The 144,179-nt window shown below is 45.1% G+C and overlaps 1 protein-coding gene across 2 annotated transcripts; it reads left to right on the top strand.

The window, feature by feature from the left end:
- The first annotated feature begins 37,662 nt into the window (after positions 1 to 37,662).
- On the top strand, positions 37,663 to 141,004 carry KCNMB2 (potassium calcium-activated channel subfamily M regulatory beta subunit 2). Of its 2 annotated transcripts, none has more exons than XM_037407500.1 (5): positions 37,663 to 38,201; positions 123,136 to 123,246; positions 129,748 to 129,918; positions 132,365 to 132,560; positions 138,930 to 139,942. In XM_037407500.1, the coding sequence occupies exons 2-5, from the start codon at positions 123,191 to 123,193 to the stop codon at positions 139,212 to 139,214; spliced, it is 708 nt and encodes a 235-aa protein (XP_037263397.1). In that variant the 5' UTR covers positions 37,663 to 38,201; positions 123,136 to 123,190; the 3' UTR covers positions 139,215 to 139,942. The 2 variants fall into 2 exon arrangements, with proteins under 2 accessions (XP_037263397.1, XP_037263396.1); XM_037407499.1 differs by lacking the exon at positions 37,663 to 38,201 and adding an exon at positions 89,997 to 90,444 and having other exon boundaries at positions 138,930 to 141,004.
- Positions 141,005 to 144,179: the final 3,175 nt, after the last annotated feature.

Genomic DNA, 144,179 nt, shown 5'->3' with positions numbered 1-144,179 from the left:
GAGCACTGTGAGTAGCCCAGCACTGACACTCCCTCCTTCTCCCTCTGCATCTATTTATTTAAGTTGCTGCTGGCAAAGAAAAGGAAAGTGGCTGTGTCCACAGTGACATTAGCAGAACTGTCAACTTAATCAATGCTGATCCTTTCCCAGGCTGCTTCTCTGCTGCTCCTTTTTGAGGCAGCAGAAGAATGCTATGAATTCACCACTGTGCTCAGCCGTCCAGAAATACCGCTCATTTTCCAGAAAGCCTTTGGTATCCTTACTGCCTCCAGCTCCACATGCTACGTCCCCCTAGGCCACCCAGGGTCCCCCAAGCAGAGCCATTGCCAGGGCTGCCAGAGCTCGTCCCCTGATCAGCAGGAGCATCTCTGGCAGCAGGCAGGCAGAGCAAGGAACACTTCTGCTCTCTGCAGATTAATCGTCACAAGGGAAATAGGATTACAACAGCACTAAAGGCAGAGCAGGTCACCAGAAAGGATGAGTGCTTTGAGAGATACCTTTCTGCAATCAAAGAAACTTGTTGAAAGATTTTCCAGAACCTTGGAAGCTGGGATGTTTGTAAATAGTCCCTAATCGCTTCTGTTCCAACAAAGCATGCTTTTTCAGTTTGGAAAGGAGCAGGCAAACCTCCACTAACAACACAGCTCTATTCCGCTCACTTATCACCACGAGGGCCATTGCTGAGCGACGGTGCAGTCTGCAGAGGGCAACTGCAGGCGATACTTTCTAATGTGAACTGTGGAGGATTCACCATGAGGTGATCCTCCTGGACTCCACGTGCCCCATTAAGTCAGGCAGAACTGACAGGCAGACACATGCGAGTACAGAGTAGGAGTTGCCACTGCTGCCTTTCATTGCCCTCAGGAGTTCAGTAGACCAGGGAATAAAATTAACCTCTCCACATCATCCAGACCCTCACCACCTTGCCTCAGCAGCATACCCTTGCCTTTTGGTAACATAGTCATAAGCAATTACTTACAGAAGCAGCTTTTTTGGTATTTTTGTTTGTGTAGGTTTTAACTTTTCTTTTTAAAGGCAGTTTTCAGAAATGGGGATTTTTTTTTCCCTCTTCAGTTTACCAGGCTGACACACTAATTCACAATGTGCCTTCTTTGATACAGTACATTAGTCAGCTGGAACTAAATTTCAAATAACATAGCATCATTCAGGTAAGTGGAGAGGGAGCATCATAACAAAGATAGATGTTTTTGGAAAACCAGTATTCAAAAAATTTTCAGTATCAATAATCCTCCCTTTCCACCTTGTGTCTTGCAAGTTTGGCATGTGGGTGTTTGTACACCTTCGTCTCTCTCACCGTGTCTCTACCACTTGTCAACTCATTGCAGTTCTCAGCCTACCGTCAAGATCACTCTCTCCTGTTGACATCTGACATTCCCTAGAGTTGTCTAGAAGGGGAAGTCTTGAGTGCAGTTGATCTACCCCAGTATCATTTGGCCACAAGCCCTGAAGAGGCAGTGCAGCCACTTGCTTTGCCTTCTGGTCTCACCTCTGTCCAGCACAACTCAACCACAGCCAAGGTACAGCATGTGCCAGGGACAGGAGTGCTCACACTCTGGGGGTCAGCACACTCAAACTTCCTGCAATTTGTCCCATCACAACATAGGCATGATATGTTCGTTGTACTGATAATAGTAGTGTTGTTACCTATAAGCTTTCTCTCTTCCACTGTGTGTCCATGTGCTTCTCTGACACTATCTTCCTTGAAAAATAGTCAAGGAAAACTTAAGCACCACGTTGCACACAGGTTTCCCCAAGACTTTGAAGGTCAGAGAAAGAAAGATTTGTTTCTTTCCTCCCACAACAAAATAAACCCCTCCAAGCAACACTACAGTACTAACAGGTTACTGCATTTCAGGAGGAGTAATTCCACCTGGTCGATATTCCCACCAGTGTGGCTGCAGGGACCTGGTTGTTTAGCATGTCTAGATCACACAGTGATATGAACCTAATCAACTCTCTGTCTCAATTTTCAAATCTCATTGAAAAGCCTATCTTGTCTCCCTTGTCATTACTGCTTAATTTTCCTCTTCCACTAAGCTATTCTTTAATTCACTGGCAGTAGCTAGCACTGACAGGCAACACAGTGTGTAGGACTGACCTGGAGCCACAGTCCAGAGCTGTAGGACTCAGATCCTAACATCCCACAAGCTTGGACAAAGCACTGTATCCCAGTTTCCCCATCTCTAGCGTAAGAATAATGTTTCTGCTGCCAAGGGAGGCTGGAATTATTATACTCTAGAAACATTTAACGCTAAACACTTCTACCAGTCTGTTTATCACATTCATAGAGTAATGGCTTGCAGGATAAGAGACTAGAGAATAGCCCTGTAGTATAAGTTTGGGCTGGTAAGGAGATCTGATGGCTGTTCCTGGCTCTTACACAGGTAACAGGAGGGATCTAGGCAAGGTTTGGGCTTCAAACCTCCACCCTTAGAATGGTAAATACAACCTTTCCCTCTCATGAGGCTAAATCATTCTTATCTGTGAGTTTTCAACTATACCAGATACTTTCATTTTTTAAGTGAATTGCTGCACGTACAGTTCTAGCATGGATGCAGTTTATAAATAAAGGACAAGAAGGAATAACTGCAGTTAGGAGGGGTTTTGTAACACTTAGCCAATGTCTGTTTTCTTGTATTTAATGAAATCTTGTACACCAGAATTAATGCAATGAGGGAAATGGCTCTGACAATCAATGCTGACTTCACTGACTTCAATAGTCATTCATAACACTGAACAAGACAGCTACTACTTGTGCCCCTTTCACTGAAAATAGAGCATCAGACCTACAAGTAATACCTACTAAAGATATGAAACAAGATTACCTACAGTCTGGAAAAGAAAATGATGTTTTTGTGGATTTTTCTGTTAGCGTAGTTTCCAGACAAGCATCTGTACCACATTTCAAAGAGTTTAAGTAGTGCCATACCTGATCTCCCACAGAAGCTTTGAAGGAGAATGCAGAAGTCCAACAGGTATAATTAATGTCAAGTGGTGTGTACAAGCAGAGTCCATCCTGCTGCCTCCTGTTGCCCTGCCTACCCGCTGCCCACCAGGGGCTTCTCCATGGCTGCCCTGACATTCCTGTGAAACTCCACTCCAAATGCTCTGCTTCGCTTCGGTCGACGTTTCCTGAAGAAACACTCAAACAGCTCATCATCTCTTTAAGCAATTAACTGACTCCATGAAGCATCTGGTGAGTGGAGCTCCATAGGGCTCCTACTTTGCAGCAGCTCACACCCCGTGGCACATGTACACTTCTGGCCTTATGGTCAGTAGCTGATCAACTGGTGCAAATCAAAATCTGTAGAGTTGCACTGACACACACCAGCTGGCTAGTTGCCCTTATCAGTTTTCATAGGTCTTGATCTCATATACACTTATATTGATTTACTAACATCAGTAAAGTTACTTCCAGGCCTGGACTCTGTAGGCTAGTGCCTAGGCCTGCACGGGACGTGGGGTTTTTTGCAATTATGTAACTTACTCTGCTGTGAATATCTTCCTGCAGCCCTCTTCATCCTCTCTCTAGACCAATATTTTAGACTTGGATGACAGAAGGAGGTTTTTTTTCCAATAGGTTAAGAATAGCTGCAGTAGCAAAGATGCTTACTTGAAGTGCCAGCTAGGTTCTGGCACCGCAGGCATGGTGTTAAGGAAAACTTTGGTTAATTCTGAATGGGCTTTGGGGGAGATAATTGGACAAGATGGGATTAAGCCACCTCTCTTCTCCCGGAACAACAGTCATAGAACTCAGGGGTTTTTAGGCAGTGGAGCTAATCAGAGAGCAGGAGTTACAGCCTCATTCTGCCGATTTTATTGTTTTGGAAGTTGGGAACAGAGATAAATCCTTCCCTGCAATTTGCTGCTCTCAAAAGCAAGAAAGAGGGCTCCCAATGGTGCCACTCAGGTAAGAGAGCAAGCAACAGCCTCAGGCCTACCTGCACATTCCTATCCTTTCCAAAGCATTCCACCTGTACAGTCTTATTCACGAGTATTAACGATAAATTTGTTTGCTAACATGCTTTAATTGCTGTGCTAGTCCTGCTACCCTGCTTGGCTCCACATGCCACTTCCTGCTGGAATATCAGGTTTAGATTAAGGAAGCAGGAGCTTGTAGGTCTGCTCTCATCACATGAGAGTGAGATGAACTGCACCATCTCCTTCAGCAAACGCACCTCAGCGCTGTGACCCCACCACATCCAGCCTGCCGTAGGGCCCTCTGCGGCCAAAAGTCCTTTGGGGAGGCAGCAAGAAGCTGCCAAAAGTACCCAGGGAGATTGAGCAATGATTCAGTAATGGCTGCAGGAGCAAGAAAAGTTCCCTGCTTGTTTGGGGTTAGTGACCAGCACATTATGATCCAGAAAGTGAAAATACAATCACCATTATGAGCACTGACATCTACAGGCACTACCTTTCAGCTTGCCAGGCACAGGGATAGCTGTGATGAATTAGTTTGCTAGCTTGATGGTGGCAGGGCATGGTGAAAATACCAAGTTTCCACAACACCTGTGTTGCATAAAAGCTTTTGTACAACCATGACCACAGCTGGTGTGGCTTGAAGGTAATGGGAGATTAAGGAAAGAAAAACAGGGTGAAAGAAAGCAACTGGTTGTAAGAATGCATAAAAAGCAAGGTGTCTCTGTCAAGGCAGCAGTGAGTGACTTGTCTCACTTGTGAAAATTACTTCCATTCTCCTTTCTCTCTGGTTATGTCTCTATTGCCATTTAGCCCGTTTTATTCCAGGGCTGTCTTCTAATACATACTTACACATTTGTCAAAGGTCCTGTGCAAAGGGAACACGACAATAAGCTGCACCTCCTAGACACCAGTGTAGCAGCATTAATGATGCTTGCTGCCAGCCACAGGGAGAAACCTTGGGTGAAAAGGAAAGCCAGTAGGATGCAGCAGAGAACTGAGACCCTGTCTTAAGGGACGTTTTTGTCCTTAGTGTTGTTCTGTCTATGCTAGGATTAGGCCTAGTTTAAAATAAGATCAATAGAAAGGGCTGAAAAAGCATGCATGCACACTAAAAAGTAGTCTGCTCTAAAATCTATCACTTTATGGATACACTGCCCACCTGTCTGAAGCAGAGCCCTTCCAACAGCTCAGCTTTCACCATAGCCCTCACTGCAGGAGCCATGCAACTGAGGAATGGCTGAGAGGATGAACCCACCATTGGCCTGAGCAGTGACAGGCAGAGGCAAGGTGAGGTCTCCATGTACTCATCAGCTTTCCCAGTGAATGGAACAAGTTTCTCATTTCCCCCCGCAGAGAAGTAGCTCAACTCTATTTGGAGAGCAGGTGGCATACAGCCATCTCATCCCCTTGTTCAGATGTTTGATACCTCTTTCCCTTCTCCTACATCTTAAACCTCAGACATGTGCCCCAACCCGCTGTGAAGGGTTGGGCTGACCTCAGATCTCTTTATCCTCCTCTAATTCCACCCTTTGCTCAGAGCTTCCCCTCCTAAACCCAGAGTGAAAATGAACGTCTCTCCAAGGCAGACACCAAAGGCAGTCTAAGCTTCACAGCTATATTAATAAGGAAATTATGACTAATTGGAGGAAGTGCTGTTACCTCCATATACAGCATTACACTAATTGCTGTACTATTTCTGTCATCCATATTTTGTCATGAATGCTTAAATACCAACACTAGTTCAGATCCATAGCGATGGCAAAAGGCTGTGGAGGACGAGTTTGTTTCTTAGCTTTTATGACTGCTAAAGTCAGAGAGGTAAGTGACTTGATTTGAACACAAAAGTAGTTTCACAAAAGGAAAATATCAGGCATAAAGAACAGTTTCATCTTTGAGATAAAGGTGTCTGGAAAACACCTGAAAGAAGCAGCCAGCTGAGCTGCAGCAAGCAGTGAGCAGAGCTTTTTCTAATGACTAACCACGTCAGTGTGGATGGCAGATTCTCCCTCCCTTGGCCAAGTTAGGATGGGATAACATGCCCAGCTCCCACAGAAGTTTTAACTGTGCTGTATCAAGATCTCTAGACACACGTGAAAAAGCATTACTCAGAAAAAACCCTACCCTACAGCGAAAGGCGTTGTTCAGTGGTAAGGCGGTGATCTCTTCCATGCAGAGACCCCTTCCATGGGGCAGAGCTGTTCACGGATCTTTTCTAGGGTAACTTGCCCCTGAAGATCCTGGGCTGTCTTGGAACCGTGGCAGAGGCACGAGGGAGAACAGAGCAGGCAGAGGAGCTGGGGCTGCAGCGGACACCCTGGGCAAGGAAAGGGGTAGGGCAGGCTGGGGGTGCAGGTGTTGCCAACAGGGAGCCTCGGTATAGCAAGATAAGGAGGCTTGTTTCTAAGTACAAACTGGCTGACCTTTCCCCTTCCCTGCCTGCTGGGAAGGTGAGTGAGCAGAAGGATCCCCCCCCTCCCCAAAATCAACTCTGGAAGGTGTGTTTGGTCTCGGAGCTGGTGGGTCTGAATGTGGAAGGGAGGAACTGTCCTGAGATGTGGAAGGTTGAGTCCGTTCTGCTTTCATCCCCAAATTCTCTGTGACAGTAGGAAAATGGCACTTGCTCCCTGAGCCCCAGAGTTTTGTGAGTGCTCCTGGGGACCCCCACAGCAGCTGTCTCCAGCCCCCCCCGTGCCCCTGCTGCAGGCTTCTAGGGGCAGGGGCTGGCCCCGGCAGCTCCCCGCTGTGCTGCCAGCTCCGGCCCGGGGCCTCTAGGTGCTGCTGTACTCCCAGCAATGGATTTCCCGGCAGGAGGAAAGGGAAAGGGGCTGTCGGTAACTTCCTCATGTCGCAGGAGGAAACTGCTGCAGTTCTGGCTCATCAGAAAGTGCTTTTTTTTGAAGCATCTTGTTCATTCTTGTGTAAAGCAGCGTGCAGGGCAAAGCTATCAGCCCGTATTTCCTGCGGGGGTTGCAGCAGAGGGAATAAGCCTGAGCAGTAAGTTCTGCATCAGGTTCGGACTCAGCGACAGAGGCAGGTTAGCTTTTCACACAAAGAAAAAAGAAGAGTTTAAACTCGGCTAATGGCATTGCCATGATAGGAGTTAACCCTGTTAGGTGAAGAACACATGGGATTGGTCACAGAGAACAGTAATGTACATGGGGCTGGTGCTTGAAGGTGAGGCTTAAGGCTTCAGGCATTAACAAATTAACTTTTTGTCTAATTAGATATTGATCACTTTCACAAAGCCTGTCATGACCACCATAAGCTTACCACAATGTGCTAACCAGTGATGGAGAATAAGAACATGTGCCAGAAAGCATTAGTTGCTTCTTCTGTAGGAATTTTACTCAGACATTTAGCAAATCTGTGAGTCCCACCCTATTCTTTCCTAAATGAGTGACAAATATTCCCTTGTCTCCCAAAGGCAACCTCACAGTTTTCCTTTTCACTACTATACTATGATTTTAACTTTGCATTAAGGTAAAGTGTTGCTCCTCCTTTCCCACTGCCTCAAGCAATGCAAATGTAAGGTGTCCATTACCCAGCTGATCCCGTGCCAGCTGGGACAACCAAGGAAGGTAATTCTGCCTCACTACTAGTAGAGAGATGCTGTATTAACAGTGTCTTATTGTGTGTATCCCATGCTGTGCAGGATATAACATGAATTCTTTGTGTCCAGGTGAAGCCTTAACACCATCCCACAAATATGCTGCAAGCACTGAAACAGCAAATAACAGACCTGCCTGCCCTTGGGCAACAAGAACTAGCAGAGTTCACATTGCATCCCTGATAGCACACACATACTTATATAAGGGGTTGGTTACTATACATACCGCAGAGAGAAAGAAGTAAAAAGATGTATATCTCATAAGTTTACCCTAGTTCAGCTGGTTCAGGGGGCCTCTCTGCAAGTGCCCACAGCAGACTGCATTTTCTTTGAAATATTAATCCCAGCTTAGTGAAGAGATGGTGCACAATCAGGCACAAACGTTAGAGAATGGCTCTTTAATGTTTCCATCTGGGAACCCTCCTCCCAACAAATGCATTTTTAATGCCTATATGTAATCTCTGGTGGCTGTTGCATGCTGATGTGTGAGGATTATGTGATGCTGCTTATAGAATGAGAAAGTCTCAGACATGCAGTGAGAATTAGCTGGGTGACAGAGAGCAATGGTAGGGTGCAGTGATGGGAGCAGCTGGAAGGTGCTCTTGTGCAGCTTAGTCTGACACAGGTGATCCTAGGAGATACAGGAGGCATATACCTCAGGGAAGGAAAAACCTTGTTAACCTTGGTACATTTAATTGTCACCACTTTATTCTCTAGAAAATAGTCCCTGACAAGAACCACACAGACACTTCTCAGCTGCAACAGTGTCCAGGCAATCCAGCAGGAATATCAAACTGTGGATAGGAGGTCCTGGGTGGGTACAGATGACAGCACTGCAGGGTGACAAACCTACAAAGGAATGGGTCCTACCCACCTGTCTGCAACGTCAAACCATGTCCCAAATGAGAAAAGTGCTTGAGAAATAGCAGGAAGCAGAGGTACTTCACAGCCTGCACCAGAGCCTATGCCACCTACCCAACAAACCTGTAGACGGATTCCCTGCACCTGCTGGAGAACTGAGATCCCGTGCTTCTCATTTCACTCTAACATGTGTGTTCACATTTGCTCCATGTCACTCATGCAGTTGTGATGAAAGGTGAACACTGAGACCCGGTACCTGTGTTCACTCTCCATGCAGCCTGTGGTCCATGCTTGGACACTGGGAACTGGTTCTTTGCTGAACACAGCGGCTGACTGTTCCCACTACTGGCACGCTACTGCCATGGCCGACTGAGCCTTCAATTCTGAACAGTTCCCACACAAAAGCGTATTTTGCAGCACTTTCCCTCCAGCCTGTTTCAGAGCCATGCTGTTAACCTGCCTTTGCCAGCCCCCTTGGTTCCTCTGCCGTTTGCCTATGGCAAACTTCCCATTTGTGCGAATATATGGCCTCCAGGCAAAACTGTCAGCGAAGTGCAGCTTCCCAACAGCTAAGCAGGGAAAGGCATCTGGGGAATCCAGTCCTGATGCCAGAGGTCTTAATGCCTGCAGAGACATAAGCCCCCTGCAATATCCTGCTGTCCCTAGATGGGCATTGCTGCAGTGACTGCCCCAGCTGCCATCACTGCCCAGACACAAGGCAGGTCCTGATGAATAGATCGTCAGGCTTTCAAAGGATTGTGTGATGTGGAATCAATTTTGACTTGTTACCTGCTAGCCAAATCCTCACACTTCCCCCTGCATGCACATGCATGCACCACGGCTTCCTTGCACTGGGAATTGGAATGTTATTTCTAATTTTTATGATATTTGTTGATATAGCTGCAGACATTTGGGTTCTGAGCAAAGAGGACAGAAGGCAGTTTGTGCTTTTCAATACTGGAGTGTGCATCTGTCTGCATGTTCTGCATCTAAGGCAGTGTCACTGATATCTGGTATTTTTTTGCTGGAAAAGAATGAGTACCAAATCCTGTCTTCTTCAGCACTACAGGCATTATCTCTCACCCTGTCTTGCAGTACCGCCTGTAATTAGGTTTTATGTTAGAGCTCAGAGTCCATTTTCTGTGCCAGACAATGCCTCAGCAAATTTTGGCTAAAGATTGAGGATTGGTAACTGTGGGAATCGAGCCAGAATTTATAGCAGAAACACAGATTTTGTTTTTCACTGAATTATATCTTAACAAATATCAGCAGGTGTGATAATTACTTGCTGGATGAAACATACTTTTAAAACCATATAATTTGTTCCAAAACACCGTTTCTGGTATTTTCTCCATGGGTTGATCTATTAATGACACCTTACAAGCCGAGAAACTAGGGCTCTTCCCTTCCAGCCTTTAACATGGATGAAGTGTTACGTTTGGGATTAATAACCCAGACTTACTGTTTATCTGCTTTTACGGCAGCAGATGCTCTTGCAAGACCTCCTGTAACTCTATGTTACTTGTGGCCAAAGATTGCCACAAGCTACATCATGTGTCAGAGGTAAGGGCTGTCGAGCAAGCCAAAGCTCTCTTCCTCCAAGTGCCAGTGGCATCCGCCACCTTACACTGATGGCTGAGAACTGACATCACGAGGGTCCAGCAAAGCAGGACCTGCTTGCAGCTTCACTGTAGCCAGAAACACTTCCAGTTAGAAGAGTCACTGCTAAAAATGGATTCAGGTCAGCCCTTTCAATGCTTTCTCTCAGGCAGGATATTCAGCGAGTTTTCCTAGGCTCCGAGTGCAATTTCTCTGCTTAGTGTGACAGGCCATTTCCTTAATCAAGAGTCCCCTCATGTCAGACGTGTCACAGCTGTCTTTCTGGCCCCTTTCCTTTCTGCATTCTCATCTCAGCTTTAATTTCTATTTAGTTGATCCTTAAAAACCTTCTCAACATAAACATCTAACAGTTGCCACCATGACAGGGTGACGTCTATGTTCATCTTAGTCAGAGGCAGCTGCATCCTGCTTTGCTTTTCTTCCCCCTCCTCCCCCCCCTCTTTCTCTCCTCCTTTCCCCTCTCTACAGCTGACTACGAAGCCTCACACAACATACAGGTTCAGTTCAGGAGAACCAGGGCAAGAAGATCAAATACACTTCAGTCATTATTGTTGTAGGTAGGACATGTATTAATAAGACAAACGCCTCACTTTCTGAGAACAGAGATTATATTTAGCACTGAGAGGAACCTTCACTGTGGACATGCAGGAGACTGAAGTATCCACTACAGACATTTTAGGCTCTCAGAGGCTGTTCAGGATCCAGTATTAAATGTACTGGTTAGCCCAGTCTATGAACACACCAGCCTAAAACAGACACTGTGCCACCTCCAAGTCACAGACAGATTTTATCAAATATCTCAGAATCAAACATACATAATATAGGGGCTGATTATGCTTCAGCCTTATTTCTGAGAAATAAAGCACTAAACAAATGAGAATTACAATGAAATGAGACAACAGTGATAATACTATTGTAAGTATCTGGAGTAACAATGGGGCTACATCAGAAAATGAAGGTGTGAAATGGATAAACGTCTAGTACCCATGATCTAGGGCATTGAAAAAACTGCATGATACCAACAAAAAGCAGTTCATAACACTAATGACAACAGCCTCATAGAAAAAAAAAATATTTAGAGTGCTAGTCATTGAAGGAAAGCATCCTGAAATGCTGAAACCACCACAGGACTGCATAAAATGGATGTGTCCAACGTGCAAAATAATCAGAGCAATTCTCCCGCTTGTCCTCAGCTTCTTGACTTACACTGTATTGCACAAAGCACCTTTTGCTCTTTTGGTTTCATCCTCACTTGCAAACAGAGGTGACTGCTGCTGAGGGTAAGAGCGACTTTAATTCCCATGTCTTTAACATTAGCAAATCCTGTGCAGATTCCTCTACCTGACAGGCAAGAAACTTTGTTGTAACAGAACATTTTATGCTGTTTAAAAGTCACCACGGTTATAATGGGGCGGGGAGGAAAAAGAGACCCTGTGCCAGTCACAGGAACACAGGAATCGATCTGAAGCGCTATGGGGAGGGCATTGCGGCTGGCTTGCCTGGGGTCACTTTGCCCTCTCTCAGCCAACATGTGTGTCCTGTGATGGAAGCAGCAGAGGTGAGAGCAGGCAGCAAGTTAGATGACTGCGGTGATAAGGCAGAAAACCGCAGCGTGGGCTCTTCAGGGTGGCAGCCTTGCAGGGCAGGGCTCTGGGTAGCTGCACCCACCTCTGCTGCTGTGCTGCCCAGATCATGCTTCCAGTCCACTGGTTTCAAAGAGAGGAAAGCATAGATATATCTTTCTCAACCAACTGAATCTCACTTCAGAGTTCACTATTAGGCCAAAATTAAAACCAACAAATCTGCTGAGGTCCAACAGCCCCAGATTTAGCAATATATTGTGATAAGCCATAACAGCTCTGCAGAGTCCCTCTGGATGTCACTGGGGATAAAGAGCAAAGGAGTGAAACCAGATATCTGTCAGCATTAGCAGACTAATAACAATGTCTTACAGAAGGTAAGGCTGTGACTTATCCTTCTCCTTCAGAGTTTGCTCATCATTTTGCAGCTAGGGAACCAAGGCATAGTAACAGTGTTTATAAAAGAGATTTCTTTACCCATAAGATCATCCTCCAGTAACAGCTGCCCCTGTAAGAGGCACTTGTACTGCAGCCCAGCTTAATGCCATGAAACCAGACCCAGCCACAGAGATGTTTCATCAGCCCTCCTCCTCCAAGACCAGTCAAAATACACTCTGCTGTCACATTGAGCTTAGCTTTGCAGCAGATGTAGTGTGTTTGCAAGTGATAGCCATTCCTGTCATATATTGAAATTAATTTCTCAGACAAAAATCTGCCTTATTGGTAATGAAAATGAGCAGCAGACACATCAACACAAGCACAAGTGTGTGGCCAGAAGGACAGCAACAACATTTGTGATAAAACAGCTTTTCCCACTGTTCCCTTCCCCCCCATAAGATAATTCAGTTATAGTGCCATTTTTCCAAGACAACTAAGTGCACATATTTTTCTCTTTCCAGTTGACTGCTGCAGAGTGACTATGCTTGAGAAAATTAGTTTTTATCATTTTAATCATCTAATCTTCATAAACCTTTTAACGCAAAAACAAAAACTACTTAATGCACAGCAAGATAATTAATATTGAAAATAGACTCTGCAGGGGAACTGTAGTACCTGCTGCCTTGCATTAGACTTCCAGAGTAATGAATTAGCTAGGAGCTTTAAGTAATTTTGTAAGAACAATATAAACAGTACCAACACAGACACCACTGCCATTTGCTTTAGATAAATCACATCAAGAGGCTACTTAATACGTTGATAGCCTAGCATTAATAACTTCACCAGTATCCCTGCTGAAATCTTAGCAACTCTTAAAAAAAAAAAAATCTTTCCTTTTTCAAAAACGTTGCTTTAGAGTTGACAGCAAAAAATGTAATGGTTTACCTGGCCTGGAAGAGAATTTGCCTTTTCCCCTTACACCACCAAGCCACACCTGAGTGAGGGAAGGATGTGCAGCTGGAACTTGTTAGGAGCAACCTTGGAATGGGTGATACTCGCTTAGCAATGATGCTTTCCACCTCCAGGACAAAAGCTTTTCAGCTGGACCAAGGGCTCACTATGAGCCTTTCTCTTGCCCTAAGGGACAATGAAGCTAGATACTCCCTTTCCCAGCAAACAACAAATCTCTCATCTTTTTTTTTTAAAAATAAAATAAAATAAAATAAAATGGAGAGAGATAGCAACTAATCCATTCTTAAACACATCTACCCCTAAGCAACATCACGTAACTCATTAATACTGAGAACTAGGCATGGCCAGCAGAGTGAAAAGACCCTTAAATGCCAAAAATAATGTGTGCACTTACAGAGCAGTTAACATCTTCAAAGTACTATGCCAATATTAACTAATTATTTAAGGAACTAGTTACTGACAAAAAGATGTTTATTGTCTGTTCTAAGCACATGCACTGAATGTAACCAAGGATCTTTTGAAAGACCCTGTTGAACTTGCTGAGGCTGCTGCTTGCTTGGTGGGTTGAGGGATGGTGTTCTGAGGTGGAAGCCCACCTTTATCTTGCATGGCTCATGGGAGGATGCTCAGCTTAGAAAGAGCCAGTGACAGTGGTCCTGTCCTGACCCAGACTCTGCACCTGTAATTCACAAGGGGCTATTTCCAGATTTGACCCCTCCAGTCCCTATGGCAGTCAGGTATGCACAAATCTTCATGACTAATAAGTGTACATTAAAAGTTTGTTATCTTCTACAATTACAGTCACTTCACAAGGTACTGCTCAAAGATGTGAGGTTAAAAAACCTCTACAGAAATAGGAAACAGTGGGAAGGAAATCAAACAAGAATACAGATTCATTTAAAGCTCAGCAGGGAATGGATAAGGATAACAAAAAAGTAGAAATAAATAAAAAAATCAGAGTGAATTAATGTTATCAAAGGATTTAAAGGGACTATGAAAGACACTTATACAAGTATCTGGCAAAGATAAGCAAAAATCCTAGAGAAAAAGTATGTCTGTTAATTAGTAAACTAGGGTGGGTATGAAAGTAGTGATGACTCCAATCTATCTTTAATGAAGCATAAAAGAAATGTGAACAATTCAGAAATTAGGAAAAGTCAATAAAGTATCTTTTCCTAGTAACATGTGAGAAAATATTTGAGGGAAATATGTAAATCAGCTGATACAGTTGAGTCTGGTTTATTGGGGGAAGTTGTGAAAACATCACACTGCAAGTGATTATTTCTCCTAATTGGTGACCAGCAGACTAAGAACTGACTAAAGAAAAGTGTATACAGACACTTAAAAGGAGAAATAAATGATCACAAAACATTGTTTTCTGAAAAGCTACCTTTTACCATTTCTAAAATAAAGAAATCGGCATTCCTTTGGAATGTGGTGAGGGTGAGGAATACAAAGGCAAGTAGCGCTACCTAGCCCATCAAAAGGTCCCTGCAATGGTCCCTGGGTGGCTGCAGTGGCCACTGCTACCCAGCAGCTTCTCGCTAAATCTGTGATGAGACTCCTGGCAGGAGGTCTCCGTCGTGGCCAGGCACCATGCCACCAACGGGGAGAGCCCTGGGAGTGACGCCTAGCAGGGAACAGGATGCTTTGCAGATGGTGCTGAGCAAGATGTGCCAGTGCACGGCTTTCTGAGGCATTTTAGGTGGCCTTGCCACAACACAAGGGCAGTCTCTGTCAGCAAGTGGAGGCACCACAACCCCTGGCCGCAACCTTCCACGGAAATTGTGCCCCAGGTTGTTGTGTGGGATCCCAACTACTTTTGGACAGAAATCACAGTCCTGTCTGGCCTTGCATTGGTACAATAAAGAAAGAACTGCCAATTAGCTGAACCCACAGTGCAGGATTAACATAACAGTGCCCTCCAAACACCCATTTTTAGAGGTGCTGGTACACCCAGCTACCTTGGAGTCAGTTCTGATCATGGGTGTTCAGCGTGCCTGAGAGCTGGCCCAGCAGCACGAAGCCTCAGGCAGCATCAGCCTAGCAAGAATAAATCTCACCAGACAAACTTGATTGCTTTTTTGATAGAAACAACAAATTGAAGTATGAAGGGAATGCTGGAGCTGTAATATATTTGCATCTGAGTAGTGCATTTGATACTGTGCCTCATGAAATCTTTCTAGAAAAATTAATTTAAATCAGCTTGGAGATGAGCACTGTTGTCTTGATTGAAAACAAGCTGGAAGGCTATAAAGAGAGGTTAACAGTGAGTGGCAAAGCACGGAGTTGAAAATGAGGAGACCATAGAAGAGCCACAAAGCTTACTCTTAAGTAAATTTTCTTTAACATCCTCACTGTTCATCTAGGAATGGAAGAGGAAGCAACATTTTAATGAGATACGCAGAGGAGGTGAAATTAGGAGGAACTAAAATCCTCCACTAAAGATGCAAATGGTTCCAGAGAGAAAAACAGCTGGATCAGGATGCCATAACATGAATTCGTGGTTAGTTATAGAACTGGAGAATTTGACCAGCTTTCCTGTTCACTGGAACAAACCAGATAAATCAGATTTCATTGGTAGGAAGAAAGGAGTTTTGGTTCATAATTTTGCATGTCCGCTTCTGCAGATGTGAATCTTCCTAGCCTGAAAACAGGAAAATCCACTTCTACCCCAGTATCCTTCCCAAATGGCAGGTTTTGAATTACACATCCAAATGTGCAGTTTGGGTATTTTCTAAATTACTGACATAAGGCAGGGGTTTGACTTCCATATGGGTGATGGTGCTTAGAGTTCAGACTGCAGTCTTCGGGACAGTTACGCACACCCAAAACTACTGGCTAAAAAAAAATTCAAATTTAGCATTTTAGAATCTGCCTGTTAAATATCTGAAACAGAACAGTAGGTGAAATTCCATCTTCTCTCTCAAAACTTGTGGGTACAAGTTAGACCCAAGTTACAAATGAGATACAGCAGCAAAAGGGCTGTGCAGTTTGGGGCAGCACAGGTTCAGACCACTTTTGTGCTGCTCTGTGTCTTTCTGTACCTGGAATGCTGTGTTCAGTTTGGGGAAACTCATTAGCAAAGAGATATTGAAAAATTGTAGTGAGTTCAGAGAAAAGCAACAAAAATTATCAAGGGGATGGAGACATTCATTTATAAAGAATGATTAAAGGAGCTAAATCAGTACTGGAAGAACTGCATTTGTAATATACTGACGCTCAGAGAAAAATGGCTACAGAGACACATCACAACCTAGAGCTGACAGGTATGAACACCAAAGACAGGGAAGAATCAAGTAGCATGGTAAGGTGTAAAAGAAAATATGAAGAGTTGGGAGCGCAAAAGAGGAACATAGATGAAACATCCAGAAAAAATTCCTGGCAAGGGAAACTTCATAGGTTGCAACACTTGAAGTTAAAGTGAAAAAAAAACCCACAACAAAAAACAGAAGATGCACAATGGGGGATGCTCGCCCAGTCCCCCCAGAGAGCCAGAAGATCACCATGCTTCTTACTGTTTTCTGTAGGAACGGCACAGATCCCTGGCTGGAGCATTAGGTGACAGCAATGAACACAGGAATATGTATGAGACTATTGTTTACTGTGAGCTGTGGTGACAGTATCATTTCCTTCATATAATTTCAAATTTCCTTTAGTGAACATTTGTTCACAATGAAGAATCTTGAATCTGGTCTCTGGACATTTTTTTCCTTCTTGATTATCTGAGAGTTTTTATCCTTGGTGGTCCTGTGGGACCAGATGCACACAGAGGTTTCTGCCTCCATGTAAAATTTCCAGCTTAATCTCTCACAGTCACTTGTTATCACTCTACAGAAGTGCACCTTTATGTTCTTAAGTGTAGCTGCCCTGTGCCAACAGCAGCAAGCTCAGGGCAGATACCCTTAATGCCTTGTCTAAACCAATACAAGTTATTCTTCAGGATCTCAGCCTCCTAAGGATTGTGTAGCTAATGCAACACAGCATCTTGGTTTTTTCGTTTATTTTGGTTTACTTCATATGCTATATTGCTTTCACCTCTCAAATATTGATTAAATCAAGTCAAAGCCTTGTACTAATCATTGTAGCACAGTTTGCATTGTTATACACATATACCCATTATAACTGGTTTTTGTAAAGTAATTTGTGAGCTATCTGTTTCCAGAGTTAGACAAGGTCTGCATGTTTTATCTGAGATCAACCCTTATGTGTTCAGTATCACCTAGTAATTTTCTGTGCATTAGAAAATGTGGTTTGGTTCTCCCCCACTCCTAGTGATGGTTAATTAAAGCAATTCATGTGAAGTAAATCAACTTCTGTGAGTGATTAAATAAAGGCAAAGATCAGATAGGTGCTTAACGTCTACCTTGGATATAAGCCTACGCTATCGTGGAAAAAAGTGGAAATAAATTAAATGAAGCATCTTTGGGAGAACTGTTTGCCCCCACCCAAAAAGTAGCAGGCTGGGAGAAGCTAGGCACTCTTGTGGCTCGGAGAGCTAAATTCTTCTGTCACTTGCACCATGCAAAACTCCTAAAATGAGCAAAGCTTGTAGAGAGCTTATCTGGAGAGGGAGTGCAGACCTACTCGCTGAACAGTGGCAACCAGTGGGGCGAATTCTGCCTACCTAGTTCTGGCACCTGTCAAGTGTGAATTTCTAATCTTTGCATGAAGCCAGAGATATAGTCAAATGACTTTGTATTACTGTCATTTGTATTCTGCCTCCAGATACTTTTATTCCTCTTGCTTTGAGTAATATTTTTTCAACCTTGTCTTCTCATTAAAATTTCCTCTTCATTATAGCACATTTCAATATAATTTCCTCCTGAACCAAGCTCGGGGTACAGCCCAACTAATAAGAATTGCATGATCTGAATTATTATGCACACATAACCCATTATAATTGAATCTTATTCCACTTTAATTGCACATGTTTACAAACACTGTGTTCACTGCAACAGATTATGTATTTTAGTTGATTGTGCCATTAATGATTGAAAAGTCAGTGCCATTTTGTGTTAAACCCACTTTTGGCTTGCATAACAAGTGACGTAACATAAAGCTCTTCTGGAGAGTCACAAGATACATTTCTAACTTTCTCTTGTTTATTTTTAAGTGTTGAGAAGAGTTCTCCCAAAACTGAAACCACCCATCTGTAGAAACTCAACGCTCCGTATCATTCAGACCATCTTCAGCCTTCCAGAGTGTGGCAGGATTTTAGTCAAATACTCGGTTGAATTTGGAGGCCGAATTTATTTTAGCAACAGACACCTTGTTGTTCTCGGTAATTTACAACACCCACCAACACCCAGGCAAGCCCAGCGCTTCTGCATTTTCAGAGGAAAGCTTTGCACCCAGAGCTCCCCCTTTTGTGAGTGTGCTTAGATGCCCCCATGGGTTGCTTGGCAGTTTCGTTTCTGGGCAACGTGATAAGGTCAGCAGATGCGAAATTATTCAGGAAATGGACCTCCTGAGACTTCAGATACTGAAGAGAATTGGAAAATTTGGCAGCACACTGAGCTGTTTTGGTGCAAGGTCAGTTAGATAAGGTCAGTCAGGATGTTAAATCTAGCCACTGCCTAGTTTGTCATGAGGTTTTATAACAGGAACAAGGGAGCCTGATAGACCAGAGTCTCCAGTAGAAAAAATATTAAAACCAAGCCAATATTTTCACCAAGATTTATAGAAAATGCACTTCTTTTTATGTGCCTTTTCTCAGATACATTTACACTGTGTAGCATTAACAGAGATAGATCTGCTATATCTGGGCTCTGTTCAGCTTTTTCTTCACATAGGTTTATCCTGCTGCTCTTTAAACATCTATGCAGGACATAGTCTCACCCCAAAAGCTGTCCTTCAGACATGAGTAACGCCTCGCTGAAGATGCTGACAGGGCCACCAATTGCCAGCATCTTGCAGAGTCCTCAAAATGAGCAACGCTTTTTGCCACTGCTGCATCACAAATCCAGCGGCTTTTCCTTGAGCCTCCCCTGTTACAGAAAGTCAGTAACTGGGAGCTGACTTCGTGGCCCCAAACATGCATATTGGCTTGCTGATTTTAATCACAATTGAGTAAAAGACTATTACGCTAGTGAAGGAGAAAGAAAGGGTTTGTCCTAAGTGGAAAAGAGATTTTGGCAGGAATCAAAATGCAGGTGATGTGTTCAGCACCTTCAGGATGCAATTGTTTATGTCTTCGACAATAAATAATACATAGGAGGCACTGACAAATGGAGCTTCACAAAAGCCTTGTGAAGTAAATCAGCAGCTGTTATCCAGGACAGAGAGGGAGATGGGGCATAAAAAGGTTAAGCAACTTGACCAAAATGATACAGCAAGCCTGTGGCAAACTGCAGCTCCTGTGATGCCCAGCAATATGCCGGTAACTGCAGCCCTTTCCCTCCCAGTTTTCTTTCAGCTGTTACCAACTGCAAAGGAATGGCCACTGATAATGCATTTGGATACTAAGTTGTCAAGAGGATGTGAAGCCAGGAGGCAAATTAATGATTTTTATGCTCTGTGATGGATTTACGGAGAATCTCAGAGGCTTTAATTTGGACAGTCTAGGTTCTGCTATGCCTTTTTGGTTTCATCTATTAGATTTTTGGTAACTATAAAGCTGTTCAGTAGGACTGGGGATTTTAAGTGTTTTGGGGTGGAATTAAGCAACGTAGTGTGATTCTGTGTTTATAACGGGAAGGCTTTTGTGTTGTGCTTATAGGAATTTGGGCAGGAACCGCGCTTTTGTTATTAATTGTTGTGCATTATGACTCATAGTAAATTTACTGCATTGTCTAAACGATTTTCTAGGCATCAGGAAATGTTTGGAGGTTTCATATATCTTGAAGTGTGAGATTTTGTCCACCTCTACAGTCATGTAAGTAGGGATGGCTGTAAGATTATATATCAGGAGGTAGACTGATAATGCAAAGGTGATCTTGCAGGCATTCATGTTTACTATGATTTATGGCAGTTTGCTGTGATCTGAAAACACTTTGGGCTGAATCAGGTTAATTCACATAGTCTGGATTCAGGATCTCAATGCTCTAACTGCTTTGCCTTGTCTTCCTTCCTTCCTTGCACGATATCCTGCCTGCATAGCTGGTCATGTCCAATCTGCAGCCCTACAGCTGGCCTGGTACAAGCAGGCCATAGGTGTAGCAGGCGGTCCTGTTGAGGCTTGCACTCAAGTCAAGAATTTTTTTGCTTCTAGGGTAGAGGATGCCAGCGTGCCCCTCTTTTGCAGTTATTCCAAACCTGTAGTCAGGACCTAGTACTGATCAAATGCTTTGCTATACTCTGATGAGAAGCATGGCAGAAGTGAAAAGATTACCATTATTGCTGTCCTTTGAAACACAGTCCCTAGGGGAGCTGGCATTTGAAGGATTCACTGCATGTGGTGAGCTCTGCTGTCAGCCTGGGAAGCCAGGATTCATGAACAGTGGCTCACAGAGACTTTTGCCGTGCGTTAAGGAGGTAAAGCTTTTGTCTGTGGAGAACAGCTCTGCAGAGCTCTGGAAGGAGCAGTTCCTGTAGCTACAGAAGAGTTGATACAAGGTCAGAGTATTCAGAAAGGGCAAAGAGAAAACCGTGCATGCATGCGCCTGTGTGTATTTGCACGTATGTGCATATGCAAGTAGGTTTGTGGATATAGTTAACTCCTAGGTTCCTGGATGCATTTGGAGAACAAAGTATAAAGTTGCAGAAAACATTCTCACCTTTGTGTGAACGCAACTGCGTTAACCTTAAAAGAGGAAATAGTAGGAATTAAAAGCACTGCAATAAGGCTGTATTGAGGATAAATCCCTTGCAAAATGCTTGTGTTAAATCACACTCATTTTAGTTAAATAAGCTCATAAAGTCCTCCATCACACAAACTATTATTTTTATACTCTCAGTACTGAAAAATGGCCAAACATATTATCGTTGTTTTTAACCTGGCAAAGATATTTGCTCCTGGCCTGAGATGCTGTCTGCCAAGCTTCAGGACTGAAGCAGATTTTTATGCTTGAAGCTTTGTACACACAAGCCTCTGGGAAAAAAAAATAAAAGAAAGAAAGGTTTATCACTGACAAGTTGGCACAATCTTAACTAGTGCTGAGCAGCTGGAGAATCTGGAAAGCATATCAGACTTGGAGTCAGTGGGGAAAAGAGGAAATTCTGCAGTTACCAGAATCTTGCCATAAAAGGAACAAATTAAAGGGAGAGGTGAGCAGGCAGGGCACTTCAAAGATGGTACAGTTTGCAGATAGCAAAGCATGTTGATAAGACCATTAGAAACCAGCTAGCAACGTGATTAATGAAGTAGAATTGCCTTTTGGTTCTTGGGACCGGCAGTCAAGTCCGTCCCAACAGGATCACCAGAGACTGGAGTGCAGAAGTCAAGCCCTCACTGAAAATCTGTACTCACAGCCAGTGCCTTCTCACCGCCCTCCCAAACACCTCTCCTTCCAGCAAACACTGATAAGCTGAACTTCCCAGCCAGGCTGCTTTACTGGGATTTTAATGGGGAAGGTGGGTGGAGGAGAAACAAGGAGGAGAAGTGGGGGAATAGGATCAGTGACATGCAGAGCTTAAAGAAGATGCCTAGGAGTACACCGAGTGGGAACCTGGATGTGAGGACAGCTCAGCTCCCAGCGCCAGGAATTCCCTGCAGTCCTGGGAATGCCCGGAATGCAAACCCCATGGCCAGGGTGGGAGGTCATCTCTCAGCACAAATGTTTCCTGTCCCTGTATACAGGGTGCTCCTAATTGTGGACTGGGCTTGGTGCTTTAAGCTAATGCTCAGGAGCAAATGGAGGGGCTTTCAAGCACCAGAAAAACCCAATGATTAACTCAACAGTGGCTAAAGTAAAAGAAGCATCATGCATGGAAGAATATTTGGCATATTTCCAGGTCTTAGCAAATACAAAACCCCATCAGTCTAAAGAAGCATTAGGAGTTTATGATGTGGAAATAACTGGCTGGTGTGTGACGCATTTCCAGCTTATGGTGAGCCATCTATTAGAAGAAAATGTTTTAGACATTCTGGGGCTGGACTCCACCTCACTGCTGCAGGCCAAATGCCATGAATGTGAGGCGAGTGTTTCAGAAACAGAATAGACTACCATGTGCAAAGAGGGAAGAGATCAGGAAACATTAGGCGTAATTACTTCTCAGCTATTTAGTACTCAGATGTATTGATGGGGAAAAGTCTTCGGTAATAGCTGAGTTCGGGCAGCTTATGTCTGCTATAGTGTCAACTTTGTCGGCTTCCTCTCATTCTAAGGCATCTACCGGATAGACGGAAATCTTTTACAATTTGACCATTTGACTTGAAGCAAGCTTTCAGAGTGAAAGGGAACCTGCCAAAACGGCAAAAGTGAGTGAACTGTTTTCATCTATTTTAGCAACAACAAAAAAGGCGTCTCAGGCATGTCCAGCAATTGAGGTCAACATGACCTTGGGTTTGAGTAGCAGCACCCTATCCACTCCCATGGAGTCAGGGATATCGGAGTGCTCCATGGACACTGCCTGGTTTTACAAACACCTTCAGCAGCAATAGAAAAAAATATTTGCTTTATGAATGAGCAAACTGAAACACAATGAAATAAAGTCTTGCCCAAGAAGTCAACACTTTCAGCCACCACAGAGACTGTGACTGCCAGTCCCTCTTTTTAGCAGGATTCTCCTTGGGAGTAAGTTGGGGAAAAGTATCAGTGTCCACATTCACACACACTGCTCAGTGACAAAAGATGTCAATGCCTTCATCACCAGAGTAATTCAAAATGATATTCACAAGATACATAATCATTTCCTTAATGAGCAATTTTTGAAGAGTTTTTTCTTTCCCTAGAGAACTGCCAAACTTCCAAAACATTGGAAGAGAATCTTGGGTAGTTTCAGAAGGGCAAGTCCCTTCCTTCCGTAGCCCTGGGGGTGCAGGAGCTGCCCCAAGGCGTCTGCACTCAGCATGGTGATAGCAGACCCAGCAGTGCACCTCTGACTCCAAGAGCTGCTGACATTCGTACAGAAAGTACAAGAAAATGAGAGCCAAAACTCAGTCAAACTGAAAAATGGGCTTGTGTCTTTTTTTTCCTTTCTTCTAAATACTCATTTTCTGTCCCTTGGGTCTTTTTAATTCTTCTGTCTGCTACTTTTTTCAAGACAAGATCTGTGCTCTTTATTTGGCACAGTCTTTTCAATTCCTCTGAAAAAAAAGATAAGCTGTAGACACACCAGTCCCAGTTACAAAGGACTACAGTGAAGATCTCTGCTGGAAAATCTCTGGTAGGTGTCACACAGCACCAAAAGGAAGGGAGGTTGGGTCTGACCTCTTTACCTCTGGGAAACTGTCTCCTCTGCGATGATTACAGATCTAGGCTTATTTTCCTATCTTTAACCCTGTGACACTAAGAAGCTTCCCAAAAGCAAATGTTCATTCTTCTTTCCTGAAGTATCAGGTATCTCAAATGCATATAGGATCTGGACGCTCACACACTTGTATTTTCATTTCAGACAGTACCACCTGGATACAGTGCGGTACACTTTTCAAGGCCTGAACTTTTTAAAAGAAAATGTACAGACACTTGCGGAAACAGAGAGTCCCCTTTGCCTCCTGACTCAATTAGGATAGTAACTTTATGGACTTTGCAAGTATCTTCATGCCCAAAAGGCAGGGTCAGTTGCAGGAGTCGTTGAGGAGATGCTTGCTCAGATATGAACAATTCCTTTACTGACATCCTTGCTGCTTCAGTGACTCCTAAGAAAATGTGTCAAGAGGTGCTTTCATGGGTAACATGACGTCTCAGCCATGCTACGCTGTTCCTCAGCTAGTCTTTTCTTAAATGAGCTAAGGAGACATCTACTTCATGCCAGTGGAAGGAGAACATTCCACAGTCCTCAGTAAGAATCGTATCGTTCTTCTCTATTCCCACTACCTGCTGAGCAGCATCACTGTGGCACACAGCTACGACATTTTCCAGCAGGAATGAGCAAGCTCGGTCAAAGTGTCGAGCCAACCTCCAGACATGCAGTGCATCAGCACAGCTCCAACCTACCACTCGCATCCCTGCATCTTGGCCGTGCAATTAAACTGGGCTAACCACAGCCATGCAGGTTTTGGGTACACTGGGGTTAGAATGAGCTACTAACTCTCTGCAGACTGCGACTGCAAATCCTGAGGGTGCTGGCCTGTGAGCAACACTGCAGCGGAGCGGCAGCCCTGTCTGCAGCAGCACACACGCTTCGCTTGTGGATGCCACAGCCCTCTGGAGAGACCCTGCCTGCTTCAGCGCTGCCCCTCAAACGAAGGTGGCAGAAGTGACAGCATCTGAAGGTCACTTAGCAAGAGAGACTGAGGAAGGGAAAAGGGGAAAAGAACTACTGATGCTAAGCTGATGCCTGGCTGCCCCTTCTGCTGCTGTTTCCTTGGAGCTGAGGATCAGACCAGTTCTGCTTTCAGGATTTAGATAAAAGTTTCAGTCACAGGTCATGAATCTTTCAGTTGCAAGAAAGCCTGACTTTTTTTCTGTGGGGCAGGAACAAGAAAACAGCCACTTTGCTGTGCCTGCCAAGCTCAGTGTTGCCTGGCTGGAGCACCCAGCTTGGAGCAAGTGGATTCTTTCATCCAGAGGCCATAAAGATGCTGACACCCATGAACATGCACAACAGGGATATTCATGCATGCACTCACAGAGCTGGCCTTCTGTAGATAATTTCTGTGCTCCTGACTGGTGCAAAGTCTCTTCAAGCCCTCTTCAGCTACTGTCTTGCAGGGAGTAGGAATTCATAGAATCACTGCAAAACTGAAGATCGCCTGGCAGGAGCAGAGAAACAGAGGGCTGGGAGGGTGTTCTGCATCACTGAGCCCAATCCTCTGCAATCATAGGCCACCATTTCATAAGATCCCTTTCACCCAGCAGTGAAGCTGTGCCTTAAAACTAGCCTGTTTTTACCTCTACCTTTTTGTCAAGAGGACTAATTTAGTGCCTCATCCTTCTGATGGCTGGAAACCTCAGAATTTCCAGCCTAAGTTTATCCATGACCCATTTATACCTATTTGTTCTTCTGCCAATGCTGTTCTTGAGTTGAAATAGTTCTTCTCACTCTCCAGTGTTAATCCTCCTCCCCCCTGCATTTATAGACAGCAATCACATCTCAAAGCCACATAAAGGCTGCATTTGCTGCATTTCTCTGCAGCTGTTCCTATTTTAACAGACCTTTTATGAGCTTGTGTGCCAGGAGTGACAACCTAGTGCTCCAAATAGGATCTCATCGGGGCCTGGATCAGTGACGTTCACACTGGATGTCTGATACATCCACAGGTTCAAAAATACCTTCTCCAGGGTTCCTCAGGGCACCTCAGAACAGCTAACTTCACTTACTTCTCCTCTATCCTTTCTAAAAGATAAGCCTCATTTCACAGAAATACTGCATGGCATGGCTCTCCCAGTGCCCAGCTTTCTCCTTTGTATGATTACATCCCTTTTCATGCTTCCATCTCTCCAGCTACAGCCTTCAAGACTATCCCATTTTTTTAAATAGTTTTCTGGACCTCCACTATTATGCCGATCCACCCCAATTTCATCTCTGCCACAAATGTTAAAGCATCTTCTTTTGTGACAGGAACATTAGAATTATAGATGCAATCAACCTCCCCACCAACCCTAAAGGGATTTCAGGGGCAGCCACTGCACCCCAAACTTCCCCAAATACATTATATTCTCTCTCTGTATCTCCAGGCACTCCCTGTACAATTCCACTAATCCCTGTTTTCTCCCCTTTGACTAATCTTTTCACTATGTCAAGTACCTTGTAGAAGTCCAGTGAGATTAGATCTATTGCACTGCTTTTGTCAAGGAAATCAATTATCTTATCAAATAAAATCATCAAATTCATCTGACACAATATACCTTTGGTAAAGCTGTATTGCATTCTTTCCTTCTAAAAGAAGTCCCTTTCCTTCATAAAGCTCCGTATAACACTGAGGTCAGACAAATCAGCCTTTAGTCACATCAATCATATTTCTCTCTTAAAACATGCTAAGCAAGTACCATACAAAGGGGTGACAAGAGCAGTGCCCCATCTGGAGACAGATTCCCTACATACCGGCTCCAGCAAAACCCCAGCAGAATAGCACCTAACCTCTATTACCTGCTTTCCTACTTCTTTTGTGGTTAGAATGTTTTTTTTACATTCTTTACTTGAAAAGTGGTTTGAAACAGGCTTTTATAGCATCAAAGCACAGAATCAGGGGTTTAGGAATCAAACATACCAAGTTCTAGAATAATAACGTAAGACCTGTATTTCCGCGTGTCCAGTGGAAACAATGTTATATCTTTTCCCGTGGCAATTAGGGAATAAGTTCCCTAAAACAGGCCAAAGAATTGCATAGTGCATAGAAGCAGGTGATGAGAAATTAAAATAAAATTGAGACTACTACATGTAGTAGCCTACATTTTGCTTGGGTGTGATCCAAAGGCCTCTGGATGGTGCAACTAACAGGCTCTTAAATGTTCACAGCCTCCTGGCTGGGGATCTATATCTTAAGCATCTCTATATCCTTTGGTGACTCATGGAAAAGGACCTGGATGTAGGGACCTGATAGGCCCCTGTGTACTAAATTTATGTTAGTGAGTTATCCGTACTAACATCTTTTCTCTCCCTTGTTGTCCCTCCTCCCTTCATCCTACCCACCAAGGAATCCCTTTCTCCTGGCTCAGCCAGGGCAGCTTTTTGACTTTTCCCGCTCTAACCTTCTGTGCCGCTCGTTATTTTGGTGATGTTACTACCCCTTAGGATGCCCAGATGTGATTGTATCCTGCCAGATAATAAGCAGCACCAGCTTTGCACAGATCTAGTCTGTGGGTAAGCCCTAAAGAGATCATTAGCTCATGAGAGGTGCAGTTTATGTGAGGGAGGAAGATGGGGGCAGACGAGGGTAGAAAGCCATGAGCTGGAGAGGTTCCAGTCCCAGAAATGCTGTGCCTTGTGCAGGTCACATCACATCTTTATGCTTCATTTTTGCTTCTCATGGTTGACTGGCTGTTGCAATGATACACTCTTCAGCCTGCTCCTCTACTACGCCTTTGCTCAGCACAGCCCTTGGCCAGGGCTTTGCATCTCGTCCTCCCTTCCCAGTTACAGTAACCACGCTGAAATGTAGGAGCACTAAGGTTGTTTTAATAGCTACTGAGACAGACCTCCAAGCCATACTGTTCAGGACTGCAATATACCATTTTACTAACTGTTTATACTACATATAAACAATAAAGTTGATGAGTTAATGAAAAATTAAGAAAAATGAGGGTATTTCACTCGAGCTATTTATTCTAGGACCATCTCAAACAACCCCGCATGGACAATTAATCTCCTACTCCTATTATAAAAAGCAAAACAAAAGGTAAGTCAGAAAAGAAAGTAATGAAATTGAAACACAATTATTATCAAAGACAAACTCTAATAGGATACCAGGGTCCAGCTGAAAGTTCAAACAAATTTGAACTTAGTGGCAAAAAAAAACCCAAAACCCACTTAATTTTCTGTTTCACAAAACAGTTTTATGAACTTAGTAAGGAAATTTTAGCAGATTTGATTATGCAGGGGAAAAAGCTCTTGTCATAATTAATCCAATTCAGAAATCAGATGCCAGCAAAGGGGGAAATTTCTTTCTTATTTATATTCCTGTCAACCCACTGAAATCAGAATGGCTTCAGGAAAGTTAAAGACTTCCTTATATTGCTTGACAGTAACTGGGCTCATACTTACGTTTAGGTGGTTCTCCCATCATACTCAAACATTATTAAGTGTTACGATGAAACAGACAAAAGATCTCTGGAGCAAATCCCACTTCAGGATTTAAGGTTTTTTTTAAGAGTAAAATGCATTTGTACATCTAGAGCCAGGAATTATAGCAGACAGTAGTAATTATATGGTAGAGAATATACCTCCTATGTGTCATACCAAATACATAAATGCAGAATCTTGATCCTTTATTTCATTAAAAGTGGCTATATTAAAAATTAACAGCATGAAATTTCTTCACAGTACCTCAAATAATTCAAGGAATGTTCTAGCAGCTAAATTATTGAGAGGCTACTGAAATAAAACACATGAATAACTGGACAGACAGTGTCTTTTTGTTCACTGGTAGTACAGCTCTTGACACAATGGAGTGGTCCCTGAAAGGGAACCCTGAAAGCACTGACCTGTCCAAAATAATTAATACACACGATTGATTTCTTTGCGAAAGGTAGAAAAGAAAAAGCAGATCTTCAGATTTTGGACTCAGACCTGTATTCCTCATGGTGGTGCATGGGAGAGATACCACTTGCTACCAGTCTAGTAATACTGGGTTCCTAGCTGGCTTCAGATCAATGATCCTTCATGTTATTCCACAAGGCCAAATTCTGCCCGTCACCACTCTATTAACTGCTGCGGAGTTGCTCTGTATTTATGCCGGTGGAGCTGAGAGCTGAATTGGGTCTCCATGTCTTTACCCCTTTGAAAGGTATAATTTGGATCTCCTCTCTCTTGAAAGCCTGATGCTGCAGTATCTCATTACTGACCTCATACATGAACGCAGCCCCTGCCCCTGGCTTCCCCCTGAGATTTCTGATAGAGAAAAGAGGGGCGGCAGGGGCGATGCCAGCACCGGCACTACTGGTTGCCCATGCCTGGGTCGGCACGCACCCGTGCCGCTGCCCCGCGAGGGCCCGATCCTGCCTCCCACTGACAGGCGAGTGACCCTTTATTGGAACTGCTATTCACACAGATATTTTAAACACTGCAGGCTGCATGCAAGGCAGACACTCATCACTGACACAGGGTGTCAAGGCTCTCACACCCCACAGTTTGAGGGAGGCTTTGGTGCGTTCTTCACTGGGATAGGCTGTGCCAGGCTCAGGCAGGGAGCCCGGGAATGCAAAGCCTCATCACAGGGTGTTTCACACTCCCGGACCATCCCTTCCCGACCTGTCCGTACCAGCCAGCAATTCAACCTGATCACAGCAGAGGTTTTGCATTGCACCAAGAGCAACAGAGATATTTTGCTTGTTTGAGGGACTTGCCCCTGTTAGCGTTGGTGAGACACCTGAGGGCCTGTTGTTCTATTGCAGTGATTTACCTCCTCTCTGCAGGCAGGACAGTGTGTCTGGAGAACCAGGCAGGTGCTCCAAGAAGCCACCTTTCCTTTGTGGAGGGATTCCAGTAGAGCTTGCTGCTGGAGGCTGAGCGTGGCTTAAGCCTGCCAGTGATCAATGAGCCAAGTGAGTGCACCAGCAAGGGGCCAGGGGAGCCAGTGGGTGGCAGGGGCACGAAGGGAGAGAACTGCTTTAGTCCTCTGTGCAAAAATAACAGCAAGTTGGGGTGGGGGGTAAATAGACATGATGCTGTGGGAGATAAATGAGACCCTAGGGGGGCATATTTGTTCCTGCACTACAGATCTGTCCTGCTTCCCCCAAAGGGTATTGCATTTCTAGGGACTGGGGTTTTTTTACAAGTTTACTGCGCCAAGGGGTATTTGAAATATGAGGATGAAAACTAAGTAAAGAAAATACATTCTTCTTGCAGTGGCTGTGGGCAGGAGGAGACTGGATTAGAGGAGTGAGCCAAGGGTTAGAGATGCTGTGTGTGTGTGTGAGAGGCATATCAGGGTGCTTTTCTCTTTAAGCACAGGCAGCTGAGGCCAAAACGCGTCCCCAGAGCCTGATCTTGCAACATCCAGCTGGTCACATTGGAGCTGGAGCATTAGTTGCAGAAGTAAAGACTTTCTGGGACTGTTTATTCAGGTTTTAATCACTCACCATTAAAACATAGCTGATTTCAGTGGTCTAAAGCTCCAGCTGGGACCCCCTGCAATAGGAGCACAGGATTTGTGTACTGTTGGACAAATCCTTGCACAGTGCTTTTTGCTAAGGATATGGCCCCTCATCCTGGGTGGGATGAACTCACAGATTGCCGTGCATCTTCTGTGTCTCTCTTAGAGTCAAGGTTATTTCTGAGCATCCCAAAATAGAGCAAGTACAGACAAAAAATTTAGATTATCTACTTAAAACTTCTCTGAGCAGAGAAAAGGTCAGGTTACAGGTGTATTTATGGATAAGCTGATCCTTTTTATTTCTCCTGGTTTTAGAATTACCAAAAGTGGAGAAATAATGAATCATTACCACAATAGGCATAATAATGAGTGTAAAATAACATTAAACAGATGTAAACAAATAGCATTAAGTAATAGAAAATAGAGGTAACTGGCTGTGCTAAACTCCTGTGGAGTCCTTTCCACTTCAAGCCTTTGATAATACATTAATATTTTTGCATATGCAGACTTGAAAAATGGAAAAAAGAGATTTATTTTATCAATGAAAAAAATGTGTGTTTATGCCAAAGGAGTATCCCTGTGGCCTGTGTTAAAGGCAAAGCTTTTTCCTCTTGGAAAGCATTTGCTTGGTTTCCAAATACCACTTTTTCCCTCCAAGTTATTTATCCATAAGCACATCCTGTGTCCTCAGCTGCTGTGTTGATGGGGAAGAGGCTTTGCACAGGGACTGTAAGTTTTTCACAGGGAGGAAATGACTTTGTATGAAACCTATATATCTTTGGAGATGTATGTTTAAGACCAAATGTTGCCGTCAATGGTATAAATCCCAAACAACTCCACTTCAATAAATACAGTCAAATCCCTCTGGTCACTCCAGATTTACACAGGAAAACTGAGCAAACATTTTGAGCCTTGGTGAATTTTTGATACTGACAACCATAAATCCTGTGCCGGTAGCTTTGGTGGTAGCCACACACTCTGCAGTGGCATACCCCAGGGTGGGTTAAGGCCCCCTGAACACCTACTACAGACTACAGGTCAATAAAATCTATAAGCAGCATCTTGTGAGAGGTTTCTCCTGTACCTGCCAGCACATGGTTTCTCCAAACAGGGTGGGCTTCAAACTCAGCCCAGGCAATATCCCTTCTGTTCCCTGGCTGCTGCAAAGCTGCCACCAAAAATCCTTCTTCACCCTCCAAGCAGGGATGCACCACCCACAGCATTCCACAGAAGCATCCATGGTGATCACAGACACAAGAACCAGGGGACATCAAGACACAGCCTGGGGAAAATGGAAGAAAAATTCTTTCCTGCCACCCCATTCCCAAGCCTGGCACAACCCCAAACCATCCCAGAGGGTACAAAGCCCCAGGTTCCATGCACAGTCCCGCAAAGGCACAGTGTGTCCTGGCGTTAGCATGGGGGCAATGGCTGCCTCCACAGCCGGAGAGGAGGTACAGGCCCCGCACGGCTGAGCGTGTTGTCCTGCCCTTCCCGCACCGGCGCGCCGCTGCACGGCTCCGCAGCTCAAAGGCAGATGCCAATCCTCGTGCCAGAGCAAGTGTCACGGGATGTGTTGTTTGTCCTCTCAGAAAACTGAGAGGCTTATGGAGCCAGTAGAGTTGGACAGCTAGGCCGAGACCTTGATGGTCCTGACATCTTGGGCACATTGTTCTGGGTGCCTTTTAGTCCAAAGAAAAATAAAACGGCTGCGAGACGGCTGTGAGGACACTGCAAGGGAAGTCGTGCCTTCAAGAGCAGACATACGTGAGCAGCAACATACAGTGTAAAGCACACTGCACGATACGGATGCTACTTGGGCAGTTTTAGGCCCTTGCTATTCTGAATTTAAAGTTTAATAAGAGCAAGACAGCAACAATATCAGCTTAACAAGACTGAATTCCAGTTGTCATCTTTCAGTTCACAAGCAAAGCTCACAAAGCCCTTTGTAAAAGCAGAGGATTATTCTTAGCTTACAAATGGGGAAACTGAGGCACGGTGCTACAAAAATTGCCTCTCCACAGTACAGATCCTGACTCCCAGGCTATTTACATGTCTGCTCCTGTTGTTGCCTCATTGAAAACTCCCCTCACCAGGGCACGGCAAAGTCCCCTTCACTCCTCCTTCGCATGCTCTCTCCACAGCTTGATCTTTCACACTTGGAGTGCAGGGCTTAGCGTACAGCACCAAATCATCAAAGAAACCCAAACAGGCATTTCACTGATGTAAAAGACCTTTTACAAAGAGAGAGAACAGAAATAGAAGCATGAGCTTCATCAGAGAAGCGACTATTCCACCAAAGCAAAGCAGCAGCTGAGTAAAGTATAAAAGAAAGAACAGATTAAAGGAGGTACTTCAATCTTGAAGAAAGGAGGGCTCTGCATAGCAAATGATTTGCAGGGGGTTGAAAAAAGGCAAGGAGAGAATTATCTAGCAATATCTTGCTAAAGTTGCTGGAGAAGTAATATTAACATAGGAATAGGCAAGTGTGGATAGAAAAAGCCATTGAGAGATGGTGGAGAATAAAATCAGAGAGCATCTAAGTGGCCAATTTGGTTTTTCAGCGAAAGGAGAACAGCACAATGCATTATCTGTCACAAAGCAAGGAAATCACAGCAGTGTTGATTGGAGCAGTGCTTCAGGAAACTATTCAACAAGCAAGAAACAACCTCTGACCACGGCATTCCAGGAGAGGAGTAAATTTGAAGAATTGCACACAGAGCTTAGACCAACATGGGCTGCAAATGTTTGAACAGTAATCCATTGCTTAACAAATGGGAAAGCAGCAGGCAGCAATTGCTGCTCAGCAGAACTGTTCAGAGCAGGAAACCATCTCTGCCCAATAGTTGCACACAAAATCAGGCTTTCAAAGCACTGGTACTGAGACCCACACGGAGAAGAGTAAAATCACTGAAGCATGAAATCCTGTTGGAATTACTCAACACTCACACTGGAGACTAGCCGCAGCAGCTGGGTGTGCATCCTCAGATACATATTTTACTAGCCTTTAAGCAGTAAACATTCAATGGGCCCAGCAAGCAGCATTGTGTAAGCAGCCTGTTTTGTTGGATTCTGTTTTGTTGCTGTTCAAACTTACAGTCTTCAGTGATTTACTGAAGAGGATGGGCATAGCAGAAATCATTTAATTTCATCATCACTAGCAAAAGAATACAATAGTTCACACTACCCATTACTGTGAAAGATGCTCTTTGAGTCTGGATTTCCCCTCTAGGTAATCATAAAAGGATGCCTGACCTCTATCTGAGCAGAAAGCATACTGAAGTCAGTGGAGTGGCCTGTTTGCACTAGCAGAAGCAGTCTGAAGAGGAAGAATGGTTTATTCTGACATCTTTGCTGATAACTGTCTTAGGTATGTCCCATCTCTGCTGCTCCGCAATACCACTGAGGACTAGATGCTGTTGCAGTACATGGAAGCTTTGATGTTTCTGAAAATTAGCTCTGCTTTATGATATGTTTGCTCTAGGTAACATCCCAACTGGTGAGTATTAATTAACTGGCACATCTAGAAGTGCAGGGAAACAGTAAGCTCTTGAAGATGGAAAAGAAAGTGAAGGAAGGGTTAACCAGTCTTTTTTTTTGCCAGCAAGTATACATACTCTGTTTGCCATCCGCCCCCATGAAGTATGAGATGTAGCAGATGTTTTGAGAACAGCTAGCCTGATCTATCAGTCTCTATATAAATGAAGGTTGAGTTAGTGAAGAAGGCGGCAGAATAATGTTTACAAGAGAAGAGCAAGAAGATTTCCGACACCTGGGCAACTTAATGATGGCAGATGGCAAAAGCTGAAGGCAAAGAGAAGAGCAATGCACACCAGCAGCTGTTGAGCAAATGGGGAGTAGAAAGGCCTCTGCTGAAACTGCGCAGGAAGAATTTAATACCAGCAGTTCTATAAGAATGACAGTGTGAGTATGCAAAGAGAAGCCTGTGTTTTAACTCCTCAGACAGCTATCGTCAAAAGTACCCAATGGATTGTCAACCAAGGAGATTTTCACAGCAAGAAGCCATATATTTGCATCAAATACTGTCAGCCCGCAAAGCAGCAACTTCTGGGTCATTTAACAACACTCCACATGTAGTTATTTTCTCCTAGCCAAGTGGCTCAAAAAGAGATGTGCAAGAAAAAGACAGAGTTGGCGTATGAAGAGGGACAATCAAGCAGCATGTGGAAGTGATTACCTAGTCGGTATAATATAACTCAGTTAAATGAACAGATTTCCAGGACACTTGGGTGTCCTATGATTCTCAGCACGAGAGAGACTGCGAGACTACAGCCAAACACAGGGTTGCATTTCACCATCAGTAAACAAGTGATTTCTGACTTTATGCTAAACACGGTCTATGACTGCGTTTACGACCAGTCGCCCAGGACAGCCTGGCTGAGTGCTTTCCTGTGGCGGCATGTCAGCTATTGCACTCCAAAGTTGTAGAAGACACAGGTGCTGGCTTTTCACCACAGGAAAGAAGGGACACCAGCCAGAGCTGTAAACGTAGGGTCTGACATCAATATAGGGACTAGCTTTCTTGACAATTCTTTCATTTAAATGGCAGAGGTGGGATTGGTGCATGTAGCCAAGATAACTGCAAGGAACTTATCTTCCCCTACCCTGGACTCACCCTTTTTAGGGAATAGTTGCCCTCTGCAAAACGCCTTTCTGAGTACAGGCTCCACAGAGCCCAAGAGTATCTAGATGTGTATGACAGAATTTGGCCTCTTCTGATGTGTATGACAGAATTTGGCCTCTTCTGAAGGATGCTTCTTCTTGTTAAGACTAATTTTCATTTTACACTGTAATTATACACACTCAATACAACCCGTCACCTGCCGTGCACATCAATTCTGTAGCTCTGCCAGGCTAATGCCACACTGACTGTACTTCCCTGTCCCATTAGGAATGTGTATTTGTAACAGATAGTTACACTTTCTAGTTACGTATCTATCAAATTCTTGTTATAATTAGGATGACTCATAATGAAATTATGCATTAGTTGCTCCATTCATTATATTGTTTGAGTTACAGTCGGTATGCAAACTACAAATCTCCCGAGTTCTTCCTGTCCTTCATCCTCCTTGGCCATTTCCTAAGCAAATACTGGTCAGAAACAGACAGAGGCGTTTTAAATTGTTGTAACTCCTTCGCAGGCCATGGGTTTTCTCAAAGTGGGTTTGCTGCTGCAGAGCTGAGCGGCAATCTCAGCTCCTGCAGAAGTCAATAGGATCTTACTGATAGAGGGCAAAGTAAAAACACACGTGAGCCCTCTGCTTCCCAGGGCAATCCTACTTTGCACATTCATACAGTCCTGGAAGACAGAAAATTGCCATACCCAATCAGATCAGTGTGCCATCACTCTCTGTATCTTCTTTCCAGCAAGGAGCAGATCTGTGTGTCAGAAAAATGCAACAGCAGCAGAGCCCTGCTAAGGATAGGGAGTACACACGAGTCCCATCACTGATGGCAGCTGCTGTTGCTGCTCAGTGATTAGAAAAAGCCTGAGGAAAGGGGAAGCATCACAGAATATCTCCCTAAGACTGAACCATTTTGAACTAATCAGCCCCTAGAAGATCTTTCTGATCATTCCCTGTTATCCTACACCTTACACCTTGAACAGTTTGTCCCCCTTTCAATTACCACTCAAAGGAAGTACATCTTGTCTGTTGGGTTACACAGCTCTCACAGATACTTATCACCTGTTGACCACCAAGACTGAGTGACTTTAAAGTACTGCAAAGGATCGAAGCCTTTGGGATCACCGTGGCAGGGAGGTCCACCGCTAGTTTGTTTACTGCATAAGGGAGGGGGGAGCTGGCATAGTCACCCACTTTTATGAGCCACCTTATACTCAGTGTACATAACTGGGGAGGTGTGGACACAGGTGGCAATGATCTCCTGTTTTAACCTGTCATTGGACACTGTTGTGTCCAGGTCAGTATTGAAATCTTTCAAAAGTTCATCAACAAAGTCAGCACCCCTAGACCTGTGTATCTCCAGTAGGAATCTGTCTAATGTTTCTTGAACTGCTGTGTCATCCCACTTACAAATCAATTGCATGGTGAGCCCTTTAGTAAGAGAGAAGTATATCATCCAGGACAAGAACTTTTTTTTTTTTTTTCACTTTTTTTTTTTTTTGTTTGTTCTGCCTTAAGGCGAATGTCATGCTTGTGAAAGGTGCTAGATAGGTGGCAGTGAAAAAATTCTTTAAATTATTCATAAAGAAGGTATTGTTCTGGCAGCTGTGCTAGCAGTCAGCATGTAATTGTCCACCCTGAGATTCATGCCTACAAAATTCAAAGCCCCCTTTGCTCCCACCTATTTTGGGAGAGCTTAAGGTGCTAATAATCCCCCACTGTAAACTGAGGAACGCAACTGGAGCCCTGAGACTTCCCCTTCAACACACCGACCATGTAACGTGCATGGGGTGAAAAGGGGGAGGCTGTCTGAGCATGACAACAAGTACAGGCATGGGGAAGCACAGCATGTAAAGACAGCCCCATTAGGAGCAGTGTTGTTTTAGGGGGGAAACGTCATGCTTGTGGTAGCCCCAGATGTCCCTATTAATATCTTTGGCTTGCTTGCACCAGCAACAATCTTGCTTTCACTCAGTAGTTTCCATGAAGACCAACACAGATGGAGAAGACCTGTAGCCCATGCTGAGCGCACACACTGACATGCTGTTTGGTAAAAGCCCTTGGCAACGCGGGCATCTGGTGTGTTGGTGGCAGCAAGTGATGTGGAAAAGAGAGGTTTAAGTTGGCCGCTTTCCCCCTAGGAACAAGGCAGAATTTACCAGCTGGTTGAGCACAGACTGGCAGCCTCTCCTGCAAGGGCAACTTTCAACTAGCCCGTTAATAGCCACCAGCGCAAAGGACCAACACCGACCGATCCAAACCAGAGCTTCTCAAAGGAGAAAGCTCAGCCTTAACCAGCCCTTGGTACCCTCAGGTCCCAATCATTTACAAACCTAATGCATATTTGCCATTAGTGCTCTTTTAACCCCTTCACTGCCATGGTGTGAGGCAACCACAGCTGGGTTTTCACCATGATCTGCTTTCCTCCTTAAACTCTCTAAACGCCGCTCATTTCCAAGACATCTCCATGCTTGGTACTTTCATTTCAAGTCAAGGGTTGCGAACTGGGTGGTACCAAAAAATCAGGCAGGTGCTGAACAAGCAGCAAAAGTGCTAACTCCCCCACTTGTTTCCCCCCAGCCTGCCTTGGCACCAGGTTCCCTCTCCAGTCCTTCAGCCCGTGTGTGTGCCTTTGCTGCTGGTGGGGACGCATCTGTGCCGGTGGCTTTTACTTTCGTCCACTAGGGACCACACTGTGATCAGCAACACTGAGCTGACAGCATCGTTAACAAGCTTTGATCCTGCTTGACCTGGGCTTGTTATTAACTAACAACCAAGAAGAAAAAGGCTCCAAGATTTCAGCAGAGCACTAATATCTCTGACCCGGGATCTGGAGTTGTGCAGGGTTTTACTGAAAACAGCAGTCGGCAATAGCATCCTCTCACCACCCCTCCTCCCCACATCGCAGGCACTGTGAATGCTGTGCATCACTTGCGTTTCTTTGGCTCATCATTATCCCAGGTGCTGTTAACTTGCAAATTTAGATTGCAAACCCCTGCTATCTGCAAACTGCATTTTGCCTTTTGGGAAGTGTAGCGTACATCTGTGACTCTGTATATACAAACCACTGTACAGTCCATCCATCCCCGTCATTTGCTCTGCACCACATCTGCCTTCTAGAGTTTTATGAACTTTCAGCTTCCAATCGCTACTTCCACTACTCCTGCGACAGCCTCAGCTTGCGGTGGGGGCAGATGCTGTCGCGTTGATCTTGCTGTTTGCATCAGTCGTGAGAGCTACGGCACCTTCCATTCCCATTCCGGGAGTGATTTTCTCCTTAGTTTCAAAACAATGTGTGAAACCCTGCTCTGCAGAAACAGTAGCCTCAGTAAGTTTAAGGGTGACTGAAGCTATTTCCTCTCCCGGGGAGGTTTAAAGGCTGTGGAGGGATGAATGGGGTTAGACCTATCGCTGCATTCCTAGCAGCCATCCTATTACAGCACTGAATAAAAGCAGGAATGGCACGTCTAGCCTAGGTTAATAAACCCTATCGTGTGCATGCTTTAAAAGCACTACGAAACAGCCTTAAGTCAGCTTGAGAGAACTAATTTCAAGCATGGCTGTCTAGTGTGCCTGTCATTCCTATTGTCCTTCTAAACTATTTCAGACATTTTGAGCAGGGAGTACTAAGCTATGAGTTAGCAGGGGTTGTGACATTAATGGTCCAAAAAGGTTTAAGCACCGGGAGGGAACGATGACAGCGCTTAACAACTGGTGGCAGTTTGGAGGATTCTGCTGGATCTCTGTTTATTAATAATTAGGCTTCGCCTCGGAGGAAGATGTGACAACTATCAGAGGTAGGATTTGCATGGGAAACAAAGGGAGCTGTTGCTGTTCGGTGCCCGTTGTTTGTGCTTTGCTCCCCGGCTTTCTGCGCGCAGCCCGGTGCAGTCGGCGAGGCGGCAGTGGGGAGGGGGTGCCAGGACGTGGGGGGAGAGCCAAGGGTGGAAATACTGCCCATAGTCCTGCGTTTTATGGCAGAAATGCCTCGAGGAGAAACCGGCTCAAATCTCACTGCCTGCTGAGTGTGCATTCCACGTTGCTCTTCCCACAGAGTAAAATACATAGAGGTCATGCAGAAAAGACTTTACTCCTTTCCTACTGAGCCAGCTGGGCTGTTGGTGAGATGGGAGAGGGGTAGCTGCCCTAAAATAAAAGGAGAAGAGGAAAGCTATGGAGCCTGTAAGATATGGGAGATACGCTATTAACGTGTAAATGTGTCTGGAGTGCCACCGATGTAATTTGAAAAGGGGAAAAAGGAGCCAGGGAGGGGGGCGGGAGGGATTTTCCAGGTGAGGAACTCCTTAGGTTATAACCTATTGCAAAAAAACAGGCATGATGTGTCCATCCATTTTGCATAATCAAAGCTTCCTCTGCACTGTTGGCATTGTTTTGCTGGATGAGAATTGTAGTATCAGACAGAAATAGGTACGATTTCCCCCTGTGCCACAGCCAACCCCCTCCACCAACCCTCCCTCCCTCCGAGAAACAACATTGTGGGAAAGGATGTAAACGATGTTTAGTTGGATGCTGAAAGGGCTGGGAGCAAGGGCTGAGAGGGAAATGAATGCTTAGTAGTACAACAGGAAAGCTTCCCCTTGAAAAAGCTTTCTTCCCAGCCAGAAGTCCAAGAAGAGATATGCAAAGTTAGAAGCCACATGTACTTTTTTTATGATGTGCCTGTTTAGCATTACTAGACAAGAAAATGTCTGAACATCAAAGAGTTGGGGCTGCATGGCAAAACAGGGCAGCAAGGTCTGCATGGGGTCCTGGTCAGTGCTGGGTTGCCAGTTTGCCTTTCTGTCATTGCATACTACCCTCACCAAGTAGCAGGAACTTAATGAATGAAAATCTTATGTCCGTGTACATGCAGAATCCTTATCATTTGGTGTGTTAGATCCGAGTGTGACGTTCCCTGTGTGGATGAATTGTTTTGACTTGTGCATTAAAGTTTAATTTCCAGACAACAGAGGGACTTCAGGCTAAGTGGTATTTAGTAACAATAAAATGTTCTGCTTGCGGAAATGCTTCTCACAGGAGCTAGTAAAAATGCACTTAAAGAAGCTGAAAGTCATATCTTGCAGTATGAGGTACGGTATCACTTGCTGTTTTAAATTTTAAAATTAAAGTTATGATGCCATTTTAAACCTACTTTAATGTGGGTGTTATTAAGCATACTTTACAATACTGTTGTCAAAAGCTCACAACTTGGAAAATTGTTAGACTGATTGTTTTCATTAAATCTTCATTAGAAAAAGAATCGCTATTGTGCAGGGACTTAGCAAGTAGCTTAAATTTACTCATCCTAACTAATGTTCCCTTTAAGGAGAATTTCAGTGTATTATACTGTGTTGTAAACAGGTCATGATATAATTAATTTAATAACAAAACACCAACGACAATTTAACAACAGAAGTGCTAAATGCATTCGGTCAAAGCAAATACAGGTTGTGCCAGAGAAGCAATATTGGAACAGGAATGGTTACAATTCCTTTTAAGAAACATAAATATCTTATCCAAGCAAGAACTTTTCAGTCAACTGCATTACTTTGCCTTGCAAACTGGGGAAAAAAATAATTTTGACCTGTGGGATACACACTCCTCAGTACATAATGGTAACAGTGCAAACTTTCTTCCAAAGCAAATGTTTCTACTGGCTTGCAGTATGGATCAAAAAAGATACTATGCAGAGATATTAAACCTGTGTCAGAAATGCATGTGGAAATCAAGTACCTGTTTTTTCTTGTTCGTCTCACTTTTGCCCAGAGGCTTGGGCAATTTTACTTTGGTTTATTTCAGTGCCTTTCTGAGGCAAGAGGCTGAAGGTGGGAAGCCCGAGGAGGTGGGAGGCTGTGTTCAACCTGCACCTGCACCCAGGCTGAAGTTCTCCGGGGACTTGGGCAAGTCCCCCAGCCTCTTTGCAGAGGGCAGGGTAATTGCCCTGCCTTGCGAATAAAGGGGAGGATGGTGTACTAATGATGCAATGGAAACACAGATGGTGGTGCTCAGGGAACGAGGCTGAACGTAGAGCTCCAGATAAGACAAAATCTTGCTTTGCGTTTTGCATCAGGAGCACGTTAATAGTTCAGGTATTTTCAACAGTAAAATAAGACATAATGCAAATCCCATGATCCAAAACTAAATCTGCTTTCAAAACTATTCAAGATAAATTTGCCACTTACAAAAACTTCTGCCAGCAGCAAATATCCATTCATCTGAGAGCCTGACAGAAGTGACTCCAAATCTCTCAGCACTCTTTGCTCCATCAATGTACACCAGATAACGAAGCAAACTGCATCAAATTGATTCACTGTGCAGAGAAACAATTCCACTGTTTTCTTCAGACACTCAATGAGTACTTTTTGCCATGAATATCACCTGCCTTTCAGCTTACCAATTGTCTGCGGAACTCATGCAATTTTCTAATTTATTTATTTGGTATTATTTGGAAATATTTTCAGTGAATAACTCTTGGCTTACATATCTTTTCGGAATAGCAAATGTTTGCAAATTCATACTGGGTTGCTTAGTTCAGTCATGTGGTGTTCCTTGATTAGATGATTTGTGTAGCTAACTCACAGAAAGCGAATTGCAAATTTCATAACCAAGTATACTGTTTCATATTGGATTTCCATCACTATCTGAGCAGTCAGGTTTAAAATTCATGTCTTGCAAGTAGTCATACGAGCAACACATAAGCACTGAAGTGCTCCCACCAGACAGATGTGAGAGCCGGGTTAAACAGCTTTCAGTTTCATATGAATATTCATGAAAAGTATTTGAATTCTTACAGCTCTGTTAAAATGAATAGTCAGCATCATCCATCTTGCACTGCATGGGCTGTTATCCCACAGTGCTTTCCGTGCTCCCATATTCTCCCTAACTCTCCTGTATAAGTCCACAATCCCTGTGGAAATTGTTTGCGTGGCCAAAATAGAAGGAAAACACACCATCGCAGAAATTTCTGAATTTTCCACATTGTAGCCTCTCCTGTTGTGCCTGTCTTGCACATTGCATGACATAAAGACAGCCAACAGGGAGGACAGCAAGAGAGCATCAACTGTGAGGCAGTGAGTGCGGGAGAGGAAACACTGAAGGAAGGGAAAAATGAGAGTGACCGCTGGCAGAGGGGGAGGCCAGCCACACACAGGCTATGTGTGTAGGAGGTGGACGTTGGCACAGCATGAACATATAAATACACCAGTGCGATGTTAACAATAAGTCTAGTGAATCTGGGTCTTTAACCACAAGGTTGATGGTCTCACCAGACCCAGTCCATAGCAAGCCCTGGAGCAGTCGCTCCCCACCCTTCCCCGTGCGGGTGCACACCATGGGTGCAGTCAAGCAAGGGGGTGACATGGTTTTGCTTTGGTCATACAGCGGTCTGATGACATGCCATGGAGATATGGAAGAGTTGTAAAAATAACAGATCACAAGAAAACTAACTAATATCTGGTGCATGGTTTAAAAACAGTGAAAATCAGTTGGGCAAAGAATTTTCTCTCAGAGACAAAAAGAAAATTCAGCTGTCAAAACACCAAGCTCTTTTGACACAAATGAGGAGAAAAAGGTTGTAGAACATGAATATATTTGCCTTCAGAATTACTTTTGCACTGTGTTTATGTCATATAGGGGGAAACCTCACGTCTCCTACCAAGTGAGCTGCATTATCCAACTATTTCCTACTTTATGTAGAATAAGTCAGGCGTGCACTGAATCAAGAGGGTTGCTGTAACTACACAGAGCCAACCAGCAGTGTTCTGCCCCCATTAAATGGCCTTTTTTACCTTTCCAATGATTTTAAAGCCCAATGATCCTAGGTATCCTTATTTATTCCAAAAAAAGAGAAGTGCCTAAATTGCACGCAGCAAGCGCTGCGCATGAGTCACACAGCGGGAGTCACTATGGGCAACATACATGCGTTCATATTCTGTCAGGGTACGTGTAATGCCAGATTAATACTGCTTGGGGAGAACAAGAGAACAAAAAGAATTAGAGGAACTAAAACCAAAGGAAATGCAAAGGATCTTTGCTAGGACAAAAATTGACTCAGTGTAGTCTGGAATGAAATCCCAACTTAAAACTCCCCCTGGATAACACTAAAACTCCTATTAGGTCTTCAAATACTTTTTCTTTCTTAATATAAAGCTATCTTATTACCATAATTAACCCCCATCTTTGCTTATGCCAAGTAGGATGATTTTGGATGGACCACTTTTAAAGAAATAGTTAAATTTTAAAGGGAAAACACAGAAAAAGTCAATTCCCAGCTCCCTCTTCCCGCACTGCTGATTGCCCCTCTGGTCCATCCTTCGGTGTCTCTGACACCTGGCTGAGAGCAGGGAGATCCCACTGATAAGCCTTGCAGGGACACACAGCAACATCTTCTTCTAAGATCCTTGGAAAGGTCAGGGGTACAAGTCACAAGTCCCACTGTTTATTTATCATCTACTTCTATAAACCCAAGGAAGGAGTGACCTGGCAGCTCTGAGGTCCCCAGCAGTCTTTCAAAACTGCTCCAAGTAAATGCACAAGCTTTTCAGGTAACCCTCTGCATCACATAACTAGACAAGATGTCATCAAAGCCTGCACCAGCCTGTCTTGACTGCTGAACCTTTGGCACTGATCTGCACCATAAACCTCCATCACAGGGAACTGGTAGATCCAAAAGCAGTGGGGAACACGTCCTTCAGGGGAAAGGAGAAAAGTCTCAAAGTAGCTGTAGGTGGTAAGTGTCTCCAAAACACTGAAAGGGGGTTATAGCTAGATTCCCAGACTGCAAGAATGATGGGCATAAGTAGTCAGGACCTGTGCCTCAGCTGTTCCCACGTACCCAGCAATTTTGTCTGAATTCAGTGTTCCTCCTGCTCTGCATGCCACTGCATTGTCCTAAAACAACCACTACCAGAAGGGTTTTGAAGACAAGAGTAGACAAAAGAGTATTTGTCCCACTTCCCCACTTCCCTTTCAGATCAGAGATCTGGATCAGAGAGGGGCTGAAGTTTCTGCTTAAGCCCAAAGTGGTTCATCTGCCCAAGGTCACCATCCCACCAGGACCCTTCTGGACAGCACTGTCCTTATGCACCTGCTGAGGCATGGTACAAAAGAAGAGACAAGATAACATTGCCTGCCTTGAAGAAGCATTGCAAGAAGCGTTCAATGTACTTGGCTGTATTTTACTTGCAGGCAAGCTATTTCCCACCTCAGCAGAGTGGTACTCCTTACTGACAACCATTAGTTATTTGCAAATTTAGATAGGCCTGATAAACGTCAGGCTCCTGAGTGAATAAATAATGTTTCAGAGCAATAACTTGAAATAAGTCAAACTAAGAATGGCGAGAAGATCAGGAGTATGGTCCCTTTGGGACTCCCTACCACTTCTAATTAATATCTAGTACTTAAAGTATCACAGCCCATGGTTAAATCAAAGTCAGAGGAAATAAAGGAATATTAAATCCTTCTGGAGACTGATGTCCCTCTCCATCCACAGGAGCAAGTGTCCTGCTCAGTTTTTAAGCTTGTATGTTGAATTCCAGAGCTGCTATTGTGGTGCTAGGGAAAGAACTGATTCAACTGTGAAGAACAGTCCTTGCAAAGCAGGTGTAAGGAGGACTGTTGTGATTTGGCAAAGTTTACTGGTCCAGGAAGTAAGAGTTTTAGAAAGAAAGCCTGAGTAGGAAACACTAATTTAAACAGGACATCACTCAATTCCTTCAACAAAGCATATATACTTCAAGGTACAGGGAGCAATAATCCAAGCAGGGAACAAAGGAAGTTCATTTCTAATGATAGCATTTTATTAACTGGATGATCTGCAAATGAAAAGTCCCCTGACTTTTGAAAGCCCATGTTTATGATGCATCGGGGTACAGCATAAACTTCTGACAAATTCTCCCTCTTCATTTGCTTCCATATAACACTTTGACCTTGCTGCCACTCTCCTTTTTGAAAGCTCTGCTGTTCTCCTAATTATTAATTGCATAAACCGCGTATTCCCCCTTCTTGCAAAAAGCAGAACATACTGTCTGGTTGTGAAATATCCCAAGTAGTCCACAGCAAAATCTTTTTTGGTAGAGTTTAATTAAGATGATCCAGTAATTTGTGTGCAGCTGTGTGGAAGGGTTTTGTCACAGGTAAACAAGCTTTGGAAAAAAAATTACTTTTATCTCCTCTTGCTTTCTGTTTTAGTCGTATTTCAAGTGGATTAGTATAATCTTTCCTCAGCCAAACTCCACGCCAGTCTATTCCATCATTGTTCTAATTTTTCAAAAAGAAAATGACTGAAAGCAATTAATTAAAAATCTCTTCAGAGATGCATGTGTGGATGCATTTATTCACTAAGAGCTCACAAAATAACTCTGCATTTAAAAAAAAAAATTATCCGGTGCATTAAGCGTGAACAGGATGTCTTTGTTAGGTGCGCCCGCTTTTAGACACTTCCCTGCATGAATATGCTTGTTGTGTAGAGATATCTGCAGTTAGCTCAGCTCAGCCAAAGAGGATCCCCTTTTCAACTAGGTTTGAGTTTCTAGGCAGGTTTCTGGTTTCTTTTTTTCCCCCGTGTGATAAAGTTGTTGATTGATTTCAAGTGAGGAGTCTTCCCCTGCTGGGACGTGGACTGTCAAAAGCTATCACAGAACTTGCAAAGTTCTGTCATAACACTGGAAGCCCTAACTCTGCTCCAGAATCAGCAGAATTCAGGGAAAATTCCCAGCAATTGACAACAGAAGTTTTCTTAGCAAAGATATTCTGCCAGCCTGAGACATTACTTTCTGTACACACAGGCACCCACATGGGGACAGGGCTAACACAAACAGTAAACTATTGACATGAAATTATCAGCAAAAAGAAAACACAAGTGTCTTCACACTAAAACCTTGGATGAGGCTATTCATAAACTCTTAAGGTCAATGAAAAAGCCAAATTCTGGTTTTGGAAAGTTCATCTGCTTTCTTATGAACCAATAAAACCTCTAAAGTTCCTTGAATTCAGGGTGAGGGAGAAGGAAGCCAGGACTCTTGATCTCAAAGCCGTGCCCTTCCTTAATAAAACTCCAGCACATCTGTGCCATGAATGCAAATCAGTGCTGGCATCCAGCACAAGGTGCCAAGGTTCTCCTGGCAGAGCTGGAAGATGTTTCCTCCACAGAAGAAGGGACACCTGCTCTGTGGTGAGTGTTCACTCATCTACAGAGTCAACAAAGCAGCCCTGCTAGTCTGCAAGTACGCTTCCCAGGCAATTTAATTATACCCAGGGAGGTTCCTAGAAGATTTCACATACTGCATCTCTTCTTTGACCAGAAACTCTTGGACAAAGGAATTTCTCTGGCCCTTTTTGTTTCCAAGTCCACTTATACCCTTCTTCAGCCTCCATTAAAACACACGGTTTGTCTAGGCTTTCCACTCCCTATTCTCTGGCCTCTGTTTGAAAAGCCTCACACATCACAGCCTGCTGGTCATGAGCCAGGTATCCAGATGGTACTTATGTACCGCATTGATAGGTGCCTTAGAAATAGGAGGAACATAGGGGAAAAATATCGCTGGAAGACTTCGAATGCTCTTTTTGATAAATGGCACATATAGGTTTAATTAGCCAGTTCCCTCCTTTGAAGAAGCTGGGGAGGCAACAACAGTTGCAGCCCTACAGAGCAGACACGTGAGGACACGTCTCTTGCTGCCAGGCTTTAGCTTTCCACTGAAAACAGTGTCAGGCAGATGGTTCGTCTATCCATCCCTCTTCTTTTAAGGACACCAGGTTTTTGTTTGGGTTTGGAAGTTCCTCTCAGTGCCCGTCACTGTGCTGCCTCAGCGCCACTACACTGCATCAACTACTTCTGCACAGACAACTGGTTTCTGGAATAAGGAAGAAACACTGCCCACCTTAATTGTGTGAGCATCCCTCCAGCAATAATCAAGCTAATTGCCTCAGTAAGGCCAGCAGGATCTGGCAATAAATCAACCACCAAAATGTTGTAAGCGTGAGCTCCTTTACAGCTCCAAGGCCCACTTGTTAAACATTATTTACATCTCAGAAACATTTTTTCTTTTCTCTCTCATATTTGCCAAGGAAAAAGGTAGAAAGGATGAGGTTTCAGGAGCACCCGAGTGAGCAGGGGGCTGAGCCCCCCCGGATGCAATGGCAGGGAAGATGGGTCTCCTGGAGAAGCCTGCCTGTGGGAGCTCCAACTGCACCGTGCCTGGGGATCCCGCCAGCCTGCACGTGTCCTCTTGGGGACAGCACAAAACCACAGAGGAATCTGCCGAGGGAACCACTGCCCGAACCATATGCAGCTGCGTGTTTGACTTAGCCCTTAAAGCATGAGTTAACATATCCTTTAAAATATTTAGCTTGCTCAATAGAATTGATACATGCTATCTTTACCTACAGATATTTCTAGACTTTTTTTTTTTAAAATCCTATGAAGCAATTGGCATGTATTGTGTGGCAAATAATTTAGCATGATACAGAAATTCCAGCAGCTTCATTTTAGCTGTTAGCTCTGGAGGGGGCAGGGAGTTTAAACGCTCAGAGCTAGCTAGACACCCCCCAAACCAAGGTACCTGCACAAGGCGCTGATAGGAAAGGCTTGAAACCCCACCATACGCCAAAGGCTGCGTGGCACACAACCAGCTCTCAAGGGCGAGACCTTCAATGGGTATTTCAGGGAACTGCATCTTTTTAAATCACGTTTTTGGCCATTTTGGCTGTTCCTGCAGCCCCAGGCTGTGCTGTGGCTGGCTGTGCCTGCCCCACAAGCAGGGGCGAGCTGTTCCTGCTTGCCACATCCCTTGGAGCAACAGGGTCCGTGACCCACAGCGGGAGCAACAGCTGCCACTCAGATGCACAAGTGTGAGCCACCAGGGCCACAAACTAGAAACCCAGTGTCCTTAAGGAGTTTAGGGACCACGAGGGCTGGGGAGGAGGTAAGGTGGTCAAGGGACCACGTTTTGTGCCTACAACCTGCCTTGGTCCTGTCTCTTCTCAGAGCTAAAGCTTTCTTCTAAGCAGTCCCAGTTCGTTGCCTCCCTTGTACAAAAATCTCTACACGTCTCTAATCATTTTCACTGTCAATCTCTTTACTCTTTTTATACCCATTAAAGGCTTTATGAAATAGGATGACCAGAAATGAAAAAAGATCCTGAGGATAAAGCAGGCAATTGATTTATGTTAATGGCATTGTAATAATATTTTCAGTGTTTGATTTCTTTTTCATTCTGTACACAGCTAAAATACTGATTACTTTCCTATTCCTCTCTCATTTATTGAGCAGCCACTTACATTTGGCTCCACAAATTTCTTCTCAGGTCTGTCTCCAAAGCAGTTAAAACATAATTAATTTAAAATCCACCAGCACACAAGAAGTTGAGGTGATTCTTTCCAATCAATCTTACTAGAATTCATCAATGAGTTTCACCAGCTGTCATGCTTCTCATACATTTGTCTTCGCAAAGCTCCTCTGACTTCACTAGCTTTGACACATCTAACAATTGTTAATAGTAAAATAACCCCAGCCCTGTAATTTCTATTGAACCACACCATAAGCCTTAGAAGCCCCCTAGATGTGCACAAATAAATATTATGTGACAGCATCCTTAATGACTTTTGCATTTCTTTACACCGATAACTTCCATCCCTCGTGTGCATGTCAAATATAAAAAAAAAAAAGCTGACTGCGTCAAGATGTGTTAGGAGTTTATAAAGGCAATTAGAGAATAAATGTTATTGTTTAGTTTTGCCTTCATAATATATATTGCCTTGAAAACTACATTAGGTGTCAAATCGCCTTACCCTAAAGGGATTAGAATATGAAAAGTATCCCCAGTGACAGAAAGGGGAAAAGCTCTGACTATTTTTATGACGGAGTTCAATAACCCAACAGAAGGGATTATACAGTGCGGTGCCACGAGAGCCACGAGACTGAGCATAAAGACCTTTTTTTAGTCCTGCTTGTCAACTAAAGATGAACAAACTGTTTTGGACAAAACCCAGCCTGATTCTTGTCTCAAAGTTGATAAAAAATCAAATACAAGTATTTCATGAGAGGTATGACAAAGCCAGTTGCTTTTCTTCTGTTCATTACAAGGTGGCTGTGCACTGCCTTGTTTTGGCTGGTGGAAGACAGAAACACAATACCACAAATCTGGGATCTGCTCAAAGCTGAAAACACCAACAAGAGCAACACTTTATCTTCAAAGAGTTGCCAAAATTAAGGGCTAGATTTTCAAAGCAGCTTGGCATCAAGAGTGCCTTCAGACTTCCCTGGAAAATGGAGAACTGAGAACAGGGGCATTGGTCTTTCATCTTCAGCCTGCCCCTATAAACCAACCATCAGTCCTCCCACCTTTCCTGGAGCTTAGAAAACAGGCGTGATGTGGGCAAGGGATTTTGAGGTTGCACATGGTCACACAAACCTGTTTTGTAACAGTGTCACCTATTATTGAAAGTCCCTATTCTTGTGATGAAACACGTTGTCAGCTGCTTCAAAAGCAGAGGCACAGGAGCGAGTCCCCGACACGAGATCTGAATGCACATCTACGTATTTGGTTTGTGAGACTGCACAGCTAGCGTACAGCAACATTTGTGTACCTTCATTCATGATACATAACACTAAGTAGTCACCGAACTAATAAGCATAATTTTATCTCATTGGCATATTTATTATTGATGTGTGTGACATGGTAGCCAATTAAAGCCTCAGGCTGTGCCAGGTGGAAGACAAACATGGTCATAAAGACCGATTAAATGCATTTAGACGTTGCACATGAATGCAACACTTGCAAAAAGCACTGGAACTGCCCAAGCTGTAGGAGGAGAGGCAGCACCCTATTTCTACCACCCCTGTGAATGCACTAGTGGGCTTTGGAGAGGTACATTGGAGATGTTCTGAGGAGCATCCCGCATGGAGGGGAACCTCCTAGGAAAATGAGCTTATCACACCCTGTCATGACCCGTGGCCAGTCCCCAGGCTGGATTTTGGTGGGACTGATGTCCTCACTGCAGCCAGAGCCCTCCCACAACCTCACCCAGGCACTTCTTACCCCATTCCTTGCCCTCCTGAGCAGGACTGCAAATCAACTGAAATCTGAAGGTCTGAGTATCTTTCATAGAAGAAGTGAAACCCTAAGCCTATGCAGGTTTGCTGTGTGAGTTTTGCACCTAGAGAACTATTTTTGCAACGTCTCAGAATTTGCTGCCATTTCTGAGGTACCATTGGCATTATCCTGCTGGCCACTCTGTGCTCCTTAAACACAGAGATACCTACACTGTGCCGAACCAACGATGTGCAGCAAGCGAAACCATGCTGGCTCCAGATGCCATGCTGTATGCTGTTATGAAAGCAGTAACCCCTGGCCACCTTTGCTCCTGCAGGCTGTTGGCCATCCTGCAGAGTCAAGCGTGTTGCCTCAGCGCCAGGTGCAGCCCAAGAGCGTTCTGAGCCACCAGCCGGTGCTGCGCCGTGCACAGGGCAAGTTGCACAGACCCCAGCAACAGCTCACACGCACGTTCTCTCTCGCTGCTTCACTTCCCTGGAGGGTCCTATTCCTATTTCTTGTTTGGTGTGAGCAGCAGAGAGGGATGAAAGATTGGGACAGTGGAAGCTGCAAACAAATCGCCGTGTTGCAGGTACTGAATGATTATTTTGCAGCTATTTGAGGCTGGTTGGATGATAACTAATATCCTGGGGCAGAGAGAAGCAGAGATAGAGTGGGCTGGCCAGGGAAGCAAAAAGTGGAGGGGTAATCAGAGACCGTACTGTTTTCTAGCTCTTTCTCTCTGGCTATGTTTTTTCCTGGGTGGAGGGGTGTATTTACAGCATCGCAGCAACCAGACCATCAGCTCTTCTTTCAAAGAGCTCGTTACCTGCCATTAAATTGCACTGAATAATATAAATCCAGAAGAATGACATTTTCATTCATGAGGCTCCATAGTAACTACAGACGCAAATCTTCCCTTTCTAAAGCAGTATCTGCCTTTCAGATTCTCAGGCACTCATTTCCCAGGATAGGTTGTTGGGGTTTTTTCCATTCCTTCTTATGTGTTATATTTCTGGCTTCCACATGCACATGTCTGGGAAACATTGCTTATCCAAACGGAGTTCCTTTTCCTCTCTAATTCATCTTTTTCATCTATAACTTATTTTATTTCCAGACGTGAAAAAACAGTTAGAAATTATATCTGACAGCATCTCCCCAGCTCCTGAGATTTCAGATGTATCTTGCTCTGTGGTATCTTTTTTTGCTAAATCTGTGTGAACAGGACAGAACATGTGTTGCAAAAGAAGTGTTTCATCATAAATTAACTCTGATTTCTTCATTCAGATTCTAGTGATATTGTCAGATTGCTTCACCTTCTGCTGTCTCCTGATTGTCTTTACTATCCATCCTCACAACTGAAAATTCAAACAAACAGGCTATTATGTGTGAACAGTGGTTTTTAACACAAGAATATGAAACATAAAAACAAATGCTGAAACCAATAAACTTCAGAAAATGCAGAGCTACAGCTATCATCCTTATCGTGAAGAGCGTCAACAGCACCACAGCTAAAAATGAAAATCCTCACATTCAGTCAATGTTCCATGATTGTACAGTGCCAGGTACTTACTATAGCAGCCCATAGCAAGAACCGATCGCTACTCAGTAAAGGGTTAGTGGTTTAACTGAAAAGATGTAGGAGGAGGGGTGGTGGTATTTGAAAGCAGATGAGCAAAGGCACAGAAAAATTACCCATGTTATCCAAAAAAACATAAGAAGCCTAAACCAAAGTTAGCAGTCAGTCTCCCAAATCCCAACACAATGACTAAACCTCAATTCACATCTCCTACGCCTACATTCATGGCATCACACCCATTTTTGCCTTATCCCCCTGGGTCGGTGCACCTGGTATGAGAGCTGCCATCTCAGTAAGACAAATTCTCTGCCTAGGCACAATTCTGTCTTCAAAGCCAGACAGCAACGGTCTTCCAAGGAAGATACAAGGAATTCCTTAATTGGTAAATGCAGGATAATCTATGCCAATGAAGGTCTTATCCTGACAGAGATTAACTTTAAGCCTTGAAGCATGAATTTTTATAGCCGTTCCAAAATCTGATTTATTAGTGCTAGATATTATTACTCAAAGCATTCACGTTACCCACAGCCATGTCCACTCCACCCCAGGAACTGCACTCCCAAACCATACCATTTGGTAACCTATTTAATTAACACAGTTTTTTGCAGTGGATGTTAGAGGGTGATATGAGTTGGCTCGTCAGTTAACGAGTACTACCAGGTTAACGGAGGAGGAGAACAGAGAGGAGCACAGCATATTTTTGACTAGTCCCAGCAGTCACAGGTGAGATTTTAGATCAAGGTAAATAACACTGAACGGCTGCCAGCCTTTTTTCTCTGCATTTCTGAATGGTTTCCCCTTCACTGTTGCCATGCCAAGTTTTGAATTTGCTTTGTGCCGAACTTCATACAAACAAATTTGCAGAAAATTGATTTTAAAGTCTGACTTACGCTAATACAAGCAAAAACCAAACGTGAAAGGAGCACATCTGAGCATTTAGGGCTATGGCTGCTCTTTCTGTGATCACTTAAATGAGGAAGAGAAACAATAAAGCCAGATTTACTTTTATCTCATCACAGCTAAGCCCTAGATTTTGCATAAACAGATACCAAATGCACCTAAAACTTTAACCAGCTTTTTATTCAAGCACACAAAACAAAGTCTAGCTTTGGGGTAGGAGAGAAGGAAAACTTCATTGTGTCTTTATAGGAACACTTTAAACTCCCTTTTCAAGGTTCATTATCCCATTACAGCTCCTAGAAACTCATATAATGCTCAAATTGAGATCAGCAGAATCAGGCAGCTGAAGGAAATCTGTGTGACAAGAAACCCACATGGAAAGCCCATCATTTTTATCTACATATTACTAGTTATTGTCAAACTAGTGGGAGTTAAAACATTTATTTTTCCCTTGAGTACCCAAAGATATTAAGATGCCCAAAGTGCTTCAGCGCTGAGCGCAGGGGGAAAACATGTGCAGGGGGTCTCTGGCCACAAGCAGCAGGAGCAGCTTCTCAGCCTTGGATCAGGTCACCCCTGTTCCCACCCTGGCCATCACCTCCTAGTGGGGAGGTGAGGCTGGCCAGAAAGCTGCAGCCAATTAGACATAATTATCACAGCTGGAAATCCATCCTAAGCAGCTATTAGTGAGACACACAGGGGAGGGGAAGAAGAGATGAGTCCAGACCGTCTGTTTTTCACTTTCTTGAGCTGCTACTCAACAAAGAAATGTCAGTGGGAGACTCACCACGCCTTCCCCTCATATGTCAAGGAAAAATACCCCAGGGTGCAAGTCATCCATCCCATTTGGACTCATGCCTTATCTGTGTCTAGCACTCCCTCTCCAGCTACCTCCAAATACCCTGGAGCAGTCCCCTCTGCTGCTTCCCACGGCCTCGCTGGGAGAAAGCTTCCTCCACCCTAAGCCCAGGCTTCCTCCCAAGAAAGGAGGAAGGAGGTACCTGCTCCAGGAGAACCTGCTTTAGCAGGGGTTGGACTAGACAATCTCCCGAGGTCCCTTCCAACCCTCACCATTCTGTGATTTGGTGAGAAGGCTACAGCCAGGATGATGAACATGCTTTCTCTTTAGTACCTCATTAAAGACATACCTTGAAGGGACCAGATGTAAATTAAAAGTGGCCTTTCACCCTCTCTGCTTCTGATGAAAGGGGTTGTAAGGCAAGGACCAAGGCAGGACCATGGTGTTTTCGGGGCCACCCTGCCCAAGGGAAGGCAAGCAATGCTCCCAGTGAGATCGCACAGACCTCAGAGTGTGGCGCTTACCAAACCTCCTCTTGTCTGCTTCCCAGCAAGAAACAAAATGTGTATCATACACCCAAAAGGCAGCTGCAGCCCGTTTGGAAGCAGCCCAGTTTTTCAGATTTGCACTTGCATTTGCAGACATTTAGCCCTTTTATAAACAGGTAACATCAAGCCTGGGTCAGCTGGGGATAAACCAAGACCTGCTGCTTTTCCTGCAGCAAAGCTTCCGTTGCAATGGACTCGTGCATGGCCTGAAAGCAGCCTGGGCAGAGGGGCTCCAAAAGCAACGACTCAATTATCACTGCCCTACAAGATACACAGAACTCAAAAAAAGTTGGGTTTTTTTGTTTGAAAGAACAAAGGTGGTGCAATCCCCTTCCTTGTATGCAGCAACCTGACCCTCCTCCTTCAGCCCCTGCTATACAGTCCTTTAAAAACAACAAACCATCCAAGCCAGTCCCCAGAAATGCCCCAGAGGCAGCCTTTTCCAGATGCTTCTTCACTATTGGGCACCCGGGGCAGGATAATCCCGCTGCCAGCTAGCTGAATTTTCACCTGCCACAGAGCCAGTGCTCACAGCACTGTGGCTGGCCCCTTTGTGATCAAGCCCAGGTGGGGAGTAATCAGTACATTGTGCTAACTGCTTCTGCAATAGCCAGCTATGTGATTTTGCCATAGTAATTGCTCTGCAGTCCAGTAGATAACAACTTTTGGATAACGCAAGCCATACACCTACTGCCGGGCACTCACTGGCCATCCCTGTGAGCCAGCCAGCCCATACTTCTGCCAGCTCCTGCTTGGCCCCGTTCAGCTGTAGTTCAGCCTCGCATGCACTTCTCTGCACTGTCCTGTCATGCAGGGACACGGGTAAAGAACAGATCACTCCAGTAAAATTATCCTTTTTCCCTCTGATCCCACTTGCCCTCACTACATCCTTCCCCTAACCACAGTGAGAAGAAGCTGATCTTTTGCAGCATATGCCATGCAAAGGTGGGTAGATGTATATAGTGCCACTCAAGATAAGTTAAGGCTTTTCATCTTTCAGAACAATTTTCCTCGACAGCTGTTACCTATCAGAGTTTGCTCCAGCTAAGACCCTCTGGTATCTAAGTGTCTAAAAAGTACAGAGCACTTAAAATGTGTTCTTCTGCTCTCGTTAATTCTCTCTAGACATCAGCAGCAAGTCCCCGAAACCTACGCTCCAGACTGCTTTCCTCCAAAGTTGCAGAGAAGGTGTAAAATGGCCAAGCACAAGCAGCCCACCAAGGAAGCACGCCTAAGGCATGGGAATCTCCTAGGCAGTGCTCAGCACCACGCCGGCTGCACGCTGATGCAAGCAACGGGTCTGGGCAGTTAAATCGTTCCCCCCTTCCTTGGGCAGGCCACCTTCCATGCCCAGGCAGCACCAGGAGGCTGAGCAGCTAGCAGCACAAAGCGCGTCCCTAGTGCTGAGGCTGTCCACAAAAGAATAATTGCAAATACAGAATAGTCAGAAAATGGAGAGGTGACAGCATGAAAATGCCAGTTCAGAATTCCATGGGGAAAAAAAAAAAAAAAAAAAGAGTGTAAATCACTCATTTTTAAAGACATGACTAGTCTCACTAGGAAGTACATTTAAAGTAAAAAATATCTGGACTAGGACAGAGAAAGGTGAGTTAATCCTTTTACTAGGAGCATGTAGCTATTCCCCAGAATGTATTTTCTCTAGTTCCGTGCGAGTCTTTGTGTCATGGGGGAGTGTGTGTCTTCATTTTCAACACAATTAAAAATTATTGAATTTTCATTTTCACAGTTGCTTTGATCTCATCTTGCTGGGGGGAAATGCAGTTGCCCCACTTCTCCACAGCATTAATTTTTCCATTGGCTTTACAGAAGCTATCAATTTACTGGCTGGCTTTTGTCATGATTTTAAAACATCATCTCAGTAACGTTGTTATCTCCCAGCTATATTTCACAGATATTGTGAAATCGGTTTATACTGATATCTTACTTAGCATCTGGCTGACAGGACAATTGCAGGGAAATGTTGCCAGAGATATAAGGCCATTATATGATAAATAATGAGTTCTAAAGAAAACAACCTGTTAAGCTTCAGAAGGGATCATAGCAGCGTTCCTATGCACAAAATAGCCACTTGCCATAGAAAGGCTGAGGTGGAAAGTGCCCCTTAATGCATGAAATAAATCCTAGAGAGTGGCTGAACAGCAGCTTAATTCTGAGCTGGATTTTTTCATAGCTTCTTGAATTCTTCTTGAATTATCTAATTTGCCAGAAGTGAGTGACTGCTGCTGGGAGTGTACGATAGCTAATAATGCATCCCCAAGTCATTAAGGTTTATCATGTAAATCTCTATTTGAGTGTTTTTAAAATGCATATTACTTTCTTGATAAACTATGATGGCTCCTTAGGAGCCGTTAATACGAATTACAGTACATACCATACGTAGTAGAAAACCTTATGAAAAGTACTTATTCCACATGCAAGGTAATCAGCTTCTAAACTATATTAAATACTACAGCTGTAGTGTTTTCCCTCTAGTCACAGGGATCAGATTGCTTTTAGAAAAATATTTTTTCCTAGATTTCACTTCCCTAGATAAAAGCCCAGTTTTGAGCTGTACAACCAGAAGGTGAGAAGTTGGAGGCTGACAAATTGCAGGGAGGGGAGGACAAGTTCCTTTAATTTGTGCCAGTTGAAAATCCCCAGATACATTATGGAAATTATTTATGAAAAGTAAAAAATGTGTTGCTTTTGATCAGAAACTTCCTATGTACATGTGGAGCAGAGTTTCTTGCTGATTATTCTTACCTCCAGGTCCTTACATTTGGTGCCTTTTTTCAACATACTGCAGCTACCTTTGCTCAGCAAGGCAAGCTCACTGGGGCAAATTTATTTTCTATAGGCACAGTCAGCTTAGATGTTTATTTACCATGCCATAGCGCTACTGCAAACATAATCACCGCCTGGAAAACCTTACCCTGGTGCATATTAAACAAATAAGATGAGAGAAAAAAAATTTGCATTGACTTCATCTAGAGTCAGGTCAAATCACAGCACCTCACTGTGGCTCCCTCTGAGCTCCTTCAAGGCACAAAGAGGTCTTTAGCCAGGTGCACTCTGCAAGGCAAAAAGCAGGGGAACTGGAAATGCAAAGGTTGCTGGAGGAATGCTGCAAACATTAGCTCAGCTGTAATTACAGACTGTTTGTCTAAAGGAGATCTTTGGCTTGAAATAATGGCTGAGAAAAATCTGAGTAAAAGCCTCAGGTTCTGCCCCACGCTGCATGAAGCGACCTTGCAATCACTGCACACGTGATCTTCACAGATCACTTATCACAGGTCAAGGGATGCCTATTACAACAAATAGAAAGACTGAACAAAACCTGCCTTCATACAGGGAAGAGACCTGCAGATGGGTCCTGTTTTGCTTTTCTAATGGCAGGATCCCCAAACCTCTCCATGCAGTGTCCTTTTATCTCCATTCCCACACTCCAGTGCTCCCATGTCAAGCAAAGAAGGCAAGCAACCATCCTGGCTGGAGATGGGGCAATGCCACTTCCCACACCTTCTCAAGTGCTTGCAGAATATGCCTGGGATCAAAGCAGCCATGAGCAGTAGACAGGAGGTGAACCTGGAGAGCAGCTGTACGCACCGAGAGAGCAGGAAAGCTGTAAGCTGCTGCAGCACTCATCGATCCTGCGTGGTCAGCTAAATTAACTTAACAGGGTCTATAAAACCAGGGAGAAAATTCTTTCTCTCCAGGAAATGCTTCTTTCTGATCATTGGTTACAGTTTTTGCTAGCTTTTGTAGTGTCACAACTTCGTACCAATTATGTGTTTGAAGACGACCTGCTGGCAAAAAGCTGCTAGCTTTCCATACCGTATTTTTGCTCACTAGAAGATCGCAACAGGCAGCAACGCACTGTGGCAAAGAGGGTTTGTTTATGTGTTAAACCTGCAGGTATCCAGCTACAAAGTTCTTTATTCATCAGTGATATATCTTTCTGACGTTGTATATATACATGTCTATATCTTCTTGACAGACAAAGACAGGTAGGATTTGGAAAGAAATGGTGTTTTTCAAAACAACCTCAAGGAAATTCCCTGCATCAGACAGTTTCCAGGATTTGAATTTTTGAGCCCCATCTCCATCATTACCACATTCTTCCTGAAAGCTTGTGGTTTCAGACTTTGGCAAGACCTGTTGAAAGCAACATAATTGAGACTTGTTAAAGCCTTTTTCAATAGCTCCTTTGTCTCGCATGATGAAATCTCTGAAGGGTTGCTTTCCTTCCCTGTGGGTCTTCCCTCTGTGATTGTTTTTCCTGTAATGAACCTACTTGCTTTAAGTGCAGATTTTTACTTTTTCACACCCTTTGCATGGAAGAAGCTTGGTTTTACTATGGTAACCATGCGTCAAAGGTAAGATCCTTCGAGACTCCTGGTTCTCTCTCTCTCCTTTGTGCTAAGATTGAAATATGTGGCAGCAAGGCTTGTAAAATCCAGTTTCTACAGATGTCAGTCTGAACTGTTTCTTTATTTATGAAAAGCATCGGACAGCGTAGGCAGATGCAGTGTCAGATTAGCTCTGCTTGTCTCGCAGGTGCGGGGTAGATGCTTTGGATGTGCTCCAGGCACCCAGGCATCAAACAGAATGGCTGTCAGAATAATGTTGCACTTTTATTATATGAAAAGCAGTGTGAAGCACTAGGTTCCTCATTGCTTCTTGCACGCTGAGGAGCAGCACTATGAAACATTATAGTACAATTGGGAGGTATAGAGAAGGTGATAATTTGTATGATAATGTCCAGTAATAATGTATGGTGTATTCATTCCCATAAATGCCAAGACACTCTCAGAGTTTATCACTTTCTGCACAATTTTAGTCTCTACACAATTACACACTAAGGCCTTCAGCTGCCAGGGCATGTTGACTTTTTTGTTGTTGTTAAACTGAGCGAGCATTTGAGCTCTATTCCATTAACCCAGGCCTAGGAGGTGGTTTTGGCATAGGATGCTCCTGTTGCTGCCACATCCAATGCCTCCAGTCACTGGCTACGTGCCTGGCTTTGATGCGGAGTGGACAGCAGGGCTGTGCGAGACCGACAGTTGCAGGCAAACAGATCGGGGCACTATAAAATCAACACCCAAGTGTCAGGGAGAGCATGAAATCTAAAAATACTCGCTGTGTGCCCACAGGCCAAATTTGGAACTTCCATAGGACAGGTTTTTCTGTCATTCCTCACCCCAGCTCCAGCCCATCTCCTCCCAGCAGCACTCAGCCACTGCCCCGACAATGCTAGGGTGGTCACTGGTACCCCCTCCTCATGGTCCTCCCAAGTGGAGGCGGCAGCCAAGCAGCACAGCTCCACAGCTGTTCCCAAGTGTACAAGCAAGAGTGCTGATAACCCCATTCCCAGCACTTTCCCACCTTGTTTTCTAGACCCCTCCAGGTAGATCAGCAAGGGACCGAAAACACTGAAGTCCTGCTTTCACACAGCTCCAAGAGAGTAGGAACACTGGGAGTACTGGAGAGCAATAGAGGGAGAAGTACCTGCAAAACATCTAAGGCACTAACCATTTAATACACGCAATTCTGCTAGAGAGATTCACAGCCACGTGTAATGGGCTGTGCTGCCCCAAAACATTTTAAGTGTTTACAAAGTGGATTTCATAACTCTGGATGGGCAGAGACAGGTACATCCCAGCTGTATCACACTGTGGCTGTGCTCAACCACAACAGAGAGCGAAGTGTACAAATTGAAACTGCAAATCTGTGTAGATAACAGGCAGGGCAACATGTAGGGAAACAATTTGTTTGATTTCTCTGCAGCACTGCCATGCTTTTATTTAAAATTTGAGAGGTGGGGTTAAATTTACAAGCAGCAAGGACATAGGAAAAGTTAATAACAGCCGTGGGCTCCATCTATAGGGATTGATCCTGCCAGTGATTGAGCTGTCTTCCATCAAACAGCTGACAGCAACGCTGGGTGATCAATTCACCCTTCCAGCACCAGGATCTTTTACCCAGGCTTCCTCTCTTCCCACTTCAGGGCTGTAGAAAATCTGTCCATATCACTAAAGACTTAATTTCCTTGATTATTGTAGCAATCCAACACACTAATCAAGCAGATACAAACATTTCTTGAGCAGACAGTCACGGTGACCACAGCGTCCCAGGGGAATTTCTGATGAGACTATGAAGCCAAAGAGGTTTTCCTCTCAGTTTCAGAGCTCCCAGAAATGATCTCAAGATACTTAAAAAAAATATTCCTTCCAACAGTCTCACCAGACTTGCTACTAGTCATGGCAGCAGTGCCCGGCAGCCCACATTGATTTTCCTGCATGGAGGTTTTATTTCCAGAAGTGCACATGCAAATCCAGATTGCTGCAAGAGTCCTGAGAAGATGCTCTTTTGGGAGGACAAAGTGCTGTCACTAGATATTACACAGCTCTCATCCAACTCCAACCTCTCCAAGTCTGTCTTCCCAACCCCAGAATGTCTGGTCTCATCAATCAGCCAGAGGTATTTCAACCTCATTGACCCACTACCAATCAATTAACTAATTAAGAGATTTCCCCTCAAGCTAAAAATCAAAAGTCCAGCAATTATTACTCATTGCCAACAAAACACTAAAACAGATCTCTCACAGCCTGTGAAAACTTCCCTGAGGTTTCAGAGGGCTTTGTTTAAAGTTGTTGCTCAGACTTGTATTTGACCAGCCCCAAAGCAGCACATCCTCCAGCAGCAGCCGTACGGGGTGCCAGCCCTTGGACCCACAGCCGCAGGGCAGTCGGGCTGCCAAAGGAGCACAGCCCCCACCAGGACCAGAGCTCAGACCTCTACTGGAGTTTTAAACCACACAACTACTCCCTGGTACCAAGGGATGCAGCGAACCACAGTGTCAGGGAGAAAGGCAGACTGAAGTCACCACGTTTTGGCCAAGAAGATGCCTCTCCTGCTGTGGAAATCAGCAGGATGGCAGCTGGAGGGCTGCTGCAGGCCCCTCTCATAACCATCAGTGCAGGGAAATCATGGAAATCTGATCACAGGGAGGACAAGAAAGGAATAAAAGACCATGAGTACTTGGGACCAAGTATCTCTATGATAGAACCATTGCTGAGATCAGCACTCGACAGTCTCAGCTGAAATATGACCAAAGTCTGGTGTGCAAAGCAGTCAGCCAGAAAGGGGAAATCATTTCAGCTCAGGGTTATTGCTATTTTTAACATTTCTGTGTTTATTTCTGCATTTCAAACAGAACACAGGGAAGACAACTCCCTGTGCTCTGAATTGCAGAGGTAACCAGAGCAGTTGCAGACCTAGGTGAAGCTGCAGAGGAAGGAGGAGACATTTCTTAAGTGGGAAAAGGGAGCGATAACCAGAACAACAAAAGCCCTTTTACCCACCTGGTAAATCCCTCTCCTGGCAGTTCTGGGACAAATCAGCAATAGGTAATGACACCCAGGTGCTGATTATGGGACCTATGTTCCATCTGGTTAGTTTTAGGTCAACTCAGACATTCACATCAGAAAAACAGTTATCAGCCAAATCAAATATAGAGCTATTTCCACCCCAACTCCCCCAGTCGTTCGAGCAATCTTACCCTTTACCACGGAGTATCTGGCAAAAAACACAGCTGCCCTCTTATCCACAGGAGGAAGTTCACCCAGACACATTACTGCAGACAACTACATTGTAGCAAGTAGTTAGCAATAATGAATAATTAATGAATAATGTATTTGTGTCTCAATACCCCAAAGTCTTTGGGCACCTTCACAGAAAATAATTAAAACAATAGATTACAAATAAGATGACAAGTCCCCAGGCAAGTGGATGTACATAAAACCATAGCAATGCAAAACCAAAGAGGACATGAACGCGATGAGAAGTTCTCATGCTTTGCTCTACAGACTGCACAGCTTCTGCTCATGCACCGTGCCCCACCCTGGGATGCAAAGAAGCCAAAACCAAAGGCAAATGCCATCCCTGGCAAATAATAGTCACAAGCCTTGTTATCATGAAAACATATTAACACTAAAGAATTACAGCTAGGGAGAGAAAATACAGGTTTGCAGGCTATAAAGATGCACAAATCCATGAGTGCAACCAGCATGAGATGCAGGTAGCTCCTAGCCATGTTCTTGTGAGGGCTTTTTCCAGTCAATCCTCCAGTGAACCAAATGGTTTGGGGGAAAAGAGCGATTCCTATTTCCAGTTTTGTGCCTTTTACATAGACCCATCCATGTATTACAACTGCCAGTAGCTGGGCCAGGCACAGAAAGCAGCAGAGAAGTAGGTTATATACACAGACACCTTTGATCTTTGGGGTAGTCAGAGCCTCCCTCGAGCACAGCCTTAACTAGGAATTACAGTGAGCAGCCTCCCCTCCCTGCTGTATGCAAACACAGAAACTGTTTTGCAAACCTCCCTCAAACTTGAATAACACAATCTCCTTTGCCAAGTGCAATGGGCTAAAAGTGCTTTTTTCTAAGCAACTTGTGATTCCTTGTGGTGGAGACGAGGAAAGGTTTCCAGCTATCATTTGAAGAGCTGCAAGAATTACATTTAAATAAAAGAATTCACCAGTCTGAATGCTCGTGAGCAAAGTGCAGAATGACTCTGGAATTGTTAAGTCTCAGGGAGCAGAAGGGGAAAGTGGCTGCTTGCAATCTGGAGCACCTCTGTCCTTTCCATTCAGATGCTCAGAGAAACCTCTTCCCAGATTCTAATTTCTCTCTCGATGGTGCAATACAAAGGTCCCTTGAGGCTAAAACCTAGTATTAAATACTTCCAGTTACTTATGGGCATGCCAAAACCAACATTTCCCCACCACCGAGAGTGAGCATAGCTATCACATATGCCCACATACCCAACCTACAGCATTACCAGTTGTCACGTTATACTTTCAGTTGTAGAGCACAGTTTGGCAATGTTGCAACTTTGCTCCATCTTAAGTTGGTGGGAGATTCTGCTCTTGCTTAAGCTCAGTGATCCACATGAAACCGAACCCCAGAGCTCTAGCCAACTCAGCCTGCCACCCATGTGATGGTATGGGGTGAAGAAAGTGGCAGAACCTGCACACCTAGGAGCAGGGGATAGGATAGCTTCCTTCAGCAGTGCCCACAGTTAGTGCAGCTCCAGTCACTCAGCAAATTTCACCTTGGTTTTCACTGCTTACCTCATTGCATTCTCTATTACATTTGTAATTGTCTCGGAGAAGCTCATCATTAGGTTTCTCCATCATTTCTGAACTCATCCCCAGGGCTCAAAGCAGTGATGGGGAAAGCGTGAACATCCTCATGCATTAACATGAGGCTTGTCAACATCAGCACCTCCCCACCTCCTGAAGCAACGTCGCTTTTATAGAGGGGAGAAAGCTGTAAGCCTTGGGTGAGCACCTTAAAATCTTTGCAGACAAATCAGGACCCAGTTTCACACAACCCCACAAATCAGCAAAGGCCTTTTAGAGACACTCTAGAGCTGGTGGGAATTGTACATCACAGCCTCCCATCAGCCTGTGCCTGGATTTGGGGTTAGACCTCCCCGTCCCTCAGCTGAGAAAACCCCAGCACATGTGTCAGTCCTTCCTCTTGGGGAAACTAAGCACAACAGTTTGCAGAGCCAACCTTTAGCAAAGAACAGTAGGTTTTGGAGATCAAACTGCTTCCCTTCTTCCAGTAAAGCTCAGGACAGAGGATGCAGTTATGTTTCTGGGCAGTGTTGAATCCCCAAATGAGCTTATAAAGTACTCGCTGAACATTTACGGATGACCCATAGAACCAACTCCAGCACCAGTAAACATCATGACATGGTGGGAAGCTGGCTCCCTTGCTTTTATTCCCTTATTCAAATCCATTTATGCGCACTCAAGTCACCTGAGACCTCATCCAAACCACAGAAGTCAATAGAAATGCTCCTCCTTAAGTGAAGACAAGCTTTCAGGTTTGTATCAGACTATCATTACCACTGGTACTTAGCCTTTTGCACTCCAAAACATCCCATTCCACTGTTTTGTAGTTTATTTCCTAGCTCAGCTCTAGCTGAGGGTCTGAGGTGTCCAGACCATCCTTACTTTGCTCTGCTGTCAGACGCCTGCACTGGCAGAGGGCACAGCAGCAATGCACCAGCTGGGATGTGCTATAGACTCCTCTGGCCTAACTGCTTATAATTACACCATTGTGCAAGAGAGGCGATGACCCAACAGCTACGGCAAGTTTGCCCCTTTTCCATGCTTTTGGCTGCTGAAGTCCCTGCAGTGGCAGGTCACAGTCAGCCAAGGCTAACCCCAAGGCACTGGTGCTGGTGGAAACCCTGGCAGGAGGAGAGACTCAGCAGGGGCAGGGACCATCCCTGACCCCTGAGGCCACCGGCTGCCTGATAGAACAGTACCAGGTCACCTGCATCAAGCAGACACAACCAATGTCCCAACACCACCTTGCCATAAGGTCAGGTTTGCGGCCACCTCAGCTCTGACCAGCTGGATGGGGGATGCTGAGCCCTGGCCACATTGTTAAGTCGCCTGCCCTTATGCTTGCTGAAATGGAAACTTGGGGTGCAATAAAGCACATGCTGTTGAGTTTAGAGGTTCTCCTTCTTCATACTTGAATAACTATTTTTAAATTAATGTTTTGTCTGTTTGCCTGGAGAATTGTGATCCGTCTGTGCTGTAGCTCTGAATGTGCGTAAATAATTACTGCTTCAGAGCTGTTCAACCAGGCTGCCTCTAATGACTTTTTAAGTGAGTTTTTTGCGCTTTGTTTTTGTGCTGCTGTGTTTTGCTTTTTCAACTGTAGATTAAAGGGTTATTTCTATAGGAAACAGACATCTTGGTAATATTAAAAGTGAAATGTCCTAAATCAGAGCCTAGGAATGCATTATTTCACGCACTAGCTACTGAATGATGAATTAATAACAGTATCTCAAATACATCTTCCACCAATATGCTTATTCAGATTCCATCAGCATTTAATTAACATAAATTATATGACATGAGAAGGATTCAGGCAGTCATCAAGAAGAACACTTCTGTTGTAAGCTACTGAAATTCTTGGGGTTTCTGCAAGGCAGCAATTTTCCATCGTCCTGCCGCCCCCTCCACCAGAAATTCATCACAAATCAAATATTTTCACAGCAAATTTATTGCTGAGTTTTTCCTGATTTTCTGAGGATAGGATATTGGATCTTTGGCTTAGGTTCAGATCTTCTTCTAAGTTTTATGCCAACCAATAGCAGTTACACAAAGGAAATAGTGGCAGTATCTAGCTGCAGAGGGACCTTCAGCACTCCCCATAACCTTACAGTGAGATGGAGCATCATTAAATCACACAAACCATTTCTCATTTAAGCATCTTAAGTCACAACAAAATAGTAATGACTGTGGTAAAAAGCCTGGGTACTTTTTTTTTTTTCCTTTTGAAGCTCATAACAATACAAAAGGTCTTACTGCTCTGCCTTCAAAAAGGTGTAGAGAAAAGCAGACTGAATCCAGGAATGGGAAAGTTTAGGTACACAGTAGAAATGTCAGCCAAATGACCAGAATGATGAGGAGGGAAAGAACAGCTGTAGTCCCCCATCGGGCTGAACGGCATCCAAATGTTCATTTGCAAAAAGAAGGGAACCAAGCACAAAAGGGAAGAAGGAAAGACAAGGACATGCAGACTCCTAACAGCAGAAACGGGGATATCGCTTTTTCTCTGTTCCTTTCTGAAGCCAAGAGAAGATGTCTGCTTTAACCTACAACAAATAATTAAATGCTGTCTGAGTTACTTCACACAAACAACTTTTTGTAGGTTTATTACAATTAAAAGCATATTTTGCTATTGTTTTTATGGCTTTTATTTAAATGTATTCTCCTGTCCTTAGGTTTTGTCCAGTAAAAAAGTTGATTCTTAAGTGAACTGACAAACCAGAGAATTTCATCTCTATAATGTGGTTATTTTTTAAACTAGGACAGGGTGCAAAGAAGTGTCCAGCTCCCCAGCCTATTACTCCAGGGAGGGCAGGTAGCGCAGTGCACCAGCACAGATACTGCTGTGCAGGCTAGGATGGCAGAGTTGCATGTACGTCTGGAAGTAGCTTCTTTCAGAGACTAGTAACAACTGCAACAGCTTTCTGGTGCATAGCAAAGGGTAGATCGTAGCCCCAAAAGTCTTTGTGGAATTTGTAACAGGAGGCTGACTCTCCTTTGCATCACACCAAGGAGAAAACACAGCAGTATAAATAAATGGAGTTAATGTATACTGCGAGTGGTGGGGAAAAGATGAGCCCTGCATTCAATTACGCTGTTCTAGTCCATATAATCCACTCCAAATTAGTTAATATAAAGCTCACTATCCAACAGCCCTCTCTGCTATTGTTATGAGTTGTCGTATAGTAACAGCACTAAGCACCACACAATCCTGCAGCAAGCAGCTGTTCGTTCTCCAAAGAGTTCACAAGAGACCAAATAAACAAAGAAAAAAATAATAATAGCACAAAGTGTCCAAGGTTAGGGAGCAAGTCAGTAACTGAGGCAGGGATAGAGCCCATGTCCTCCTTGTCCTTGCTGCATGCAATGGACTCCACAACATGCCTTTTGGTCAGTCAGCTTCTTGCAATGCAAGATGCTCTTCAAAGACTCCAGTATTAATAACCGTGTTCCCCTAGGTATCATAACAGGTCTATAAAGGCTAACAAATAAACCACCAAGCATGGAATAGTGCCTTGGACAGGGTAGTTCTTTCCTAAACTGGCAGATGAGCGTCACCATAAAAAGATCAAAGATGCACCCACTAAAAGCACTGTTGTGGGAACCCGTTTTCGAAGCATACCACATTCGTGCCCACAACCAAAGTAGCTGTGAATATTTGTGAAGCTCGTATCAAACTCCGATTAAAGAACAAGTCTCATTTGGGTTTTTTCCCATTAAAGCAAATCACTTGCCAACATGTTTGAGCATCAGAGCTTGGAAAGGGGAACTATGAGACTATCATTTTCATATCTCTGTTCACTTCCATCCCATTCTTTTTCATATCCAGAATTGAATACCTCAATAACAGTTCTTCAAAAGCAGTAATAGTGGCCCTTAATCATCCCTTCATCTCAAGATACTATTACAAATGGGAGTTTAAAATCATCATCCCTCCTCCATCCACAGTGCAACATGTCCCAACTGTATGTTTACGTGGCCTACATATTTTGGGGTCACCTGTTCACACCACAAAACAGTATCAGAAGCAGCTCCCCAGGAGAACAGGCAACAGCACAGGCAGCAAATTTGGTACCACCAAGGCTCTAGCATTTTTACAATAGCAACTGAGATTTTCAAAAGGGAAACGAACTGTCCAAATCTGGTTACAACTCAGTGTGAATTTGACTCATAACCTCTTGGGTCATCTTTTAAAACATCCAGGTCTGAATTAGTAACAGAACCATTTTCTATTTTTTATCCCTTCGATTTTTTTATTACATGAGTACAAAGCAAATTTGTACTATGACAAGCAGTCAGAGCTATGCTGAAGCGCTGCTTCTGCTATAATCCCTCTTTCAGTCACTCATTTCCCTTTCTCATTACGTTCTCACGAGGCTTATTAATAACAAACTGTGGAGACAGAACTTTTCCATCTCTAACTTTGTAACGGGTAAGTTTTCCCTGGAATGTATTACTGAGATATCTTCCTCAGACATCCCCGCTCTAAGTGCCACTCCAAGAGCAATGGTGTTTCCCGAAATTAAGTTAGCACCACTAACTGTGTTATACCCTCCATTCCTGACAAACCACCCTTCATTGCCTTAATGTTCTCATTACGTTTGATACATTGCATCACTGTTCATTTATTATAGCATTTTAACTTAGGTTCAGATTATATATCACTGGTAGAACTCTCTGGGATAAAGGGCAATGAATACTTTAATTGCCTGATAAATTATTAAGCACACTCCTTTAATTGGGTAATGTGGTGTTTACATCTTTGAAGCAAATAATTATGGAATCTGTATGGGTGCAGATTTTTGCTAAACACACAGCTACCAACCGCTATCTCCCCTTGAGAATAATAGTTTTATCGGGCTATTAAAATAAACACCACACAGGATAGATTGTACCAGATGCCAGGCAAGATCTGCAGCTGGAACAACAAGGCAAACCTCCATCAAAGTCAAAGGACGTACACTGACTTACATCAGCCAAGGGACTGGTCTTCTGCATCCAATGGATTTCACTCAAAGCAAGGCAAAATAACAGGAGACCTACATTTTACACTGCTTTAGCTAACCTAGTTCATTTGAACTGAAATGGGTCACAGTGTACCCACACAAGGAGTTCAGCAGTGAACCCGACTTCAGAAGGAGCACAGGGAAAATGCAGCTTGGGAGAGCAAGCACGTATTGTGTTAAACAGAGCCTGGCATGACAGAAACCTGGTCTTCTGGCTGCTCTTGTAATGCAGATTAAAAATAAAATATCCCCTGGAAGGGGCACGGCCTAAGCAGCCACTTATAGCCCATAGGGAAAAGATGTGGCCATACAGCTGAGAGGGAGAAGCACACTCCTGCCCAAGAGCTTACTGCTCCCAGCTTTCTCTTCTGTCTGTTCAACTCTGCACTGTGCAAAACTTCAAGAAATCCCAGTTTCATCATCCCTTCTTTCCTGAGCCTCGTGAATGTGAAAATATTTGTCACATCCTTTCCAGCCATATGCTATGCTTCTTGCTTATTAAAATAGAGAGAAGGAAGCAAATGTCTAGGATGAAGCTTTGCGGTGCTTAGAAGTATTCAAGAAATGGGCTTTTCAGGATAAGTTAACATTTCAAAGGTGTTTCCTATCTGTTTGTTATAAGCTTTCGGTAAGACAGTGTGCCTGAGCTCAGACCCTGCATCCAAACCACATTGAAACGAATTGTACTTTATCTCACTCTGACGTGACCCCTGCAATGTCAAGCTCTTCAGAGGTTCAAGGTAAAGAGGTGCTAAGCTTACAGAGGACAGTCACTCCTAGTCCTGTACCTATGCAACGGCTCTGTTTACAGCTGGGTTTGGAGCAATCTCTCTGTGATTCAGGGCAGCCCATCCTGGGAACATGGGGGCTAAGTGACAAGCAGTGGGCAGGAGCAGGTAAAGAGCCCTTGGGGGAGGTGGACAGGGAAAGCAAGACTGTATTAATGCCTGTGTTCACCTTTTGGCACAGATATCCACTCCTTTCATCAAAGGGGCTTGGTACTTGCCAAGATCCACAGTGAGAGGCAAGCGTGGTTGCACCCAAACACGATCAGCTGCAAGACAAGCGGCACCAGCACCAAGCAGATGTAGTGGCAGAGCCTCTCCTGTACCCTCTGCTATGTCCTGTGGCTTCCTTTTCTCCTCAGAAGTGTTTTTCACCAGAACTGCACAGCCTAGAGTCACCAGGCTTTCACTTTATTTAAGGCTCCACTCTCATTCCTCTGTGGCCAGAGGACCACAAAGCAACTCTGGAAAAAAACATACACACATGTATTTACATGCACATCACATGTATCTACACACATTACTTTTCCCAAGAAAAGATAACTCTTCAGTGTTGTCTTTACCTGTCAAGGGCCATGTCATGCCACGCAATGCTGTGGCACAGCAAGAGCTGGGCTTGGCCCCCATTTTCTGCAGCACTTGGGTGAAAACACAGTTAAGTCTTACAAATAAGAGAGCTCTCTGCCCTCTCAAGGGCTGCTGAGAAAAATGCAGTCACAAACCTACTGCTTACTGTCAGTGAATCTCAATAACAAAGTCAAATTAGGTAAAATCCCAGCTGATAGCTCCTTACAAAAGCTGAGGTTGAACCAGTACATCCAGAAAAAACATCTAATTCAATGCTCAGATCTTAAGAAAATCAATGCCTCTGAACACACACCCAAATGAAAACAAGTGTAGATGGAGAAATTCCTCAGGTTAATGCTTCTAAACAGATCAATGCACAAGCTCCTGCAGACTGATTTCCTGGAGCTCCAACTCCACATTAGCTCTTCAGGACAGCCCTAACCTGCCATGGACCTATGAAACCAGGCAGTAGGGCTATTAGTTTCTTGCCCCTCCTTCAGTTTTCCTTTTACTCCCCCCAGACTCCAGCCACTTGCCCACCCCCTCTAGGCAATCCCAGGACAGCTTTCCCTGCTCCCTGTTGTCTCTCCATCTTGCCATCCACCACAGAACAGTTCCCAGTCGTTCAAGAGGTTTCTATCCCAGCTAACCATTTTCCTGCTGCAAGTTGCTGGGCTAACAGCAAAGGAAAAAGCCCAGAAGCATCAAGAGGCTGGGCAGGAGCAAAGGCCAAAACAGCTGCCAGGGGTGGGTCAGCGAAGTCCAGGCTTGCAGAAAGTCATCCCCTTCCCCAGCCAGCGGTGAGGCTGGCCCAGCCCGCTCACTCATTTTAGCATTTCTGCTGTATCATACCACATGAATGGGTGGTGGAAAGAGCTCAATCCAACCGTGCCCTCGCTTTTATGGGATCCATCCATTCCTCCTCCTTTCACTGATAACCTTTTAAATCACATCCCAAAAGGATCCCTGTGCCAGTCAGAACATCATTGTATTGCTCAATCAGTTATACCTGCAGGGCAGCCAGTTGTTAGTGCTGATTGCGCCACTAATGGGCACAAAGACACTCAGCGTACGGCTCAATAACCATTACCGTTACCTCAAAGTAAATTTACCCCCAATACCCATGCTATCAGGAGAGAGTGCCCAGAGAACACAACAACAAAGAGAAATAAAGCAGCTTTAAATGCGTATTTTGGTGACAGTGGTGGTGATTGTAAGTGTCTTCATGGCCTTTAGCTGCACACACAGCAGGCAGTAAAGTCAAAGGGGTCCCCTGCACAGGGGGAGCCCAGCTGGGGTGGGATTCCTGCCCACAAAGCCTCCTGGAGGAGAGTCACTTCATACCACCACCCTGCTCCCACACGGGGACGAGGGAACCTGCACATCCCAAGGGCCACAGAAAACCGTGTGGCTGGCGGCTTACGGCACAGGGCCCAGGCACTGGCCACTGACAGTCTGCTGCTGAATTTGGCCTTTCTCCCAACAGCTCTTTACAAATTTAACAGGTGCTACTTCCCACTTCAGCTGGCAAAACCTCTGCATTTCATCCTGCTTTTGGATGTCCGTCTGCAAGTCCCAAAGCTTTTGAGCTGCTCCCGTTTTATGCTCTCTCAGTCTACTCTTCTCACTTTCACATTAGCTTTTACCACCATCCCCTACAAGTCAGTACTTTATCATACAAAATATAGCAAGAGCAAAGCAACTGCCCTGTTCATCTGTAAAGAAGGTCCTGTACAATGAAGTGCAGTAACAGCCCGCAAGGCATTACGCCGATTCACTGGCTTTAAGTCCTCAGCACTGGAATCAAAGTGTCTCTGGGGTTATTCCCAGAAAAAAATTAATACCTTCTCCAAACGGGGAGGGAGGCAGGACAAATTGCCAAGCAGAACGACAGCCATGCAGTCAGCCAAACAGCCACTGCTGACCTATGGCAGCACCTCTCAGGCTCCGTTTGCTGCCTGCGCTCAAGCCTGTAAGCGCAGCAGCAGCCCCCCAGCCCAGGCTGTGCGCAAAGTTCATGGGGAGCACAACCCACACGCAGGGAGCAAAGCTTCCTCCCTGGCTGGGAGATACCTTGCACCACCATCCCTCATCCCTGCATGCAAAGGGCTAGCGCTATAGGAGCAGGACTGCTCTGGTATATGATGCAAAATACACAGGCAAGGCTTTAGAGGACCAGGGTCAGAACGATGCAAAGGTCTTGCTGGGAATGTGAGGGTCCCCAGGAGTCAGGCTCACTCTGAGGTGGATAAGGTGAAGCTGACAATGGAGGAAAGGGCTTGTGTTCCTGGAGAAACATTTGAAATGGAATTCCACCTCCAAAAGAAAAGATCCCATTCTGTTTTCAGTACCCCACCACAGCCCCATTAGCAGCTTCCTCACCCAGCTGCAGCCTCAGTGGTATGTCACACAGCTGTAAAGTGACATAAAAGACAAAAAAGGGTGCACATAAACATGTTTCCACGTCAAGAACATTCCCAAATGCTACAGGCTGACAATAACACAGGCTAAAAATAATGCAGAGTTTAATTTGTAGCACTCTACAAACTGGTACAAACAGTGGGAAATAGCTGTCTATTTTCTTCTCTCTGGCTCAAGGCACTTCTTACCTGCCTTTGCCTGGGTGACCATGTATCACATCTCTTTGCATGGATGGGGGGAAACAGGCATGTTGCATCTGATTCTGTTGCTTTATCTCTACCAGTGTTTTTGGAGCCCTTCCCACTTTGGTTATGCTAATCTGATAACATTATTTCTGAGCAAGTTGCCGCAGCAGAGGTACTAAGAGCTGCCTAGCAGAGGCCAAATCCAGCGCAATCAAATATGCCACTTTGTATTTCAGACATTGATTTCAAAGGGTGCAAGTGCACCATGTCTTTGATGTCAGAGGCAAAACAAAACTCACACTTCCAGAAAAGTTTTAGAAGAGATGAGACGAATACAGCAGGGGAGACATTAAGTGCCCCATGTTGTATAAAATGAGAATGCAAACAGCAAGGGAAGCATACCAAAGCCTCGCCTAGCAGGACCAAAGCTGCCTCCAAATCTGACCATCTCTCCTTGAAGGCTGGAGCAGTTTAAATGTCTTTTGGTGCCAGCTGACCTCCAGATCCCCATATCTGTGGGTGCAGCACCCGGCTGTTCCCTGCTGAGCCCTGCAGCTCTGGCGTGGGAGCTGCAGCCGAGGTCCTGCTCTCTGCCTGCTCCTGTGCTGGCAGCCTCCAGCCAAAGCAGGAACATGAGCACCAAGGAAATGACTGATTTCCCCACTACGCCTCACCTTTAATTTAACATTAAGGTTCCCCACAACACAGGGCTGGCAAGGGTGGACAGTCACCCTCGCAGCAGGGGACCAGGATGGTGGCAGCAGGCACAGCCCTGCGATGTACGCCCAGGAACAGGCTCACACACAGCTAAATGGCTCCAGATGCCACAGCTGAGTAGTTTGGAGTATCGTGTTTCAGCAATAAAAGTGAGAACATTGTGGGAATCAAACCTTTGCTATCCATATTGAAGCTGCAAGCACCAGATCGCTCAGGCTCTACTTCATTGGCATCAAAGCTGCTATGTCAGGAAGGGCAATGCAGTTCTGTGATGAAACATCACACCTCTGGACCTCAAAACCCAGCAGGGGGTTCCCTGGTGCAAACTTTTCTTATGGCCAGCCCAGCTGTGTTCTCTCCCAAGTCAAGGTCCAGGTCGGGTACTGGCAGAAGCAGCACCCATTTTGGGAGCTCAGCATTTTTGCTTGCCAAGTACCTAATACCTCCTGTAGAGAAGGAGAAATAATGGATTTTCCAGTCTGATGGACAAAGCAGGTCAGAGTGGAAAAAGTTTGTTGCAGTTGACCTGAAAAGGACTTTTTTTTTTTCATTTAAATATTAAAATCCACATTAAATATTTCAAAATCTAGCTTTTAAAAAAATTTAAGGGATGTTTTTAAGCTAGAAAACTACTTCAAAACAGAGTCCAAGAGTTTAATTGTGAAAGTATTGGAACAGTACTTTTGTGAGCTTCAAAACAAAGTGACAGTTTCAGAAGTCGTCCTATCTGCAGCCAAAATTATCACTTTGATTTAGGCCATTTTTGCAAAATGTTTGAGTACTTCTAAGCAGAAAAATTTCACAGAACTCATTCAGCCCTACTGTTGGAGATAGCAGACTATAACTCTGTTAAGACCTGCACATCTACCTGACACGAGACTCCTTTCACAAGATGGCAGATCCATTTGTTCATGGACCAGGTGGATAATTTTGGAGTAGGTAATCCTTCATTGGTCAATTTATCATTGACTGCAACTATTTTTTTTGTCATTCAGACGTATATACTAAGAAAGATACCTCTCCCCACGTTCCTAGTTAGAGCCAACAAGAACATCCAGGAACAGCGATAGCTGCTTATTCAGAATTCAGCCCTTCACACAGAGCAGCAGAACCTGCTGGCCTGCAGCTCCAGCCCCGTCACACACCAGTGCCCATGTAAATATTTCTGTTGTGTGAGCCACAGAGGCAATTAGGCTAAACCACGTAGTTAAGAACAGAGTTTGGACATCCCTGAGGATGCTGCTTTTTCTGATACTTTCAAATTATTGAACTACAGCGATGGAGGCGTGTATCACTTACGATGATGTCTCCAGGGGTAATTGCAGCAATGAGCTGACTCAGCAGCATCACCATCCTCCCCAGGGCATGGCAGCGGTGTGCTGGGGCAGACACGGGTTGCACCGTGCAATGCTTTAGGGGTCCCAGAGGAAACTGGCATGTCCGTGCATTCAGGCTACCAGAAAAGGCATCGAGTTTGTCATACCAAATGTCTGCAGGGAAGGGGGGCTGCTGGATTGACAGAAAAGAGTACTTGGGAAGCGCTAGTGAAAACTCCTGCAGCCTGTTGCCCACCCTTCCTTGCACTTCTTCACAAAACACCATATATAGAAGGGTCGACAGCAGAAGTGTGTCATCTAGTCTGCCTGCAGGGATTAGAAAACTGGTATAAATTATCCTTTTCATTAATTACTTGATCCTACCTAATCCCCAGTAGATTATGTCGACCTCGATAGACCAAATCTAGGTTTCTTAGCCTACACAACCTCTTTACACTGTTTCCTAGCTTCCATTGCAGAGCTACTTTCCAGCTTTATTACATCCTGGCTCACTTCCACTGTGGCTCAGCAGATCCACAGCATCTCCACTGCGAGTCCTGCCGGCCGCACGGCACAAACTCAAGCCCTTCTGCGCTGCTCAGTGAACTAGGTGTTTCTGTCCAAAATGTTCTGCCCAAAAACGTTATAAGTGCTCCAGAAAAGGGAAGGTGTTCAAGATGTCCCCTGACCCTGGAAATCCAGGAAGATTTACATCCTCCCACAGGTAAAACATCAGGGAGCTCAGGGCTGCTGGACATCCCAGGCCAAACTGGAGTACCAACAGAAGAGCATAAAACCACAGCATGAAGGAGGCAGCACTATGGATGTTCCCAAGCACATTCCAAGGGATATCAGTACTACAACATATATAAATTGATTTTTCAGACTAAACTCAATAGCTACTTATCTCCAACAGCAAAATTAACATTCAATTAGATTCACTAAATAATTCATGACAATACATTCGATGTGGCAGCAAGTTCCAGCAGTGAATCATCCGTGTTTCACATTATTGTGCTGACAGTAACTAGGATTATTTTATAAATTAAGACATCCTTCATTGTTTCCACCATCCACACCCAGATTCTTATGGAGCTCGAAGCCTTACCACCTCCTATTGCCTAAGGCAACTTTTAAAGGGATAAAAGAAATTGTGTTATTGAGATTTTTAATTTAAAGCAATTTAACCATACATAGAAGCTTCATTAACTGCTGGATTTTTTTCCAGCAATGAAACACATTTGGAGCTCTGCAAACCTTTTGTAACGAAGTGATGCAGAACCACTGTTTAGTCATGCAAATGAAATGAGAGTTAACAGAAAGGCATTCTGGGGACCATGAACCTTTTGCCAAAACTCAAAGCAAAGATTACTATTGTCAGTCAAAAGGCAGAAGCATTTCCAAATTGTCTTTTGTGCCTGTGCATTGTTGGGAGAAGGATAAACAAGACAGAGTAAACATTTCCTGCAGTCTGAGATACCCAGGGTACCAAGTACTGCAGGAAGGGATGCAAACAGTTTCCTAAGAAACTGCTGAACAGATACATAGTGTTACTACTACAAGCTGAGAGGGAAAAAAATACCAACACAGTTTTCCATCCATCACTGAAGCACTCCAACCTTTACCAAATTCATCCTTTCTCATCATCATACGCGAGAACAAAGCAGACACTCAAAAACAAGACTTTGGCAAGCAAACCACAAAATTCACCCAGTTCTGCTTTGCAGTCTGAAAGCTGTTTTCTCTTGATGATCAGGCACACTGTTCTCCCAGAGCAAACCCAGTGCCACTCCAGCGAAGCCCAGGGAGCAAGCCCAGGCTTGGCCCAAGACAGCCAGAGACAAGCTGGCTCCTGGCCTCTGTAGCTTTCTGCCTTGGCATTTGAAACCCTTCTCATTAATTGCTTTTAATAAGACATCTATTTATACACAGAGAACCTAGAAACAGGGGCTGGGACATATGCTGGTTTGGAAGCTCAAAGCCTGCAGCCAGGCATCCTAGCAGTTCAACTGCTGTTTTTATTTGTGTAGTTGTGTTTCACACCCTCCTCTACAGAGGCAGTGTAATTAAAACCACCTGGAAACTCGAAGTGCCTCTCGCCACACAGCCAGCTGACACTGAAAGCACAACCCCGGTCTTGGAGGACAGTATATTCCTCCAACTTAGTTTTACTCTCTCAAAGCCCATCTGGCTCCATCTCTGCTCCCCCAGGACAGGCAGTTTGGTAAATATGTGGTACCCCCTCCCCTGGGAACACCAGGTGCTGGGTGCAGCACCCGCAGCACTGCACACTCAGACGCCCGAGGCACCACGTGCTCACACCTGAGAGCCCAGAAGGGGCACGGTGAAGGAGGGGAGACCCCCATAATGCTGCCTGGGCAGTACTTTTCTCTTTGAACTGAAAGATTTTGTAAACAGGGTTTAGCAAACTGTAGGTAAAATTTGAGCTTTCTCTAACCTTAGTCTTGGAGATTACTAGCGAGGCTCATATTGCTGAGGGATCAAAGATGAATAGCCATTTTAGCCTGTGCCTCCACAGCAGCTTTTACAGCGTTAGATACAATGACCAGGTGCACAGCTGGTATAAACTGCTTCAACTTTATTATCTCTGCTAGCAATAAGAGCAAGTTCACTTCATCCAAGGACTTCTCGCAAGGTTGGTATTAGATAAAGCTGATACACAGGTCTCCCTAAACTGCACAACATTTACTCTTTTTTGTTTGTTTCTGTTGAGATCTCCACAGATGCTAAACAACTCATTAAGATATTGTGTCCTGCAGACACCAGAGTGTGTTGACATATAAGATCAGCAACAGATACTTTAACAGAAGAAATAAAGAAAGAACCTCCCACCACTTGCTACTGTGCAGCAAGGAAGGAGCGTGAGCATGAGTCCCAGAGACCAGGCACAGGCTGGCTGCGTCCAGATTCCCAGTTGTCCCCATTTGCAGGGTACACTCCCTGTATAACAGTGGTGACTTCAAGCCCAGGCAGGGAAACAAGGTCATTGTCATCATGATAGTAAGCAAACATCTGATAGCAAGCGAACAGCGCAGCTGTGGACTCACAGCCTGGGGCTGTGGGTCCTCAACGAGACAGACTGTGATGCCTAAGGGATACGCATCTAGCTGGCACTGGCTCAGCAAGCAGCAGCAGCCCCCGTAATGAACGAACTTGCCATAGTTTGTGCAAAAAATACAGAGCATGGATTATCTCTAAGGCTTCTGTTTGGTCCAGAGCAACAACTGGCTGCAAAAACCAGAGAGGAAGTGTGATCCAAAAGCTTTTGAAAGGGAAAGATACAAAACAAGCCTTAGAGATGCTCTAAAAATGAAGTGTTAACTCCATCCATGCTTCTTTGATAACACAGCCAGGTAAACTGCAGCAGTGATCACATCCTGCACTGAAAGTAGGCCGCATCCATTGTAAGAGTCTGAGCAGCACAGGTTAAGAGAGACATAGCAGGAGCCTCTCTTGCATTATAAAAAAAGTTAGTGAATTAGAGAGATTGGCAAAAGACAGGAAAGGCTGGAGAACACTTGAGCATGATGCCAAAACCCACAAGCCACTAAATGGCTCTGTTTTGCAAGCTAAATGGCTATTCATGCCATTAAGACCAAGAGTGACAGTACTAACAATTTATCACAGAACATCTACTCTAGACTCAATGAAAAATCGCCCCAGTAAGAAATACATCAGTAGAGCTGGCAGATATTATCTTTATTAGAAAGGCCTCTCTGATAACCAAATTCATTGGGAATTTTAGCAATTTCTTTGTATAAACTTCTGCATACAAAACTCAACATAGACAAATGTAAATGGGAGCTTTGGAAATACAGCATTTTATTAAATCAGGGCTACATTTCTCAGTGGAGCTTTAAAGCAGGGTTTTTTTCTGCAAAGCACATTTAGAAACAAGATGATATAACTACTGAAGAGCCTGTACCACTGCTGGAGTTTGCATTTAGCCCCTCCCCAGCCCCAATAAAAGTTAGATGCAGTATGGGGAAGCTGATGCCATTGTCCTTGGGGTGCAGTAATTGGGGTTCTTCATTGTTAATGTTTTTTAACCAAAATCTACACATGTTCCAAATTAGACACAAAAACAAAAAGGAAGAAACTTTACTAATGGAAAGTTTGCAAAGCAGGATCCAGCATCCCACCCTCTGAATTTTCCCACCGAGGCTGCTGGGTCAGGAGATGGCAGGCTTGGCTGTAACAGCGAGCACCAAGCCCTGGTGAGCTAGGATGGGAAACTGCAGTAGCTGTCACTTCCAATTTCCTTTCTGACGTGACAGTGCAAAGATATGAAAGGAGCAGTTTGCCCTGGCTGCTCTCCTGGGGCCCAGCAGCCAGACGTGGTGCCTCTTGGGCATCCTCAGTGCAGGAGAGCTCCGAGTGCCTCTGCATTCCCAGCCCACAGCTTCCCCAAAACTTGGCTTTGCAATTGCTGCTTTGCACAAGTACTGGGCAAACTCCAACCTGGAGCAAAGCAGGGCTGGAAAGCTGAAAAGCAAAGAGAGAACTCTTCCTAGGGCGAGGGACTCCCAACAGCTGCATCTGTCCCAGCCAGCAAAGCCACTGCTCAAGTTCAGATATACACAATGCACACAGCAAGGCATCAGAGATGGCCATGGGGACACTGTGAGGAGCAAGGTTCCTCTAGCACCCTGCACACCATGAAGCTGTCTCATGCCCAAGCTGCCCTTGGACACAGGGTGTGTCTGACCTTGGCCATGGCAAGAGCTTTTGGGAATGCCATCCTAAGCATGCAGAGCATAAGCCTTGACAGGGAAAACTGTAGCAAATGAGCAGCCCACCCTGCCCTCACACAGGCTGGTACACGGCTGGTTCTCTCCATTGCCTGATCCAGGGAGGTCCAAGAGAGCTCCCTTCGTGGCATGCAGAGTTCTGAGATGGTGGCTTCAGGCAGGAGCAGACAGCCAGGTCCAGCTTTGAACCCTCCCCCAGATCCCCCACCTCCTGCAATCTGCCCTAATGCTGGCATCATTCCTAGTCTAGCACGGCGAGGCAGCGCTCTCTCATTCTAGCTTGGGTCCGGGGAGCCAGAGGGCTGTCCAGGGAGGACCGCGTGGTGCCAGCGGCAGAGGAAGCTGGTAAAGCCCATAAGCTCCCTCAGTGCTCTCCTGCTACATCATATACCCTTTTTTGCAGCCATGGAAAACAGTTTAGCTGGGGGGTGGTGGTGTGTGTAGTTAGGGCAGAAGGGGCTTATTACATGAAACCAGTCCAACCCCCTGCAATACATGCCAGCACATTCCAGCTGGCAGTGATATTTTGGCTGTCCCCCTTGGAGAGGGGTCAGAGCCACCCTGGCAATTCATGCTGCCCTAGGAGGCATGTCACACACAGGGCACTGCCTGCTGTGCACAACAGGGTGCTCAGAGCCCCAGCAGCCCATCCAGGCATGGAAGGGACAGACAGGCAACATGCAGACCCCAGAGAACACAAGCTTCCAACTCCCACATGGCCCCGGGGAGGAGGATCTGCCCTGCATAGATCACCAGATTTCCTGCTTTTAAAAATAAGAACCAACCAGTGGAAAATTGCACCTAGGAGTGAAATTGTGCTCAAACCCATTGTTTTCCACAGCTACTCATCCAGCAGCCTAGGAACAGCAAAAATTAAGAGTTCATGCACAAGTTCAGTGGTATTCCCTGGTGCAGCAAGATGAAGCTTTTAGTAACAAGGTCACCCAGAAATTCTCAAGTTTGCCATGCAACATCCCCCCACTCCCACACAGCCTTACAGGGTGCTCAGAAAAGGAAAAGCCATTTCTCTTTTAAATCCACATAATTTCAGTGCATTAATGAAGTTCTCTGCTCTGTCCACACTGAAAAAGGACACACTAGACCATGCTTTAAAGGGTCAGGAAGGGAGAGTGCAACAGCCTTTGACCTCTGACAGCAAATTACTCCTTTAATCCTCACAACAGAGACATTTAGCGTGGTGCTGAAGGCCTGAAGTCTACCTAATCCTGCTGCTGACCTGGAGAGATCATTAAGTGCAGAGGGCTGCACAATGCTTATAAGCCACAACCCATCAGCCTGGCTATTCCCCAGGCTCTACTGAGATCCCCAGGTCAGGATTTCCCCAGCCCCAGCCCTCCTTTCCCCCAGGCAGGGCTGAGGAGCTGTGCACACTCTGTGCACACCCAGAGCAGCACCAAGGTGTGCTGAAAAAAAATCGGTGTTTCAGACCACTAAATCCATCCCCCTTGACCTGTGAAGAAACAGGTTTAACCTGGAGATGGTATTATAAGGCAAGTCTCACAGTATAGAGAAATTGCAACTTGATTTTAGTGTCATTTCTACCACTGCATGGCCAGTTTTACTCCATTTCATGTCTAACCCTCCAGAGAGCCAGAGACCAACATCACTTGCAGCACACTTATTGCAACAGACAGGTGAGAAAAAGCACCTCACAGACCTGGGAGTCCATCCCACCCCAGCAGTGGCAAAGAGCCTCAGTGACAGTGGGTGACACAGTGTATTTAACTAAAACTCTGCTGGAAAAAGAAAGGAATAAAGGCTGACAGAGCTGCTGTTCTAATAAGAAGTTTATCATGGCCTCTGTGGAAATGAAGTGTCTCTTCATGTTTGCCAGTCGGTGCAGGGAAGGACAAGGCGAGCAGATCGACTGGAATCCCAATTACATGGTGCAGGGTCAGTCAACGAGGATGTTACATTCAACTCTCCTACAACACACAACACTTCAAAGCCTTTAAGAAGCTGTTTTAAACAAGAGGCTAAAATGCAAATCTCACTTCTTGCCGACTAGAAAAGAACAAAGAATTTCTCACAAAGGCCTCTGAAAGATTAGGCATGTTATTGTTAACGCTGTGTAAGAAGTGGACATTAATTAATGCTGAACTGCAAAGAAATTCCAGTAGTCTCACATATTTCATTCCTGCCACTGCAGCAATGAACTCATTATGAATAAAGAAATTAAAAACATATATCAGAAGGCAAAGTTAATGATCTTTTTCCTATTATTGTGAGCAACATACACCACTGGACTAGAATGAAAGGAGGAACATAGCTTTTGTTATAGGATAAGATCACAGCCCAAAGCACATCCTTTGCTGAGAATGAAGTGTTTATCAAGTGATTTCCAAGATACACACTGTGACCTTGAGCCGTACACTTAATATCTGACACCCAGTAGGTTTTCTAGCCACAAAATGGTAACAGCAGCACTTACCTCCTGCGAACTGAGAGTCAAACTTAGGGTGGGGGGACCACTTTGCTCATCTGTCCTTGTGTGGTGCATGCTACGAGAGCTGGGGACATCCTGGAGAGTCCTCCAGTCACAGCGAGAAGACAGTGAAGTCACATCTCAGGGTAACATGGGTGGGTATTTAGGAGCAGGCTTGGTGGAACCAGAGACACCTGGGCAAGGTGGCTGGCAGGAACACTTAGAAGCCCAGCAAGAGAATGTTACAACCAACTGAGGGAAAATTGGGCTCAAAGGAAGAGCTGGGGGTTGAGGCAAGAGCAGCTGAAGTGGATGAAAAAGATCCAGCAGTGTAGAGTCGGTCAGTCAGTTAAAATTGTATTTGTGCTGCCAGGAGCAGGTTGAGGATTTTTGCATTCTTGGTAAATTAAAAAAACTTCAGGTGTAGGATTGCATAATCATGCACAAAAACAAGCAAAGCCACAACTGCAGTGAATCAGTGATGCTCCAAGGACACCTGAAAGCAGCTCAGCTCCATGCACAGACATGGCCAAGGGACACCATCTCTTTTCTTCAGCATTTGCCCATTCCCAAGACATCTGTCACCTTGCAAATTAACCCAGGCTGACACTCAGCAAGGCACGTCTGCAGCTGCAGTGAACCTTTCCTGCAAGTTCCCATCTCAGATATTTCAGTAGTCCTTGCTTTCATATCTCTACTATTTTTACTGCTTCCATTAGTCTTTTCAGCTTGAACTGAACAGTCTGCCTTCACATTATTTCCATCATTGCTCTGCCCCTATCTGATACACGTGTCAGTGACTGAAAAATTCCATGAAGCTTGGATAAATCCATGTTGTCTGGTAAATAATAGCAGTGTGTGTCCCCGTTCAAAGAAAGTGATGAGAGGTTTATTAATGTAGCATCAGATGAATTTGTTTTGTATAATTACGCATAGAATTTAAAAAGAGATGTCATGCAGGCAATCTTTAGAGTCATAATAGACAATCTGTAAGAAAGAACAAAGGAAAATAATTTTAATAAAACATCATGCCCTAAGCAAGAAATATGCTTCATGTATCATACATGAGAAAAGATAGTTATTTGATGTAAAACGGAATTGTGACCTTGCTGCAGAGCGTTCATTACCTAACACCGCGACAAGCAAATGAATGGATTTTGGAATAGTGCAAATAATAGTAATAATAATAATTTTTGGTTCCTGGCATTTGCTCGCTGACAGCCAGATTTAGCAGCAAGTGTTTTGTATTATTATTTATAAAAGGGATTGCAAATAGAATTCCACATAACCTTAAGACATTACGGAAGCATATGTCTAGCGCAAGGGTATTACACACAAGTAATCAAGGTTTTGTGAGTGCTTATAAGGCAAGCAGTGGAAGACCAGAAACAAAATGCTGGCTGCCAGAAGAATGCATGCTTTATGCAAGGACACATATGTACATGCAACTATCAATTATGCATCATTCTTAGGCAATTGAATCCCTACATAGGAAGGTTATGATTATGGTTACTATGGAAATTACTCATGCAGTTTCTTACGCATTTTGCACACGATAAACAGTTGTGTGATAGTCTGTTGATACTGTTTAAGGGAACTGTAGCACTCCCAGGAGGTGCTGAATCATCAAGTTTGGACACCACCCTCTGCAGAAAGCCTTTCCCTTGCTAAACATGAAGGGGTGCCTGAATCATCTCCTCCAGTAGGTCCCAGTTCAGTTCTTCTGGGCTGGACTCCAGAGCTGCCCAGAGCCTGCCCCAACGCCCTGCTCTCCAACAGGGCACCACCTCAAAATACCAGCAAACTTCCTCTTCAACAGCTGATGGAAAAAATTTCCCCTTCCCACAGCCTATACCAGCCTGTCTGCAGAGCATCAGGAACGGGCTGTGAGAATGATGTGTATTTGGGGTGAAAATTTACTGCAAGAGAGACCGACTGCTGCTCCTGGGAGGGTGGACAGATTGAGAAAAGCTGGTGCTTTCACAGTGATGGAGAGAACACCAAAGCGCTCTGCCCCAGCTGAAGGATGTGCTGCCAAAAATTAAGGCAGGGGGCAGGAAACACTGTATAGGGGTTTTACCTCATTAAACCTGCACAAAACCTAAATCAGGCCTTAGGAGTAGCTTGCAACAGAGCACGTATTCTGTGTGGAGCTGGCAGGATTGCCTTTGTTTTTCAACAAAGATCACAAATAGGTTTCTAAACCACCTCAATGTGTTTAAAATGGTGAAGTTATTAGGCAAGGAGGTACAATAAAAGAAACATCTCTGCAAATGGAAAACCCCTAGGCATATACGCCTTCAAAATGCTATTGGAATTTTAAGCCCTGATAATTGCTTTGTAATGTAAGCAATTGCATTATGAGCATGAACACCGCAGCCGATGCATCACCGCAGCCGTACCTTCCGCCCTGCCTGCGGTCTTTTCCCCTCGGCAAAGTACCCTCTGATTGCGGTGGGCTTAAATGGAACTCATGGCACAACTGATTGCATGTGCTAAAGGGAGTCGGTTTAATGGACAAACCTAGCTGCTGTGTAGCCGTCTGTGCAAGACCATAGCAAAAGGGAGAAAGCCCCACGGAGCAGCACCGGGCACTGCCCCCGGCACCGCCAGCCAGGAGCATATCCCGGCATGCGAGGGGACCTTCGTCAGCTCTCCTCGAAAGGGAGGGCACCAAATGACTTTTGCTCTCTGAAGCCATAATTTATTAGAAAACCGCTAGAACGAGGCAATTTTTCTAATGGAGAAAGTTTCCCTCCTCTAAGAGCAACAAATTAAAATTGGAGAGGGCTGAACACAAACCCAACTGCACCCTTGGCAGGCTGTCATTTCTTTCAGGCTTGTTCTGAATTCAGTGGCTTCAGAGGCTGCATCTAAAATATATTCAATCTCCCCTAGGTCCCAGATATTTCTTCTCACCCATCACCACCAGGCTGAGGCCCAGCAGCTCAAACAGAAGCCCACCCGCCCCACACTCAACCCTGTTGCCCCGGGGGCAGTGGCCACAGCAGAATCGCCTTCCTCCCTGCCAGCTCTGCTGCAGACTAATGCACACAGTAAATCACCAGCAAACAAATAAAAAAACACCCCACTGTATCGCAGAGGGACTAAAATTAGCAGTGAAGTTGCCTGGAGGTACAGGAGCAGTCGAATTTGGTACGTGGCAACCCGCAGCCTCCCAGAGCCAGAGCGGGAGCTGCGTGGGACAGGGCTCATGTGAGCAGTGGCCAAAGTTCTATAGGTGACCCCACCTATAGCTGGCAGGCCCTCCGATGAGTTTGCTGCTTACGCTTTCCATAGAATTTGGGCTGAAAATATTCATGGTGGGCGCCTGCTGCAGACTATTTTGGCAGGGGTGGGGTGGGGGGGAAGCTTCACAGAACAGCTTCACAGTTTCCGAGCAGTGGGCTGGAGACAAAATGCCACGTTTTGTCCGTGTTAAAGGCTCTGAAGCATTTAATTGAAAAGCTTTAGCAACCCTGTACTTAGGAGGAGGGTTTTGGTGTCAGAAGTGTCCCTTTTGCTATTTTGGGGGGAAAAAAAAGCTGCAAAACTGGTCAAATTGTGAACCTATCAAGGTTTGCAAACACTCAGTAAAGACCTACTCAAACAAACGTAGCTGCTAAATTCCACAGCCAGGCTTGCTTCTGGATGCCCTGCTTCCCACCAGACCCCAGAGGGGACACTGTCCCTCCTGCGACCTCTGCTTTCAGGGGAGAAGGCAGCAGCTCCTCCTCCCTGTGCCCTCACAACAGAGCCATCCTGGGGTGGGCACATCCCACCAGCACCCAGGAGGGTCCAGCCCCTGGAGCCAGGGCTGCGCTGGAGCTGCCTGGGGCCTTCCCATGGAGTGTGACAGGACATGGGATCACCCACACTTGGGATCAGAGTCTGCTTTTACCCACACCTGTACCCACCCCCCCAACCATTCAGCAGCACTATAGTTGTAATCATTATCACCCCTGAAAATGTTGCAGTTTTCTGTATTTTCAGTTCCTCAATTACATTCATTATCACATTAAACATTCCTGATGCTACAGGAACAGACTAAAAACAGTAAGCCTGTATCTTCTTAACACAAACGTAACCCTTTTGTACTACTGAGAGTGTAGCAGGCTCATTGTTTTACAGCAACAAAGCTTTTGTTTCCAGAAATCCAATTCATAAAGAATACTTGCCAAGGCTGTACACATTTCGTTCAGGGTTTTTGTTGTCAGTTTTGTTTGGTTGGTTGGTTTTTTTTCTTACTGCCACTGACATTTCTTCAAGTTCAAATCTGATTTAGGATTAGACCAGCAATTGAAATAAAATGGAAGAGTCATAGAAAAGCAAAAAAAAAAAAATTTCCCTCCAACTGCAGGGCACAACCGCACCACCTTCAGGCAGGCAGCCCTGTGCCCACCCCAGGCTGTGGGATCCACACACCTTCCGCTGCTATAAATAGGCACAGCCACTTTGCTCTGTCTCCAAAAATAGAAGCACATTGCAAAGGAGATAGAAACAGTAAAACACTGTACATAAGGTTTGGTGTCTTTTTTTAAATAAACATGAATTTGTAACCAAAGCTGCCCAAGGCAGGCAGTGATGCAGCCGGGGAGATGTTGTCTGCAGGAGCATGCAGGGGAACCAGCTGATGGCTGCAGGAACCAGGTCAGGGGTGAGGAACAAGCAGGTTTTGATGCTATCCCACTTCTCCCCATGCCAAGCTCCAAGTCACAACAGCATGATTAAAACATATAACAAAAATTGATATCTGCCTGTCTGGCTACTCCAGAGCTCCAGCGAGGGTAAACAGACAACCCTCAGGTTTGCTCGCTGCCTCCACAGTGCAGGTTCCTAGGGAGCATCCCCTGCTCCAGGAGAGTCATGCAGTAGGACATGGCACCCAGGCTCTGCCCTGGCACTCACCTGGGGCAGATGCAGCTCCTGCTACCCCTGGGCAAACAAAACCAAGCCTGCTTTTCCCAGCCTGGTGGCTTCAGCCACGCCATGGTCACAGAATGGCACCAGATACTAGACACCCCAACACCAGGCACCAGTGCTGTTGGACCTGACCTCCCTCCATGGGCTGGATCCCAAGCAGGGAGCACAATCCTGGGTCTATCCTGCCCGGACATCAGAGATGCCATAACACTTTATAGGAACAAAGATTTTGTCCCAAATTGCCAACACCCACAGCATGCGATAGCCCTGCTGCTGCTGGGTGAGCTTTGACAGCAAGCTCAAAGCCAGAGGCAGGGAAAACAGACACATCATGGATCTGGCATTTTGTTGCTGTTTGTTGTATTAATTCAGAGGAATTAGTGTCACAGGACAGGAGGCATATAAGGCCACTGAGGAAATACAGCGAGGAAGGTACCTTGCCCAGCATCCTGGCTGTGGACTTGCCCTACTCCAGCCTCAAAGGGATCCTTCAGCTAACAGGGACAGACCTCTGTTGGCTGCTACCAAGAGTCACCTGAAGGCTGCTGGAAGGGTTTTGCAAGAGAAATCTAGGAATGATTCTCAATTCCTACTTTATCTAGTAAAAAGAATTGAAAGCAGCTCAGCTGCACTCATTTACAGTTGCCTGTCCTCTGCTCCACCCTGGTGGGCTCAGCAGCACAGAGGCCCCCACACAGCAGCACTTGTACAGAAAGTCAGAGCTCTCTGGCTGGGGGTACCCAGGACACATGCAACAAACAGATTTCTAGCCCCGTACCTTCGCCTTATCCCTCTAACTCCAGGCAGCTCTCACCACAGAGCTGCCCAGCCTTGGGCATTCACAGGTCAAATGCTTCACTTACACTGATTTTTGAATGCAATTACCAGCTATTTGAAACACAGAACATTCTTAGCCTCCCTTGGATCAACTTTTTCAGCAATGCTTGTTCCAGGGAAAAAAACCAACCACTAAAACAAACAAACAGATCTTCAGCAACTCAAGCAGCCACCAGAGCACAGGCAGTGCTTTGCCACAGGGTGAAGAGAGGTCACGCAGTGGGGGCTCATTACCAGAGCAGGAGGGTTGCGAAGCGACATCAAGCAGACCAGGCACATCTCCTGCAGAAAGTCACCCTCTCTCTGAATCTTTGTAATTGGTGATCAGTCCCATACAAGGCCAGAAATCAGGCTTATTAAAGCATGAACTGCTGAACCCCTTGTTAGATGCCAACAACATCTTCACCTGTGGGATTATTTACCCTGTAGGCAGGGTTACTGGCCCTGGAGAAAAAAAAAAAAATAAATAGATTTCTAGCAGAGATAGTGCAGCTGGGGCACATTTCCCATCCATGGGATGATACCATGCTGTCTCACAGAGAGAATGCTTCCCACACACACCAGAAAATAGCCAGTACAGCTGCATGCACACAAGGCATATGTTTCTGTATAAGGTACCTATATGGTACAGCTCCTCTTCTGCTTTCACTGTATTTTATCTTTAAATTGAGAGAGCTTTTTTGTAGCAAATCATCAGAGAGGAACAGCTAGTTACCAAGGAGATTCTCTGATGAATCAGACACTGACTGGTATAAGATCTAGACAGGCTGTAGCTTCTTAATTTGTGAGACCTTACATTTTAAACAGGGGGGAAAAGATCCTATCACAACCAGCCATGGACCACGCCAGCAAAAGCAGCTTTTATTTTTGCCATAGGAACAAATAGCAAGCACACAGTGTGGGAAATCAGTGAGCAGCCGGAGATGAATGGGAGCGTCTCTCCAGCATACTCTTGACTCAGAAAAGCAAATACCACCCAAGGACAAAGTGGTCCGATGGAGGTGACTGAGGGGAAGGCTGGGAAGCCCCTGATTTCACACCGGCACGTGCAAGGATACACAGGGAAGAGTAAGCACTGGAGAAAGAGCTGCATGCCTGCTTCTGCACAGCCCTGGCATTTTGGAAAGTAAAGGTTGCACAGCCTGGCGAGGTGCTGCCGATCCGTGTGCTGGCCACGGGCACAGCGCAATACTGGGACTGCCCCAACCCTGAGCCCGCTTTCCTGCCAGACTCCTGCAGTTTTCTTTTGAGGAGCGGGTGAGACAGATGAATTTCACCAGATGACAGCAAAGGCACTGACCCCGTGCCAAGCATCCTGCCCTCGTGGGGGTGGCCATCATGCCCCGGAGGAGCCCAGGCAGCCAGGGATACACAGACAGCAGATGAGAAGAAGAGATTTTATGAAGGTGGGAATAACAAGGAGCTGCATGAAACAAAGTTTGACAAGAAAAAGCTCCGCTTTTTTGGGCTGACTGGATTCAGATGGTCTTTGCACCCACTTCCTTCTGGCATCTTGTTTCTGAATAATTACTGAACCCTGGTGCTTCGCCTGCATTTAAAAACAAAGTAATTAAAACTGCCTGGGAACTGCAAGAGCAGCGAGAAATATTTGGAGACATCAAGAGACAAGATATATGGAAAACTCCTGCTTGTAGATAGGCTGTTTTCCCAAAGGTGGAAACTACAGAAGTATGTAGATGAGAGGGAAAATCTCCCTGTCAGATCCCATTGAAATCTCCGTTTTGGGCGCTGCTGCTCCGCTGCTACTAAGGTAAACCTGATCCTTACCGGGGGAAGCTGCAGGATGCGCTGAGGTGTTTGGGACAGTGCCGAGAGCTTAGATGGGCTGCTGTGAAGTATCAGGGAGTGAAGATTAAAACATGTATTAGAGCAAATTCAGGCTTTACCGCACCCTGGAAAAGGATTTTCCTAGAGCGATTGTGTCCGACAAGAGGCTGGCACAAGCCAGGCTTTAACCAAGGATTTGAGTGAAGGGCTTCTTATAAGCAAACAGTTTCAAGTGCTGTTTTGAGATATAAATTACACTTGCTCATCTCAGAAATTAATTAGCTGTCAGTAGCATTTGTGGGCTGAAGCTAGAGGCTTACAGTAACATTTTAGTGATGCATATTGTGATGTTATCATGGGAGGACCACTTATTAGCGGGCCTTATTTAGAAAGCAAAAATACTCCAGAATGCTGCAATAGAGACTGAAAACAGCATATGGGGTAGGGAAGGGGTGCAAGAAACACTTGCTGACAGCAAGCTGCTTTTGGCACTGCAAAAAAAATTGTCAGGAATTTCCAAGCCATGGCTCACAGCCAGTGGGTAACTCACTGTCCGTCCCCCTCCAGCTTCATACAGGGGCTCGTACAGCATTCACTTGCTGCCCTTCCCAGCTGTGCCAGGCAAATTAAAGATGTAGTAGCAGCAAATTAAAACAGGCTGCCAGCATTCATGCACTTAATGGGCTATTTGGTCTTGTTTGACTTCATATTTATGATCTTTATTCACTTTAGGGTTAAGTTGAAGTCGTTTATATGTTTGCATTTAAAACAGGGAAGGGCTGAGAAAGCTGTAACTGCACACAAACTTCCCACAGGCAAAGCACAAACTTCCACGGACTCCTCAGCTTACAAACCACACTATGCCACAAGAGTGCTGTTATTCCAGCCTTGGGCTGATTTGGGATATCCATACTCCCCAGGAAGCATTCAGAGTTTGTTTTTCCAAATGTGTGCAAGCAGCAGTTGCTAGAACATGAAGCGGATCTTACAGAGTGCTTTTAATCCAAGAACAGCAAACAGGCAGGTTAGGGATTTACCAGTGGAGAAACTGAGGCAGTGAGCATTTAAATAATTTGGATAAAAAACTGCAGCCGAACAGAAAAAGTGTCCAGATAGGAACTTAAGTCCTCAGTTCCGCCGCTTTGCAGTAACTATTGGTCTGGAAAGCCTTGAAAATGCACCGCTCACGTGACTTTGGCTATGCAGCAAAGCTGGCCTCGACACGGGGACTAAGGGCGGCACAGCCCCTGTACAGTGTGGTCCCTGGGCTGGACAACACCTGCATTCTCTCTTTGCTTGTGAACACTGACAGCAGCAAATAAATAAGAGGTTGACAGTGGTCTAAACACTGGCTTTTGAGTTTAAGGTTTGTTGCCACAAGCATTTGCCTGTGTAATAAGGAGAATAAAGTCAAGGAAAGAGGTGGGGATTCAAGAGGAATATGAACTGCCAGGTAAAGGGTGGCCTCCACCAAGCCATATGCTTGGCAGCAAATCTGGTCCCTCAGTACTAAACTTGTGTTGAAACAGGGAGAGATTTTGATACAGATAAAGTTGAAATACAAAGAAACTGATGTAATTTGCTCCAGACCTCTGCATGCACATATTCTTATATGGTGTTTGAGAAATCAATTATTCTCGGCGCATATAGAGTCCGTTGCTGAGCTCAGAATCCAGGCACTGGGGAAACTTATGAAACAACCATACAGATTAGCTCTGTCATAATCCACTCAGTCCCAATTGAAGAAGTCCCCCAGGAGGGCTTTGTTGCCTTGCTAGAAATCCCCTTATTCACCAGCAGCCCCTCGGCAGGGCAGATGGGTTTTGCCTCACAGGGATGCTCTGCGCTAGCTCCAGCCATTGACTTCCCCCCCACCCAAAAAAGGGGCTTAGGCAGATCCCACAGGGTGTCTCCCTGTGTCCCCAGCATGATCCCCCTTACCTCAGCTGCTCGCTCCAGGGGACGCCCTGGGAGTCCCAAGGCTGCAGTGGGTTGAGCAAGCCAGCTTTGGGCGGAGGACTCAGGACCAGCCGGGCCCCTCACATGCCCTGGAAGGCAAAGCTCAGTGCCAGCACAGCGGGGAGGCACAGAATCCTTCCTGACAACCTTCTCTGAATGACCCAGATTGCATCAACAGGCTCTGGAGGGAGCCCACAGCCAGTGCTCTTCAGATGGGAGCATAGGATTTGCAACATGGGGCCCAAGAGGGACAAGGAACACAGCAATGGGAAAAGAAAGCAGAAGGCCTCAGCACCCTTCCCACCTTCAAAGCTGGTAAATGTCTCTTATTTCCCTTTCTACTCTTTCTTATAAAGAAGCCGGAAAAGTCCCCCCCTCCCTGTGCTACTTTGCATGCCAAGTGGCAGGGTACTGGGGAGACCCCGATGCCGAGTACTGAACCTTGCCTTCCAGGCTGCTGTTCAAAAGCCCAGAGGCAGCCCAGCAGGCTGGAGCATTGCATGTGTGTGTCCAGAATGACCCAACATTTCTCCCCTTGATATTTAAGGATTATTTGGTAGATAAGCTCATGAATAACCGGGTGCTGCATGTTGTGCCAGCAGACGGGCAGTGGCAGCAAAGGAGTCTCCTGGTTTTTGCATGCTTGTGCAGAGGCTACAAACACAGAAGTATTGATGCTTGTAATACCCCTCCAGGTGAAGGGCAGGCAGAGAGAACAGACCCTAATCAGTGAAGGGGTCTACATGAACACACACACCCCACCCCCCCCAGGCACAATGCACAGAGGGACATGCCAGAAGCCTCCACTCCCACGAGAGTCTCCCTTTGGGACACTGCAGCTCTGCAGTGCCTCTTGGGCTGAGCAATGCCTTTTGACTCATGTAATCTTGTTTAAATGCAACAAGCATCTTCTCCTATGCAGGTGCAAGCCACAAGCACCATTATTCTGGGCATACAAGCCACTAAAAGCAGCATTGCCTCTCTTAATGGAAGAGAAGTATCACAGCAGTAGCTACACTATGGACCATTAATTTACTGCCAGGTGGCTTAATCCTAGACTTGAACATGCATTTAACTAGAGGTCTAGAGCAAAAAATATTACAGTGCAACTGTAGAAATGCACTTTCACAGTAATAGTTTTAGTGCCAGTTGAACTCTGAGGCAGAACTCCCTCCAGCTCCCATGCAGGCAGGGGCTCACTTCTATGTGCCCACATGCAGGTAAACACTGTGGGGTGGGATATTTGGTCATTAACAAAAGTATGAGGCAATGCCATTTCAGTAAGTGTTACATTAGAAATGAACGTGGAAGTATGGAGTCAGGCAAAAAATTACTTCATTATCATTTAGGTAAATGATTCTCCAGTACAGAACTGAAAATCTGCACCCCTGATACAGCCCCACAGATGCTTGTTACCCCTGTGCTTCATGCACATGTCTATGCTCTTTGCTGGGCTGAGTTCAGATCAATTGGCTTCGCTCAGCACCACGCTCGCCCTCCAGCACAAGCACATGACCTGCCACTTAGTGCTCACAAGTGTCATTTCCCAGCTGCACTGCCAGGGGTGTGCAGGAGGGGTACCAGGACAAATTTCTATACAATATTTGCCAGTTTAACTCCCAATTTGCCCAGCACAGCCATGTCCACTTCTAAAACAGGTCAGCTGCACCCCTCAGTAAGCTGGTCTTTCTAACTGGTATGTGTCCAGCAGTAGTTTTACGCTCTTGCTAATATCAGTGGAGATTTTAAATTGCCTTTAATTAGAGCTTTGAAAGATCCCACTGTTTCTCAGCAATTAGCTTCTGTACTGGGTTTGAATTGAACAGCAGCCCTTCACACTAGAGAATGTGACAAGCTTGGAAAACTGTTCATTTTTTACTCTGTTTCCAAGTCTTAACTCTGCTGCTGATGCGTAAAGGCTGGTGAGGAGACAAAATAAGTCTCGTACAAGGGAGAAATGAATGAAAAGTCTCAGAAATAACTTAAGCCCATCTACATCCTACCCACATGCTCACAGCTGGGTTTGTTCTACTTAAAACCAAAGTCTGCCTCCACTAATTCACACTTAAGTAGGTCTGACTGAAGCTGCGTGGTTTTGAGAAGCACTGGCAGTTTGAGATGTGGGGCTGCGATAGGAAGAATCCCGCTGCTGCCAGCAGACCCGCTGGGTCTCAGCACTGTGGGCTGCCTCCCAGCAGTTAGCAGGTCAGCACTAGGATGCTAAGGCTGCTCTTGCATGGGATTTACTGTCAGCACAAGGTCTTTGTGTGAAAGGAAAAGACCTTTCCTTCCCCCTCAGCCCGTTCTCCAGCCCTCTCCCCTCCCCATCCTTCAATGTCCCCCAGCTCTGTCACCCTTATTAGACTTCTGACCCATTAGCCTGAGGACAGCTGGGGAGGTAGAATCTAAGATACTACACCTGATACTGTAAGCTGTCCTACCCCCACCCCCTTGCCCTCCATCTCCTGGCCTCCAGGGCCCCTGCCCCTCTGCATTGCCCTCACACCAGCTCCAGAGCTGCACTAACATGCTGGTCTGAGGGACGACGCGCTTTCAATGCCTCAGAACAAACCTCCAGCTAAGTTATTAAACCCATTTAATACCACTTCTGACTGGTACAGAAGTTACGCTAAAAATAATTGCATTTCTCACTAGTCACAGATAAAACAGACCCTTTTTAATCATTAAGATATGACCTGATGTGCATTACAAGATATTAACAGCCCCACAACTAAAATAACAGATACAAGACCAAAAGCTAAGTCATAAGCATTCTCAAATGCCTGCAGATTAATCATTTCATATCTCCATAGGAGCATCCACCAAAACCTTCCATCACTGTTCTTCTGTATCACTGTGGTCTTAAAGCCACAGCACAGCTCCGTTCCCAGCCACAGCTCTGCCTTGTCCACAGAAGGCAAAAGCAGGGAAGGAAGGTGTGTGTTTGCTCCCAAACACAAGTTGATGGAAAACAAGGAATCAAAATTTCCAGAATCTGTATTTCACTCTGTGAAAAAAAGAAGTCCCTTGTTGTGTCAATCCTTTACAGTAATTATAAAATTGATACTCTTTTCAAAATATTTTTTCTTCAGTGCTTTCTCCGAAGTGCACATCCACTCCTGATCTCACGGCTCAAACTGTACTCTTGGTATTTTTGGAATTGATTGCAGCCTCCTGATCCATAAAAATAAGCAACACCACCAGCAAAATAAGAGCACAGGTGCTGCTGAAATGGCAATCACTGCTCAGGATCCAAGCCTGCAGTTACACAGCCCGAGACAGAAACCCACTGCCTCCTCCACACAGCACAGGTGCCAATTTCTCCCCATTTGGGGATTAAATAGATGACCACACAGCAGTTAGCTGACCTGTCTGAATCCCTATCAAGGGCTCTAAGCGGTCCAGAAGCAGCACAGCTTCACTTTAATTGCATAAGCACACAGCTTGTTCAAACTCCACTCAGGCCCACACTCAAGGATTTAAAGTAGTGACAGCCTCAAGTGCATTAGTCTCCCTTGCATACTCATAAGGTGCTTGAAAGCTTCAGCTCGCGTCCTTACTCTTGCGGCAGAAATCACGACCGTTTTGGTTTACATTGCTGAATCAAAAAGACCAGCAAGTGACTAACATTAGAGGTGTCAGGGAAAGCAAGGCAAAGTCCAAGCAGAACAGCTCTAGCAGAATCCACCATAAAGGATCAGGTGCATTCAATCCAGTCCCCTTTTTATCCTTACAACCACACTCTCAACCCAGGGGCAGCAGATTTCATCAGAGCACCAGAAAGCCACAGCTGTTTTGGAGCACTGCTCCCAGCCAAGTGCCCAGCATCTGCAGGAAGGCCCATCACATCACCCAAGCACGCACCCATTCCAGATTGGCCATTTCTCTAGGCACCTGGTACAAGTACCCAGCCGCAGTCAATCAAGCCATCTGCAGCTTCCACAGGCAAACTCATCAAGTGAGACAAATGCATCACTTATTTTCGCCATGGTTAATGGCCATGAACCTGGAGGCTGAAATTTCAGTTCATGCCAAGGAATACAACAGTCAATAACAGATTCAGCCCACAAATAACTAGAGGAGTCCTGGCCTGTGCAATGGACCAAGGACACAAAGAAGACTCATTTATTTCTCAATTCTTTGTAATTCCTCCAAAACTAGCAAAGCTGGCCCTCTCAGAGATATTTAATAAGTTATTGCTATAGTCTAGCCCAGAACTCCTCTGGTGGTGTCATTAGCTCTGCTGCCTGGTACTACAGGCAGCTGCTCCCACCAATAACGCCGATTAGAACATGTACGCTTGTTCAACTAGGAGGTGGCTTCAGAGTCTGAGCATCAAGCCAAGACCAGCTAGCTGCTCGGGTTGAGCAGTTAACATCCCTAAAGACCCTCTAGGCAGTCCTGGCTATACAGCATAAGCTGTAAGGAAAGGTGGTTTTTTTGGGGGAGGTAGTCAGCAGGAAGGGAAAGCAAGCCCCTCACCCCTGATCTTAAGCACTAAAGACTGGGAGTCCATGTTGTAGGACCACGGCCAAACTTTATTCTTCAAGAAACCCAGCCCTCAACGTTGCCAATGACATGCTATTAAGTGACCTGAAGAAGATACTACAGAAGTACGGACTTATCATCCATTATGGCTGTCAGCTTTATAGGGCAAGAGTCAGCATAACACAGCCAGGGCCTCGTGCTTCTGATGCCAGCAGGAGCTAGCAGCCCTGGAAAAGCAGGTCATGCAGCCTCACGGTGGGCGCCAGGTGGGAACAGGATCACCGTCAAGGGCTATCAGGGACAAGCTCCCCCAGAGCTCAAATCTCTATCATTTTACACCATCTCCAAGTCTGCCTTTCCTCCTCCACCTTTAACTGAAACCTGCAGCTGTGCCATGCTCACTCTGCACCTCATCCTCTCCCACCACCCAGCAGGTCACCACTAGCACTTGTCCCCTTTGCAACATTACAGCAGAGCTCTATTCCTCATGTCTTGTTTTCCTAACTTGAGATACCTGGTGCCCACATGCCCCTTCTGGCTGCACTCTCATGTGCCCCCAGCATCACCCCTTGGTGGCCGCAGGAGCCTTTGAGCTGCCTCATGCTCCTAGCCCACCACCCATCTGGTACAGGCAGCACCAACCAGCCTCCCTCAGGAAAGGTCTTAATAATAAGCGTGGAATTTTCCAAATATTGATTCATTTTAGCCTAAATAATATCATTCTGTTAATATTGCTTATAAAGCTGGCTCTGCTCCGCCTTCTACAACATTGCAGGAGTGACTTGGCTGCATCAAAGCTAACTCACACATCGTAGCAGCAGAGCCAGGCTATGCTTAGTACAGTCCATCAGCTAAAATAAAACACCAGGACCCCCATCTGCTCTTATCAAACAATGATAGACATAAATCAATACACTCATTTCTGCATAGCTCTTCCATGACTACAAGCCTGCCTAGGGAGGAAAGCACATACATTCAGCCTTACTGAACTTTAATGCAGATCACAATGAACACAAAAACCTGGCATCTTGATGCAGTACCACAATACATACTTCACCCCAGAAAGCTGCAATATAAGGAGTAAATATAGTTCAAGAATCAACACTCAAATGAGAAAAAAAAAATACTTTAGACTACCAGGCACAATACCTTGGATGTGCAAACAGCACTTTTCTACTTGCTTGCAAGCATCTCTCCCCAAACAGCTCCACATTCTTCAGCCCAACAGCTCCAAAAAGTAGTCTCCTTCAAAATGTCTCAGCAAGAAACACCACAGAACCATCCAGAAAACACCTCGCTACTGTCACTGGGTGAACTATTCATCTGTGCTTAATCTGGCCTTGATCATCAACACCTGAAACCCACAGACACCCAGCACACCCTGGGTTATTTGCCCTGAGTTGCCATAGTTCAATTAACTTCACCTGATCCCTGATGACAATTGGGGTCAGCTGTGGACCTACAACTGTCTTGTTTAGGAGCCCAGACAGCATTTAGCAATAACATGGGGGGTGGGGAAGCTATTTTTCCTATTAAGCCTGAAGTCAGGATAGTAGCTAAAGTTAACTTGCTTGCAAGAAAAAGGTTTGGGGTTTTTTTGTGATCCATTGATTTTACATCTGAAATTCGGGTAAGAGGCTTAGCACACACTTACTGAGCAACAACTTCAAGGGACAGTGAGCAGGAGGCAGAAGTTTGGGATGTTGTTGTGTGGCTCCTGTTGCTAAGGTCAGTGCCTGGGTGATGCCTGTGTGCTCGCTGCAGCTGGGTCACTTGGGTTTTGCTTCTCAGAGTAAGGTGTGAGTCATGGCTGGAGAGCAAACTGCAAAAACTTGCTAAGGAATGCCTCTATCGTGTACTTCCACTCACCTATGAAAATATATATTAGTAGCAGCAGCTAATAACAACAGCCACTAGCAGTAGCAGATCTATATTAATACTTTTTCTGGTAGCAGCACGCTGTATATTAATAATTATATCTAACCTTTCAAATACACATAGGGAAAATAAAACCACTGTTTTTTCCACACACTGTTACAGGTCCCACCAATGTTAGGGTATAACATTAAGATATGTCATGCCAAAAATGTCTTGGTGACAGAATACTCTGAATATCAGTGCTTTCTAGTTCCCCTCACGTGATACAGCCAAAGCCTGAGTTTCTAAATGCCTAGTCACTTCTGAAACTATCACCAGAAATAGGTGTTTGCGTGAGTTGTGTGTTGCACTAGTGGTAGCAGTAGGTTTCAGTTTGGAGATGTGATGGTTGAAAAAAGAGAAAGACATGGTTATTAACTTTTACCAAACCGGTAGGGTGTGCTTACATACAGAAATGTGCTGTACGTGAATGTGATGCCCATATGACACTTACATATGCTCCCCACCTGTAAATGATGTGGTCCCTGTAAAGCCTTGTGCGCCTTGTCTCTGAGAAGCCAGCAAAGAAGTGCCTCTTTTTTCTTTCTTTTTTTTTTTTTTTTTGGTTTCAGGGGTTTTATGTCTTGATTCTGTTTCTACAAATAGTGATAAGTTTGATATAGAACCAGGTGGTTTTGGCTGTCATGAAGTGTGAATACTACAGAAGTCCATTACAAAGCTTTCATTAATGTTAAGAGATATGACATACTTGTACTTAAGGCTCTATCTGGATAATCATTCAAAAGCCTAGTTGAGCTCTCAGAGCCTTGTAGATCTCCACCATGTTCCAGAGCTCTTCTGACTGACCACGAGAAGATACAATGACCAGGAGTCTGAATCAGGTCCAGCTCTGTTCCTTCTTGAAATTCAAGTCAAACCTTTGAGCTGGGCAGCAGCAGCTGGTATTTCTCACCCCTGTGTTTTTCTTTAGCAACCTCACAGATCCCTTAGTTTGGGCAATACCTGTTCGGCATTCCCCTGGAATAGATCTGGAGTGGATCCCAGGGAGCTGGTAGCGTTTCTGCTGAAGCAAATGGTGCATCAAGGTGTACTGAATTGTAGAAATGAGCATTCAATGACTTGCATAATCTGTGTGCCTGCTTGTAAGGTATGGCCACTACACTTTCAGACCTCAAGATTTTCCATCTGGCATTAATAGAAGAAAGTATCTAAGTGTTAAGGGCTTAAACAATGAGGGTCATTTCTTACGGCTGCTCCCACACGGCACTGAGAAAGCTGGAAATGCCGCATGCCTCCTTCCTCTCCTCTTCCCCTGGCTGAGGGCTCATTTCATTTTCCCATGCAGTAGGAGCTGGACTGCGTCTTTCTTCATTTTGCCATCAGACGGTTTTGTAATCATCAGAAAAAGAAAAATCTGAGGCATCGCTGGTGGGAGCTGCTGGTTGGCCCCTGCCAGAACCCCCAGCCAGGGAACCTGGCACTTGGGCATTTCAGTGCTGTGACCTCTGGCTCCAGTCTCCTGTTGGGATGTTTAGGGATGTCTCATGAGGATGCTACGTGGGGGCAATTTTGTGAATGTAAATCACCATGAAAGCATGGGCAGAGCTGAGCTCCTGCCATGGAGCTTGAAAGCGTAGTCAGGGTTTAGGCTGCCTGGTCCCGTCTTCTTTGATTCCCTGTCTCACTGCTTTGGTAAGCGATGCAAGCAGATTGTTGCACGATGCCTTTCCTGAAGCAGATGGCTGCTTTCTTTCAAAGCTTTCTTATGATGGAAGTTTGCAAGTGCTGAGACAAGTATTTAACCTTCGAGGGCTTGCATTCAGCACGGGTGCCCCAGCTGACCGTCTGCTGGAGCGCTGCCTCTCACGCCAGGGCACCCACCCCGACGGGCCAGCTCGGCTGGCTCACCGTATCTTTGAGTGACTTAAGCAGTGGTTTTGGGGGCACACTTACACAGGCCCTTGGATATATGCCTGTTTCCTTCAGCCAGGCTGCCTTGCAGCAAGTCCTTATCATTCATTTTAAAGGAGACATGTCAGGACCTGCATTACAGTCGGGTTTTTGTTTTTGGTACCTTTGGAGCCCCAAGGCCGGGCAGTCTCGCAATGTCCTCTTCCCACCTCTGACCACATCCCTCCTCTGAAGCAGCTACCAGACAGGGAAGAAGCTGGGACATGATTTAAAGGTAGATCTCAACAAATGCAGCAGATGACTTAAAGACAAGGGTCCTTCACAGTCCTACAGAGGATCTGCCAAGGAGGTGTTGAAATTATCAACAATTTCTTTCATATTTACCATATTCCTTACTGTCTTTTCTGTAAATATTGTGTTGCTTTAGCCAACACTCACCATACCTCTTTTAACTTTGATTTTATAGGCCTTGCCGAGGAGATAACCTATATGCTATGTTAGGTGCTTCCATTTGCTTGTATAAGCTGCCGTTTCTTCAAATATCAAACCATTAATAGACCTCTATGTAAATGTCTCTCAAGTGTAGAAGAATGAGATTTAATATTGCTTCTCACTGGTCTGACAGGAGGTTTGCTTGTTTTTACAGTAAAATCATTGCTGTTGCTATTTATCAGCCACACAAGGTTAACAACCTCCTTAGAACTTGGATACCAAAGTTCACTCTAAAACTTTGCTAAGTGAGTTATTTCACCCTTCCACCTGCAGCTGCTGCATTATGTGCTCTTACGTTTGGGGTATTTGGCCTCAGGATTCCCCGTTATGTTCCTCCAGATTTTCTTTTAGTCCAAGCTTGGAAGCTGAAATGAGTTAATACCCAAACCTGCATCTACTCTTGAGGCTGCAATAGTCCACCCTTCCCTCTAAGTGGGATGTGATTGCATCTGGTGAACCTTGGCTCAGTCAACTGACAAATTTATCTGTTGCTGCCAGCTGTGAAACAGCAGGGTGCCTGAGAGGAGCATCCGAGCATCCGCCCCCGTGGGCCAGGACATTTTTTCTTGTTTCTGGATATAGATAAAAATTCATCAGCCTTCTGGGAAGGAAAAGGCTGTAAAGGTTAATAGTACAACAACGCCACAAGCTCCTAGGTGACTGTTCTGCCTGACATGATAGGAGTCTCGTGGGAACGCTGCTTTTGTGGGGTGTTTGTTATTTCCTTGGGTGGATCTGTGAGAGAAGGGCTAATCTTATGCAATGTGAACCACATATTCTCAGATGAGAACATGTAGAAATGGTTAATTTTAGAACCATCCAACAAACAGAACACAGAGTAGCTTTGGATGCAAGGACTCAAAGCCAGTTCCTCAAAGCCCTTCCCAAAATATAGCCCAAGAGCCTCCAGTGAACATTTGACTTTATATCCGCTGATTATTTTTCTAATATTTTTTTTTAAAAAGATGACTGGTTTCTGAACTAAGACTTTCTGAAGATTTAACAGCTTGGCTTTTGAACATCAGTGATTTTGTTTCACTGAATTTTCCCATCCGCTCCCTTAACTAGCAGTTAGTGCCCATCACTCAGCTCCACGGCCAGCACTCTATCACGAAGGGCCAAAAGGCAGCATACAGCGATGCTGGAAAAAGGCAGCAACATGTTCACATGTTGTTTGACCACTGACTGGAGGTGTACATGGCTCAGAGGGGAAAAGCTGTCGGAGCAAGCCCCTCTGCATATCACGTTATCAATACTGTACTGTAGCACCATGCAGCACATCACGGGTTGCCTCCAGGGCAGCCAGACAACCAAACCCAAAAAACAACTTAAAATAATTTGCAGGCCTTGTGTCTCCATTCTCCATAACGTGACTGGCTCCAAAGAGAATTTCCTTTTTTTCCAGACTGCCTTAAAAACCCCTTCACCTAGCTTTGACCTCAAATCCTTCTGCTCCAGACAGAGCTGAAAGAAGATTGTTCTTTAGGGCTCCAGCACTTGTTAATTCTCTTAAAGAGATTACTCAAATCTCCTAAACAAATATCAGACTAGATTTTGGATTAAGCACGGGTGCTAAAATGACCTTGCTGATAAAATCAGCATGATCTAACCTCACAAATTGGAGAGGGAAGCCTTGGATGTAATTTTGACTCGGTAGGTCCTATCGTGGTAAGTTGTCGGACTGCTCTGCACCTCTGTTCCTCTCTCTGTAATATTTTTGCAATGTTCCCTGAGAACCAATACAAAAAATGTCAGGTCTTCCAGACCTTCACGGGAAAAGCAATATACTGACAAAGTCACTGGGGCTGCGCTCAGCCTGCTGTTTTCTTTTACTAATGCTTATTGCTTTCTCCATTTCTCATATTTGAGCTGTCTGGTTCATTTCAGTGTCAGTACGAGGCTGCTTTGCACGGCATCCCAACTTCTGTGTTCATCAAAGTGCCATTGTTCGGAAGTGGATTTAGCGTGGTGCATTTGGCAGGGTGCTCCGGTCCAGGTGCTCGGGCATACCCCGGGATCCCCCAGGGATCTGTCTCCCCTGCCTGCTTCCTTTGGGTGATTTCCCCACTGGGCAGCTAATAGCCGGAATTATTTATGTCCTGCAGTTTGCTTTGTGTCTCGCTTCGGTTTCAGAAATAATTAACCCTGCAAAGACAGATGTGGATTTTGGCCGTGTAACCGGCATTTTCTAAAGAACCGGGAACGATGCAGTGAGGTTTGCGTTAAGCATTTTTGCCATAGTGTTGTGGCCAGGAACTAAGCCCAGAAACCTTTTCTGTCATGAGCATTTCAAAAAAGAGAGATTGTTAAGTCAAAACTGTATCACTTTCAACCTACTTCTTTCCTGTTGTTGTTCTGTTACTGGTCTTCTATAAGCCCAGCAGATTTCCTTGCAAAATCTCTGGTGTCTGTAATGGAAACAATTTCAGTTTAATTTACTCATTTGCTAATCCTAATTTTCCAGTACTGTGCTTACAATATCTAACCAAATATCACTCATATGGAAACGCATTAAAATTCTGCAACAAGCTGGAACTTACAGCTTCAAAAGTTGTCAGCTTTGTTTCTCAGCTGTCAACATATAATGGTGGGTCTGCCTTCCTCTCCTCAAAAACATATTGGTCACGTTCGCTGTGCCCTTCCCGAGCACTATGTTCCATTTCACTCTCACTGTAGTCCATTATGGCAAACATATCCTGCTTCCACTAAGCTCCAAATATACCTGATGCAGAAATATGACCTTTTCCAAAAGATTTCTTCATATGCTATTATTTAGTTCTCCTTTGTTTTTAAATAATTTAATATATTTTTATAAAGACTGTTGACACTGTGATGTGCTGCACATAGAAATAGCAAATAATAGTACTGTGACAAAATATTGGGAATAGTGCAGTCTGTGCACAGCAGTCAGAACTAAGAAACTGTGCGTTACACACCCTTGACTTGTGACAAAAAGGATGAGCGATCTGATTTTGTTCCGATAGTGGGGGCTGCCATTCGAACAGGCAGATCCAAAGGCTGCATTCCCATCACACCGCCTCTGGCTCCCCCATCCCAGATGAAGCGGGGCTGGATCTCGCTTCTGCATGGCGGACTGGATCCTCTCTGATCCCAGCCGGGCTCCCATGGATAAAAGTGTCTGTAAGGACCCCAGGCTGAGGCTGAAAGTGCATCTCCAGATGAGGCAGCTGAAAGTCGCTTTGTACTCAGTACTGCTGGCTCCCTTCCCTCCACAGCTGTCTCCTTCACTCCCTTCAGGGGGTTATATTTCTGTGAGCTAATTTAAGGAGAAAAGCCTTTTTAATCCGATATCTTACAGACTCAAAGTATGGATATTTTTTAGTTTGAATAAAATATGAGTATTAAGCTCTTTAGGCAGAGACTTTGTCTTCCACCATCTCTTCAAAGCGCTCAGCAAGCTGCTGGTATTACAGGTGTAAATATTACAAATAATATAATACAGTTTGGATCTCAGAGATCTGTTTCATTTGGAATGTGCTTACCTCTATGTTGTGATAGAAAAGGCCCAGGTATAAGGAGGGCTTCCCAGAAGTTAGTGCTGAGCCTTGCCCTGGAAGACCTCAAGGTCAAGAACCTATTTTGATTTAGGTTTCCTTGTAATTCACAAGGCTTTTCTTGTTTTGCTTCCACCAGTGGAAAAGAGACACCCAGCCCAAGGAATAAAAATAAAGTTTAGCATACAGAGCACTCTGTTAAGAACTGGATGAAAGCTGTTTAATCCTGCAAGATAACGGTGTGTAGTAGTTCAAGGTAGAAAGTGAGAATGAATTCCCTAACCAGCTGAAGGCAAAGAGGTAAAAAGGACTTAAGAAAGAAAAATCCTTGTAGAAAAGAATAAATTATTAAGCGGAAAAGTAATTTAACAGAATAGTAATGTTCTCATACAACTGAGCAAATCTAATACCAACTCTGCAAATCTAATAAGATCTCTGCAAAAGCAGAGAAGTTCAATCTGAAGTGCACTCTTTTGAGGCTGAGGCCAATGTCCATTAAGTACAATAGAAATACTTCATCAACTTCAATACGAGCCAGGTCAGGCGTCCACTGGATTTGAATTGTCGGTGGCTGTTCTTGTCCCTACAGAATATTCCACTCAAACTTGCCACGGCAATTAAAGTAACATCTAATTTCCACAACAATACAAGCAAATTCGCAATATGTGCTGCTCTTGAACGCAAAGCGCAGGAGGCACCGCTGTGTTTGTGCCAGAGCCGTTTCCTCTGTTAAACGAGAACCAAATTGGCCCCGAAAAATCACAAGTCGGTGGGAGGCAGACATCAGACTTTCTAAAATGAGATGTAATCAATAGGCAGATGCCACAGAAGAATCCCAGGCTCATCCTCTGAGGGATCCATGAATAGTCAACACGAGGCAGGGCACCCATCTTGCACCAAGATGCCATTGTGTTGCCAGCCATTGTATTTCTCATTTCACTAATGGCCAGTTCATCGTATTTCAGCTAGTGCTTCATTGCGCACAGCAGCTGGAAATGATCAGCTTTGTTACCCACAGCTCCTAAAGGCTCCATGCCATAATCCACATGGAATTCTGCAGGCTTCAACGTACATGGAAAAGGCTGGCTATGCAATGGCATTTCATACAATGCAACTGCTGTGCACCCAGCTATCTTGGTCTATCATTTTTTGCAGCTCCCAGTAATGCCTCCCAGTGAGTGTTCCATTAACTTTTTCACCCCTTATTTCTTAAAAAGCCCAGAAGGAATCTTAATCCCCCTTATCTTGCTACACTATTATCTTGCTGCATTCCTGGTGGCTTCACACAGAGATTTTGTGGAACTGTTTTTTTTTCACTTAGCCCAAAATTGGCTTGGAGGAAGGCAGTGCAAAGAGGCCTTAGCCTGAGTAAGCTAGAAATATGAGTCTTGCTTTGTGCCTGATTTTAATTTGGATCAGATTAGAGGAGGATTTGTTTTACTGCAGTTTAAGAGAGGGGAACATCTCTCATTTGACATGGGAGACTGAGTCCTGTTAGATCCTCCCTTTATATTAGTCCCTTGGAGGAGCCCAGGATGATCCACACATCCTTGTCTGCTGGACCACCAGTGAACCCAGCCCTGTCAACTCTGGAAAGAGTGTTGGCATGACGTCTGTAGTGTCCTTTCCCTGATGAACTGAGGGTGTCTGTAATGGAAAAAGGAGGTGTAAGATTGGCAACTGCTGAAATACAGCTGGCCAGGAAGAAAAGGTACAAAATCCACTTACTTTAGTGTGCAATTGAAGTAATTTTATGGATCATACGTGTGTAATAGTTTGCTGTATTAATAGACTCAGTACAGAAGCTTTCAGGTTCAAAGTAAGCCTCTCAGTCTATTGCTTCAGTAAGAGCAGTCCAAAAACTATTGATCTATTTATACAGATAAACACCCAACAGAGTTATCGGAATCAAGGTAAACACTCAGAAACAGATTCAATAAAAATAATCATAAATAAGTAAAGACCCAGGAAACAGAAACGTACAACTTAAAACTAATTGAAATGCTGACCTGAAGAATAGCTGTTTAAATGCATTTCTGCAAAGGCAATTCCGAGAAAGGGAAAAAGAGTGCAAAAAGTAAGTGGATAATTTCAGAGGTGGTAGACAAGAGAACAGACAAGTAGCATGCAAGTCAAAGAGATAGGCAAGGGATAGAAAGTGATGGAAGCAATGCTGGGTTTTTTTCTTTATATATATATATATATGAATTTAAAAATACTTTCTACAAAACAAGGTCTGAGCACTGTCATTGAAGTTAGCCTGGGGAGAGTAAAGGAGTGGCATGGGTATGCACATACACGTATTTTCTGTGGCTGGGCAGTCTAATTTTGCAGCCATGATCTTTTCTATGGTTAGGAGGAGTTTTAACGTGAACCCTGTCTGGTTTGCTGAGCCATTTTTCCATCTGCTTTGGCTGCCTCTGAAGCTACCATGGGACAGGACAGGATGGGATGAGGCTGGGCAGCCGCCACCACCAGTCTTTCAAAGTACATATCAGCCAGTTCATCAGTTCAGGGTTTAGGCTGATGACCCTATGGTAAGCGTTGGGTCATGCCTGTCCTCCACTGTAGTACAGACAGCCTGTCTTGAAAATAGTATTTAGATTCTTCAAGGCCTGATGAAGCCCAGGAGCCTCAGCTGCTTGGTGCTGGGTACAGCAGTAACGAAAGGCCAGCTCCAGCCCTGGACAACTCACAACAGGCTCTAGTTTCATTTCAGGTGCGCTCCAGCCAAAAATATAAAGGCAGGTTCAGACCAAGCGCTGCCTCACCCACTTCAGCGCGTTACATCTTACCCTACAAAATAAATCCCAGTTGTGAACAGCCATGCTTTGCTTGGCTTTAAATGACGCACAGCAACAGCCCAGTATTCTGGAGAGAAAAGGTCACGCGACATGTACAATTTAATCTCATCCACTTTGGTGTACATCAAAATATTGAGAGCTTGCAAAAAAATACAGTAATTATCAGCTGAAAAAAAATTGGTTTAGCCTGGAAGATTGAGTCCTTCAGGAGAAGTTCATTAGGTTTTGCCAGGAAGATTTAAACTTTTCCTAAAATAAGGAAATGGGCTCCATTGCAGCCTCAATGCAGTAAAATAGATGTGTATTTTGTGTACTGTTTCTGTAAATATCTGATGTACTTAACACTGGTTGCACTTCCCTTGGCTCATCCCAGCCTGGATGAGCACCAGGAGGTGCTCCCTGAAGGCAGCTGGAGCACACTGGGAACATGAACGAGCAGGAGTTTGGCACTGGCCTGAACCTCAGAGCTCCTTGGTACAGCCACATAGACGTGGACAAAGCCAAGCATATGCCGTGCTTGCAGAGGTTACAGGACAGTTGTTTTGCTGGTACAAGTCAACGCAGCACTTCCAGAGCTGGCGGAGGTGCCCTGATGGGCACCCAACCTGGGCATTGAGTGCCGAGAGAACAGGTCGAGGTAGCGGTGAGAGGGAACAGACCATGGGAAGAGACAGAGAAATCCAGACAAATGGGAAAGAAGAGGAAGACCAGGAAGTGACCTGAGGTTATCGAGCATGATTTTTAGAAGAAACAGGGAAAAAAGTACTTTGACAGAGAACATAATTAAATTATGGAGCTTCTTGGCAGAAGACCCGGTGAAGGTGACAGTGGGAGGTGGTTTGGGACAGAGATTAGACAAGCTCTGAAACCTAACAAATGCAGGATACTGGGAGGGTGCATGAGGTCCCACAGGCTGGTCAGAGCACCCCTCACATCTTGGTGCAGGTCCATCCATACCTGCTGTTCCTCACACCCATCCCAAGCACTCAGCATTGGGTGCCCTGCATTGAATGGGGTGGACTCAAGCTTTCACCTGGCACCACTGCTCCTTAAATACCTTCCAGCAGGGAGAAGCAGAAGGCAGGTCACAGGCTGATGTAATTCAGCTCCATCGAAGTCAAACCAGACATCAGGATGCAGCTAAAGGACTGCTGAACTCAGTGCTGGAAGGAGGGGAACACCGCAGAGTTTCATACATGGTCCAAAGGACACTGAGGGGAAGAAAGATAGCGAGTGGTTAAAGGTTTAAAAAGAATTTTTATAAAAACCCAAGATATTGTCAAAAAATCAGCCAGAAGCCAAGATTTGGCCAGATCTGCTCTTACTTAACCTTCGGTGTGAAATCAGGTCTCAGCCTTTCTATTCTTGGTAACAGCTGATGAACGCAATGTAACAAGGTATTAATAAACATCTGCCCAGCTCTTAGATTAATATGGAGGAGAATTAATGGAGGTCTTAGCACGTTCATATTTTCTAATTATGGCAGATGACTTTATTTATAGAAATAATAGGGAGAATGGAAATTGTCACTGACACCATGTCAATATACGTAATGAAATCCAATCATTTAATTGCATTACATTTGGCTAAGGAGTCGTATCAATAAAAGGCCCTCTTTAGTCAGAGCGGTTCAGTGGTTGGTACATACTCCATGTTAGAAAGCTATTAAGATTAATACTTTTTTTCAATGGCGCATTGGGAAAATAAGCCATCTCTGACATAGCTATTCCTCTGCCTCTGACCCCAATAGGATGGGGCCGGGGGCAAAGCTTTCCACCAGGAGAGGTGAAGGCCACTGACCCTTGCTCAGCTGCCTGGTTTTCGTGCTTCTTTCTGGACACCCCTTGATTCCAGTCCCTGATGCATCTAAAAGATAAAGTAATGCCCAGACTAAAGCCTGTGCTCTATTTCGGTTGTCGCCAGCCGTGGCTCATGCACCAGCTGTGCTCCGTGCAGTGCCCTCCTCCCGACCACAGCACAGCATTAGCAGTCCTGTGGGAACATCATACTACACCACGCAGACAGACAAAGCACAATTTTAAACCTTCATATGTTTACGCCTCCTAAGAGAGGAGGAAAGGCCTATAAAACTCCCGCTAAAGGACGCATGGCTGTTCGAATCGTTTGCAGCTTGTTAGGTAAACCCTGAAGCCAGATTGTATTGGGAGATGCTGGTGTGGGTGTTAGAGAGCTGCTGGGGTTTAAGTGGGCTTTGGACTGACTGTGGCTGGTTTTCAGGGGTTTAAAACACATTTCATAGTGTTCAGTTCAGGCAGGTAGCTAGAGAAGTTTGGATCCTTTCTCCCAGAAGCAGGGAAAAGTAAAATAAAGCTAGGATTATGGTGACAGATGGTCTGTTACACACAGAGCACTGCTAGTAATTTTGCTCCTTGCACACTGAAGATCTGGAGTGATATTGAAGAGCCAAGAAAGTCCTCTGGTTCTCTCCTGTTCTTCCAAAATGTGTTTCCTAAACCGTTCTTACCTTCCAAAGCTATTGGTCTGAATTAATGAAAACAGAGCAAGGAAATGTTACTATTTCTATTAATTATAGAGGCAGGTTTGTGCAATAAACAGAATTCATATCCCTACAGCGCTGCTTAAGTACCTATAATTCAGCTGCTCCGCTGACAACTGCAGCATCTTCTTCACATTGTTTTACAAATTAGCAAACCTGAAATCAGCAGCCGTGTACACTGTGATGACATTTAGTTTAACTACAGGGGATCTGACCTGCTGAAATCCACGGGTGGTCCTCCAGCGCTGCTTGTCACCACTGTTGAGTTAAAGCTCCCAAATTAGGTATTCCTACATCAGCTCCATGCTTTCCATAGAAGTGAAAATACAGATGCTTAGGAAATACTGTCAGATACTTATTGCAATGGCTGGTACTCTTGCGAGTAATGCCAGACTAACACCTGGGGTGATGGTATTTCAGAGACTAGCAGAAAGGGGGGTGCTCCTGGAGCCAGCCTGACTTTCCAGGTCAGTCAACTGGTTTGTGTTTACTGTGGGGTACGTGGAGTAAGAACCCACACATGAATATCTTTGCTCAGTGGTCAATGCTCAATACCTGCATATCCCATGGGAATTTATTTTGCTCGTCAAAACCTGCAGAAACGGAACTCGGTGTGTTGTCTCCTAGTCAGTCCTTCCTCTCCCACCACCTTAACACCAGTGTTAGTGTCCTGTCTGGTAGGACTGATGGTAGCAATGGGTTGGATGAGCATCTTCTGTCACCTTATGGTGACCTTCATATTAGACCAAGCCTGGGACTAGGAAGCCCCAGGAGGAGCTGGCTGCTGAAAGCACGGTGCTCCAGCAGCGCCGGAGGAAGCGAAAGCTTTTGAGGGTGTGCTAAAAGAAAAAAAAAAAAATGCTGGGGACGTAAAGGGAAGCTGGAAAGTTGCAGAGTGATAGTCATTCTTGTTCCACTCCAGCTTTACACCTTCCAGATTAAATAAACTGCTTTTCTCTGCACCTGAGTGAGGGGAAGCGAGTGGCTGATTCCCAGTCAGTAACGCGTTCGGTAGCAGGGCTCCCGCTGCGAGCTCCGAGCTTTCTTCCAGCAAACTGGTCTGACTGGGGAGCACTCTGGCAACAGATAGACTCTGGCAGCAACATTTTCCAAAAGCTGTAAGGTGCCAATAGCGGACTGCTTTTGATGGCAGCATGTTCTGACAGAAAATGACTCCACCAGGAGAAAGAAAAAAAGAAAAGGCACTTCTCTGGGCTCTAGTGCAAAAGGTTGATTTTTTTTATCCACTACTCACAGTGCTGGTGGTGTTACATTTTAAGCATCTGACTCAGGCATTTGAGTGGAAAGGCAATAAAATACTTGATTTTGATTGAACATTGGACTTGAATTTCCATTGTGGCAAAGGTAAAAATAAATACAAACAGCATGAAGAAATAAAAAAGCTACTACTTGGACAAAACGTTCTGCATCATTTTTTAAATTTACAGATACTGAAAAATCTCTTTTTTGCCTTGCATGAAGGTCAAAATTCAGATTTTAAGCATTCTTTCAGCAGGGATTATATTTAGATACTGAACCTCCTGCCATTTTAAGGAGAGTATTTCTTCAATTACATCCAACATCAGTCCAGCTGTTAGGATTTCCTAAGGGACCACAGCAAACCAAAGAAATGCCTTTGCTCTGGTGCTGACAGGTTCTGTGGCATTGCCTTGCTGCTTTGCTTCTGCATACAGCTCCTGACCTCACTGATGTAAATAAGAAGAGAATCAAGTACCTGGTCTCTTCTGAAGTACTTGTCAAAGAGCATTTAAATGATAGACTTCATTAAGCTTGTACATCAGCTTTCAAAGAAGAAAAAAATAGCTGAGCTGGGGAATTCATGACAGCATTTCCAGTGTAAGAAAGAGGAACAGGTGGGGATGAAAGTTAAATTTTACACCCCCATGAAATAAAAATGCAGTCCATATTACAGCAGCCGCTGGAAATATCTTCTGTAATTGAATTACTACTATCAAATTAATATGGGAGAAAAGCCCTCTGAACACATTAGGAGGAAAACTACCGGCTTTTATTTATCTACTATACTGTATTACAGCGAGAGGCAGAACGTGTTACAACTGGGACAACTCAAGACATCTGCAGGGTGTTAGCTAGTGCCTTAACAAGTTTTCCTACAGGTATGTTTGCTTAAATTGATCTAAATAAATTTAAGAATTAAATTACCAGCTTTTAGTAGAAAGATAGGATCTTGAGAACATCTACATATGAGAAACATTTTTGGCTAAACTTACCTTAGCAGCCTCCTGAAGTCACGAGCTAAGCTCCAAAGCACCTTGACAATGAAATACCCAGTGCATCCTGTGGGAGGTGGAACTGGTCTTCAGGATTTCAAGGTCAATATGAAAACACAGCTTTTCTGCATTTTGATTCAAATGTGATTCACATGGTTCCTGGGGCTCAGGTATTCTTAGGAGGGACAGAGGCAGGAGGAGCTTTCATAAAAGCATCAAAAAGGGTGAAAATTAACAGGCAACTCTTAAACTGCCCTAAAAAGCAGAGTACACAGACATAGCCCACACATTCTGATTTTCAACATCTATTTCCTTGTTTCATTAATTTCAGTATCAAGTCCTCGGTAAGAGCCTTTTTTTGTTAGGAAGAAGGTGGGTGCAGGCTGGCCAAATGATGGACACCTTCTAGAAAAAGACCAGGGAAGGCAAGATCGTGCAGGCTGTATCTGCAGTAATTTTCTGAACAAATCCCATCTGCATGGCACTCAAGGGCAGGGGCAAGCTCTTGTTCTCTGAGCAGATTTCTAGCATGTCTTCAATGCACATTTTAGCAGCCAGAATCTGCTTGTAATCTCCCGCATGACATTTGGTGTGATAGGACAGTGAATTTTTTCTTGATCCTGATAGCTCCTGTCATTCAGCAACTGCTGGCCGGCAGCTGGCCGGCATCGGCAGTGCAGCTCTGCTGCAAAGCCAGCAGAGTACGGGGATGATCAATCCCAATGAGGTGCCATGGGGCTCTCCAGCTTGGGAACCTCCCCAAGATAGAGAAGGGATGTTCAACTGTCAGTCCTTGATGGTGAGGAGTTTTGTGCCTACAGCAGGTGAACCTCTTCCCACTCTGTGAAGTCCTTCATACCGCAAGTGCCGGTCCCCAGCACACCAGCGATTCCACTGAGTGTGTGCAAGGGGATGGCACACGGAGCTGCTCAAGAGAAGTAACAGCTTTTTTCCCTGGCAAATGGTACAACACGTGTGGACCTCACACACCCACACTTAGGGACACATGGCATGTCCTGGACACCACCACTGTGTAAGGAGCTGTGGGAGGTGGGTACGAAGCCGCCCACCCACACTTAGATGCCCATGCACAGCCTGGCAGTTCCTCCCAGCCCTGCGGTGCAGGAGTGGGGAGCAGGATAGCTGATGAAATAAAGTGATTGTGAGTTTAGGGACTTGAGTTAGGACCTCTCCTGGATCTGCAGCCTGTCCTAGACATCAAAAGCTGGACCACTGGGCAGTGACATGGCCAGGTGAACCCACCTGCGTAGGAGAAGCTGTTCAGTGCCAGACCTCTCGCTGACTTTGCTAGAAAGACAATTCTTGCTAGCTGTTTCGCACTTGAACTTCTGTACCGAGATGGGTATCTTCCAGGGGCTACTACAAAATAACTTCCCCAAAATGGCCCAGCAACCAAAAATCTATTCCTGCATCCTGACAATTTCAGTGCATCACCACCACACAGTTTTGCTGCCACTGGCTCCTTGAGGCAGCTTTACGCAGCACTATTGAAAAGGAAAACGTTCACTCTGCCCGGGGGGAAATGAAGTGTGGAAGTCCCGTTGTCACTGACAGAAGTTTTGCCTCTAATTCCCCATCTGCTCTTCTGAATGTTAACCTACAGTATTGGCACATAAGCTTAAATGATAAATAGGGATTCCAAATAGAAGGCAGCAAAATGTTAGTCAGATAGGCTGGTGGTGTCTGCAAAAATGTGGTGTGGGCACTCATGTTTCAAGAAAAGGAAATTGTAGGACAAAATATAATGTTATATTACGTTGATTGAGGGAAAATGCTAGCACAGAATAGGACAAACTAATGGGTCGAAAACAGATTTATTTATTTTTTTGATCTTTAATCCATATGGGATCCTACACAGCTCCTCCTTCCTATTCTTATTGTTATTTGTGTTTAGCAGACAAGTAAAATAGCACACGAGGCAAGAAATCTGAGAAGAGAGTAATAATGTGATGCATAGTGTTAACTCACTAGTTTTGGAAATATCCATTTATCTTGGTTAAACAAAAGCTTTGCCCAAGTACTAAGCCAAGTAATCATGATTAGAAAGAGAAAAAGACATTCACCTCCTTGGAAACTCAATAATCTTCAACAGTAATAGCTCTGCAGTGACATAGTTCAAAGCTGGATGCTCGCTGTAATTAATATAGATTATTGCCATATGAAGAATGGAAGCATCTGTGCCTGCTCCTACCATTGTTTTTCTTTCTAGACCAGTTATGAGACAAAAATACATTGGGGATTTGTTTTGTGGACATGGCCCCTTCACTGCTCGAAGTGCTCTGCTGGCCTCAGAGCATTGCAGAGATCTTGTTCACTCGGTTCAAAACTGTGTAGAGGGCATACATATGCTGTTGCCTCTTACAGAGACTTTGCTTTTGGTTTTCTCACTATTTTTTTCCCTGACTCTCAAGAAAAATTGGGTTTATACTAAAAAAGTATATTACAAGAACACACCTACAAAGAGATGCATGAGCTCTCAAGCTATTAGCTTTCTAAGGAGCTAAATCTGCATCTGTACTGTCCAGTGTATGATGCACTGAACTCATCCACAAAACCGGTTGATTCAGGGTTTACACTGATTTTTGACCTAATAGACTGGTGCAGCGCTGTACTAAGCCTGGCTCATCTCAGTAGTCATTTTACCCCTTTACTCCGCCAGATTTCTCACCCACTTCATACCAATACTTCCATAGACTTCATTACTACCTTTTGTAATACGCAGCTGTTCATACTTCTCTTGTGTGTGCACATCACTATTACCTTTTATGTTGTGTTCCCTGTCTTTCTAATACCCTGCCTTAACGTAACCCACTTAATTTCTAACTTTCTCCCAGTCTTGCTGATTAGGCTGGATTTGATCTGTGTCCTAACTACAAATGAATCCATTAGAAATGCTTTCTTCTTCTTACACTGGAAATTGTTCTCTGGAGCATGCACCTTCCCTGTAGGAATCAGGGTTTTGCATTGTTTTTCCAGTCAAGCAATAGGTTTCCATGCCTAACATGAGACTTGGAGATCCTTACCAGCGGGCAAAGCAAACGGGGAGCTCTGGAGAGCACGTGCAGGGGTTGAACAGTCTGTGAGGGTGTAGCGATAATACACTTAGACTCAAGAGCCAATAGGTGGCTGACTCTACAGAATTAGGCTTTTAAAAATAAGGGCACTTAGAATACTCAATTCTGTGAAAATTACATGAAATGTATGCAGGAAACAATTTTTTTCTGGTGCTTTTCTACTGCACTTAGGCACAAAATTCTGTTTTGTGAATTTGACACAAATGATCTTATTCAACTAAGTGATACAGATGGTGAAGTCTGTGTCCTGAAAGGATGAGGAGCCACTGCAGGGTGTTTATGGTGCAAAGTGCACCCTTTTGTGATATGAAAAAGAGGAAGGATACTCATGAGATCCAAGCTGGGCTTTTGCTTTTACCACAGAGGTGTTTATTTCAGAGCTCCATGCCTCGGTATCAGTACTATCGAGGTGCTGTATCAGTGCCCCCATCAAGCCCTTGTCTTAGTTTCAAGGCAGGCAAGTAATTTCTACCCAATATCTGTCATAGCCAGGTTTCTGAGCTGGTGCCATCAGTACTATTCACAACCTGTCTGTAGACATCCTTCTGCATCCAGAGGTCCTCCAGCAGGTCCAGGGGACCACTCGTGAGGGAAGCATGACTGTCAGGCAGCTGGACACCCAAGCTCATGCTCCTCTCACTCCTCCAACCTGGCAGCCTCAGACATTTAGATCTCAACTAACTGTTCCTTGCACATCCCAGCAGATTTAATACAACGTCACTCATTGACAGCCAGGGAAACTCAACCAGCAAGTAGTTAAATAACTTGCTTGACTTTTCAGGTCACGCTGGCAGGGCTGACCTAGCACTCCTGGTTCTCTTCCCTGGCCACTGTTTTGGATCAGACCTTTTACTAACTTTCCCGCACAACCCCAGTGTGCAATGAACAACAAAAGCCGTTGCCTGCAATGGCCAAGTGGCTCTAAATCAACACCCAGAGCAGGCGGCCAGCCTGCTTGCTGGGGGAGCAGCACGGGCTGGTGCACTTGGGCCCTGGTCTGAACCAGGGGTGAAGCCAGTGAAGAGCCTGTGCAGATCAGCCCCTTGCTCTGCGCCCCAGTGTCACACCTGTACTTCTGCAGTATTAACAGGCATCTCTGGTTAACGGTCTTTAGGAAGATGCGACATGTGAAACCTCAGCAGTGGGGCAGTGCTCGTGCTGGCTGCCCACCCGCTAGCGGCGCGCGTGTTTGGCCGGCTGCAGTCTGCTAGATCCTCGTAAAGATTAACAAGCAGACTAAATGCGGACTGCTCTATTTTGCCACAGAAAATAAAGTCAGACAGCTAAAATTGGGGAGGGGAGGGGGCAAAGGGGAGCAGCGAAAGCAGACCAAAGGCAACATGAGTCGTATTTATTTTTTAATCCCATCTCTTTTAGTGTCTGTGATGAGCGCTGTAACTAAAGGAATCTAACTGAATTAGAATTTCAATATGTCCTGAGCAGATTGGAGCTGTTTCCATTCATGAGCAGCACGTCCCAGCTGTAATTGCCTGCTTGCTTATCCACACAGCTCTTTACAGCTAATCCAAATGTGGACTCAAAAATAAATAGTGCCAGAGCATTCACTTCCCGCTGGGCAGTAGTTTTAGCTCGCTTCTGCCTTTGCTTTGTTCCGGCTGGTGCTCTCAATGGCACAGGGACTGACTCAAAGGAGATAAAAGATGATTGACCTGCTCAAGGATTTAGGTGGGAGAAAAACCACTCCCACTGTATCTGCCCTGCTGGTTTGTGCTTTTCCCCTGGGTACTGCTTTGCATCTGTTTATCTTTCTCTGCCCTTGCCTCCCTCCCCAGCTACATTACTTGTGTGATCTGCTTCTACTTTGTGGCTTCCCTAAGGGCTGCTAGTGTCCTCCCGGTCCCCAGCAGCTCATCACCCTTCCCCTCCCTGTGCTCCCACCCACAAATCAGGGGTTTAGCGTTGCTTTCCAAAATGGAACGCTCTCTTCAGGGATATTTGAAAGCTGTGTACTTCTTAGATCAGGTCTTCTCTGGAGGGGCATAAAGCTGAGACACAGCTGCACAAAGCTGGAGGGGATGTCCCCATGGATGTGACTTGATGCTTCCCCAAAGCAAGGCTCTGCCTTTGCTCTCTGGCATGGGAATCTGTATATGTCTTGGCTGTCCTCCCTCCTTGCTGGATGGGAAGTGATTGTCCACCATCTTTTAGGCTATTTTCTCCACTACATCCACCACAGACTTCCTAGGAGACTTTGTCCAAGTCTCAGCAGCCTCTGTGTCTCTGTTCATCGTCTGCAAAATAGCAGTGCCCACACCCTGCTCCTTCACAGTATGGGGTGTTAATCCCAGGACCCTGAGCTGACACTGGTACAGGGACTTATGAGTTGAGTCAGAAGCCACTTCACTTCAGCATAGTCAGAGGTGTCCAGCTGCCACTGTGCAATGAATTATTCTTAGAAGTAGTCTTTTTAGTATCGAAAAGAACCTCCTCTAAGATCTGGTTAAGTGGATATGCACACACCCTCAGCCAGGGAGAAGGTCATTCCCTCCTGGTGACCATCAAAGAGACTAATTTCAGCATGGAGCTAGAGCTGGAAACACCTCCCAGCCCTGGGAGCGGACGATCAATACAGCAGTGAGAGTCCCCTTTGTCTCCTTTCTCTCACCCCCTCTCCATTTCCCACTTGATCGATCATGGCATGATCACAATAAACAGAGCATCTTCACTGCCACCCATATACTTCTAGCCAGCCAGCCTGATTCAGGGCCATATAGGTCTTGTGTGGTGCAGCACCCAAGTTCTATATCCCTCTGTAATTACAGAGTGTTGCGCTAAGATTTAAAGGAGAGCATCAAGCGAGGTAGTGCAGCACTTTCACTGCCTTCATTAGCACTCCCAGCATCCTTCCTCATCAGCGCAATGCTACCTGGTTTTTGGCAGAGCAAATCTCCCCATAAAACTCTCTTGGCCTAACTGACTAGGGGCATGTTGCAGTGCGGGTGACCCAGCCCTTGCCACTGATGCACCCCATCCCAAAGCCAGCCCGTTTTACAAGCAGATTGTGCCCTTTTCCAAAGCCAGAGAGCAGCTGAAATGATGAACATTGTGCTTGTCCAATGTGTCACTTGCTATGTAAATTCAAATTCAGCACAGAAAGCTAAAAATGTTTGCAGAGTCCTGACAGGCAAAGGGGACAATTATCCTCAGCTGTTCCTCACAAATGTTGATCCCCAGTGGCCACAACGTGCCAAGAGAGGCATTGCCTCGTGCTTGGATTGCAAACTCACCAGCGCCAAAACATGAAGATGGTAATAAGGGCTGGCTCTTTGCTAGATGCTCTGCTACCTGGAGATGGCCTGACAGTGTCCTCTGCCACATACTGTGGTGGGACTAGAGCATCCCTTGTACAGATGAGGAAGCTGAGGCCAGTGTGTCAGACTGCTTCAAGGTGACCAGAAGGTCCCCAAAGAAGAGATGTTGGAACTCTTCTTGCTTACAATGACAAATAGTAGCTCCCTCCTTTGTAGCTGACCTGGGAACACAGGAACTTCTTCAAGAAGTTGCTGTTTCAATCAACTAAATCAGAATAATTAAGACTAACACTGTGGCCAAGGTGAGTGAAACAAGTCGTCATGAGGATAGTAATGTACAGGAAGAGTCACTGGAAAAAAAAAGAAAAGAAAAAATGGAGAAGGATGTTGAAGTTAAAAAGATCAGGAAGAATAAAGACTATAAAGTCTACAGACGTGCTGTGTGGGCTACTTAGACTCATACTAGGAAGCTAGCTCCTGGGAAAGGGGAAGCCTAGGGATGAAAGGCAGCATTAAGTGGGAAGGCTTGAAAGTTTTTTCAAAACACAGAAAGCCAGCACTGGGGAAGAAAACATTGTGAGACGGAAACCTGGAATTACTTTGGAATATTTAATTTTGAAGTGTGAATATATTGCATGTAGTCGTGTAGCAAAGAGGTATAGATATCTCAGCCTTTCTGAATCTCTCCCCTACTCCTGTATATACTGGGGAGAGGGAACAAGGAATCGCACAGGATGACTTGAAGTTAAAAGAAATTTTACCTTTTTAAATAAACCCAAATGCCACTATGTTCCACACATAGCTAAGCTGCATGCCCATGTGATGGCTTCAGTTGTCACTGGCAGCCCTGTTCTCCTCCTCATTTGGACACGGAGTGCAATGAGAGCCCAGAAAGACTGCCCTGGGTCCAGGGTGTCTCCCTCTTTCAACTCAAAAACTAGATGGAGAACTCAGCTCTGAGCTCTGGGGAGATTTAGGAGAAGGGCCAGAAACAGAGGTGAATTCATTAATGACGCATCATTAACCACTAGCCTTCCTAAACTCTTGTCAGTACATTAACACCAGCTGCCCATCGCCCATTTTCCCCTTGCCATAATGAGGAACCCCAAATTCAAGGTCATCTGCCAGTTGGATTAGTCAGTTAGTACAGCCAGAGCTCCTGAGATGCTTCAACGAGAACAGTTATTTATGTCACCCTGTCCTGCACTGTGCCCATTAGCTTGCAGCACAGCAAAGGCCAGTCACGAGGCAGAAATACACCATTTGATATTGCTGTTGCTGCTTCACAATTTAGTGTTGCTGCTGCCAGAGCGTTAAATGTTCCCTAAGTGGTAACTGTCTTCTACTAATGCAGATGCATTTATTTTATGAGTTAGCTTATTGCTGTTCTTAGTCCATGCTTGCTGTTCCATTATGGCCGCAGACAAGTAGGATTAGGGCGAGCAGATACTGTGATGGAGACCTGCAGAGAAAATAGGTATCTTCATGATACAAGAAGCACCGCCCTCTGAATTGTGTCAGAACAGAGGAACTGCCAGATAGGTCTTCACCTGGTTTCTGGTTTGCACCTTCAGTGCTAGTGGGTGAGACCTTCCTTGGTAGATGTGTGCTGGGGCTTTCATGTCACACCACAGCCACGGCCACAGTCGGTCTCACTCAGGTACCCCCGGCAGATGCCTGCTCAGTGTTTACCACCCAGCTGGGTCTCTCACACTCTCCCTGGTGCAGCTCTGCTTCCATCCACCCCTTCATGTTGCCACGGACCATACTTGGGAGTCAGGAATTTCAGGCACCAGTTTTAGTCCTGGGTCCAGACGGGACCCTCTTAATATACTAGCTACATCCGCCACTCTGCCTGGGAAACTGTTCCACTCACTAAGGCACCTGAATGACAGGCTACCTGACTTTGCATCAGAAATCCAACAGGCCTTTTGATTTATTCTCCCATCCTTCATCACACAATACTTCTCCCTGTTTTCTGGCTCAGCAAATCCATAGGAAAACATACTATCACCAGGCATAGGTGTGGGCAAGACCTATTGGGACATAAATCTAACTGTCTGTACTCAGTAAATTCACTTCAGAGCCAATCACCATCCCCCCCCACAGGTTGCCTTTGATGCCTGGTCTTTGCCTCTTCCTTTTCGCATGGGTGATGGGGGGTGGAACCACCCCAAACAAAGTGTCTCCAACCATGACCAAGACCAAAGATCTCCATCACTCGGCAGCGGCTGCCCTGTCTGTGCAGGAGCTGGCACTGACGCAGTCTTGTAGTACAGGGAGAGGCTGGCATGTGGATGAGCAGGAAAACTTCAGGGCTCACAGGGAAGTGCCTTGGGGTTCAAATGAATCCTCTGGCTGGGAAATATTGGGATGAAGCACCAAGAGCACTTGGCAGCATGGACAATGCAGGACATGGGTGTATCCAGACAAAGCTTAAGAGGTCAGTGATTGTATCTTTAGGTGAATGTTTAGCTTTTGTTTGCTTTTGATGACTCAGGGTGTCTTTTATGAGGCAAAATTAATGCAAGTGCTTATCTTTTTACAGTGGCCACATTGCCCAGGAAATGAAATGCCATAAGAGGAGCAAAGCTCATTAGTTTGGTCCCATAAATGGTTCTCCAAGGTCTCAGAAATGCTATTATTAACATAAACATTGACAGAGGCAATTACAAATAAACATCCATATAAAACCCAACTTTCCATCTAAAAAAGTGGTCTGCAATATTCCTCTTTGGCTGTTCATAGATGTGGTGACCTAGAGGTAAGGGACATTTCATACCAACCATGACCTAAACTGCAGCCTGAGGAAGCAAAGCAGCCAGCCCAGGGTGAAAGTGAGGACAACAGAGCATATAATGTGGTTCCCAAGGTACCAGCTAAGGGATTTTGAGATTCACCCTCAGAATAACTTTTTTTTTTTTTTTGGAGCAATTTGAAGCAAATGGTGTCCCAGCATGTTTTCTTCACCTTGCAGTCCTCTCTCAGGTGGTTGCTGTTGGGTGGATGTGTTGATGCTCCTTAGGATGGGGCAGAGTGTTTCTAATCTTGTAAGAACTATCTCAAGTCTTCATCTTGCAATGGCTGAAGAAGTGGAAAGCTTGTCAGGTTTTCCAGTGAGTTCTATAAAATTCACCAGAAGACAATTTTCAAGAGGAGGATGACAGCAGGGACAGATGGGAGGAGTAGGGCAGCCCTGGACATCCCCACTGGGTGAACATCATGGGCCCTTAGAGCTGCTTCTTGGCCAGTGCAGAGCAGTGAGGTGACCTGGGCACAGTCGTACATGTGTCCATAGGAGATTGTACACTTATTTACGCTGTGTTTTTCTCTTAAATGCTGTGCATTTATTCAGGATAGACTCAAACATAAAAAAAACCCCTGAGGCATGTTTTATAAAAACCAAAGCTTGGCCTCCTTGCCTGTCTCTGTAGCAACCTCACCGAGAGACAACTGTGTTGATGCCACACTGGGTAAATAACGAAGGAGACAGCAACGTTCAGGCAAAGTCAAGCAGAAAGTCCAGTGTCCATTCCAGCATCCTGACTCTAGCAAAAGTCACACCAAGTACAGCAGTGTGCTGGTAACCTGCCCTATAGGAATATCCCCTGCAGCCTCCTGACAGTCAAAAACCAGTCTGAAGCACCTCTTCTAAATGTTTGTAACAGGTATTGTCATGACTGTAGGTGCTCCGTCTGTTCAAGCAATAGCACAATCCACTTTTACTCTAGATGCTAAGCTGACATCCTGCAGTAATGAGTTTCACAGGCTGATTACTTGTTGCGTGATAAAAATAAGTTGCCAGCAGCTGACTCAGAGAGGCAATGGGCAAAAAATTAGTGCTACTTGTTTTCTCAGAAAAGAGAGAGGAGACAGGGAAGGAACAGGGTTCACGGTTGTGCTTTGGGATTAATTTAAGGGAGGAGAAAGGCGTGGAAGTTGGCTAACTGACCTGGTGGGGCAGGACACCATTGTGTAAGTTACAACCGTTCTAGGTTACAGGTTCTCCAAAGGTCTTCAAAGGAGGGTCTTGGGGAGTTTGCATTTTTACTATCACAAAAGCTCTTACCTTACAGCTAACCCCTGCCTAAAGGAGCCAAGAAATTCAGTTGCTTACATTTGACCTCTGGAACAGCTGCTGTGATGTCATTGGTGTCACGATTTTACACAAAATTAGGCATGCAATTGTGTGTTAAATAGTGATGGTTAGCTTGGATTGCCCAACTAATGAAGCAGACAGCATTAATGCTATCACATATGGACTGCTGCAGGGCACTGGCACTGTAAAGGAGTCTGAAATCACTCTGACTTTGGCGGGAAGAGAGACAGCCCTTCTCCTCCTCTGGCATCCCCTGGGTGGGACAGACCCTTCTCACCCACCTCTCACCCTGGCAGTGCTCCTGCAATTTGCTCTGGAGCTTGCAAATCTGCCTCCCTGCCTAGGCAGTCCAGCCCAGGTGTCCCCGTAGACTCAGACAGGTGGCAGGAGCTGCTGATCACCTCTAATGTGTGCCCGAGTTTTGCTTAATTAAGAACAGACTCTCTAATAGCACTCACCACCATCTCCTGGTGGCTCCAGGACCACTCGGGCTGTGGCAGCGCAGCCAGCCAGGCTTTCCTGTCATGCAGCTCACACATGACACCCTAAAGGGTGCAGTGGTAAACATGTAATTTTATTTTCCAGCATTAAGGGACTCAGCCTGGGACAGGTCTCCCTCCAATATCCGATGTGGTCTCCAGGCCCTGGGATATTTGCTCTGAGCCGTCCCCATTGCTCGATGCAGAAACACCAGCTCGTTTGGTGCAGGCTTGGCAGTCACTGTTGTGCTCTCTGTGGCAGTGTGAGTGCAATCTTACATACCAGAGGGAGGATTAGACTCAAGGTCCTGCAACCCAAATTTCTGGCCAACATCGCTACAAAAACACTTCTTAGTCGGTGGCTATATTGATTAGATTCTGGCAGATGCTATTTCACCCTTTAAACTATATTTATTTCAGGGAGGAAGTGCCTCGTCTTGTTTATTCTCCAATACTTAACTACAGTGCTTGTAAGAAAAGCAAAGTCTTTTTTGGCTCTCAGAGCTGCAGTGATGACCACAGAGTCAGGGAAAGGGCTGGGGGAGATTCCCCTCCTTCTTTCTGTTTCCCTTCTTGTATGATTTGCTGCACATGAATGCAGCACAAAAGCTTCATCAGATACTGCCATCTCTTACTTCAAGCGAGGTCCCTGCCTGCAAGTCCCAGGGCCAAGCCAGCATCCCTGAGCATGGCAGCAGTATGCCAGCAGGGAGGGGGTGATGGGGTCACCCATTTGGCCACTTTGCCCAGCCAACAGCCCAAAGGGGATGTGAGTTTGGCCTGGATCTGCATGACAGACCCCGTGGTGGGGCTCTGGGCTGACTCCAGATGGACATCCCAGTCCCTTGGCACACATCAACCTGTCCACATACAGATGGATTTTGGCCCCTGTCCACATTGGTCTTCCCCTGCAGCCATCTCTACGGGATTTAAGCATTCTCCCAGGTTCACCACTATGCAAATACTGAAATTAGCCCTTTGCATGATTATGTGCAAATATAAAAAAAGTGACAGACTTTTTCTGACAAGGAGCACTGAGGAATTCATGTGCCTTCTCCACTGACAGCATCAGCAGTCAGGTTTATTTTTGAATGAACTAAAGGATGGCCCCCAGTCAATGAAAAACTTCAGCATTAAACTATTCAATATCTGTAATATTTCTTCTTTTTCTTAAGCTTTGGTCTGAATGCAGTAAAAGCACAATGTGCTGTGCCAGGGAATAACGCAAAACACAGCCCTCACCAGGCAGCTCTCAGAGATCGAGATTTTAACGGAGTCTCACTATACTACAAGGACCAGATTAGGAGGAGCTACAAGGGGACCTGTAGCCCCACCAGCAAGTCCAATATAGCCTGTGCTTCCAGCCTGGCAATGAAGTTGCCATCTGGAAAGATAGTTGTTCACATGCAGTTGATCTGGCGTAACCAAACTCTGCTAGGAATGACGTAGATACAGTGAGTGTGCCTTGAACCAGGACAAGAGAGCAGCAACGCTTCCCGAGAGCCTTTCAACTCTGTATTTCTGATTCTATGAGATCTAATTAAAGTACAGGGTCAAATTCAGTCCTTAAAATGTAATCCCTCAGACTTTCCCCCTCTTCAGAAGACCCTGAGAGAAGGCAACAGGTCTCATACCCTGCTGTGAAACAAAGAAGCCCCTGGGCAGGATTCTAACTGGTCTGGCCAAATGGCCTTGGGACAGCCACTTATCTGTGGGAAAAGAAATCTTTTCCACATCAGTTACATTTCCACAAAATGCTGCATTTATGTCTCATAGCTGTGCCTCATCCAGACAGCTCCTGGGGAGCCTCACCTTACTGAGAGCTGCAGTACAACCAAAAAACTGTAATGAACTTATGTGCTTAAACAACAGTCACTTTGTCCCCCAGAAACACTGCCATAAGAACATTGGATGTAGCTACTGCCTTTCCTTAAACTACTGATAATTTCTTGTCCATGCAGTGTGGAGCATAGCTAAGCCTGTACAGTACCCAGGATCACATTTTACCAGTGGGGCTAATAAGATTTATCCTTCATTCCCACACTTTGGTCTGTCATCCCCATTATTTCACATCTCACCTTGAGTTAACAAACGGTCCATCTTCAGAGCACACTGGCACGGCCACAGGGGATTTGGTACACTGGATATAACGTGGTCTGCCACATTGGATGGGCAGTGACAAAAATTATCCCTCTTCCCCCAGGTCCTTCCATCGTCCCACTGCAGCAAGCAAAGCCAACACTGGGCAATCCTCTAAAATGTTTATTTGGACCAGTGGCCGAAGTTCTACATCTTACAGACATGATGAGAAAAGGTAAACGGCATCTATGCTGATTGTCTCTTACAGGTTTGAATCTTTAGGAGTGTGGCCTGTAGCTTCTCTTCAGTGGTGGCACTTAGAGAAGTAGGAGGGATGCAAAGGGTGTCTGACCCTTCCTCCAACCCTGCCAGCTACTGCTCCATGACAGCAGGACCAGCTGATGAGTGCCAGGGTTAATGTGCCAAGCCAAAACAGAGCAGAGGGACAATGCCAGAGCCATGGCCAAAGTTTTCCTTGTTCCCAGGACATCAGCAGCACACTGTGACCATCTCTGAGGTCAGCACACACATCGCACACTGAAGAGCACACTAATCTCCAGCCTCAGGTTTGCAGCTCCAGCCCCCATGAAGCCTTCATGCCGGTTGCAAGTGTCCTGCTTCCAGCTGTTGGCCCACACTGCTCCTGCACCCTGCTCAAAACACACACACATACCGTGCCTCCTGTCCCTCAGCCAGATCACTGCCCTACATAACTTTTACACATCTGGATGATGCATGCAGCTGTCAGAGATGTTTTCTGTTTATATGCACACGTGTGTGAGGATGCGCATGTGTGCAATACATCGCACAATAGCTGGGAGACAGCAAGTGGCATGAAAGTGAGCTGGTAGCCACCAACCCACTTAAGTGGTGTTGCTGGAGGGAATAAGCAGAAGGAGACAGAGGAATGAATGAGTTAGTGGATCTCCCAGGGGAGCAGGGAATTACACAGAAGAGAAGGATGGGAAAGAGAAAATTTGAGTCCACAGGCAAAGGCAGCACTCGGGGAAGAAAAAAGTTAAATGTCACTGATGAAAGAACAATTTGCAGTAATGCTCAGACTTATCCTTCCAAAACCTCTCTCCTTTGTAGTGACATTTGTTGGACAGCTTGCCTTGTCGCAACCAGACACATTTCCCTTTCTTTTCTATCCCCCTTCCCTCCCTTGCCTCCTCTCCTTCAGTTCCTCTTGCAGTCACTACTAAATGTAATCACAAAAAATCAGACTGGCGAAACAAAACCAGAGGTCAATGTAGCTACAGTGCCAATTAGCAAAACATACTCTTCAGTTATTCTAATGAGACATTACTGCTGACATCTGCTTGGAAAAATGCACTCGTGAGTTCAGGCAGCAGAGCTGCCCTCAGGACGCCGAGTTTCTTTGGAGAATTTGCCCATTTGCTGAACTTTTCTGCAAGGGCTGCATAGGTGTTTGGCTTTTTTTGATAATGCAATCCCAAACAGGCATTTTGAAGCCACACAGGCCAGCTTGGCAGCAGGTTCCCATGGACTCTCAGTTGGAGCCAGTTATCTAAACGCCTCATGTACTTCTGCAAGTTTCCTTTTTAATTGAATTTTCCCCAGGCTAATGTTCTTCTGTGTTAATACACTGTCATGGACAGGATGGGGATGGTCCAAGGTTAGACACTTGGAGGAGACACCTGCCCACACGTTGGGCTGGCTGGAAGCCACATGCTCCTGATTAGCATGGCCTTCAAGTCACACCTGCCTTTCAGCGAGACTTGCTAACGCGGGCTGAGCGCTGTGGCTGTGCTGAGCAGGGCTCGTCGGTGCCTGAGCAGCTTCAACCCCAGGCAGAGCTCGCCCCTGCCTGCCTGCAGAAACAGGGAGGTGGGGAGCAGCATCTCAATACCTACACGCCAGCCCTGCTAATTTCAGGTGCCTTTTCAAGCCTTCTGGTGGTTTTATTTTGTGGGTGGTTCTGTACAGAAGGAATTGTTCATGCCCTCTGAGTGATTCATAACAAGCAGGGGGGAAAAGGAGGAAGAGAAAATGGAAATAGGAGAGTGCTGACCACAGCCTCAGGACTGCAGAAAAGAGGTGTGAACACAGAGCAAGTGTTGGTAGCGGAAGAAACTCATCTGCCAGTGTCTGGCAGTGATTTTAACATGTGTAAGGTCACCAGCAGCATCACTATATCAAACAGGCAGTGCATTTTAGAGCAATTGCTTCCCCTACATGACCCCTTCCTAGGAATTTTTGTTCTTTAAACTTCAGAGAGGAAAACTGTCACGGAGCAGCAAACTTGTCACCTAACACATGCTGCAACCACAGGTTTTTGAGGCATTGTACCGTAATAATAACCTGTGCAGCAATGGGTCACTTGCTGTGGAGGAATCACCTCATACTGGGTGGAATATACATCTCTGGCATCTCCTTTTGCAGGGCCAAGCCCAAAACGTATATATTTCATTGCTGATCCAGATGTCCACTGTTCCCTAACTGCCACTTTTTATGCTTCGGAAAAACCTAGTCAAGCCCTCATTCCTTCGCAGCTGTCAGTTAGGCTTTCCACAACTGTAAGCTTGGAAAACCAAAGCACTGGTTTGGTTTGGTTCAGTGTGGTGGGGGACAGGGAAGGAACTGAGTGAATGAAATCAGTTCATATCAATAGGAATCCTTCTACAACCATCACTGAGACTTTTGTGAGAGCTCCAGAGAGATGTCCTGTTTCCATAGCTCTAATAACAAAAAGTGATGTGGCTAAATATACCCCATAAAGAAAAATGTAATGAAATTGGCTTCTGAGCAGGAAAGTTCCTGAGCACTGTAAATTCTGCGGGTAAGATACAGGAGGGTTTTTTTGACCCTTGCGTTCAAGGATTTCTGATATCAGTAAACACCTCAACGTGAGGTAATTTGAGTGACATCTGTGTAACAACTGTGATACCAGAGAAATGAATGTGAATTCAAAGTCACTCTGAATGACTCAGGCAGGCAGGCATCCTCATCTGACAAGCCCCATGACCACGCAGTGCCAGAGCCGGTAACAGCTCCCTCAGCACCACACCGTGGTTCATTTGCAAGGGAAGGAAACTGAGGGTAGGTAATTTGTGTTTGGGGGTTTTTTTGTTTGTTTTGTTTTATTGGGTTGTTTGGGGTTTTTAAGTAATTGCAGGTGCCTGGCTACTTTAGCTTTCCAGTGAGGAAACTGACCCCCTTTGCAGAGCTCTTAGATCTACCCATTTTGGAGTGAAAGAAGAACTGTTGTACTGGGACAGAAGGAGCATTAATTTAGTCACTCCTGGTCTACGTGGCAGTGCCCAGTTGCAAACGCTTTGCATACAGGACCATTCCTAATACATGCCAATAAATTAATCATATCCCTAGCGCTGCAGTCTTGTGCCAGCAGAGCACACAGCAAAGTTGGTACGCATCGTCCTTCACATAAGCAAGTACTGAAATGCCAAGTACCTCATGGTGGCAAACAAAGGTCCTGGGTGCAGCCAATATGGGCAACCCTACAGAAGACGCAGAACTTCTTTATTAAGGCTGGTGAGCTCAGACTGGCATTGTAACTCTCCCTGGCTGTCTCGTGTTCAGGCTAACACAACCTGGGTTGCCTAATTTCATCACACGGGTCCTCCCTAAGTCTTCCTCTGGAGATCACGTAAAAAGCTGCTGACCACATTGCAGAGGGATCCCTGCACTGCTGCTGGGCAGGCAGATACGGAGAGGGAAATCTCTGCTCTGTTCCCTGCAGGCACGGTCATGGCTGAGATTCCCTCTCTGGCAGCTGAGTCCGGGTAGAGCAGCCAGCCCATATCCTCTGAGCAATTTGGCAAAAGAAGCATGGAGATTTAGCAGGGGAGAACCTCAGTTTGGAAACGACCAAGGGAGCAAAGACCTTTTATCCTTGCGGGCTTCCTTTCTAATAAATGTCTTTGCACAGGGCAGAGAGATCCCATCTTCTGACAGCTGGGACTTCTTTAAAAACAGACAGACCCCCTCAGTGTCATATCTGGGGAGCTGTCACAGGTAGTCACAAGTATTAGACGGAGTCGCCTAGATGAGCAGTGTCTGGAACGCAGTGATCTGTACTTAAACACACCGCAACAGTCAGCTAATTGTGGCTGTGCAGCCCTGGGATCCAAAACCAGCCAGCTAAGCACGACACTCTTCCAGTTCACCGAGCAGAAAGAGGTCCCTGGGCTGTGCCAAAAGTTCACACGTACACAAAATGACACACACCCGCCAAGAGCAGCGCACACGCGTGTGCAGGCACCGCTGCCAGCCCAGCTAGGGAGATGCTGAGGTTGCTCTGTTAGTGGCAAAATGTTCTGCACAATGGGTCACGTCCCCCACAACCAGGTTCTCGGGGGCACAAATGTGAAGCCTGGGAATAGCAGGTGTTCCCAGCATCATACAGAGAAAATTGGTGCCTCCCTGGTACAGGCACGAGCAGGAGGAGGAGGAGGAACGGTTACTCAATGTGTTCCCTGGGCTGCGCCGGGGCCGGTGCCTCACGTGCTGGCACGTGCCAAGCCACCACATGCCTTGGCGTGTCTGTTACCAGGCTGGCTCCTGGCAGGGATTCAGGAGAAAAAAAAAGCCCTCGGCATGGTGCACCAGGCTACCAGTTTTTCTGTTTGGGGCTTTGAATAACAAATATTTGCAGAAGAGCAACCTAGCCGGTGCTCCGAGCACAACCCCGGAGACAGGGCGTTATTTACTGCGGCAGGTGAGCACAGGACACGCGCCCGGCAGGTGGTCACCATGCACTGTCCCCTTGGCCAGTCACCCACCAGGTAGATCATCTCTACAACATACCCTTCAGTCCATCCTTTTTTTTTTTTTACCTCTCATTGCATGTTTCTCAGCTCAAGGCCACGTGGGAAGCACTTGTAACCATTCCCAATTAGCTATTTGTTTTTAAACTGTCCATTTGTATCCCTTTTATGTCCTAGCTGCTCTGATGACATTAGTGAGCAATTGCACTGTGTCTGTTTTATGTCTACGCGCTGACATAAGTTATGCTGTGTGATCGGTTAATGTGCTGGAACTGCATGACAATCTCTGCCTTCCTGCCTGCTTCCATTTGGGAGCAATGCAGATCCTAATAGCAGCTCTCAGAGTTAAACACACTTTGATAAATAATAATAGAAAAGTAACATTAGATTATTACTCTACATTACTTCTTTGAAGGCAATTGCATCTGCCAGTTCACGATATATTTTTTCTCCCCAACACTGGAGAAAATTTTGACAGGCTGAATTACCATTTCATTTCCAACTAGGAAAACATTGACAAGCTGTAAAGGATGGTTTTGAAGAGAAACCATGGACATCTAAAGATGTAAATACAGTTGGATGAAGAAGCCTCAAGGGGTCTTAGGAATGGGAGACTATTGACTGCAGTACCATCTAAGCAAGGCTGTTGTTATAAAACCCCACACCATATGTGCTTTTCCTGACTATGAGTCATCATCGAAACACAAATTCAATTCCAGTTTCAGGGAGTTTATGATTAAACCTATTTTCTCATTTCTACTGTGTTTACGTCTGACTTTACTTCTGTCAATTCTATTTCTCTGTCCCTGTTAGCGAATGTAAGTTACATGTCTGGTGTGACACCGTGCTTTTTTCCAAGGTTGAGTGAAACTTGGTGGTTTCAGCTTAAATGAGTGGTGGGTTTGCTAGAGCCCAAAGTGATTTTTATGTTACTCACCTGCCATTTTGCAGACAGGAGAAGAGGAACTTCTTCCACGTGTACTACTATGTCCATGTTATGGTGGTGCCAGGGCTCAGAGGCGTGCGGTTCACATGCTTCGGGTGCTGCCTGGATGATTCAAAAGAACCGTAACAGAAAACACAGGAGATTTTGACCAGCCTCAGGTCTGTAAGTACATTTTAAACCCACAAAGTTTGAGTGTGTTTGAAATGTACTCAAATATTTCCTTCTTCACCATTGTGTCCTCGTGACCCACTGAATCATCAAAGGCTCGGAGATGAAAGAAGGACTTATGGTTAGAAAATGCAAAGGACTCTTTGCTGAAGGGGGAACGGCTTGTTGTATTTTTTATTTTTTTTTTTTAATCCCAGAACAAATAGCTCCGGTGGATAATTTTCTGCAAGGGTTTTCACTGTAATGACTAACTGGGCTTCCAGAAAGCTATTTTATAAATAAAGTAAATAAGCTCCCAATCAAAAACCCTACAGAAATCAATTGCAAAATCCCCATAGTGTTTTGTGAGCTTTGAATCACACTCAGGGTGGAAAATTACCCAAGCCACTAGTCTGTAGGGGATCAGAGAGGGACGTGGCCCTTTCAGATAATTTTAGTGCCAACTTTCTTCAGGCTATTTTCTGCCTACGGTGACATAAGACTTGTTACCACATGCAGCTGAAGAAAGACACCCCATATACCTAAACATCTTCTAGTGGCCTCAGGTGGCATTGACAGGTCACATTCACCTATGGTATAACTCAGCTGAACCAATGAAGCTGTACCAAAGGAGGAGTTACTGAGCTGGCACACATGTCTAATCTTTATATTTGCTATAAGGGGTTTTTACCTTTTCGGAAATGGTCGTAATTTATTTTGGAGATGAATAAGTTTCCACCAGGTCAGAGTGAATCCGATGAAAAAGGACACCCGAGGACCCTTAAGCCTTTCTCTCCCATGAGATGGGTATGGAGGTGGAACTACCCACCTTGTAGAGGCTTCATTGATTAAATATGAACTTCACATAAGAATGTATTATTTTCAACCTCAGAAATATTTACCAAAAAATCAGGGATCACGATCTACTGGACAAAAGGAAAACAGTCACAGCCCTAAAAGCCGGAGAAGACCGGGCCATACTCCTCGGGCTGGCCATGATGGTGTGTTCTATCATGATGTACTTTCTCCTGGGAATCACCCTGCTGCGGTCTTACATGCAAAGGTAATTTCACGATGGTTACCCTGTCTCACACTCTCTGCTCCAGATGACTTCACTTGGCTTATGCATTTGGCTTTTTTTACTAAAGTTTTATAAGTTTTCCTTTGGACACCATAGGCCTGATTCTGCACTTCCCATATAAACTAGGCATCACTACAGCGAAAGCAAGCTGAGTAATACCAGCATAGGCAAGGGAAGAATTGTCCCTGTTTGACAAAATATTGACCCATAGGCTTTAGACTTGCCAGAGTTTAGCACCAGTATGATATCCATATCATCTGGTCGGCAGTCTGCTGAACCCCATAAGCCTCCCAGGGGCTGTTGTTGCGAAGCCCAAACTCAGGAGAAAACAGCAAAAATATTTAGCGGCTTCAGAAACAACGCACTTTCAAATGAAGAATGGAGAATTAATTTGGAAAACAAATCAAGCTGCTTTGTAGCATGTCGTTTTCCATGTAGGTTATTACTTTCATTTTAACAAGTGAAATCCTCCTGAAATGTATTAATTTGCTGAAAGGGAAAGATCATCTTTCATCATTTCTACACTGCACTTAATTTTTCTGAGGCTTTCTCTGGCTTCCTTCTCTGCCACGGAGCAGAAAGTTTGGCCTGTGATTCATTAGCAGCATTTGAAATCAGTTTTCAAGCACCAGCCCTATTTAAAATCCTGCCCCAACTGTAATAAGACTGTCAGCAATGCTTTTTCTGCCCTGATCAGTGGAGTTAGGATAATGAAAAATGTGTAACTGGGGATCAAAACATTAGTCTGTCATGTCCAAAATCACCCCTGAGGCAGTGGCCAATACCTGGCACATTTTGGCTGATCCACCTCAGGCTTCTTCTTTAGGCATGTACAGTAAGTGCCTGGAATTAACTGGTACGAACGTCCTCAATTATATTGGTGCACCTGCAGGACAGTATTTCTTCTTGACCCTGCAATGATAAGGAAAATTTAGCGATGCCTGAGGCTGAACTGTACTGATTTGCAGCATCTTATTTGTGCAATAAAGGTATTTGTCCCTTTTTAAATCCAGGCAGAGTTTAGATTTTGAAAACAGAGATCAAGACCTTTTAAGTATCCACCAGCATTTGCTTTTCCAAGTTTCTCTCCCAGACCTTTCAGCAATATCAGGGTCAATTGCAGAGGCTGCTAAGGTCAAAACTGCTCATGTGGAAAGAGATGATTTATATTACAAACTATGTGAAAAATTGCCAGAAGATATCAAAGCACCTATGAAGTATCAAATATTCCACCTTCACAAGTCTGCTGTAGGTAGGTGTTACTTTATTGCCCCGTGCATGAATAAAACGGCAATGAGAAAGGTGAAAGTGAGAAGACGACAACCAAGGAGTCTTTGCTGTCACTTCTCTTTGCACAGCCAGATCTCCTCAGGGGTTATTCCCCTTTACAGACAGCAACACCCCTCCAACAAAATACTGCCTGGCAGGGGGAAAAAAAAAAAATTAAAAATCCTTTCACTTAATTTCCCCCCAGAAATCATAGCATAATTTGTTATAAATGTAAAACAGAATATGCAAGCAGAATCACTGCCAAAGTAAAATAGCTAGAGAATTAGTCAGAAATTTTTGATATCACTTACCACGTAAAGCCTTTTGTACATTTGGCAGGGAGCAAAGCAGCCCCTCAGCCTGTTCATGGTGAGGGGTAGGTGTGAGCTGAGGGGGACTAAAGGGGAGCCCTAGGGTGAAACCTTCCCCCAGCACCCAAAGGGCTTTTCACAGAGCCCTCAGGGTGCCCTTCTCACTGCTCCCTAAGGAAAATACAGCCGTAGGTTTTAAAATACATGCAAGAAATCCAAGTGAACATTGCCAGTGCACACCCAGGCTCCATCATTCCACTTTTAGCCTCTCGTGAATTGGAAATAAGCCTCCAGAATGATGACAAGCACCGACTTCACTTACAGAAAGCCGAGCGAGCTGCCCCTAGAAACAGCCTTTCCATGGGCAGAGCTGCATGCGGTACCACTTGTGTGTTACTGTGTCTTCATGCATATGAGTATATGCACTCTGGTAATTCAAACTCATCGTCCCACCTTCCACTTTAAATTGAACTGGTCCAAGTCTTGGTCCACAGTGTCCCGTCATGCAGCACTGCATGCGCTGTGCTCTCCCAGGGCAGGCTGCTCAGTTTGCTTCTCTGATACCTCTGCCAATTCCCTTTGGTTTCAAAAATACCTTCTCCAGAGCTATATTTCATTTATATATAAGACATAAGTGAATCAGGCACTTTTGTGCCCAAAGCACAAACTTTGGATACTACAGAGTAATACACTGTCTGCAACGTGAGAAAGTCCAGCCCTCATTTAAAGCCCTGCAACACGTACCATCTCCTACAAGATGCACCCATGTATATGGAAAGCCTGAGCTGTGTTTAGTGCTTACTGCCCATTCTAGCCATGCTCTAACATCTCTTTTATTTCCCTCTCAGTGTCTGGACAGAGGAGGCTCAGTGCTCGCTTCTCAATGCATCCATCACAGAAACCTTCAATTGCTCATTTAGCTGCGGCCCAGACTGCTGGAAAATCTCGCAGTACCCCTGCCTCCAGGTGTACGTTAATCTCACCTCTTCTGGCCAGAAGCTTTTGCTTTACCACACCGAGGAAACAATGAAAATTAATTCTGAGGTAGGAGCACAAAATAAAATTTCTTCCTAAATGGGTTTCTGGAGGGCTGCTGATCTTGTTATACCCATTTCTCACTTTAAAACAATATATAAGGCTTCCACCTCCTGCTTCGCTGGTAAAAACAGGAGCTCGGAGAGCAGAAATCAGTGCACAAGCTGAGCTCCTATCTCTAGCTGGGGCAGTTTTCCACCTCCATCCCATGCAGGGACCGCAGCTGGTCCCACATGGGGTGATGTCCCCCGGGGGCTAGACCCTCCCCTCATCCTTTGGAAGTGCTTTACAGGCGCAGGCTAGCGCTGAGCACTTGTCACATTGATACTCTTGCGGAGCTGCGGACAACCCACTACCCACCCAGGTACAACTGCATGATAGCAAACACCCCTAGTGATGTGCACCGAGCATCTGCGGCAGTGAGAACAGAAACGGTTTTATTACTGCGGGGCCAGGCAGGACAACGGAGAGAGACCAGGGCTCCGTGTCTAACAGCAGTCATGTCTCCATCTCAATCTCTGGTGACAAACTCTGTGCCCTGAGCATCTCTGCTGAAGTCAGCTGTGCTGCTGGGTTCAAGGCACAGCACTTACCCCTGTTTATGGTGCAAAGATGCTGAAAGTTTACTGAGCAGGGACTGTCAAGATAAAAGCAGAAGCAGAAAAATAGAAGGCCTGGCTTTGGGGCATGTATAAGCTAAGGGGCCAGCCCATCTTTCTTGCACAAATTCCCTGATTCTAGACGTTGAACCAAAAAAAATTATTTTTAACAAATCTGCAGAAGAATTCCTCTCTGCTTCAGCAAGTACAAAATTCAGCGTAACTCCATCCAGGTGGGATGGAGACAGCTCCTGTCTGGAGGCTATAACAAACGCAGTGGATGCACAGAAGGCTCTCCTCGCCAGCCCGCAGCCACAGCTGTGCAGCTGACGCAGTGCTGTACATCACACCCAAGCAAGCAACCGCCTCTTCGCAGGTGGCTTTTTGCTCCCTCCACGTAACAAGGCAGGGTCGGACTGAGAAACATCCCTCTCCCCACCTTCCTTCCTTCGTATCTACAGTGCCTGGGTACCCAAGTCCACAAGCTGCAGTGAGCCGGGTGCAGCTCAGTCATTAAACTTACAAGTGCCAGATTTGCATTAACTGCTTTGTTATCCAAGGTCACTGAACCCCAAACTACGGGCACTTGGCAAAGCACAGCCCGTAACAGCACAGCCTCAGTTCAGGCTGCTGACAACGTAACCTATTGTGGTTCTATTTATGGCAGCAGTTCAGTAGACCAAATTACTTCTGCATATTAAGATGAAGCGATATTAAAATTAGTCAAAGAACAGCGTGGTTGCACTGGGCCAGTTATTCTGCTGGATAATTAGCTCCTGTAGCTGAGAGACAAAGTGCTCTGGATCTGAAGTGTGAAATGGAGAAAAGTATCCCCACCTTCCCCTCTGGCTCATCAACCCCACCCTCCCCTCATCGTCACTGCAGAGGGGACACTCGCTGTTCGTGAAGCCTGTGACAGGACAGACCCCACTTTCTGCTGGGGCAGAAGCAAAATCCAGTGACGCTCACGCCGCAATTTGATTAAAAGAGGTCAGATTGATTTCTGCATTCCACTGGTTTCAAACAAATCAACAGATTCACCATAGATCTCCACATTTTGTCACTGATGATTTTTGCCTGCTGAAATGGACTTTGAAATTTTCCCAGATGCCGCCTCCTCTTAATTTAATGTAGGCACAGTTAATACTTCTCCAGCCCAAGGTTGTTTTACAGGTTAAACTCTGCTCTCAGGAGGATTCCTAGGTTTTCCTAACATGCTGCTGTCTATGTGACCTGAATCCAAATGCAGTTTTGAATGGAAGTTTGCAGCATCTATAAAATACCAGGCTTCTTGTGCCTGGCTGGGATCTGCAGAGACTCCAAGCTCCGATCAGCACAACCCACCTCAGCTCCCTGGACAGGTGCTCCCTCTCCCCCAGCTGGAGAGTGGCCCTGCGCAGCAGGACAAGCAGCCCTGGGCATGGCTTGTTTTGTGATGCTCCAGCTGGGTACTAGCTCTCTCTCTATCCACCTACTCAGGTCTGCATTTCCTATCTTCCTCCTTGCCAAATAAACAAACAAAAAATAATGCATCATCCGTGGCTCACTGAGCCCTGACATTACTGGGGACGTTGCAGAGCACGGTGCTTACCCTCTGAGGCCAGCACCAGTGACCTTCAAAACGTCAGCATCCCCCCGCCAACCTCTCTGCCTCGCTGAGCACCGCCGCACATGCAGAGCAGCATCTGGAGCCCGTCTCTCTCCTCTCGCCGCCAGCTAGCGTGGATGGAGAAAAATGCACATGGATTTTAAATAATCATTAATCTAGGAGACTTGCTGTCTAACCTAGCTGTCGGCCCACGAGGTGCAGTAAGGAGTAGGTGCAATTTATATTGAGATCTACAGCGTGCTGCCGGCAGTCTCCGGTGGGAATCAGTGGGAAGTAAGCAGATTCCAGTCGAGCTGCTCAAGTCTTTCCCAGGAAAGCGCATGAGATTTTTCACGGCTTTTTGTTGCTCCCGCTGTGTGTACTTCATCTCTAGCCTTTAGGACAAGCCCAGCCCCTTGCCAATACTACAACCATAGCAGCTTAGCCAGCTACGCTTCCCTTCCTCAGCTGTCAGAGGCTGCAACAGCCTCTGCCAGAGGTAAATCAGCCAATGTCCCCTTGTGCCTGCACCACGGAGCCAGGCTGTCACCCTGAGCAAGGGCTGCGGTAGTTAAAGCAATTCTAGAGGCCCCATTTTGATCTCCTACTGTATCATTTTGATTCTTTTCCTGTCATTGGAGCTACTGCTGTTTTACACCCATGCTCTGTAAGTGAGATAACAAGCAGGATTTAATCACCAGAATCACTGTTACAGCCAGTTACAACAGCCTGAGACTCAGAAATGATGGGGGTTCTCATGGTTTCCTGCCGAAGGTTCAGGTATTTATAGCCCAGGGAGGAGTTTGCCTGGTGCAGGGGGAAGCAACAATGTACAGCTGCCATTCCCAGCAGACCCACGTCTGGACTGGGACTGGAGAATTCAGTCTGGAATCAGTATCAGGCCAACACAGACACAAAGCTCCCCTTTCAGCCCTTGGTTCAAACCCATTGCACTTTCCAAAAGAGATGTAAATTGATGCCCTGACCACTTTCTCACAAAGATTGCCACAGCACGTCTTGTCAAAGTTTCCAGGCTCAGCATGGACACAATCCCCAGCTGCAGACTTCTGATGGGAGTCATGTAACCCCCTGAATTGGGGGCTTTACTGACAACAGCATTTTCATTGTAATGCCATTGATTTAGATGAAACTGTGCCCAGCTTGCTTGGAAATGTGCAATCTCCATCTTTGGAGCTATTCATAACTCAGCAGGACCAGTCCCTGAGCAGCTCTGCGCTGCGCAGGACATTGGACTGGGCAAGCCCAGAGGTGGGCAGCTCATACAGTCTGCCTATCCAATCCTTTAAATTAGGAAAGTAGAGCTGGAAACTCAGTAACAAGTTCTCTTTGTAAATGTCTAGTATGTCCTTCTTGTGACCAGATTGCAAGTAACACAAGCACTTTTCCCACATTGTATCACAGAATCCTCACTTGAGGTAGAGAGCCAGATATTGTTTACCTTCAGATTTTCAGATTTCTAAGTGTTTGACAATGCAGAGGTGTAATAAGATGGCACAGAGTTAGTAGTCTACGTTCACAGTTACAGCATAAGAATCGTGGATACAAAATTCCCTGCCATGCACTGGAGAAAACTAAATGAAAATCAAACCAAAGAAAACATCAAAATATCCCGTTTTCCACGTCCACCTACCCATTCACCGATGACCTATGCAACAGGGCAGACACCAGCATGGCAGAGCCAGCCCTGTGCTATCCCTGGGGAAGCTGAGGCATGGAAGGAGAGGCCAGGAGCACCCCACAACCACAACTTAATGCACAGAGGGAGTCCTTGTGCTGAGGACCTCCTCAAAGCTGAGGCCGAGATGCCTCCAGGAGCTCAAGGGAACCTGAGCAGGGCAGATAGAACATGGAGTAAAGGGCACCCACGTCCTGGCAATCGCATGGGAGACAATACCCTGAAGAGAGACAGTTTCAGCACAAGGAGCCTGGCAGAGAGGCAAAGTAAACCAACCTCCCTTGCACAGCTGCATCTCACAGCTTCACGCTTCCAGACCCTCACGTCATGGGCAACCCAGCCAGCCCGACTTGGATGGTGGCTCTGTGCCATCAGGGGTAGGTGGGAACAGCTTAAGTTCTGCTTCAGCACCAGGTCTCCTTTGAAAATGCTTGGGAAATACTCGGACTTGCAGAAAGTCAGACCTGTCCCTGCTGCACCCTTGGGACATTTCCACAGACTTTGAATCCAGGAATCTGTCAGTATTTGGTGTTTTACATGTCTGCTGTTTTCTGTCAAGGGGGAAGGGCTGGACTTGACAAGAGGGGCCAACTCCTCATTTAATCTCCTACCTCAATATACTTCATGGAATTTCAAGAAACAAAAATGTACAGCACAATGTTGCAATAAAAAAAAAATAATCTGAGCTGGAAATACTGCTGTTACAACAGTGATAGCACATAATTTAGTAAAATAAAATGAGGTACGCTTCACTGAGAAATCTCCCCTGCTTATTAGATTATTATTTATTAAAGAGTTTTAGGCACTGGAAGAGAGCGTGTGGCTTTGGACATTTAAGACAAAGCTGGGCAGAGTACAAGAGAATAACCTGGAGGGAGCAGACCTGCACCAGCAGGAAGATGGATGAGATATTACTGCTTTGATATTTTCCATCTCTAATTTCTAGAGCTCTATGAAATATTCATAATGGCAGTACTGCCATGCTCTACCCTTAATGCTCCAGTCTGCTAACACCAGACAATCTTTCTGCCATGCTTGAAATCATATTCTGTGCTAATAAACTTGCCAATGAATCAATCAAATACTGTTAGGAGGTTAATCTTTTGATCATTATTAGGACTAGAGATTTGTTGCAGTACATTATAAAGAAGTCACAGCACCGTCATGAAAAAGAATGGAGGGACGTTTATAAAATATATACATTAAAACAATAGTAATCAAAAGCCACGGGTCACATTATTTTAATCAAAACACCTTTTTTCCTTTGCAAAACTTGCTTTATGTCATTGAATTATCTGGTGCTCACCCAGGACACACAGGCCCAGCAGCACAGGCAGGGGGCATGGCACGACCCACCACCACCCCGTAACAGTGAGGGAGCCGCGACCTGCCAGCTCCCCCCATGCACATTCAATGAGAAGTTAAGCAACGGATTTCCACCCATCCTGAAGCAGTTAATCAAAATCCTATGCAGGTGTAGAAAACCTTCAGGTGTGGAGGGGCAGATGTGTCTAGAAGAGGGGAGGGGTGAGGGGCCCTGGGCTGCTCCCATCAGTCTCCTCCCAGACCAGCAGCAGCAACCACCAGTTCAGATGTTTCTGCTCTAGGTCAAAACTCAGCTGTGGCCTCAGTCCTGGCGTGTCTGCCCATCACCTCCCCAGTCCACGTCAGCTCTTTGCAGGGAATGGTCAGCACAGCCCAGGGCTACTGTCCTACAAGTCCCATAGAATATCTTCAATGCATGGAGTCCATAACCTAGTTTTTAATTAGCCTGCCTTCAGCATTCTTTGGGAATGCCAGGTTGAAACTATGTTAGCTAGAGCTACCCCCATATCTTCTTTTCTTTGTGACTGAGACTGCAATTCAAGCAGCATCTTCAGAGAGAAGGAACTGTTGGACTTCACACTGGTGTTGAGAAAAACAATACAAAGAACCACCCTGGTATCCAGGCTGATCTTCAGCTCGAGGCTTCTCAGTGGGAAAACTGTGTTTTCTCCTACACTATCTATTTGTCCCTAATCAAGGCATTACCCCCATGGGAAAATTTGTATAAAGGTCTCTCATCAGCCTTCGCCTCTGCCCAGCATGTTCACTTTGATCCCACCCAACTGAGATCTAAACCACCAGATTTGTATTTACAGAGTCAATTACCCATCTAACTGCAAGCATATGCATGCCACTTAAGATGAAGAGGTACTTCATCAGTTCCATTTTTGCATGTGTAAATTAGCAGTAATAATATATTCACCTATCTCACAAGGCTGCTCTGCAGATTAAAGCATTAATGTTTGTACAGCTCTTGGAGGTTCTCCAATGGGAAATTCTGTAGATGTGCAAAATATTGAGTTTTGTCTGCAATATATTTATTATTAACTTAATAGTATTCCACTCACTATGAAAAGCATAATCATCTTGAGATTTTCCTGCTTGCCACCTGAAAACAGACATTGTATCTGGCTTGGAGATGCATTTTTATCCCCCTAATTTCTTCCCAGTGCTCGTACATACCAAAGTGCGGCAAGAATTACGAGGAATCCATGTCATTCGTGAACGTCGTGATGGAAAACTTTAGAAAATACCAACGCTTCTCCTGCTTCTACGACCCCGAAGGCGTTCAGAAGAATGTGATATTAACCAAACTGTACAGCTCCAACGTGCTGTTTCACTCCCTCTTCTGGCCCACCTGCATGATGATCGGCGGGGTCGCTATCGTCGCGATGGTAAAGCTGACTCAGTACCTTTCCCTCCTCTGCGAGAGGATCCAAAGGATCAACAGATAAAAAAAGAAAACTACCCTGATATTTAATTACAGCGAAAATACTGTTTTCTCATTCTTCACCAAAGAACCTTAAGTTTGTAATGTGCAAGTCTGTTATAAGTTCCTTACTATATTCTTATAAGTAGAGCAATAATGCAAAAGCTGTTCTATATGCAAACATGTTATTATTATGCAGACCACTGAAAAAAAAAATACTGTTTTGTGTTGACCGTCTATATGATCTTGTTTTAAGCTGAGACTAGTACTTCTTTCTTTTGTATGGCCAAAATAGGGCTCAGTGTGACCATTTGCTAAGCTTAGTCAATTAACATTTTCAGCATAAAGGATTCTGGGGAAAATTCACCACCGGACAAAGGGCAGCCAAGCACTCGCTCAATGCTGAGGTCTTGTGTCTGGCTCAGTCCATTCAATGGATTTGTGGCTTTGGTTTTTTATTGTTGGCTGCAGAGGAAAAAAAAAAAAATCATTGACAGTGGTTTTTTTACAGTAAGATAGCACAAACAGGACATATTTTGAGGCCGGGATAAACATACGGTATTTTCAGCCTCAGTAGGACTTGGTGATGCTTTGTGTTTGTTTCCCCAGTTCAGAAGCAAATTGTACCCTATGGTGTTTAAGGTCTTTTGGAAAACTTTGGACTTATTTTATTTAGAGGTATAATTTCTTTCTGTCTTATCAACATCATCTTTGTCACTTGCAGAAGCTGCAGCCCAAAAAAACCAAACATCACCTTGTTCCATTTTCTATTCTAGTCTGAGCCCTATTGATGGAGGTGGGACCAGAGCTCCTTATGTAAAGGTTTATTACTCATTTGTTGTGTATTTGCTACCATATCACTGTAAAGAAAAAAAAAATAACACAATCAGCTATTTTTTCATTTTTTACTTCCAACTATTTTAGATTTTTTTACTTGATATATATACAGATATATATATATAAAGAAAAAGCTATATTATCTCTAGTTGTGTATTGGAACTTGATTATGGGGGTTTTTTTCTTTGTTTTTACCCACTGGAAAGTGAACGGTATAACATGTTTATAACCTTCATCCCTGGGTAATATTATAACATGGAGGAGCAGCACTGCAGGATCTTATCCAATATTCATGATGTTGTTTCAGTCAAAGGTCTCTGTTGCTGTGACATCGGAACTGGCAAAAATCTCATCCAATTCTATGGCTCTATTAACTGAATTGTTGGCTAATCATCATAATACATCTGGAAATCCCTCCTGACCTTAACTCAGTGCTGGCTGACTTGTATTATGATTTAAAAGGCCCAGGTGCAATGATTTATTGTAAAAACTGAGATTCTGACTAAAATGGTTGTCCTATCTGTCAAATATTTACCACAGGGATCTTGCCAGTATAATTTCATGCACACTATAGTCACAATTCCTGCATAATTTATTTTTATTCCCCTATAGAAAGCACTCCCTTTCTTATGTTTTAAAGACACCTGTCTCAGTCTCTCGCTTTGCAGCCAGCCTGAAGGACAAATGCAAGGCAGCTCCTGTGAACGCACTGTCCAACAGCTCAAACAAACCCTTTACAGGCCTATTCAATCCAAGAAACTAAGTTTTTCTCCCCTCAAAAAGACTGCAAAGCAAGTATTCTGGCTAGTTCATCTATATATAAGTACCTTTCCACAATGTAGCATTAAAAATTTCAGGATGTTACAAAACTTTACAAGTCATGCAACTGTAATGTGAGCTGTTAAAAAAAAAAAAAAACAAAAAACATTCTCAGCAGTGAAAATGAACCTGCAATCTTGTAATCAGTAGTATAATTTTCCTTAGGTAAATAAACTCCTGGAGGGTGAGGGTATAATGAGGGCTCCAAAAATATGTAATAAAAATATTAAATTAAATCTTCCAGATTTCAATATCTTCTGCCTTCAGATCTGGCTTGGTTTATCAGACTTTTTTTTTTTTGTAGCTTCTATTACCAAGAAATGAGGAGTGCTGATGCAACAGGGGGTTTATTGGGGTTTATTTGAGAAAATAATGTGGGTTTTATCAGTCTGTGGGATTCACAGAAAACATTGTCAGTGGATCTGGGTGCCCTTGACATCAGTAGGACTGGAGTCACAAAGCCCTGAGCAGCCTGGCAGCAGCCTTTACTCAACCACCCATCTGCCAGCGGAAAGCGCGACTCTGCCCCGGTACCAGCACAGGTGGGGGATGGCAATGGGGTGATGGGGACAGGGGACCCCAGCCCCGCTGCCGTAGTACCCCACCACCCTGCTGTGTGGGCACCAGGCTGCCCGCGGTCTCGGCAGTACCACTGCACTTCATTGCCCACCATGCAAGGGGTGAGGGGCTGCAAACGCTCATCCTTGTTACAAAACCATATTCTGCAGGTCCTGCCAAGACGGGAGGTGTCTAGGTGAGCCCCCCCAGCCACGAAGGCGTCGCAACCCATTTCCAGCTAGCCCAGGTGGCTCCCAGGGTGCAGCCTCACCCTCTATAAAGCTGATTCTCCCTCAGAGAGGTCTGTGTTCGGCGTTGCCACCCTCCATCATCCCCCATCCCTCTCCCCACCCTCAGCTCCGACCCCGAGGCCAAAGGATGGACCACGCCACAGACCAGAAGCCCTGCACAGCCCCTCCAGCAAAGAGTAAAAAAGTGAAAAAATGGCTTTTTCACGCCATCTTCGACACAGATGTTGACCATTTGCATGACAATTTACATTGCCTGTGATAAAGCCGCTCTTTGGTCATGCAAGTGACATTTTCAGCGCCTGTGTTTGGGCGCTTAGGTTCTGGTGACAGGAAAGCTGATTATTCCTGACATTTACACATCAAACGCTGCTTTCAACACGTTGTGCCATAAACATTTCACCAGTGCTCCTGTGGGTGAAACATCTTGACGCTGTTGCAGTCTATAATCATTTTGTTGACATTAACTGAGAGATCTGTGGGATAGCAAAACAACTTGAGTAATTGGATGGAGTGAGGTAAAACAATAATTTTAAAGGGAATTATCCATCTGATCACTGGCACAGTTAACCCCCCACCGAAACATTAGTGTTGCAAACAAGATTTTTGACAAGTGCTGCTGCCCCAAAGAGTGGTAATGTTTCAGTGGGGATGCCAGCTGTGCTCTTTCTTTCTTTATGTCCATTTTAATATCATCTTTATCCCCTGCAAAAGGAACTGATGGTCCTGTAGGCAGCTCCGATGAGAAATACATCGCAGGGAAATTCAGTGATCAGACAAATCTACCCTGTTTCCGAGACTGGTCCTGACTCTTGCCAGCACAAACATTTCACCTCTTGATGCCCCAGCTGGGAATTCAGAACTGCTGGGAACCACCAGTGCTGCAAAACCCCAGAATATGAGAATGGTGGCACAGCATCCACGGGCATTAGGAGCCTGAGAGGCACTCTTGTGGGATTTAAAACATGCATAAGTATTCCAGATGTCAAATTCACATGGCCTTTTAATAGTTGTTATTTTCTTAATTAGATTATGTCAGGCCTTATTTCTAAAGCTGAAGCTGAATCTAAAACTGAAGCATGAACATCCCTGCTGTAATACTTTGAAACTTGGCACCTTGCAGCAGACTTACTAAATGTCACCAGCTAGGACAATGGAGAGCTTTTTTGGTTTAGCTTTCCTAATTGAGGAGGCATCACTCTCTCACAAAATGTACCCAGAGTGACATACCCAGCTCCAGCGTGAGTTCGAGGTGAATACAGAGAAGAGAGAGGGCTCAGGAAACACAAGAGCCAGCACATCTCAAGAAAACACAAATGCAGTGATTTCAAACCTGAGGGACAAGAAGGGAACAAAGTCAAAGTCCAAAGGCAAGGCTGGGGATGTTGCTGGCTTCATCTCCTCACCTCCATCCTCACCACCAGCCACAGAAGAGCTCAATAGAAGAAGCCGCTGAGAAAGGACTGCCTGGTGTAAGCCTGGTCCAAACAGATCCCTGCACTTCTTTGGCTATGAAAGCTGTGACCTTACTGGTACTGTTGTACTGCTGCATAACCTCTGAAGGGAATGGCAATTTCAAGGTAAATACAGTCTTAAAAATTGGTCAGCTAATTTTCCTTCTCATACAATTATGCCCTTATTAAAATAGCTGCAGCCATTCAAGTGGATTGAACCAATATCTTTGCAGCAATCCCAATTTTTCATACACTCAGCATCTGAGCCCAGTAGCATCAGCTCTCCACTAGCCCCCGCTCATCATCTCACAAAGATTTATGAAAAAAAACCTCACTTTTCTGCTCCACTGAACACTTGTCACTACCCAGCACTCTGTTTTGCAGAAAGAAACCCCACGGTTCGTGGCATATCCAGACATCTCAGTTGGATACAAACTGCCTAATTTTGTTGTGCAGGAAAGAGTGAAAAGCAGAGGTAAACAGGAATTATTGTGGTTTAGTATTTTGAAAACAAGTTGTTTCCATTTTTCAGTTTGAATAGATGTTGCCTTTTAAAATCTAGGGGTGAAGGTAGGTTATTTTTATTAATGAAGCTTGAAAAATAAGTATAATAGTTCCTCTCGTATGAAACAAAACTATCTACAATTGCTCGGTTCACTGAGTATTTTGAACATTCTATTTTTCTGAGTCTGACCAGCAACACATTTCCTTTCTTCAGTTTTTCTCACCCATCAGCAAAGTGCAGAATCAGTCACACAGACATAACCAGCAGCAACCCTGGCTGGGCTCCAGCGGGGCTCAGGTGATCGTCAACTCTGAGAACATCACTGATGACTACTATGAGTAAAGCAAAGCACAGCACCTGCCTCAGAGTACCGGCTACCGGCTCAGGGGGCACCAGGAAGGAGGAAAGGAGCAGCGTTACTGTCGCATGGGGCAGCAGGCACCAGACATCTGCTCCTCCCATGGGTGCAGACCCCCTCAGAAGATGCTCCAGGGAGCAGTTCACATGCATGTACTCTGTGCACTTTAAATCAAACCACTTCTTTTTTTTTTTCCACAAAACGGAGCGAT

The sequence above is a fragment of the Falco rusticolus genome, chromosome 13 (assembly GCF_015220075.1).
Source record: "Falco rusticolus isolate bFalRus1 chromosome 13, bFalRus1.pri, whole genome shotgun sequence".
Taxonomy (NCBI): domain Eukaryota; kingdom Metazoa; phylum Chordata; class Aves; order Falconiformes; family Falconidae; genus Falco; species Falco rusticolus.
The sequence above is the reverse complement of the archived record's forward strand: the minus strand, read 5'-3'. Positions and strand labels throughout refer to the sequence as shown.

Bases quoted from the DNA above. Each gene is read 5' to 3' on its own strand.
- KCNMB2 (XM_037407499.1), top strand. From the start codon at position 90,395: ATGGGAAAAGAAAGCAGAAGGCCTCAGCACCCTTCCCACCTTCAAAGC. The intron at 90,445-123,135 runs GTAAATGTCTCT...CTCTTCCCCCAG, and splicing joins CCTTCCCACCTTCAAAGCTG to GTCCTTCCATCGTCCCACTG. The intron at 129,919-132,364 runs GTAATTTCACGA...TTTCCCTCTCAG, and splicing joins CTGCGGTCTTACATGCAAAG to TGTCTGGACAGAGGAGGCTC.